General features: G+C 40.6%; 7 protein-coding genes across 10 annotated transcripts; 2 read left to right on the top strand and 5 right to left on the bottom strand.

The window, feature by feature from the left end:
* The first annotated feature begins 39158 nt into the window (after positions 1 to 39158).
* On the top strand, positions 39159 to 48897 carry LOC111220557 (lutropin-choriogonadotropic hormone receptor-like). The gene is given in 13 exon segments (XM_022743662.1): positions 39159 to 39193; positions 39345 to 39534; positions 39817 to 39888; positions 42723 to 42797; positions 43054 to 43128; positions 43891 to 43965; positions 44253 to 44330; positions 44519 to 44587; positions 45048 to 45122; positions 46770 to 46958; positions 47129 to 47182; positions 47806 to 48811; positions 48814 to 48897. Coding segments are annotated over 12 exon segments (2022 nt in total). The 5' UTR covers positions 39159 to 39193; positions 39345 to 39364.
* Positions 48898 to 50084: 1187 nt separating this feature from the next.
* Positions 50085 to 55263, bottom strand: gtf2a1l (general transcription factor IIA subunit 1 like). The gene is made up of 9 exons (XM_022743810.1): positions 55148 to 55263; positions 54391 to 54492; positions 54076 to 54199; positions 53708 to 53757; positions 53115 to 53208; positions 52518 to 53011; positions 50930 to 51169; positions 50666 to 50755; positions 50085 to 50556 (listed from the first exon to the last, which is right to left on the bottom strand). Exons 1-9 carry the CDS (start codon positions 55169 to 55171, stop codon positions 50449 to 50451), a joined length of 1326 nt encoding a protein of 441 aa, XP_022599531.1. The 5' UTR covers positions 55172 to 55263; the 3' UTR covers positions 50085 to 50448.
* A 918-nt stretch (positions 55264 to 56181) lies between these two features.
* On the bottom strand, positions 56182 to 64489 carry ston1 (stonin 1). 2 transcript variants are annotated; one of them, XM_022743808.1, is made up of 4 exons: positions 64327 to 64489; positions 58250 to 60185; positions 57917 to 58119; positions 56182 to 57800 (listed from the first exon to the last, which is right to left on the bottom strand). In XM_022743808.1, the coding sequence occupies exons 2-4, from the start codon at positions 60102 to 60104 to the stop codon at positions 57735 to 57737; spliced, it is 2124 nt and encodes a 707-aa protein (XP_022599529.1). In that variant the 5' UTR covers positions 60105 to 60185; positions 64327 to 64489; the 3' UTR covers positions 56182 to 57734. The 2 variants fall into 2 exon arrangements, with proteins under 2 accessions (XP_022599529.1, XP_022599530.1); XM_022743809.1 differs by having other exon boundaries at positions 64335 to 64489.
* A 1035-nt stretch (positions 64490 to 65524) lies between these two features.
* ppp1r21 (protein phosphatase 1 regulatory subunit 21) lies at positions 65525 to 77767 on the bottom strand. 2 transcript variants are annotated; one of them, XM_022743853.1, is made up of 22 exons: positions 77106 to 77767; positions 76116 to 76184; positions 75015 to 75161; positions 74682 to 74783; positions 74410 to 74574; positions 74257 to 74315; positions 73774 to 73868; positions 73487 to 73539; positions 73010 to 73159; positions 72784 to 72885; positions 72599 to 72687; positions 72323 to 72459; positions 72026 to 72118; positions 71559 to 71686; positions 70803 to 70952; positions 70422 to 70514; positions 69261 to 69572; positions 68804 to 68839; positions 68538 to 68654; positions 67999 to 68097; positions 67771 to 67899; positions 65525 to 67130 (listed from the first exon to the last, which is right to left on the bottom strand). In XM_022743853.1, the coding sequence occupies exons 1-22, from the start codon at positions 77163 to 77165 to the stop codon at positions 67101 to 67103; spliced, it is 2415 nt and encodes an 804-aa protein (XP_022599574.1). In that variant the 5' UTR covers positions 77166 to 77767; the 3' UTR covers positions 65525 to 67100. The 2 variants fall into 2 exon arrangements, with proteins under 2 accessions (XP_022599574.1, XP_022599575.1); XM_022743854.1 differs by having other exon boundaries at positions 69261 to 69515.
* A 4024-nt stretch (positions 77768 to 81791) lies between these two features.
* Positions 81792 to 98599, bottom strand: foxn2 (forkhead box N2). The gene is made up of 6 exons (XM_022743949.1): positions 98513 to 98599; positions 88009 to 88586; positions 85591 to 85715; positions 85281 to 85330; positions 84575 to 84643; positions 81792 to 83371 (listed from the first exon to the last, which is right to left on the bottom strand). Exons 2-6 carry the CDS (start codon positions 88570 to 88572, stop codon positions 82947 to 82949), a joined length of 1233 nt encoding a protein of 410 aa, XP_022599670.1. The 5' UTR covers positions 88573 to 88586; positions 98513 to 98599; the 3' UTR covers positions 81792 to 82946.
* An 11161-nt stretch (positions 98600 to 109760) lies between these two features.
* fbxo11 (F-box protein 11) lies at positions 109761 to 120063 on the top strand. Of its 2 annotated transcripts, none has more exons than XM_022743632.1 (22): positions 109761 to 110072; positions 112104 to 112228; positions 112343 to 112424; positions 113273 to 113414; positions 113715 to 113844; positions 114381 to 114464; positions 114547 to 114679; positions 114771 to 114877; positions 114959 to 115070; positions 115180 to 115286; positions 115547 to 115684; positions 115991 to 116208; positions 116298 to 116478; positions 116645 to 116767; positions 116951 to 117036; positions 117212 to 117288; positions 117411 to 117554; positions 117715 to 117825; positions 118024 to 118131; positions 118242 to 118350; positions 118445 to 118543; positions 119773 to 120063. In XM_022743632.1, exons 1-22 carry the CDS (start codon positions 109979 to 109981, stop codon positions 119900 to 119902), a joined length of 2640 nt encoding a protein of 879 aa, XP_022599353.1. In that variant the 5' UTR covers positions 109761 to 109978; the 3' UTR covers positions 119903 to 120063. The 2 variants fall into 2 exon arrangements, with proteins under 2 accessions (XP_022599353.1, XP_022599352.1); XM_022743631.1 differs by having other exon boundaries at positions 113270 to 113414.
* Positions 120064 to 121220: 1157 nt separating this feature from the next.
* Positions 121221 to 129372, bottom strand: msh6 (mutS homolog 6). The gene is made up of 10 exons (XM_022743630.1): positions 129019 to 129372; positions 127408 to 127619; positions 127112 to 127284; positions 124323 to 126897; positions 123484 to 123767; positions 123219 to 123336; positions 123034 to 123123; positions 122748 to 122902; positions 121857 to 122056; positions 121221 to 121735 (listed from the first exon to the last, which is right to left on the bottom strand). The coding sequence occupies exons 1-10, from the start codon at positions 129279 to 129281 to the stop codon at positions 121654 to 121656; spliced, it is 4152 nt and encodes a 1383-aa protein (XP_022599351.1). The 5' UTR covers positions 129282 to 129372; the 3' UTR covers positions 121221 to 121653.
* Positions 129373 to 144179: the final 14807 nt, after the last annotated feature.

Below are 144179 nucleotides of genomic sequence, written 5' to 3'. Positions count from 1 at the left end.
AGCTATCATTTGTCATAATCTTCTCATTGTCATTCCTGGATCTACTTCATAGTCATAAATCAGGCTATGAGCTGGCTATGAGTTGGAATAATATATACATATATATATACATATATATATATACATATATATATATATATATATATACATATATACATATATAAAACATAGACTTGCTCCTAGATGTGTCACAGTGTGCTCCTCAATTCCCCTCGGCCCCTGGCTCCAGCCCCTCCTCACCTTTATCATGCCATGTTCTGCCCTTCATCTCCTGAGACCCGTCATTCTCCATCCGCCCACCAGATGTCCCCGCACATAAATTAGATTTTAAATTTTCAATTACCTGGGCTTCCCCGCCCACTCACACACCTGTTCCCAGTTCCCTCACCACTTCACTCAGTATTTAAACTTTCCGTTGCCACCAGCTCCTTCTCAGATCGGCTTTTTATGTCTGCTGTGTCTCCCTGTGTACTCGCTCGCTGCATGTAGCATCCTCTTGCCTCCAACTGGCTTCCTGCTTGTTCACCTGTCTGCCTGTAAACCTTTTTCACCCATTAAAGCAATATCACTACATCAGCCAGGGTCCTCCCTGTCTGTGCTGTTACAAGCAGCCTTGATAGGTTAATGTAACAGTTGCCTATATTTAATCAATTTGGAGGTTTAAAAGCCCATAACCTATGTAACAAATAACCCTGATGTCTTATTAATAATATGCCTTATTAATATGAAATTGCAGTGCAGTGGAAGCTTTTTTTTTTTTTACTCTTCACTTTTCACATTTCAGCCTGTGGTGTTCTGTGCATTTTCTAGAGGTTTTGTACAATGTGAATTAGCAATTTTCTTTGCACTTCCCAGAATGCCTTTCAAATACTTGGATTCACCTGGACCTGCTCTATCCAGATGGGTTTTATGTGTACATATGAAGAGAGGGCAATATTCATGATTGATGACTTTCCAGGCAATAAAAACGCTAAAGCTGAAAAACCTACCTTGTCTTGTGGCTTCATTGCATTAGAGACTATTACGACTGCAGCTGGTGGAAAAACTGGAACAGTATCTTTTTTTCCTCTTCATTGGATCTCTCCATAGTACATGATAGCTGGATTTCTGAGTGTCAGTGAAAAATGGCAATTAGAGAAAAAGAATTTTTGATGCTTACAGACATCAAAACTTGATTTATATTTACTTTTATTTATATACTTTTCATATCTCCATCTGATGAAATGCCATCTAAATTTATGAAACTACAAACTTGACCCAGAGATGAACTGTGTCTCACAAACAGCTTACATTTGAAACTACTTTGGGATATTTTTTTTCTGAGTTTTTAATGTGTGCCACCATCTAGATAAATATTTTAATTATCCATTGAAATGCTCTATGCTCATAGACCTAAGTCTAGCTCATCTGTCACAGTCAGCTAATGAGTTTACCAAGCAAACAGCTCTGTCGCCACCAACTCCCCAGTGCAATGAGGCCACAGGGAGGGCACGACCTCCAGCATCCCTCTTCAGCTTCCATCCTGTCCCCTCTTCAGTCTGGTGGTTCTGACCAGCACAAACGTGAACGTAAAGACTTGCACTAATGAATGAGCTGTCCAATTATAGATACCACAGTTGCACAGACACCTCCTTTCACTTTCATTTACACACACCGGATTACCCAGATTCCTCTGTTTACCTCCTTCAAGCCCTCCCCAGATAACAGGAGCACACTGCGGCAAGTTTTGCCAATCTGTTTGTTATTAAGAGGAAAAGATACAAAAATAAAAACACTCTCAGATGAAAACTAATTTTCTCAGGTGTTACACACAAGTTGGCTGTGATTTCAAAGATGGCCAATTCTGTTATCAAAAGATGTCAGAACACATCCCACATACTGTCAGATTCTTCACTCCAAGACATTAAATGTAGATACTCTTATTTTATTTTTATCTACAGCTGTTGTGTCTGCATCTATGGAGGCTGCTGAATTTTCTTTTATTCTCCGCTCTGACAGTTAAGAAGGCGTCTTGGCTTTATTTCACACCACAGCAGCTTGTGTCTTCATATTTGTCTCAATAACTCCTTTTAAGTACCTGCTGCTATGCGTTGTTTTCCCCTCATTATAGGCAAATTACTGCTCTCTCTTTGTTTAGTATGAAATAGTGAAGCTAATGTAGATCAACAAAACAGCCCGAGGCCCCTACCCACTTGAGCCCGAGTCTGTCTTCCTGTCAATCACATATAATTGGATCAACAACAGAAAGACATGGACAATCTATGAATCATTTCAGGGGAAAATGCTAAATCAAATGGACAAACACACACACACACAGGGATGTCCATATACAGGCACACACTCACAATCAATCATATGCACAACAAAATATGAAGGTGTACCGCGTTTGGAACGTACTGTACTACACATACAGTGGATATATGTGAGGGAGGAAATAGACTACAAACCTTCAAAAAAAAAAAAAAAACTTTGCAGTAGCATCCTTATTTATGGCTCTCAAAGCGTGAAGATGCCAATGCAGCACCGGTGTCCATCACTGAAAGCACATAGAGGTCTCAAACTGTTCTCATAACCAGGAAAAAACACTGATTCAGTTAAGAAACCAATCAGTTTTTAGAAAATTATTTTTTTTATTTTAAAAATTAATTTGTTTTACTTGTATTTCTTCATTGTCAGAGGCTGTCCCATTGTTTCAAACATCTAGATTTAATGCTGAGTAAAGATTTGATGTGTAAATACAACCAGGAGAGCCTTTGTGCAACCGGTGGTGAATCAGCCCCATGAAACTAATTCAGGCCCGTGAACTGAATGAATTACTGGCAACTGCAAAAGACATTTTTGAAATAGCTTACGATATGTGCAGAGCTCTTCAAGATAAACTCGCAGGGGAAATTGACAAGTGTAGTGTGATATGTCATGCAAAGCTACGTTTTTTTTGTTTTTGTTTTTGTTTTGATAGTAAATTAAAGGTGGGAAGTTATATGACAGCAAAGCACAAAAAAGGAGAGAAAGATTTCAAATCAGCCCTGTAGTGGCACTTGAACAAAGGGGAATTACACCCCACTGGTAGCCTGTCAGGTATCTTCACAGCGCTCCAGCATATGTAAATGCTGGAAGTGAAGCAATGTCTGTCATAGCTGTCAAAACATGATTCTGTAGAGACTTCATTCAGCGCAGGAATGCAAAACACACCTTGTTCCGGCACTTTGTTATTGTCATCTACTGTAAATACACTGAAATGTGTCAGGTGGAATAGGCACTTATTCATCATTCGGCTGTAACAAGTCCATCAGCGACATCCTACAAAATACATTCAGTTTTATAACAGAATGTTGCATCAGCAGGTATGGGCTGTATTGCTTTTCTCGCTTTGAAAACACAATTGTGGCGTCTCGAGGCACTGTAATGCTTTAAAGATGCTGTAAAACACAGCCAGATGCTAACCTGTTTTTAGGTACACCCAGCACCATATATCTTCCAGAGCCACATCAAGGAGACATATTCTACCCATAGACTTCATTCCTCTAGGTCTATTTTTAAGTGAAGAGTTTCCATGGTAACCCGAGGTGCAGGTATTGCTTGTTGAAAGTGGTTTTTGAGGTCTAGCCACAGAGTTGGAATTGAATAAAATAAGAAAGAACCAGAAACAACAGCCTTGCCTCCAATTCTTTCTTTTCAGCTGCATAGTCAGTTAGGACATGAATGAGAAGCGTTTGAACCGGTGATGTGTAGCAGACACATGGTAAGGGGAGGTGAGGATACCAAACTGTTGCTTGATAGATGCGAGCTTAGATTTTGCCAGCCGTTGTGAGTTGGAAAGCTTTGTCTCAATTCCACTGTTTACCTTCAGGGCAGCTGGCCCAAATGTTCATTATGGTGTGCACAGACAACTCCACACTCTTAATTTGAAGGGCATTTCAAATTGCTCCAGAGATGTGTGGCGAAAATGAAAAAAGATGCTGTGTTTAAGGCAGAAACAGGAAAATAAAAGATTAATATTCAACCATTGAAGTGCAGAGCAGCCAGTCTTTCTTCTCCATAGCCTTCAGGATGAAAGAAATGATGACTTGGCTGTCAAACAGCGTTTCTTGAGTGCTAGCAGCAACAATGACAGGATGAAATTAATAGTTGTGGGAGTTTTTCAATAATCAAATGAAAAACCCCATGACTCGACTCCATCACAGACAAACTGCAAGTATCCTTCACCGATAGCTGTTTGAGCATCTTTCACTGCTAATATGAAGTCAAATCCATCCACATATGTTCACACATTTCTATATCAAACAGTGGAATATGTAAAATGTACAGTATTTTCTTCATGCAGGCCACTTTCACTGTAACATGGATTTTTTTTTCATATAAAACAACAGTATAAAAACTCGATGTTATAATGAAATGCTTTCAGCGCTCAAAGGCTATTTTAAGATCCTAAAGAAACATTCCTCACTCTTATATTAAACGATCTGTTAAAGGGGCTATATGTAATTATTTTATTTTCAAATATTCAAAAATTAACTAAGATCACCAACAGAATGTGAAGAAATATCAGATTTAACGTTATGTCAGGGACGTCTGTGTAGAGTGTTGCAGAAATATCTACTGAAGTTAGCATGCTAACCAGCTAGCCTCTTCCCGTCTCGTAATAGCACATATTGTAAATTTCAAATGTTCTAATTGTCTCATGATCATGAGATCAAATCTAACATGTTAGACACGTTTATGTCATACAATGTCTCTGTTGATGTAAGACATTCATTTTTAATTTTCAAGTTCAATTTATACCTCACTATTACTGTAAAAATCACAACCTGATGCTATTTATGTGAGTAACATTTGGTTAGGTGTCTCCAGGAAGAGGAAGAAACACCAAAAAAACAACAAAACAGACCTTTTCTTGTAGCTTCTTTTGAAACTGTGTTTTAGGTCGCATTTGCCCATTAAACCTGAATTGGAGGATAAATTCTTACCTTTACTATTAGCTTTGAGACATTAAGATGGCTTTTAAGTTCTGCTGTGCCACAAAGTTGTGGGATTGGCAGTGACCTGTTAACATTGTTTTCAGAACATCAACACAACTTAGAGGATAAAGCTTCCCTAAGTAAACTAACAAGTAAAAAAGGCAGGATTTGACACACTGACATTTCCAAATCCTGAATAGGCTACACTTTTTTTTTTTTTACTGTCAGACTAGGCAGGCAGTCAAGGAAATCTGGTTAAGTTATCTGACACAAAATCTTGTACAAAGTTTGTCTGGCTTTAATATGCCCCTCACTAATAAAAGTCTTCAGAGAATATAAATAATTTATATATTATATTCTTCATATTTTCTATTCTTCTGCATAATTATCATTTTTATTATTTGTAGTTCCAGAGACAAGGTCAAGAATTTTACAAAATGATATAAAAATGACTAATTTTGAAAATGGCAGCTCAAAATTACAACACAAAACAATAAAACTTGCGATATAATCACCGAAAAGTCCCCAAAAACATCATTAAAATTATGCTCCTTTAATTTCTATGGGAAGCCCTGACTTATACATTGAAAAAATAGCTACATACTGATGTTGATGGTCTTTTGTCATTTTCTTTAAAAGTCCATTTATCATTATGGTCAATAATGAGAACTGGTTAAAGACAGACCAACTCCAGATGTGGACATATTTTCCTCTATTATATTTCAAGTGTTCAACTTGGCTACAGGTTTGGACATAAACAGGACAGGGAAATTAAGCAGGGTAACTTCCAAAAGCACCAGTGGTCTGCATAGAGTCAATTGACTGTAATGCAGGCAGACACAGATGAGACGAAAGCAGTTCATCTCTTCGACAATACGTTCATGTTGGAGGTTGTAATGGCCCAGAAATAGAAAAATTCAGTGTAGCTGTAGCTATTACTAATATAAAAGCCCGTCAGGATTTTTTCACGGTAACATGCAAGTGATCCCTCCACAACTGTCATACAGATATTTTGGTTACTGGTCTGGTGAGCTATAAAAGAAGCTTTTACACTGACTTCAAGTGAGGTTTATTCAACATGAGTTATACTACTTTTAAAAATTACTACATTGTTTATCCAGCCCACATTGCAGCTTTATATGGTCTCCTATTTAGATCTTTACGCAGTGCTTTCTGAAAGGATACTACTGTAGATCAGTGCTTCTCCAGAAATCTAGTGTACCCTGGCTTTTCACTCCGTTATATTTAGTCAAAGAGCATTATGAGTCATGGCCATTGTTTAGCTTTGCCGTGCCGCTTGTGTTGCTAATCTGGCAAGCTGCAAAATCTCTGCGATTGTCCTGCTGCACTGACTCAGTTTCCAGGTATAGATTTCTAATGTTTTGTTCTTCTCATGGTAATCTTATCTTCCCTCTTCCTCTTCTTTTTTTTCCCCTGCTTGTCTCCTCTACTCCCCACCTACCCCACAAAGGCGGGAGTATTAATCAAAAGAAGTATGTCTCCCCATTCCCTCCTAATAAGTAGAGAGTGAATGCATGGCTGCCTCCATCACAAATAGCAATGAGACCTTAGACTCCATTACCACGGGCTTGTTAATTCATGAAGTGGGTTTCTTCTTGTACCCCCCCACCCCACCCCCAACCCCCCTCTCTCAGAGGTCTCTGCTTTCACATGCCCTCTTCCTTTATTCTCCTTGATTCTTGATAGATTTTGTGCCCCTCGCACGTTCACTCCTCTCATTTCATTGTCATATTTGAGGCAGAAGAACATGTTTTCGTTTGGGAGTGCTCCCAGCCCAAACCATGTCCCGCTTCATAATTCAGCAGCATACAGGGTACAAGTTATTTCTGGACACTCAGGAATAACAGAGGAGCAATCATGACACTTTGAGAGCCTTCTGGCTGCTAATGGACGTAAGTAAATGGCATGAGGAGGAAGACTAACATCATTCAGCAACATTTAGTCTTTGAACCTCTCATTTTATTTATTTTTTTATTTATTTTTTAAGACTGCTGTTCCCGGATTTTATTTTTATCTGAACAATAGTTTTCCCTAAACTTGAGGTCAGTCTTCTGTTTAAAGTTGGCACAATGTTCCTGCATTTATTTAGTTTAACTGGTTACTGTACTTCCAAATATATAAAACATTTATTTCTTATAGATTTTCACCTGGTATTGACCTTATATTTGTTTTGGGTTTTTTATTTATTTATTTTTTATTTATTTATTTATTTTTTTACAGGTTTTGTTCAGGAAGCAAAGATTTGAGAAACAGACATCCCCAAAGCTCTCAAAGGGGATGTGTGCAGAGACAGATTTAGATGCACATGCAACAGTAAACTGAAGCAAATGTTGTCATTATTTCATGTTGATATGTCGAAAAACTTACTCTCTCATTTACACCTTGAGAAAAAATAGTGTGATATGTTGGAAAATATTCTTGCTCACTTTCTTCAGTCAGTTCAGAAGATTGATACCACTCTCATATCTGTGCAATAAGTATGAAGCTACCGCTAGCAGCCGGTTAGCTTAGCTTAGCATAAAGACTGGAAACAGGGTGAAACAGCTAGCCTGTCTCTGTTCAAAGGTAACAGAGTCCATTTAGCAAACACATCATAAAGCTCAGTAATTAACATGTTATGTCCTGTTTATTTCATTTGTACATAAACAGTAAACATGTTTTAAGGGGAGTTATGTGCTGCATGAGATCAAGTGACGAGTTAGCTTTAGAGGTGCTGGTAGGTGGTTTATCTTTGGTCAGGCTAGCTGTTTCCCCCTGTTTTTAGTCTTTGTGCTAAGCTAACTGGCAACAGCTTCATATCTGGGAAAAGTGTATTTCCCAAAATGTCAAGTTATTCCTTTAAAGGCCACGTCAAACTTTTTAACCAATCCTTTATCTTGACCCCTTAAGTAGCTCATATATGTATTGAAGAGCGTTACTTTAACACTGAAAGAGCTTTTTGTTTCATAATATTTTCTTATAAAGAAACGCCATGTCAGTGATCCACAAAGAGGGTATGGGTAAAGGTTGTTTAATATTCCTTGGATTGTTGAACCGGCTGCTCTTAATACAATTATATCTGCTACCTGCAGCCTGTGGCCATTGCGCCTGAGCCTCCCTGCTGTCACTGACATAGATTGAGGGCTACTGTGATATTTGCAGAGCTCATTTGCACTCTGTGTGGCACATGAAATTGCCATTGACTGCAATCTTGCAAGCTCTCAATGGCCTCACATCGACAGTGCTTGTTAAAACCGCAGTATGAGTAAGTCCTAGGATAGGGACACGCGCCTCAAGGGAGTCCGAGATGGCTAACAAGCACATTAGGTATGGCAACTATGTAGTGCACATTGTTTACACCCACTCTCAAGGCGCACATGCACATGGACGCACACTCACAAACAAGCACGTAGTGAAAAACTGAGGGGAGGCTGGACAGGCGTGAGTAAAATTAGCTTATTAAGCAAAACATTTAACGCGAGCTGCAGCCTGCAGCAGTTAAGGATCGCACACAGCACAAGTGCCAACAAAAGATCAGGTAGTCAGGATAATGATTGTAAAGTGGTTTTGAGTTAGCAATTAACTGTCAGTCGTGGCAATAAGGGCCGTTTGTCTTGTCTGATAGTCTATAACAAAAGAAAATCTTGTTCATACAGCTTCCCCTCTCCACTTGTATTCCTCTGTGCTCCTCCTCTGCACTCTGGTGCATTGCCAGAAAATCAGATTTCTCACATGGGCAACTTTTCTCCTACTGAGAGATTATTTCAATAAAAAATAAACAGTCTTCCCCCGCAAGGCATGATCACAGGCCAAATGATCCACTCAGAGAATGTGGCTTTAAGAATGAATAATGCATATGTTCACTTATAAATTGTATCTAGCTTACAAGGGGGAGGGGGGGTTATCTGTCCTCCTGCCAATCTGAAATGTGTTAGACCATCAAGAAATTTTTAATAACGCTATTAAAAGCAGGGGACACAAAAGCAACAAAACATAACAGTAAACACAAAAAAGACAAAAGTATTTTCTAAGCTCTGTCCTGCAGGTTTTGTGTTTGTGATTTACTCTGTTTTCTTCTGTGGAGGCTCTTTGGTTTAAAAAAAAGAAAAAAAAAAAAAAAAGAAATATAAATAGTAAAAGTCTATCTAGAATGAAAATAGGCATGGTATCATAATTTAGTTAAGTTAGTAGGCCTAAGTTAATATGTTTTTAGGCAGGAAAGGTAATAATAGCATTAGCCCTGTGTCGATGAAGGATAATAGGTGCATAACATATGAAAGATAATCTAAAATATAAATCAAAGTAGACCCTCTGAGAAGCTAATAATGGACACACATGAGCTACAAAGCAGCCAAAAATACATTAGAAGATTATTCTTTATCCCTGACTCCTGGAACCTGATGTTTTTAATTAATGCCTGTACTCTGTGATATTATACTTGCAACTCGAGTCCTCCCTGTAGGAATTTTATTCATCAACATCTGCCCTGACTCCAGCATTAATTAAATAAACTCCTAAATTATCACTAAGCCAGTTATAGTATCATACAATCAAACCCCAGGTGATGGTGTAGTTTTGTGCTCAGAAGACTTACTCTAATTCCTTACAGTGCTAAAGTATTCCTTTGAGATGCAGCTTTTACTCTTAAACCCACAGAGTGACTGCAGGTGGAATTACATTAACTGTTAACCATGTTTTCTGTTTTTTCTTTCTTATCAACCATGTTCTCATGCTCCCGTAACATTTGCAGGTTGCCTTTAAAAATATTGCCTTGGGTAATGGAACTCAAACATTTTGGGTACCAGCCCAGTGAGTCTATTTGGCTGGCACCCCACACTATTTCCATTAATCCCCATTGAAATTTTGGCAGGTGAGGATAATTTGGCACAGTCACAGTCTGAATAGTAACAAGAAGGAGAAAGTGGGAGAACAAATTATTGTCACAAACCATCACAAGGACTCAGGACTGGGATCACTGCACTTGAGTGGCGTGTATTCCCCAGTGTAAAAAAACTCATAAGTGGAATATTTAGCTGTGAATTCTGTCCAGTTATTATTCATCTAATCATCTTAACATGTCTAATGTCCAGGAATCTACTAACTTGCTCTACATTACAGTGTTTTTTTCAATAACTCGTACAAGAGATTACAATTTAGAGCTGATTAATCAATTAGTTGATTGACAGACAATTACTCAACAATTTTATTATAGTCATTTTACAAGCAAAAATTCTCTTATGTGAGACTTTGCTGTTGTTGTTTCATCCCACTGTAAATTGATTATATTTCTATTTTGCCTGTTGATCGAACAAAACAACATTTGAAGCTGTTAGCTTGAGTCTAACACTTTATACTGGTCGTCTTTCACATTTTATAATGTAGTCACCTGTAACTATTTCAATCAGGTAAGGGCCCCAAGTTCTCTAATCGAGTTAAATAAATTTACAATATAGAATACTTGAGTTAAGATTTTTTTCTTCTTCATATACACTTTAAAGTGTGTTGAGTCCATTTAATCACCTCTAAACACACTAATTATAAAGTTTGTTTACTTAACCCTTGTATCTACACAATGAAATAAACTGTTAACCAATGAGCATACTGCAATAAACTTATCACCTTTTGTCTTGTATTGATATTCTAACCAAAGGAAAATCAGACATCACACTGGGATCACTTTACAGTATAAACAATGGATGACATTTACTTTCGAACATCTAAGAATAAACAACAGGAAATGAAATACATCTTTAAGTTTTACTTTTCCCCTTTAGTAACTTAACAGTTGCCTAATTCAGTTTTACACCAAACTCAGTGGGCCCACATTCACCAAGCACACGCACACAAAAGCCGGCATCTCTTAAAATAATAAAATAAATCAAAATAAAGTCCCTTTTGCAGGCCTGATGTTTCATTAAAAAGAGCAATAAAATAAAAGTGTGGTACCTTAATTAGGAGTTCAGTGGCCAGTCTGCAGCTTTTACCAGTCTCTGCCTCCAGTGAAGGTCCAGGTGATTCAACGATGGCGTGGTCTCTCCCCCGGAGTTCACTTAACTTTAAAAGTTGACTTGGTATCCCATTGCGCTCCAGGTTCCCACGTTGGAATCACTGAGCTAGAGCCTATAGTATGAGCTGGGTTAGCTATACGGTGGCTTAGAGTCCGTTCACTTTGTTAATGAATGCTAGCAGAATAGTAGGCTAGCGAGCTAACGTGAACACGTGAAGCTACTGCACAGACGTAAACAACTCTGTCAGACGAACTTTGGGTAGACATATGTCAAGTTGCTCACGGAAGTAAACAGAGACTACACAGACTACATACTTATTTGAACAAACTTCACACACATAACGGGTCACAACTTAGTCAGTCAAGGCACAAACAAAAACATACTCTCATTTCCGTTTCTCTCCACCTGCGCATCCCTGTGATCCACCTGCCTCGACCAATGAATGACGAGTAAAGCTCTGCTTCTCCAATACCCCTTTCCTTTACAACAATGAACTCTTCACAATAAAAAAGGATATTTATAACCATGCAGCTGAATACCCTCTTTTTTTCTCTTTCATAAACTAATATTTTATGAGATATCTTTGACTTTACTTATAACATTACCTTTGTCTTAACATTATTTCTTTAGCAATATGTGTTTTGTTTTTTTTAACCCAGCTTCATAAACCAAATGATTAATTGATAAATGAAGAAAACAATCAGCCAATTGATTGATAATGAAAATAACTGTTAGGTGCTAGGTTTTCCCACTTCATCCTCAGCTTAGTTGTGTGGGGAGGCGGTTAACCTTTTCCAAAAGAGAGCAGGGGGTTTTGACCTCCATGGGTGGAAACAGGACTTGGGACTTAGTTCCATGCTGAGTCACAGTGACTAACGTGAAGCAAGATGTTAGTGGTGAAAAAAAGACTCCAAACCGTCGGCTGCTGCTTCTTAAACTATAATGTCTCATTTCCGCTTTCCACAAGGGTTGAATACAGAATATGGGACCAGAGGGAGCGGAGACTTTGGAGCTGCTGAGGCAACGTTAACAGAATTGGGATAAGTAATAAAAGTAAAAAAACAACATGTAACTAATTACTTTTGTTGTTAAGTAATTGTTGCAGTTTTTCGACTCAGTTGCCAAACACTGACTATTGAGGTTGAGACTGTATTTGTGACAGTAATCTTTTAATGACAGTATCATTCAAAAGAAGGCTTATACAGATACAATAATGTGAATTAGTCGCTATCATTTTTTCTAAAGATGCATTTCAGAGTAAAATCATTTCTAGATAACTGCCACCAGTGTAAGAGGGCAGGGGGGACCAGCCAAACCGCCTGCCAAAACAGACCATTAGCAACTCATATACTGATCAAACCCACATCCTCATTATTTCAACCAGCCTCTCCATTACTCATGCAGAGCTATGTGAATTGTCACTCATATCTGCCATCTTTAAGCCACTCATCTTTATTCAGCTGATCTGATTACAGTTTGCATTTTCAATTAATGCTACAATCCAGAGAGAGAGCGAGAGCGAGAGAGAGAGAGGGGGGGGGAACGGAGGAGAAGCTGATTTTCAGATTGAGTTTGAAATGTGGATTGATTGTAAATGAAGTGAACAAGAGCTGGATGGATGGAAAGATGCCAGAGATGCAGCGGTCCACAGCTCTGGAGGAGCACATCTGGAGCCCCTCCAAGTGCCCTGGGGGTGGGGGGGGTGGGGGGTGGGGGGGTCGCTAAGAGGAGCTCCACTCGTCGGCTCCGTCAGAAGCAGCAAGGGGAGAGGGAGCATTTAAGAGAATGAGAAGAAGAGAGAGCGAGAGTTGGCTGGCAGGGTCTGATTTGTACTGCTGAGCAGCTGTTCCTTGCAGAGCTTCCTGTTTTATCAGCCCTCAAAGAGATACTCTGTCATATATCCACAACAGCTCACAGACCGTCTGTATCCTTATTAAGTGTTTATCGGTCACTATTCCAAAATATTCTGAAATACCAAAAGAGTGAAGTGAAACTCATTATGCTTAAATATACCTAAGGATGCAGAAATCACCAAAAATCTGCAAATTTCCAGTTAAGATAAGATGCTAGGTCAAATTTGTTGTTTGGATCTCTTTGAAAAATGTTCCCTGAGCTCCTAGAGAGGATGTGAGTGTGAGGTTAGAGGCAAGGTGCAGGCAGAAATAGCAAGCAGCTCAGGGCACGCAGAACATCTTGTGTGCGCAAGAGGTGATGTGGAAAAGGAGTCTTTTTAGAGGCACAGAAGACGATGCCTCATTTGGATGCAGTTAATTAGAAAGGTTGATTGATTTGATGGCACTAGCGGGGCGGGACAGTCAAGTGCACTGGTCTGTGAAGGAGTCCACGCTCAGGTCGATATTTCTGCCTTCCAGGGAAGCTTTAATAACAACATTAAAGGCTCCATGAAGAAGCCCCCATCTCCTCTTTTCGTGTGTGTGTGTTTGTCTTCCTGGACGCAGTCTGCACATGATTATATGAATCCTTTTTCAAATAAATCTCTGTTTGCTCTCGTTCGTGACTCTGCTCTAAATAGCTGGTGAAAACACGCCGGTGACTTTAGTTTACAGTACACACTTGTATCAAAGAGCATTGATTTTTCATTGAGAGACAGAAATGAGCCGTTTTAATGAAATGCTGTTTATGGCACATGGTTGTTCAAGAGGAGAGGAAGCTCTTCTGATGATGATACACTTTATGCTACATCTATTTATCACTGTGGGACTGGCTTGTGTACTAAAGCTGGACTCCTGTAGAGCTGCTCTGCTCTGAGTCTATACATTATTTTCTTTACTCTGTATCAGTTTAACTGCATTAACCCATTTTGGATTTACATGCTAGGTCTACAGCCACCAGTGAATATGACTTTTTCTAATCTTAACCCTTTTTCTAGTATGTGTTTGTCACATGACCTGACAAAGAAATACACCAAATATTCTCCTTAGACTGCAACATTGCTGTTGAGTTAAAAAAAAAAAACTCTCATTGTAAATTTGTTTATTCCTAAAAGTTGAGTGAAAGTTCATTTTCTTTTCTTATGAACCAGGCTACTTAAGAGAATTCTGCAGCCGTTGGGCTTATCCCAACCACAGCTGCAAGAAACAACACAACACTTTATGCATGTATTTTATTTTAAGGACGTAAGTTAAATAATTGTACACAAACATGCTAGGTCTGAGGAATATACAGTAACTCCATGCACCAGCTGTGTGTTTTTTGCTGAGAAGGAAGGAACTAGTTTCTAAAACTAAGTTCTTTCACTGTATTTCTATGTTTTTACCTAGCAATTTTGACAATAATTACAAAGAAATCTGTGTGTGAAAGAGGCAAAAAATTATGAGAATTAAGCCTAATGTTGAAAAAACATACAAACATCATTGGTTTAATAGCTTAATATTTCATGTCTTTTCCTAAAAAACCATTACAGAAAACGAAGTTACCTCTGTAAAAAATATTAGATGTTTTTGGCAAAGAATTTTAAAAAACAAACAAAGAAAAAGGTTAATTTTGCAATTATTATAATTATCAGTATTTTCACATACAGCAGTTGGGTCGGTTGGAAGTTAAACCAATCTGACCAAAACACAACTTAGTGGTGATGCTCTAAGTGTCTTTCATGCACTCTCATTGCCTTTTATAAAACAGGAAGTGGAAGAAGAGGAAGAAAATGGAGGAGCCAGTTGTGTACATTATGTGCTTGGGTCTGTAATGAACATAAAAGGGATTGTGGTCAATCGAATAGCACGACGGTTTCTTAATTCTCGACCGGATGACATTTTGGAATCTGAATGTTTTCACATGAGCAAATGAAATATTCACGTGCACCTGAAAATATGGACAGATAGACAGACCGAGACGAGTATTGATATGCACCAGCTCACATTCATACACACACACGCACACACACAAACACACACACACACACACACATGCACAACACACACACACACACACACACACACACACACACACACACACATAAACACTGAAAGTCAATCATTTTCTTCTGACATCCAAATTAAAACTAAGCGTCCCCCAGAGGATTGTATTACCAGAGTGGTGCGTGCTTGTGACAGCTTCATCACAGTAGTATGAAATGCACACGAGGCCAGAGGGACACTATTGTTTACCCCCAAACCATTACCAACTATTCTCTCTTATAAATCATTCCTTGCATTCTCTCCGCCTGTTTTTTTTTTTCACTCTGTGTCGGGTGGTTTATTAATACTTGCACCCTTCATGCTCGGCTGAACGGGATGAGCCCCAGACTTCTGGCATCATCCATGCACCTTGTCATGCGGAATTGATTTTGCTTTGTTGCTTTTAGGCATCTACTGTCTGACAATGTTCAGAACTATTGGCAGGCGCCTGGTATGTATGTACAGTATAGTGCGTTGCTGATGTAATAGAGCCCAGATTTCTGACTTTGATCCTGCTGCATTAGTGCTCCGCGTAGTCAATAAAAGACACCTGTACAGCTTTCGCACTCATTGGTTTCTATGAGCAAAGTTTTATATTGCTCACGAGCAAAGTTTAGTATTTTTAAAGTAGTTTTTTCTTTCATTTTTTCAGCCTTTAAATGTGGTAAATTGCAGAATATATTTGTCATATCTATTTCATCAGCCATATTTTCTCTATTTCTTCTTGAATCTCACTTAATTTGAAGAATAAGTGGCCAACTTCCCTGCTCACAAAGTAGTCATCATTTCATTTACAGCAGAAGCTTGAGTAAAGGTGATGGTTCATGAGGTGCATTTTTTTTTTTTATGTCGCCTCAATTAATTGTGATTGCAGCGTGCACCTTTTGTTTACTTTTTGTTTTTGTTTCGGTGGCACAGGCAACAAAGAAATCAGAACATCCTGGTGAATAACACATAATATTAAAGTTTTAGACAGGGCACAGCTTTAGCTATCTGCCATATGGGATCATAAAAGGATTCTGAATCTCTATGAGACTGAGATAAGAGACTTTGCAATAATGAGCTGCTCTTTGATCAAGAGATGACACAAGAGCAAAAATACTCAGTTAGACAGAATTCACGTTTTAGCCTCTTTTCTATGATGTGAGATCGTTCAATGAGAATAGAGATCTCAGGTCTGAAACAGATGCTGCCGCTGCTGCTGCTTCTGCTGCTGCTGCTGCTGAACGTACGCACCTCGCACCTCTCATCATTTATTAAATTATAATGCGTCAGAAATCGCATTCCGGAACTCTGTGTTTTGACTTGTGCCTTCACTATACTGCACTGTACGTCCTTTGGGGCAGGAATAGTGGGTTGGTATGGTGTTGACTTTTACAACCTATAGTTTATTTATGTGGTTATATTTAGTTTCATTGCTTCTGGAGCCACAAGGTGCCTCTGAAGCCTTTCTATTTGAAGCGATTGACTTCTCGAGCCAGTCTTTGGTTAGTCTTCTTTCTAAAACGCTTTGTTTTTCTCTGGTTATCCAGGCAGGTGAGAGCTAATGTCAGCGTGATGACCATTTAAAAGAGTTGATGAGATATTGGCATTCTGTAAAGATGCATGTTGATTGGCTTCTTATTCTTGACGCCGGCTGTGACCTTTTGAGTCAATCAGAGGAGAATATGGGAAGGCCCCTACATTATGCTTTGGGATGTATTGACTGTTTTCAGCAGATGGTAAGAGCCATTTCTAAATCCCGGTGGAGGCTCAGAGGCCTTACACCACCCTTTGTTCCCCCCACACACTCTCACATACACACTTCAGGGCTGACGCAATAAAATCAATCTTACTGTGACAGTGTTTCCCCCAGCAGCTAGGGGCCTAAATATATTGGTCTAAATTAGGATCTGACCCAACACCTTTATCTCAGAGGAGACAGGAAGTAGTACAATTTGGAAAAGCTAACATTGGACACTAGAGTTGGCAAAATGAAAGTTTCCCATTGGAATGATATATATTGCCAACTGATGTGGGAACACACCTCTTTAAAATACAACATTAGCTGCTGTCCTGTGAACTACATTGGAACAGTTTGAATAATCTTAGCCTATATTTAATGTACAGAGAATACATATATATATGTATATATATATATGTAAGTATATTATTCATGGTCATAATTACAAAACAACTACTCATTCAACAAATGATCATAATGCAGTGATTCCTAAACAGGGGCACTTGTACTTCAGGGGGGTAGGTAGGCCTATATGTTGAATCTCAAATCATGAATTCAACTCAACTTAACTTGAAAATATACATCCACATATTCCTGTTGAAGAGAGAAATTAAAACTGGTATGATTGTAATCCTTATTTCTGCTCACAGTATGCAGGACGCCTCACATCTGTCAGATAGAACATATTACCATCCTGTGTTACAACTATAGGTTACAACTGAGTGTGAAAGCGAGTTAACATGAGATAGAGAAGTTGAAAGCTTTAGTGAGATAAACAGTAGCTGTAATCAGATTTCTGAAATGAAAACCAGGGACATTTCCAGTTAGGCATAAAATATATCATTAAAATGCCCAGTGTTTTTATCTATGAAATAAAAAAGGGGGACAGGCCTGGTTTCATGTATTCTGACTATGGTAACTGTACTCCACAATTCAACTGCTCAGTTCATTTTACAGAAACCTGAATAAACAAACAATAGTAAGTTGGTTGAAATAGTTTTCTGAGTAGGTTAATGGATAAACAACAAGCTTTAAACATCAAGCAACTGTAAGTGAATAATATTCCTTTGTAATCCATTCACAAGAACATATTTGGCAACATATGTCAGGCAAAAAAGGCCAGAAGCCACTGTCATATTTGTGTCATCAGTAGGATATAACAGGATACAGGAAGTGTTTATTTATCTTTATTTTCCTCATTGTTATACATCAGTTTATACCATACCAATACCAGAAAAGTTTTAATGAAAACGCTTAGCGGGGTGCGATTCAAAGCGTCCTTAAAATCTACCATTCGTTTTTTGTTGTCAATATGCTTAATGAGCTGGAAAATCACCTGCATTCAAATGGCAGCGTTTGGTGTCCAGCTCTTCCATTGCGATGGTTAAAAGTGATTCACTATTGCTCAATTCAAAGGGAGTGCTGCAATCAGAGCAAGACCAGCCTCTTTACTACAGGCTCCAAGCTGTCATCGCCATCAGAGAAGCTTCAAAAACTATTTGCCGTCTTTCAGAGAGCATCTAGTTACGGCAGAGTTTGGGTGGAGGTGTCCTGGACCGGAGATTTACAAAAGTCCAAATAAAACCTTTAATTACTTTTAAGGGTTCAGATATGGTCAACAATATCTTCGCATTTCTCACACTATTGTGGTAGATCTTTCTGCTGCGCATGTGGATAAAAAAAAAGGAAAAACACATTACCTTATGTGAAATGAAAGTAGACCATATATTTGTCAGACTCTTCCTTCCTAAATAATTCTTCTTGTGTTTGTTATATTATTACTTTTAGTTCTAAGTAAAGATACAGAGCTGGTAAACTATGATAAGGTATACCAATGTGACCTCTGAATTTCAACTTAAATAAAGAAAAAGTAAAGTAAAGGTAAATATAAGTTATTACTTGTCACTCCTGTGCAATCTTTACATGTCACTAGTCATAATAATAATGATACAGACTATTTACCATCACACAGACTAAGCCTAATCTAAAGTCAAACTTGCACCCAGCTCGCCTCATGTGTTTGATTATTACTGCACCCATTTATTTCCTGCCACCGCCATGCTGACCTCCTTCACATATGGGTTAATTTGTCTACTACAGGCTGATATATTTGAAATGAAAAGTGGTAACATTTCATTGCACTAATAATGTGATTTTTCATTGATCTCTGTGGGGAAAAAAGTCTATTTGTTTCCCTCCTCACCATGAGGTCAGATTTCAGAGTCGGCTTCAGAGCAGCATTAAGAGCTTTAACAGAGACACGGAGGCACAACAAAAGCACCTGAAATTTGGACTTTTTTAGTTAAAAGAGAGTCTGTAAATTCACAGTTTGCTAAAGTCCTCGTCTGTAGCCCCATCACCTCATCTCTTATCATTTCAGTGTCAAATACTTTTGATCTAAACACAATCTGAAGTCCAATTTCTTTTAGTCATATTAGACGGTGTTGCAGTTTCGCTTTTTTGGCATCACTCTCATACAAGCATTAATTCATATTTTACTGCACTGCACATCAATACTACTTACAGATAATGAACAACTGTACAGCCACAAAGCAGCATTGAATGCAAATATTGTCCTTTGTATTTTTATATAATACAGTGTTTGTTCTCTTACATATATTTTCCCTTGTTATCTTCATTGAAAATAACACTTAACAGGATTGTGACCGTGTCAGAAAGTTTGGAAAGTCTATTTATCATCCCCTATCTATCAAGGCCCTCCCAGGTTCACCTCTCGTCTCAAGGCCCCTCCCCCCATAAAATAATTCATAATTATGATGATAATAATGATAAATATATTGTTAAATGTATAGTATATAAATACAACCAAAGATATATTTAAATCCCCAATTTATGTCCTCTAACAACATGCATTACTGTTTTGTGAAAGGAAAAGAAAAGACTCTTCTATACTTGTTCATAATCCTGTTAACTTATGGCCTATGTCCAACATGGGTCAGCATTCAAATGCTCCATTTATTTTCCCATCCAGCAACTGATGCTCCATTTATTTCTACAAAAAACAATATTTTCTTGTGCCCTCCTCACATGGAAGGCTGGAGCTCTGTGGACCTCGACAGCAGACGTCCATATAAAATTGTGGTTTTCAGGTGCATATATGCTTCATTGGCCTCCTCACACCTGTGCATTAGTATCATCACTCAGGCAAATCATTCAATCTGGACTCCCTGTAGGTCTAATTAAGCCAATAATTCCAAATCCTCTCCGTGTGCCCTCCTTCATTCAGCTGAAAGTCTGCAGTCTGGCAGTTTCCTCGCTCCTCAGCAGCTCTACTTTGTGAAGTGGAGTAAAGAGTGGAAAGAGAAGATATGCTTGAGAAAGAGATGACAAAGTAAGGCAGAACCCCAAGGTAATAGAAGGCCTCAGACACTTGTTATGATACATGTCAGTGACACCCAGCCCCACCCCTGCAGCTCAGCGGGATGCTGGAGGAGGTGAGCCCTTGCCTGACTGCTGGATACTACTCCTCTGATCCACAGATGACCAGTGCAGCATGAGGAAAAGCCCACCAGAGCCTCAGACAGTGAGAACGGCGGTAGGCACTCCCCTCTACCTTACCGCATGACAGCCACTGTCCTTGTCGTCTGAAACATGTATTAGATTAAAAATATGTATCAGCACTTATTGGTAAGACAATCACTCTGCCTCTCCCTGTTTCGATTTCTTACTTTTCCTTTTCAGGAAACATCGACTGATTCTCAGATCACTTCACATTGACATTTCAAGGGGAGGAGACGTATCAAGGCATTGGTATGAGTGCAATAGTATGAATGGTATCCACTTCCAACAGCATCTCAGACTGGATCCCAGTCCATCAGGCCATGAAATATTCATCCATAATTCCAAAATGTCTGTCATATATACTGTACAACAACCGCTACCGAATCCTGGAAGACAGTAACAGCAGAACAGTTAAATGGAACCATGTCATTGTATGGCAAATATATATTTCTCAAACTGGATGTGTAGATGTGTATTACACTGTTTAGGATGCAGGATAGTCATAGCAGTGTGTAAGAATAGAGCCTCAGTATCTTGTTTCCTGATAAGGCAGAGCTGTCACGGTCACATACTGCGTGCAGCAACATGTTTCTGTTGCACACCGCTCTGAATTCAAGCCAAATCCCTCGACTACCTGCCATCAGACATGGTACAGTTACCACAGGCCGTAGATATTCGCTTCCTTAGTACCCATTAGCAAGCAGCCGAGGATTTATCACTAATGTCAGGGAGGCATTAGCAGACCTAATGAAATTTCACGTTGTTCTTCAAGCAATATTATCCCTGTGACCCCACTCTTTTCACTACAGCAAGGTTTAACTGCTGAATGTCAAACAGCTGGCTAAGCCTGTGGCATCAAGCTTAGTTACGTTTTTTTTATATATTTTTTTTTTTTTATCTGTGCTCATTTGGATTTGTGTTCCTCTCAGAATAATAGGAAATAATGACAAATCCCCACCCCATCCCACCCCACCCCCCACCCCCTCTCCGCCAGCTTCTTTCAGTCTGAGGTGGGCTGCTTAAAGTTAATGACATCGGGCCATGTTGCGCTTGGCTGCATCCCCACACACATAATTATGGTCTGATTGTCACAAAAATCGCCTGCACTCACCACTATGGCTCCTGTAAACCCCCCCACCCCCTCCACTCAAGATTAACAAAAAGGCAAATTATCTTTAGTGTGCTGGGGCTCTAACCATAACTGCCCTGAAATGAGTAATTAAAATGATAGGTGCAGCCTGGAAATTAATTGGCATGCCTAAAATACAAATTCTCATTTTGCATGAGATCACGTTCAACAGAGAGGAGGTACAGAGGTACAGTACTCACCTGTGGTGTCAGCTGTGGCGTATACTGTATGTATCTGTATGTCTTAGTGTTTTTAAGTGTGTGGCTGCATGAATGAGTGGGGAGGGAGGAAAGAACCTAGTTAACATGGCCATTAACTTTATAAACTATGAACTCAACACCGTATAAAAGATATAAATCTAAAATACAGGCTGTAAAGTCCCCTTTGCTTCTGGTTTTTATTGTTTGCTTTGTTCTATCTTCCAATAAAAGGCAATCATTTATCATTATTTTCTAATCTTAATTAGTTTATCTTGCTGCCTTGATAGTTTAAAAGGTATTTTCCAAAGATTTTCCCTTGCACGAAAATGCTAAAGTTTGCTTTGTGTGTTTCTCTTGAATAAAAAGCATTTTGAGAATAGACTTCAACACAAACAGCAAACAAAACCAAATGAAGTCGTTTCTGGCTCTGTATAAATTCTGATAGGGGCTGTTCTCCTGGTGCATCTCTAACTGCGCTGTGAGTTTTCCATTTTTAAAAAGCAGCAGTTGTAAACCAATTCCCTGGAAGGGAGAAATTCTGCTGGATTTGCCACCACCCACGACACTCGACAGCCTTCAAATGCAGGCAGCCTGGGGTTCACAGTGGATACCTGATCGCATTCTGGGTTGGGGCAACTCAAGTTCAGCCATATCAAAGAGAATCCATTACATGTGTGGCACATTGCGAGGTGTGGCGGCCAGTTGATGAGGGTGAGAGAGAGAGCACAGGATAGCAGAGGTTTTTAATAAATAAACATTTTGGGGGAGGGGGAAGACAAGCAATTAAAAACCCTGAACAGGGTTGATATTGAATATTTCAGTTAGTGGTTTCCAGCTTCTTACTTGTTTCACTGTGTGTTAGATTGAGCCTCCCAGTGGATCCGTCATCGCACAACACTGGGACGACTCGTGTGTTGTGAGGAGATGCATAGAGGACTTGGCAAACTGTGAAACCAGGACACACGCACACGCACACGCACACGCACGCACACACACACACACACACACACACACACTACTCTGTTGTCCCACCTCTCCCTCCTGCAGACCTCTCCTGGGACTTACCTCCAAGTTCAGGTGGTTGGTCGTCATGGTAACTGCTGAGAGTGAGGGCTATTTGCATTGTTTCTGCTTTCATCTCTAAAACCATGTCATTATCCATACACTACAGGTACTCGTGTTTATTTGTATGCTCCAGCCTTCCTGATTGTCAGTCTATTCCTCTGTCCGCCTGCTTGTCTATCTGCCTCTGTCAGTCTGCCTCCCCTCTATCTTCTGTTCCTCTCCAGCCAATACCGCCACTGTTCCTCCATCACCAATTCATTTACCACATCTGCTTCTTTATCTGTGCACAGCTGGAGCACTACATGTATCTGCACCCACTATGTTCTGCACCCATTCTCCATTAATTACTAAATTACCACTCACACACACACACACACACACACACACTCAAACACACAGAAAACCTCCTCATTTAAATTAGTTATTTATGCACCTGGTGGCATTCACACAAAAAAAAGAAACAACCCTTGTGTTGTGACTGTATTACATTTACATTACATGTAAGAAGTGCAAGGAAACAAGCTTGATGACAATAATGTGAGCTCAATGCTTTGAGGAACATTCAGGTTTTGAGGAACACTTCTGACATCTGCTGGCCATGATGCGAACATCACAAAATATCAAAAAAAAAAAAAAAAAAAAAAAAAAAAGAAAGAAAAAAAGCGTAAAATAAATGGACCAAAGCTTGATGGTGGCAGGTAGAAGCAAAAATAGCATGTGTGGTTGACTAGCTCCCTAATTAATGCACTGCAGAAAAGAAATCAACGGCAATTTATCATCATAAGAGGTGCAAATATTGAAATACAGGTAATACTTTCATATATTTCATCATTTACAAAGGCAATTTCAAATTCTACAAGGCAATTATGCAACTTACATCTGCATCAAACTGCAATCAAGCGCTAAACACACATTCACAAATACATAAATAAAAGCCTAACATTATGTATGCAGAATCTGCAATCCATTGACAGTTTCTGCTTGAGCAAAGCACATTGGTAATTATGCTGGAATTCTGAATGCTAAGACTGTTTCCTGTGAGATATATTTCCCTTAAAAAAAAGAAAAGAAAAAAAGAAACCCTGCTCCTCCGCAGACTCGCTGCTGCACTAATTGGGGGGATTTATGAGCTATCAAAACTAAAGCTTTTTTCTGCCTGTTTCTATTTCACCATGTCACCTCTACATGTAAGGGAAACAGGTCGGTTTCAACATTAAAGCGGCATTATTGGATGTGCAAACATCTGTCAGAGGAACTCTACCTGGAGCAAACATCTCTCTCAGGACCTAATGTGTTTTAATACAAAATCTGTCCATACACAGTCTATATTTGAGCAAGATGAAAGTGAGAAAACACAGAGGACTGTGAAAAGGCCCCGGAGTCTACAGTGTTTTATTGTGAGTCTGGATATATGCCAGGATTTCATGAGAGGGAGAGCAGCTGGTTGCTGGATTCACATATCCATATCCAACTGCTCAGTGTTTTGTCTACAGCAATTACCACCTCTCCACGGCATGGTTCATTTCAGAATAGTGGAGCTTTATAAAGTCATCGCGGGTGGAAAAGCCAATTTAACCTGTATATGTTTTGTTTCCAAGAGTGGCAAACTCTGCAAACATTGAGCCTGAACAAAAGTCAGCAAGATAGTCTCTAAAAGAAACATAATCAGCCATTTGGTTTAAGTAGATTGTTATGTAATTACACACAGCAGCAGAAGCAGATAAAGTAGCAATAGTGCAATATTATTGAGCTAGAAACACAAAAACTGTCAAAAGACTTTAACAAAAAACAATTGGCAAAAAGAGACATTGCACAATGTATGAGAAAAAGGGCGAAAAAGTTGTAAGTTGTTGTAAGTTAGTTGCAGGGCAATGCATTTTTTTAAGGTTCAGACTCATTTCCACAAGCTAACACAACTACACTGAATATATAAGCTCTAAACTTTAATATATTCCCATACAAAGCTAATTTTTCTGGGCATTTTCCATATTTACAACAATAACTGATTTGTTTGTCCAATAGTGGCAACAGAACAGAAAAGCTGTGTTTCTGTCTACCTCGGGAATTCAAGTCATTCACCCTCAGTTTAGCTCAGTTTTGGTCTTCACCACCTCCTGAGGGGAATATCTAAGTTAACCGAGTTAGCTAGTTGTTAATTTTGCTTGCAAACAAAGGCTTTTTCAGACTGAAACGAAACAGTAAAATCGCAGACTGTAAAACCAAAACAAAGAGCTTAAAGATGCTAAAAATCTCCATAGATGTGAGGGGAACTGCAAAACCGGGTGGTCATTGTCAGTATTTAAGGACAGTGAAGTTTCACTTTACAAGAGCTAAATGAACAAGAAACTAATAACTTTTCTTTCTGCGCATATATACATATATATATATATATATATATATATATAAACATAAGTGTAAATATATTCCATCCACCCACTGAAACCTTCTCAGATTCCTCTCACTTACTTCCTTCAGTGAGCAGGTCATGCCACTGGAGCAGTGGACCCACAAAGAAAACTCATGGGGGAAGTGAGTCACAGAGAGCTCGGTGCAGACAGGAGGTGAGAATATGATGGGCAGCGGAGAAACATGTGCTGGCAATGAGAGCTTAATCCGTCTTATCGATGACAGGTCAGTGTCTCGGTGGAAAGTCTGCGATCGATGGCACTTGACCCCCTTAAATATCAGGAGTGCCGACATCCCTCTCGTCTCCATATCTCGGCCCAATCCGGATTGATTGCAGCACTTCTCCACACTCCTCCATGGGCAAGTGACTGCCGTTAGTTCCTCATCTTTAATAATGATGACGCCGCACATTGATCTCATAACAGCTGTCTGTTGTGCTGAGGAGAGTTTTATATTGTACCCGCTCATACAGTGATCTCTCATTCAACACTCAGTCTCAAACAGCGCAGGAACAGATGCAATGCCAGGTTATAAAAACCTGAGAGACAAAACACCACAGCAGTAACACAAAGGTAAATACAGATTTAGGCTCCAGCGTTCAACATCACTTCACTTCTTGCTGATACAGATACACAGAGATTTTTTCTTTTTTTCACCTGAAACTAACTGCTCTGTTTTCAGTGGAAATGTTAAAAACAAACACCAACAGCGCATGAATAAAAACTCAGTTTCTCATTAATATTTAAAATTTGTTCATTTTAGATTGGGAGATGTTAAATCCGCTTTTGATATCACTGAAAAGCTCAAAATTTCTTTCACCCAATCCAAGAAAAAAAGAGCCTTAAAGACGGATGTCTACTGTATGTTGCACAATAAATGATTATACACAGTAATCTATTGGGGGAAGGGCGATACCGCTGGCGCCACGATCAAGTTCTAAGGTTATTGGCAAACACCGTCAGCTCAGTGCTTCAGAACAGCAAGCACCAGCGCGCCCCCAAACGTTCCATCACTTTCATCAGAGCTGGGGAAATGGCACAACATTAGGCTGACTCAACGGGAGGGCTTCCCGCCACGGGAGCGTGTCTATGTTCCCACAGCCCTATATTCCCCTTTTATACCCTTTCAGAACGCTTTGCATCCACGTTCCACGGCGTCTTCACATTTATCCACCTCAGCGATCGTTTTTGTAAAGCATCGTTTTCAGTTACGGAATTCACCGTTCTAATGTGGACGGAAGGGCTAACCGGATAAATATTACCCGGGTTAGTGTGGACATGGGCTTATGGGAACATATAAGACTGTGGGAAAATAGGGCCTAATTTTCAAAACATTCTTAGAAATGTGGGAACATAGGGCTGACCCCCCCGCCACTGCGCGGGACCGGCAGCTTCAAGTCGACCTAGGGAGGCAGCTCAAGTTTCCAGGGAACATTGTGACCAGTTCGCTTCACCCAGACATGGTGTTAACATCGGAGTCTACAGAGCAAGTGGTCCTGCTGGAACTGAGGGAGCCAAATATGCAGAAGGGCCAAAATATTCAGAACTGATCTTCGAATGCAGGAACAATGGCTGGAGGGCTCGCTGTGAGCCAGCTGAGGTTGGGTGCCGGGGATTCGCTTGGCCGCTCATTGGTGCCAACATTTAAACTCCTTGGAGTAAAAGGTCTGCAGCATAGAGGAGGCTGAACTGGTGTGGTTCTCTGCTGGGAGGAGTGATTGCAGTTTTGGAGTGGACGACTGCAGCATCTCTGCAAAAATCCTTCCAGGTCTGAAAGATAGCACCAGTTGGCTACAACAGAACAGACCTGTTTAGCTACTAACAGCCACCCCAAGCCAGTAACAGACTTATACAAGTGAATCTGCAGCAACATTTACTGCAAGTCAACCATCAGAGAGTTTGCAGGCCCACACATCAACACGTCATGCAGAACTGTCTTCTGATCCTTTCGTTTAAAGTTGAAATCCTTAAGACTTCAGACCCCAGGTGACACCAACAGTTACCATGGTGAGTAGGGCACAGCAGGACAGAGTACAGTTGGTTACCTTGCTGAGGAGTTGGAGGTGTGTGTGCAGCACACTGTGGCTGCTCTGTCTTGTTCCATTACTCCTTTGCAAAATAAAAAAAAACTGACCAAACTGTCAAAAAACAAAAAAACAAAAAAAACAATACAGAAAAAGAACATTGTTGAGTAGATGCTGAACATACTGTGTCTGCTGTAGGTGACTCACAATGAAAGTCAGGCAACGTTTCGCCAGTTGAGCACTTTTAATGTAAAGCAGCAGCAGTAGGATGCACTATTTGCATTAATGTAAGCTATATGACAGTAAACAGTGAGGCTGATATTAATGAGATTATCTTGCAAAGGATTACATGCATGCATCATTTACTGGGAATCCCTCATGATTAGGTAGGCAATATGAATGCAGCACAGGGCTCCGCCACAACCAATAAAATCTACTATGCAGCGAGATCATTTCTAGATGTAAATACAACAACTGGCTACGACTGAAAAATGCAGACCATAAACAGGGGTTTAATTTCTTTTTTTTTTATCTTCAGGATTGTAGCTAAACTCCCCTGATTTGGAAAGCCCCTGAAATGCCCTTCTACAAATTACAGTAAATTACATCATTTCTGATCTGGTTTGTGTGAAAGTTCTGACCTTAAGGACTTGCTGATCACTTCCTGAGCAGAGTGTAGAATAGCACGGCATCTTATAGTTTATATCTGTCTAGGAAAGAGCACCTGTTCGCCGTCCTCACAGGGCCTCCTAACAATGTCATTGACCTTTTCTCTGACACCGACTGTATTTCAGTTCGCGGAATGCTCAAACAGCCGAAGCTGGAGCCGGGGAGATGCGAGCGGTGTGCCATGATTAACGCTCCTCTCTCCCAATCTCTGACAAGCACAAGGGCCACCATGCCCGTGTGATACACTCCTTCCCAAATTGAATCCTCTCCTCCTCTTTCTTGTTTGTGATGTAATCGCATTCGGTACGACCACTTCTCACAGGACACCTATCCTCTTTTCATTTCCTGCAATAAAGTATTATGTGTGAGCCAACTTCAGCAGCAGCTTGCAGAATGCGCTCGGAGGTTTTGAGGTCAACACGGGTATTCATCAGCGCCGTTCCCTGCTGAGGACGTAATGATCAAAGTTTGTGTACCACAGGCATGGCACAATTTACAGCACCCCCAAGTGCCCTTGCCCATCACTCTGCATGACACTAAGCTTATCATTGTTCAGACCAATTATGTGACCCAGTCAGAAGAATACAATTGCCATTCGGTACCAGTGGTTCGCCAAATAAATAAGTGCTTAATGACCTTCTCACTCCCCCCCTTTTCAACTTAATTAAGGGAGGGGAGAGAGGGCAGATTTGCTGGATGGATGGTGTTACAACAGCAGACTGTTAATCTAAAGCAGGGGACTGCCAGCCCCTCCTTCGTTGTGTGTGTTGGTTTGTTCTTCAGCTGTTTGTTTGCTGCCTGAGCCACTTAACTATGGCTGACCACCGGCAGACCCAGCTGTGCGGCTGCAGCCATTTGAGCATCCTGCTGCAGCGCGTCTGAGAAACCAGACGAGACGCCCACATCGCCAGTCCTGCAGGTTGTTGAACTGTCTCTCTCAGGTGACGCGCGTATGTTTGTGTGTGCGTTTTTATTGGCGGATTACAATTGAATAAATCTGTCAGTGTTTTTTTTGCTTTTTTTGTTTGTTTTTTTTACAGTGAGAAGAAGGGACGGTAAATGGAGGCTGGTTTTCACAGGGTTTTGGGTGACACATCATGTGGCACCCTTCAATAAAAGCAGTACGATGAAGAATTGATCACATTTGCTGGTTTTCATATTATAGGCTTCAGACAAGCCCAGACAAGAACTGAGTCTTCAATGAATAACATTGCGTAGGCTATAAAGAAACTGACTAAAATACTAATAAACATTTAGACAGAAGAATGACTTTGAGACAAGTGAATCAATGTGGTTATCTGGTGGTATTTATGGTTCTGCTGCTTTAAAAATCCTTCCCAGCAAACAGTGTGCACAATAATCATTAAAGCCATTGACTTTGCCTTTCATCACTTGAGATCCTTGAAACATCAGCAAAACAACGGGAGATCATCGTACATCTGCACAATCCATGTAAAATTCATGTTCGGCACAGCAGAGGCCAAAATTCAACAGCGACTGAGAAGAAACAGAACAAGATTAGGCTGCTCAAAGTGAAGGTGCTTCCTCTCCTTCTTTGTGCCAATTACAATTTTAATCTGTGACAGCTGGTATGACCGCATCTGTATGAGTCAGAGCGTTGTTCGTTCTTCAGGTCACGACATCGTTACCTCTTTTCAGCGTTGTTCTTTCATGCAAAGTCAGGTTTTTCAGGGGTTGCGTTTGCAACTGCAAATAGTCTTGCAGTATTCTCCATTTAGCTATGTTAATTCCTGAGTCATTATCAAGAAAAGTCTGTGTTGTGATACTGACCACTTAAAATCTGTTTGCTTTCTCATAATTTAGATGAAAAGGTTAATATAATATTTCCTTGCTGGTCAATGGTTTGATTAGCTTAGTTTAGCAAAAAAACTTGAAGCAGGAGAGACCTGAGTAATGAGATCAGAGACCTTTTTCATAGCAGACTTTTTGACTTGCTTTAATGATGCAACTGAGCGCTCTCTGGGACAGTTTGTTATAGCCACAAATACACCTTACAGTCACCTGGGCGTTTCAGTTACAATATTTAATGGCTTAAGTTAGTTTTTTTTTAGTTTTTTTTAGTTAAATTTTGGCACGACACCGCCACAAATTTAGATCCACTGTCAGGTCTGTATGATGTGTTACTTGTGTAAGTACCAAAATAAAAGCAGATTTGTACTTTTAAAAAATGTAATGATCGGTTAGATGCCCTTTAGCACCTGATTAATATGATGAGAACCAATTCAAGTGTTTCCATGATCTACCCACATAGGTGTTTCCACTTATTGTTGCTGTTTATGCTCATTTCAGGAGTGTAGTAATGAACAGATTCATTGGTTCTCATGATCCAATTTAGTGTATTTTCGGAGCTATATTTTTTCACTTTATTACCGAGTTCACAGCGAGATTAGAGGAAATGAGGGTAGAGCGAACGAGATGCAACAAAGGTCCTCGGATATACTCAAACTGGGCACGCTGCAGTTCACGGTTGGTGCCTTAACCCTGGGGTTCCTCTTATCTTCATTATTCTTATTAGTAAATGGAGTCTGGTGGCATGGAGGACGGTATTAGATGCATGTGTTTTAACCACACAGAAATCCCTTTAAGTGTTACTAAGGTGCCTCAGCCAAACAAACAATAATTAACCTTTACACTCAACTAGAAACTGCGCTTTGCCCAAATTGCGATTTGGTGTCTTAATGTTTTCACTGGGCTTATTAAATGTCATATAATGATTCACGTCTCATTAAAATTGTAGCCTTTCTGATTTTCAATTTTTAATTAGCATATTTGGTCGCCACCAGGAGTCCCAGCTGCTTCTGTATTTTGATGGGCGACACCAGCTGTCCTCTGCACATGACTCTGTCTTATACACAGAGACATGAGAAACTGAAGATTCCTGCGTCATGGGCCATGCAGGTTTGAATAGCACCCAAATTATTTATACAGTGGATGAAGACAGCACTGTAGCTAAGACTGTGGAACAGATTTAACTGTTACCGCACAAGTCTCTCTCATCGCCTTTTGGCTCATGCAAAGTTCTCTATCTTGCTTCTTGTAAGTCTGACTGATAAAACTATAGAGTAGACTGGTTAGATAAAAGCAGAGCATTCCTTTCAGCTAATGAATTCAAGGTGCTAGACGTCCAGGGCCAGACTCGCCCACAGAGCTCAGTTTGTGCCCAGCAGGTACAGACAGTGCCATTCTCAGACGTCCCGTAGAAAATGAGTAGCCAGGAGTGTTTTAGAGACTCTATTGAATCGGCCCGTAGAGCCGCCCAGTAGCAAAAATGCAAAAGAATATCTGTCCTTCAGTGAGAAGTGTCCTCAGTGAACAACAACACCTCTTCTTCTGGGTAAACGTCACCGAATCCAGAGAAAAAGGTGTGCTAAGATGTGTTTATCAACACAAATATGCCAAGGGCTGGGCCTCTGTCCAAGTCTCCCACTCTCTCCCTCTCTCTCTCTCTCTCACACACACACACACACACACACACACACACACACACACACACACACACACATACACAAACACACGCAGCCAATACCAGCTCTGCTGTTGCAGTCCAGCTGGCACTGAGAGGGATGCTTTGATGTTGGTAGAAGCCAAAAAATCTGCTGGAATTGCATGAAGGGGAGAAGTTGTGAGCAGATCTGCCTGTAGTAAACATATTTTAGCTACTGTGCTGGAGATAATGTTGAGACATTTGGAACAAAAACATTTAAATGACTGCAAACTTTCCTAAGATCTTTTTTGTGTCTCATTTGGACCAGCACTCGGCACAGAGCAGACTGGACACAGACTGTGTGACTGACTGATTGGCACTCAGATAAAAATGAAACATTGAGGACTTCTGTGTTTCAGCCTTGTGTTTGAACACTGAGGAAAACAAGAATAGTTCCAAATTCATATTTTACCTCTGTGAATGACTCTTAAGGTATCCGGCGAACATTTGAAAATATTTTCAACAAGCACTGTTATTATCACTACTTGCTAATTGGTAGCAATTATCTCATAAAAAGAGGCTGCCATTTGTGGCAGAAATCTGTTCATCAAATGGGCAGCATGAATGAATATTGGCTTTTTCCTCCTATTTATTCAAACACGTGCGTAATAGACTGTCGAATGGGTCCCAGAACTAGTCAAGTAAATCATTAACTCTATTTTCTGAAGTGGGGCAAAGTGAAAAATAACATAAAAGCTCCAAAATCTTTATACGCACAGACCTGAAAACAAAGAAAGATTCCTGTACATCTGTCGCTCTCTGGACATTATAATTTGAGCTCACTAGCCTCCACCGAGGCTGTAACCAGGCCTGTGTCCCATTTTCACAACACTGATTATTCTTTAGCGCTGGATCAGAATGAATCAGTGATCAAAGACCAGCTGGCTTTTCACAGTTGGAACGCGGAGCTCAATCCCACATATGAAAGAGAAGTGCTCTCTGACACCTGTTGATCAAACTGAAGAACTACAGGGCACTTCTAACAAGGGCCATACATACAGTAAGAGCATCAAACAGCACAGTGCCTGATCAAACATGGCAGAAAAGATGAGTATGTGAGAATGAGAGCTTTTTTTTTTTTTTTTTTTTTTTTTTTGTCTCAGGCAGTGATGTAGAAGTCTATTGTTGCGCAAAAACTCTTTGCTGTCAGATTTCAGTGAACAAGGTTGATGTCCCGCCTTGATGCGAAAGGGTTAACTCTCTTAATGCGATATCTCCGTGATGCATTTCGGGTGTCCAAGGACCCGTGAATTCCTGCCCTGATAAGCTGTCAGGAGCATTGCCCTGTCTACAAATTGCGTGCATGTGTGTGTGTGTGTGTGTGTGTGTGCGTGCGTGCGTGCGTGCGTGCGTGCATTATTATGTATGTGTGTGTAATTGAGAATTGAGAGAGAGCGGACAGCCTCAAGGTCATATGCCATTAAAAACAAGACTGCATAAATTCTGCCTAATAATTCATAATAATGACTCCCCTGTTTGTCGGTTGCTTGTTTATCCCACGTTCATTAACATGCCAGCCTCATGGTGCTCATACTGCAAAACGCCTTATGAGTGGGAGTGAGGAAGAGTGATTAGAGGGCATATGGAAATGATTATAACCTGCTGAAGTGAGAGTATCCCAGATCCACCGCACTCTCATAGAAACCCCTCATGAACGGAGAGGATTAAATAAGTAGATTAGGAAGCAGAAGTCCTCTGTGGAGGTGTACAGTACATGTGTGTTGAGGGTGTGTGTGTGTGTGAGTGTGTGTCGTTATCTCTGCTTTGTCATGTTGAACTCTCTTGGCTCTCTCTCAGTCTCCTTGGCCGTCACTTCCTTGTTCGTGATATGAGATTCTCGCAGTGCCCTTGAGTGTGGAGCCTTGATTTTTCTAAGTCTTCAAGCCAAAAACGATCACTCTGGTCCTCCTAGTTCCTCCAAGTTCTTCCACTTTTGCTTTTACATTTATCACACATAGGTCGAAGTTATGAATTAATGCACAAATACACTTTTGAACGTCCACTGTGAAGTAAAATAAACTGAGGTACGGAGGGAGATGTCAGAAATGTCAACGTTATCAGCAAGTATTGTAAGCTCAGGAAGAGAGTGTAGAGTTACTCAAGGAACAAGATAAAGAAATACCAACAGAAGACAAAAGGAAGAGTGGAGTGTGCATATGTAGTCTGTAGTAGAGTACAACCAGCAGTAAAATAATTTGCCCACTTTTTCAGCTTGTTTAAAGGAACTCACAGACATGGTCAAGAAAAAAACTTGTTCTTGAGCCTCTACTCAAGAGCTGAAAAGACTGGTTGATGCATCAATTAGACAATTGGCCAAAAAAATGTATTAACAATAATTTTGATATTTGCTTAATCATCTTAAATCATTTATTAAGAAAAATAGTACTAGCTTCTCAAATGTGAATATTTGCTTGTTTTCTGATAGTAAATTCAATATTTTGGGTTTTTTTGACTGGGTCAGAAAGACATATTATACACTAAATTATCAATTGATTATTAAATAAAATATTAAGTGAGACTTAATGATGAAAATGATGAACTGTGGTTGCAGAGTTACAGTACTTCTGTGATGGAGTAATACAACCTTGTATTAATTACTTGACAGAAAAAATTAAAACAATTTGATCAAACACAACTTCACAAAAAATTAGCACAGTAAGAACTAAAATAATTCATGTCTAAGAATGTAGAGCCAAATGATATGGAGTAAACCTGAGCCGTTTGGGGCCCAGTTGCTCATAGGGTAAAGTGCAGAGAGCTGCAGTGTAGAGTTACACCAAGTTCAATTACAGTTTAAATTTGAGCTTATTTATATGACTTTCTAAAACTCACTCACCTCTGACTAATTTGGACAAAATAATCATTTCAGCCAGAAGCTTATCAAGGAAATAATAGCAAAAGAAAAAATTGGCTCTCAAAGAATCAACAATGAGGATTCTGCAGAGACAGCTAATTCTCCTCAGATCAAACTATCAATTGCAAATAAACAAAAAATTGTTTAAGTTTAATTTAAATTGGCAGAATTTACACTAATCCTTAAAGGAGTTTGCTTAGAGAACGATTTGTAAGTTTTGCTATTGCCAATGTTAGCATAAACAGCTGTTTACTCACCAGTCTAGAGGGAACATTGTGAGTTCAGCATCAGACTTCATTACTTTACTCGCCAAGACTCTGTCTCCAGCGGGGGAAAGCAACACTTTTGTTTTGTTTCTATTTCTGTCACTTATTCTCTTCTACTGACATTAGCATGCTAACCAGCTAGCTCCGGCCCAGTCGATCCGTCTCGTCATTTTTCAATTAACTCACTAAAGCATCCAGTCTGACCTGAAGACGTATTGCTGCTCAAAGGACGTATTATAAAACCTTTTGTCTCGTGACGATGCAAGAATGGCTGAAGCTCTTGGCAAGACTGGTAAGTAAACAGCTGTTAATACTAACACTGGCTATTTAGCAACAGCAAAACTTACAGATGACTGTTAAGTTTGACAGGTGGAAGGAAGTCGTTCACTGCTGAACAGCGGCTTCAGTGAAGAATAAAACAAAGGGACTCTCAGAACACACTAGGTGCCCCCGTTGCCAATTACCTCAAATGCCACACTGATGTGCGCTCGCTCTTGAACTCGCTCCCTGGAAAATGTCACTATATGTGGAAATAACAAGTAAACAGCATTTGACACCAATTGCTGCTTCCACCACTTTCAGTAATGACTGCAGGCCTGTTCTGACTCAGCCCCGGTGTGTTTTATTGATGTCTGTGCTCCTTTTGTGTAATTCCATGTTGAGTTGTGTTTCATGTTGCGTTCCATTGTTTCATGATAGACTGTGCAGCACTGTTTTACGCTGCGTGGTGTCGTACTGTATCACATCATCTTGGGTTGTGCTGTGTTTCTCACACTCTCCTTGTGTGCCCTGATAACCAGCGGGATGCTGACAGGTCAACAGCCTTCCACCCAGAGGTAAGAAGAACCTTGTCCCTAAAAAAGGAACCTCTAACGACATACAGTTACAAAGCAAGCGAAGGTGACAGCGTGGGGCACAATCCCACCTAAAGTCTGTTACGCCTTGTTCACACAGGTCTGAATGACACCTGTTCTCATCTGCTCCTCTGTTGCTCTAAAAAAAGATTTAGTCCATCTTCCACTAATGTGGAGTCGAGTCGTTACTGTGTACATGTCAAGGGTTTACACGTTCACCAGCATTTTCAAATAATTTTCTCTGCTGTGAACATAAAAGCACAAAAACAATAGCAAGGTCAAAACTGAGGAGAAAAAGTGTTTTAAAGTTCATCTGCAGAAGTGTGGACATGGCCTTAGAGTAAAACTCTCTGATCCTGCTCGGTGTAAACATGACCTCAGTCCTCTTCAGCTGTACTGTATGTGTAGCTCATTAGGTCTGCGAATGTAATCTCAGCCAACGAAAGGAAACTGCACCAAAATGAGCAGGGAGACAGTGTCTGAGAACCAGACAAACTTGTGATGTGGTTTTCATCATGTATTTTTCATTTATTGTCACCAATGTGACAACCAACACTTTCAAAGGTGCTGTTCTCACCTGCCTCAAGCTTAACTGAATGAGAAAGAAGTACCACATGACAGAGGGGGGGCTTCTACAAAGAGACACAAAACAGCCACAAAGACAAATGAAAAAAAAAAAAAAACAACCACAAAGAGTTGCTGCATGACCACAAAGATGAAAAACAAAAAAATAATGACCGCACAGAGTTCAAAAACGACCAAAAAGAGATACAAAAAAATAAAAATAAAAAAAAATGAGGAAAGATAAATTGACCACAAAGAGAAGCAAAATGAGCCTTTCACATGTGTGTGTCCAGGGGCACATTGTCTCTTAATCTGTCCAGAGCTAGAGGCTCGACCTCAAATACCAGCTCTTTATATTAAATATCAGAATACTTCAAGTTGTTTATTTGGCATTCATCTATTGCTGAATACTGAATAAAGAATGTGACTATTAATCATTGCTGTCTTTAAATGTGACTCTGAGCACATTTTCACTCTTTTTACAAATTTATTTAAAAACTGTGCGATCCAAACAGCTAACGCTTAAAAAGCAGCAGTAATCTAACAATCAACTCAGTGCAGCTATTAGAATATTCTGTCAAGCAATTATGAAATTTTAATGTGTTGTAACTCGGATATTGAAATTGTGTCTTTATGCTTTTTTCTTGAACGCCTCCCCCTGCCCCCTGCTGCGTGTGACCTTCTAGGTGCGACGTGATGCACAGCGTGGTGGTTTGCGTGAAGACATTGGCTGATTCATAAGGGTCCGCTTGCATAAATTAGTCTCTCTTTCCCTGTCAGTGTGTTTTTTCTTCTACAGGGTTCAACCTACTGGAACTTGACACTGTGCTCGACAGAGAGGCTGGCAAGGAATTCAAGAGTCTTGGTAAACAGCACTGGGCAGTAACCTCTCCAGGGAACTGAGCATGTGTGTGTGTGTGTGTGTGTGTGTGTGTGTGTGTGTGTGTGTGTGTGTGTGTGTGTGTTACTCAGCAGCAGTCAAAAGAAGGTGTTGCTGCTCTGTTGACATGGGTCACAGTGGCAGGGTGGAGGGCAGGATAGGAAAGCTGTATAAATGGGGTCAGGGTCACTGACAGCAGAGGAGATTCAGCTCAGGATGTTGGTGACACGAAGCTTTACGTTTGACAAACTGCTGTAAATGGGACGTAGGCTTGTTGTTGTGTTGTGTCATGTGATGTAAGGTGGTGTAAAAGTCCATGTGGTTTCACTGCAAAAAGGTTGTGCTGAATTTGTGTTGTTGCTGTTTTGAGCTGTTTTTCGTTCCCACTCTCCTTTTCCCACTTTGACGAGCCACCCTGTGAAAAGTGTTAACCAGTGGGAAAAACAAACAGAAGCATTTTCATCCATGGTTATGGTTAAATGGGGCTCTTGCACCTGTTACTGCAGAATTGCAGACTTGGTTGTACCATTAGTTTCCACACACTCAGTGTTGCACTGACTGGGAATATTTTAATGGAACCAACCCACTCTTCTAACACTAACGAACTGCCTCCTACCAACAAAGTAAGCTTTATTTTTGAAAGTCACACTTTTCAGAGTTACTCCCCATGTGAATTCATATTTTTATGAGTCAACATAAAAACATAGTTAGCTGCAGCGCACAGTAGGCCAGGCCACAAGTAAAAACACAGCTGCAGCAGCAGAGAGGTGTCGTCATGTGTTCTCTAACATCACCTTTGATTTCTGTCATTTTAAATGGTACATACAGTAGATCTTTTACATGCTTTTTTTTTTTTAAATAGCAATGGTGTTTTCTTTTAGGGATTTTTACATGCTCATTTATCAAGTGGGATGTTCTGCTGAGATGCATGTATGATACTATGGTGGATTCAGAAAGTGTTTCTCCCATCTCCACACAGGATCTTTGGAGCACAGCCAGGGTGACCATCAGGTCCTTGGACACCTCTCTTACCAAGGCCCTTTTCCCACAATTTCTCAGTTTGGCCAGGCAGACTCGCTCTCCTGGTTGTGCCATGTTTCTTTCATTTAAGAATTATGGAGGTCACTGTGCGCTTGGGAACCTTCAATGCAGCAGAATTTTTTTGTAGCCTTCCCCACATCTGTGCCTCGACACAATCCTGTCTCTGAGCTCTGCAGGCAGTTTCTTTGACCTCTTGGTTTTTTGCTCTGATGTGCATTGTCACTTGTGAGACCTTATATAAACAAGTGTTTGTCTTTCCAAATCATGTCCAGTTAGCTGAATTGACCACAGGTGGACTCTGATCAAGATGTAGAAACATCTAAAAGATGATCAAGAGAAATTAGAGGCACTTGAACTACATTTCAAGTGTCACAGCAAAGGGTCTGAATATTTATGTCAAGGTGATATTTTAGTTTTTCCTTTTTGATAAATTTGCAAAAATTCCTAAAATTCTGTTTTCACGTCGTCATTATGGTGTATTGAGTGTAGATTGATGGAGGGAAAAATTAAGTTTTAGGGTAAGGCGGCAACAAAACAAAATGTGAAAAAGTTGTGCTCTTAGTGGCCACTTTCTCTTAGTGGCCACAGTGAAAGTGGCCACTAAGAGCACAAAAAGAAGCACAACTGAATAAAGTTACCCTGTACACAGAGCCAACAAAAAAAAAACTAGCCACAACCAATGTATAGGGCTCGTATAGGGCTCTCCATCTCGCTAAAGCCAGACCAGTTTTTGGCTCCACGGTCGGACGGGGAAAGAAATTCAGCCTTGGACTTATCCTTTGGGACTGGCCTCACGATAGTCCGCCATGACCAGTCCACCTGTATCCGTCTCATCTCCGTCTTTGGCAGAGGCCTTTTCAGATGCAGTGGAGGAAATTCTTGAAGGTCGCTTTCACCTGAAACACTGCACTGTGCCATCTCACCTGTGGGCGGTCCCATGCTCACATACACTCACGCGCACATGTACATGCATTGATGTGCACGATCCGCCAGACCGCCTACCAAAATATAAAACAGAGAAACTCAGATTACAACGCATACAGAGCTGTGTGACCTCTGCTCAGGACACCATTACTCCACTATATAACATACAAGATAGTTATTTTCTGCTACATTATTGTTTAAAATCTCATATACAAAACCTTTAAATAGTAGGAAGAGCACATCCTTAAATGTAAAAATGTACAGCATGCAATGGTAAATGGTCAGAAAAAAAAGGAGCAAACCCATTGTTATGGTCCTTTAACAATTAAAACAGGGGAATTAATGTTATTTTTATGTTTTAATGATGGAGCTAATAAGTAGCCTACTACAAGATTTAACCCTCAAAGCTATCAAACACAAAATAACACCACCATAATTGTGAATGCAAAAAAAAAAAGTTAGTCTCCACCCTTGAAAAGTGATTTATTACACACAAAAGTGAGTGACAGCGTGACTTCACCACATCACTTTTAACACCAGAGCTTTCATGATCTCCACCCACTAAACGTCACACCTCTGGGGCTCAGCTGTCAAAGGCAATTCCGCATGTGTTTCACTGTGTTAGATCTCCCGAACAGAGAGCAGAGTCGCAATTACGGCAGCACGTGAAGGCAGCACTGCGCAGGTGGGAGGAAAAAAAAAAGCCCATGACATTATTTAGCCTTTTGCCTTTGGCTTAGCATGTGTTTCCCAGAGTAGTTTTTTTTTTTTTATCTTCAACTTTGAGGAGACTCCGAGTTTTTTTTTTTCTTTATATACTTATTTTAATTCCGTAGTGAGTGGCCCGGTGTCACACATGGCTCCCCAGGCGGTCTGGCTCCTGGTCGCGCTGTCCGGTGTTCTGAATGTGCGCTCCTGCTGGGCTTATACCTGTCCGGCCATCTGCCGCTGCAGCGCCGACACTTTTCAGTGCAGCAGAGACACTCAGCTGGCCTCTCGGGCAGGGACAACATCAGTGTCTCGACTGTAAGTGAAACAGCTTTCTAGCTCTCGTCTGTAATCCTCCTGTGAATGATCTGTGACACTTTATTCACTACTGAACCCATCAGCGCCCTTCTGCTACTTCATGAACTTTTTTTCTTCTTCTGGGACTTATTATATCTGACTTCTCACTAAGTTACTTTTAGTAATTTTTATTATGTGACTTATCATAAATGTAATTTTGATGGATAAGCTGAAGAGACTGTATCTTTTTTTTTACCCTGTGTGTTAATGTGGAATCAACAAGTTAAATTCTGGCTGTTACAGAAGGCTCACTCATCTTCCCTTGAAAGAAGTCCCCACTCATGCCTTCAAGGAGCTGATCAACATCACAATAATGTAAGTCAAATTTACAGTGGATGAATTAATGTTGCATCAAAGCTGGGGCTAAGGACGCACACTGTTGATAGACACTTCATGAAACCTTGATGAAACACACAAGCAAAGGCGAATGCTGACTATTCAAAATATGTTTTAAAAAATCAGACTAATTATGCATTTTACCTTCATAATGCAGTTAAATGTATGTTATATGCCTGCCTTGAAATGTGACAGAATTAGGACATGAAACATTTGAGCAACTCTAAATAAATATACATACACATTTACAGCAATATTATCAGTAATATTATCATGTGCTTTGGGTGAACTTACTGCAAATGTCACCACTGTAAGGAAATGTGATGTATTGGATAATAGGGGAAAAAAAGGTTTTTTGAGTCTGTTGCAAATTAACTTCCAAATACAGTTATTAACACTTTCCCTGTAGCGTGCAGAGTGTGTGTGCAGAGTATCCACAATATCCATTTTGGATGAAACAACAGAACAGTATTGAAAGTGTTCAATCAAGTAATTTATCCAAACATGTGGGAGCATATTACAGCAGCAGTAAGAAATCGAGCAGTAGTGTTTGTTTGCCACACGTACACACACCCGCCTGCCTCTCACACCTCACCACAGAAGCCTGGAGATTGTACAACATAATGAGGGTCATATTTTACAAGATTAAACAAAACATTGTTTAGTAGTGTATGATATGCTGTATGTGTATACTGAAGTGTTATAGAATGCTGGAAGACTTTATGTCCTTTAAAAGGATGTAAATGTTGTAGTTTCTTATGTTAAATTATTAGACACATATCTCTCAAGCTGTGAAAATGAGAAATATGTCATTTTCAGAAATCAGACTCAGAAATAAAAGTGCAGTCAGTACAAAATGTTTAGAAAAAATGATGTCCCATATTTATGAAAAAAAAATTATATATACTGTTTATGTATTTGTCATGACCCAATGAATTACTACTAAAGACTCCACTGTTACATCAGGTATTCATGAGATGCTTGTATCTTGACATTTGTTCTTGACTCTTCATTATTTGCTGACATAACAGCACTTTTAACTGGGGTTACTGAAAAAGGCCATGTTATCTCCGTAGAAAGAAGTTTCACCCACATGCTTATGTCATCATGTTCCCAACATGTGCTATGTTTAGGATGACGCATGACTGCCATTTTTTTCTTACTTTATTCTGTATTATCAGCTATTAGGTTTCATTCATTCAGCAATCAAAAAAAAAACGTTTCTAAATATAGATGTGGCTGTTATGTATGACAGTTATTTCATTAAGAATCAACAAAAAAAGTGAATTCATGGATATTCTTTGTTCAACATGATCTATTGAAAAGAAGAAAGCTGTAGAAATAAAACTGCTGTGAAACAGTGAAGGCCACGTACGTCAAAGCAAGACAGATTTCAAAGCGCAGTCGTTTCATAACCAGCTGGCTTGCAAGTCTCAGTAGTTGGACTGTTCGACAGCACAAGTGCATACACAATGCAGCGGTAAAAACTACAAATTGTCTGAGGACAGGATTACCAGACCAGAAATATCATTGCCTAAATGTAATCAGTTGTTCCTTGGTTCAAATGGCGATCAGGTCAATAAATTTCACCTAAATCCAATTACAACAGAATGAGATGTCTTACTGAAAACATAACCTCTTTTCATCTGAATTTCTGAATAATTACTTCTCATCTTTATCATGTTTACAGCTACTAAATACTCAGTCCTAAAGCCATGACATTATCCACCATTTAATTAATATACCACTAAGAGTTTGATGAGCGCATATGAAATGTTTGTTACCCTGTGGTGAAACCATTTTCAATTTGAGCTGAGTGCATTTGACTCTGTTCTGCTCCTCAGGGACAAGTCTTATCAGTCTCAGATACTCACAGTCACAGTATTTACACAGGTTTGTTCTGTTCAAATTATGTCTCCATCAAAAAGTTTAAATGAAGTTATAGATTTTTTTTTCATCTTTTTTAGCCTAGAGCAAGTTAACCAGTAAAACCTGTGTCAAGGTGGAATGACACAAGGAGCTGCGTGTGGTTTGTCATTGATGACGCAAGCTGGAAATCACAGCGCCGCTTCATCTAGATGATCATGTGAAAAAGCTTTCCATGAGCTGTAAGTGGTAATTATGACACTATACGCAATGCAATCAGAGGAGGGGATAAAATGAAAAAAAAGAAAAGAAAATGCAAGCAGTGCAGATGGAGTCATTTAATTGTTTCTTAGTGTGAAATGGAAGCAGAACGACATTAACCCTAAGAAAAGTGTCGGCTAATTACAGCAGAGTGGGAGTCTGAAACGATGATTACAAAAAAGAAGATGGAGAGGAGAGTCAGCCATCAGAAAACAAACTGTTCAAGGACAAATCAAGAAGTCTTGTTGACTTTGTTTGTCTCAGAAAATGTCTTTGTTCAGTACTCCTTTTTAAACGTCTTCACTTAGTCTTCTTGGCCCAGATGCATCCAAGATGTAAGTTTGGAATTTTTCCAAACATGAGGTGAAGACGTGCGTGTGTGTGTTTGTGTTTGTGTGTTTGTGTGTGTGTGCGTGTGTTGCGCCCTAGAAGTATGAATTGTTGGCGGTGGTATTTTAATATTTCCCTTGTGGTTTGTATCCCTGTATCAATCAACTCTGCCCTATTTCTCAAAGAAAGTAAGTGAGTGTGGAAATAAATCTATAATAAGCACTTGTGTCACTCTCAATATTTGTTTGACTAAAATTGCTTATTTGCTGGCTGAATCTGAGACGTTTCAGGAGTAATTTGTTTACAGTCTCTTGTTAATCTGTTGACTGATGTGGAGCCATTTCTTTGTGTCACAGTGAGATTTCCCAGAGCGACTGCATCACACAGATACAGAGACATGCCTTCCTCTCCCTCCACAGCCTGGCGCAAATGTAAGCGACACTTACCTTCCCATCACACATCATATTCAAAGGTGATGAAAGCAATTATTCATTTGAACAGCTGCTATGTGTTCTGCATTTCATTTAAGTTCCACAGGATTAGTCTCTCAATTACAAAGCAGCGTGTTTAATCCTTGACTTCCAGAGCGGCTGATGAATTCATGGGTTTTACTGTGTTTGTTTGTTGAAGGTGACTGACAACAATTGTTGTAATTACCGATATTTTTGCTCATTTCTGTTCCTGCAGTTCTGTGCAGAATATCAACAGTCTGAGGGCTATTGAAAAAGGGGCCTTCACTGACCTGCCCAGACTGGAATATTTGTAAGTCGTTCTGTTTTATATTATTTGTTATTATTCCCCTATTTAAACCCCACTGATGAACCGGTGGGTCAATCATTACAGTCTCATTCTCTGAGCATCGTGCAAATGTGACTTTATATTAAATTTAGTGGCCATCCCAAATTTGTTTGTTTTTTTAAAAGGCATCAGTACGTATTACAAATTTACTTGCAAATTTTAGAAGCCTAATCAATTTGAATGTTTATGAGTGTGGTCCCACTCTAACATGCTAAACTGAGATGGTGAACATTATACCTGCCAAACATCTTCCTGTTAGCATGGTGACATTAGCAGTAATGCTCAAGGCTTTAGCCTCACAGAGCTGCTGGTGTGACTGTAGACTATTAGTCTTGGTATTGTATTATTGTTTGTGTGTTTTTTCTTCACTCTGGTTGTGTTTTCCTGTTGAGTTGTGTGTATTTGTATAAAGGCACATCTACTGTCTGACAGTGAGAACTAGCTAAAGCTAAAAACGCTGCAGTATGTGGCACTGGTCCATGTCATGTCCCTAGAGAGATAAACATCAAATTAATAGAAATGATGAGTTGGAACAAGCCCATACAGAGTATGTATGACACTGTCAGACAGGGTTGAAAAAGATATAGTGTAAACGTGGAGCTAAAAGGAGGGAAAGTGGATGTTAAGAGGTTACCAGCTGAGATAATCGGCGACTCTTTTGTGGACACTTTAAAGATTTGTCCTTAAATGCCTGTGATCATCTGTCTCTGCTGCTTGTCTTCACAGGAGCATCACTAACACAGGAATGGTAAACTTCCCAGACTTCACAACTATCTCTTCCTTGGCACCAAATGTTATCCTGTAAGTAATCCTATTTCAAAAATAGTGTCTTTCCAAACCGGATTAGTGTCTTTCTGCTTGTTGCAAAACTGCACGTTCTTCATGTTCTAACTCTTAAGTAGAACCCAGTTTTACTTTTATCTGTCAATGTCACGATGCCACCAACCCTGCTGCAAATACTGCAACTAGGTCACAGTTCATCAAACCGCTCTTTTTTATATTCTGTACATATATACATAATTTTGTCTAACTGATAATTTAGCCAAACCGTCTGAGTGAGTGGTGAATGTTATCTCTTCCATGTGCAGAGAAATGGCAGACAACATGAGGATCGACTTCATTCCTGCCAATTCTTTCCAGGGTATCGCAGAGGAGTTTGTTGACATGTGAGTACAGGAACCAGATTCTTTTTGTTACAATATTATCGGAGCTGGGAGCAACAATTTGTCACCAGTCATTGAGAATGTTTTTTGATGTGTCTCAATATGCTTATGTAATTGAATGTTCAGTTCTGACCTTGGTGATAGGTGCGTTTGACAGCAAACTAAAATCTATAACATTGTGTCCTTCACAGGAACCTCTTTAGAAACGGCTTCAAGGAAATTAAATCTCATGCATTCAATGGAACCAAGCTCAACACACTGTAAGCATTTTGATTATCAACATTTTTCCCTCATACAGTACTAACCTAACAACAACATAACAGGTCAATACAGTATGTTGCTGTTAAATATGTTGTTCACAGTTAAGGCTTTTTTTTTTTTTTCTAATCATAAAAACTGAGTGTACCAGTAAACAAACGTTATGTAAGACTAAACAAAGATTGGATGCCCTGTTGTTTTCTTGCTCTGCCCTGTACTGCTGAATGTTGATGGGGACGAGATATGTGCAGACACCCTGCAGTCTAAAAATAATGCTCATCTTCTTCAGTGTCAAATTGAGAAAACAAAAAGCAGATGAAAAATGCTTTTGGGCACTGTTGAACAGTAACGTGTCATTTATAATTTTCTCTCATGTTGTATGGTAGCTGCAAAACTACAGTTAGGAGTGGAGGTCACTTGTGTTACAGTTGTGTGTGTGTTTTTTTTTTATGTCTTTTGTAGAATTTTGAGAGACAACAGGTATCTCAGTTACATTCAAGAAGATGCTTTTGAAGGAGCCACAGGTCCGAGTTCTCTGTAAGTGACACTGATTCAAGTTAATAATATCAATAAAACCAAAGAAAATGTTGTGACAGTTTTCCAGGAGTCAGCTTAAAAATCATTGGTGGAAGACCAGTTCAGATCCTTTATTTAAAGCTGCCATAGTCAATATTTTCACATTAACAGTGGATCACATGGCTACTTGTATGCGAAAGGGGTCGTTCATAGTGACAAACTTACAGTGAATTATCAACCATCACGCCCACTGTTTTCAACTGTGTCGTTTTAAGCCACAGCAGACACCTGATTTCAGCCAAAAAAAAAAAAAAAAAAGGCTCTAATCATCGATAGACAAAGTTAGCATCTAGCTAATGAATAGAGTGGAGCATTTAGCAGCTGAAGAGACAGATAATTTTCTCAGAAGTTGGGGGAGAACAAAACAGAACTAAAAGAAGAGAGAAATAAAAGGACTAACATTCACCAGGTTGCCAGGAACATGGCTACAAATGAATGCTAGCGTCGCTACGTAGATGTTATAATGCATGTAAAGCGAACTGCTTGCTAACATGTTAGCTATGTCATCTTAAAAGGTGATGATATGACAACTGCAGTTCCTTACTTAAAGTACCACGTCATGTCAAAGTTTTTTTTTTTTTGCCTCTTAAAATAATAATAATAATAATTATAATATTATAATAATAATGTAGAGTAGAGATCATGACAGGAAATTACAGTTAATATTTAACATGTAAATTTCAGATTGTATGAAAGTCAAATATGACCGAGGACATTCATACATTCTCTATCTATTGTTGTTTAAATCAACAGCATTGTGGCGATCATTTGAACTGGGTCAGTGAAGCAAGATTAATATTCATAACAATGTTTATCATTTTATTGTATAAACACTAGGGCAGTGACAGTCAGTCTGTGTAAACAACCAACAAGGCAGCCAGGACTGCTGAATGCTGATTATAGCGAGCAAACAGCCAAGTCCGAGGAGCATACAGCTCACAAGGTCTCTGAGTGCGAGCAACCCCATTTTGTAGATGTGAAATTTCCGCTTATCTTGGTTATGAATTAGTGTCTGTGGTATTCACTGACATGCAAGAAATGCCAAAGGTCATCCTTTTGCTTGTGTGGGGTCCAATGTGTTACCTCTGTGTAATGTCAGGTTACAAGTATCCAATCAAATGAGGGAGCAGAGTAGCTCCTAAATATTATTTTCGCTTTGGATGAAATGAATTCAGTCGTGAATGTCATTGTAATTTCGATCTCCATTCTGTGATGAAGCATTTTTGTTGTCAATGTGCATCTCTTTAGAAAAACAGCATGATCTGCTCACTGGTTTGATGAATATGAAAACACTGTAAATTAGAGCTTGGCTGCCGCAGTCACTAGAACTCAATTAACACCTGCGGGAGGTTCAGCAGCATTTGCCTGAAACAGCATTTCTTAGCACCATCAACAAAACACCAAATGATGGGTCCTGTCATGGGAAAACCTGGCTATGTATGCCTCCAACAGAGTTTAAATTACACATGAAATTCAAGTTGAGATAGACCAGAGCTGTTCTAGTGGCTTGTTGTAGTCCAATGCCTCATGAAAACACTATTTTATTGGTAGCTACTTCACTAATCTCCACTGAAATGTATGTCTACGTTCTCTGCGTGTGTGATTCAGGGATGTTTCCTCCACAGCTCTGAGTTCCCTCCCACCTAAAGGGTTGAGGCAGGTGCGGTTCCTGAAAGCCAGCTCTGCCTTTGCTCTGAAGAGCCTCCCTCCTCTGGAAAGCCTGGCTGAACTGGTGGAGGCCGAGCTCACGTACCCCAGCCACTGCTGTGCCTTCCACACGTGGCGTCGAAAACAAAGGTAGCCGACGACCGCTCCCAGAGATGTAACAAATCCATTCACATCTGCATAAAGAACAAAAGCTCTGTCTAATGAATACAGATCATCAGGAGTTTGGCAATTAGCAGTTGAGTTTATTGACATTTTGTGCGGTCTAACCTTTTCCTTTCCTTTCTTTTATTTATTTAAAGGGAAAGTGCCTTAAAGAACTTCACAAAGTTTTGTGATCTCAGCGAAACAGAAATGTAAGTCACTTTTTAAAAAAATTAAGACCTTATTAACATTATAAACATTTCCTCTGGACCTTCCCCTTAGAAAGAAATGTAACACACTCCCCAAGCCTATTGAATTGATGCAATTCATTTTGGCATAAATAACTAAAAGTGTACGAAGAATTTGAGGTGTACCATAACTCACACCCAAATTGAAAAAAAGGAGTGAAATTAGCAATTAACAAAATCATGGACAAAGTAACAAAATGCCCCGTTTACTAAATATTATATGTATTTTTGAAGGAAGAGCTGTCACTTTATGACACATTTAATTTTATTTTAAATTAGCTTTAACCACTAATAAACATCCACCTCTATTCTGTTTCTCAAACCTGTTAATGAGAAAAATGAACTCTAATAAGCAGACAGGATTAACATAATCCATTGATGAAAATATTTTTATTTTTTTAAATACAATGGTACTCTGGGATGAGAACAAGTTAAAGGGCCTTTCCCTGCTCTCCTCAAAATATGTAAGTTCTGCATCCCCTCACCTCAGTAATTTCCATACTGTCCCTTAAGCAGATAGTTTTTCTTGATCAATTGCTCTGCAATGTTTATGGTAATCTCAACCATCTGTATTCTTCTGCATTTAGAGAGCCCAGTGCAGACGGCCTGAATCTTATTGATGACATCAACTTTCAGTACCCAGACCTGGAATTTGATTGTCTTAAAAGCCCCTTCGTCAAGTGCACCCCAAAGCCAGATGCTTTTAACCCGTGTGAGGACCTGCTGGGCTTTCCCTTCCTGCGCTGTCTCACCTGGATAATTACAGCTTTCGCTGTAACTGGTAACCTGTCTGTTCTGGTTATCCTGCTAGTAAGCCACCATAAGCTAACCATCTCCAGATTTCTCATGTGTAACCTGGCTTTTGCTGACCTGTGCATGGGGCTCTACCTGATGCTCATTGCCTTCATGGACCACTACTCCCGTCACGAGTACTACAACCACGCCACGGACTGGCAGACTGGGCCCGGGTGTGGCATAGCAGGGTTTTTGACAGTGTTTGCCAGTGAGCTATCAGTATACACACTGACTGTGATTAGCCTTGAACGCTGGCACACCATCACCAATGCCATGCATGTCAACAAGAGACTGCGGATGCACCATGTGGCAGCCATCATGGGGGCAGGCTGGGGCTTCTCTCTGCTGGTTGCCCTGCTCCCTCTTGTGGGGGTCAGCAGTTACAGCAAAGTGAGCATCTGCCTGCCCATGGACATCAACACACTTGGCTCCCAGGTTTACGTGGTGGCTGTGCTCATTCTCAATGTTGTCGCTTTCATTGTGGTCTGTTACTGTTACATATGCATTTATCTGAGTGTTCACAACCCAGAGCACTCCACTCGTCATGGAGACACCAAGCTTGCCAAACGCATGGCTGTGCTCATTTTCACTGACTTTATATGCATGGCGCCAATTTCCTTCTTCGCCATCTCTGCAGCCCTGTGTATGCCCCTCATAACTGTGTCTCACTCAAAGATCCTACTCATCCTTTTCTATCCCATCAACTCCCTCTGCAACCCTTTCTTGTACACCATCTTCACCAGGGCTTTCAGGAAGGACGTGTGTGCGCTGCTGAGTCGCTGCAGCTGCTGCCACGCCAGCACCGACTTCTACAGGTCACAGATTCTGGCTTCACACCTCACCTGTACGCAAAAAATGTCCGCCAGAAAACCTCACTCGCTTAGCTTCTATACCCATCACATTAAGAGGAAAGGTTGCTTTCTAAACAAGGGAACTACTTGACCATCAATGTATAGAATGTTACTAGGAACATATTGGCAGCATCTGCTGTCTTGCAAAAAATGTGGCATATCTTCAAAAATTTAGGTCAGGGTGATGAGATTGTCAAGTCTTGTACGTGGTCCAGGTTATATTACAAAAGGAGAATTTCATCAGTCAGGACCAAGAGACCTAAAATTGAAGACAACAGGTGCTGCACCCTCCGTTTCTCCACAGGTAATGTGGTACAAAGAAGCAGTTTCATGGAGCAGGAATGTGGAACAAATGAAACAGGCCACTTTATTTGCAAAGTTATCCTAAAGCTTATCATTGATGGTCATTTATTAAGATCAAGCTATATGAAACAGCAGGTGAGTAAGATGTCATTTCTAGCAGTGACATTTAGTTCTATTAAAGATCAAAAAGAGGAAAATATTTATTATTCTGACCTTATAGAGGTTGAAATTTTAAGTTTGAATATAATGAATTTTAAGTTTGAATATAATGAAGTAAATGTGTTTGTTGTTTGAGTTTTAGTGCCATCTATTGGATTGTTGTACTCAGGAGACTTAAAGACTGCAGACAGGCCGGGGCACCCACATAAACTTAATGAGACATATTACTGCTGTTTTAAAATGTCCTGGATTTTCGCAATAAGATGTTTAATTAAAAATAAAAGTGTGTTCAACTACTTGTGCCAAACATCTTTTTTCCATTTTCCCCTATTTAGAAACAGCTGTTGAGTCTTAGATCCCATAATATATAAAGAGACACATGGCAAACCTCCACTTCTACTGGTCTATATATATATGAACCTGACATATCAAGAGTAAAAATATTTTCCAAGGATTTGCTGGAGCTGTCACACGACCCTCCACATTTTCTTTTTTCAAGCTGTAACACCTTTAGTATCAAAACCACAGTCAAAAATGTAAAATCTGTTTTAGTGTGCATGCTGGCATTTATAAGCCACTGGGATCTTTTTGGTTTGAAGTATAAAAACTACTGTAACAATGAGGCAACACTTGCTTTGTACGGGGTTGCACTAAAAGAAAAGAGCCCACTGCAGCACAACAGTACAATTCAGTGTATTTGATACATGATTAAAAGGGAAAACGTTACAATGCTAGAAAATCAAACAGCAGTAAACACCTTCAAAGAAACAGGTCAAATAATGTTTTGCTCTTCTAATGAAGAAATCCATTTAACAAAACATTATACAACATAAATTCATGCTGTTTGTCGCAGTAAATTGGATTCACAAGCAACACTGTAAGTAATCAGTTGTAAGATCGTAAATGACTTGCAGGATTGCTCTGATAATTGCATTACAAAAAAAAAACAAAAAAAACAACTAAAGTATCAGTGATTTTGCTCGGTGGTGTTTTAACCTCCTGCCCTGTGAGCCAAATTACACCACCAAATGGTCTAAATTCACTAATTGTTTTTCCCTTTTAAATCATTGTTTCCCCTGTTTCAACATGATTATCTGATCTTTTCAGGAGAGCTAAAGCTCATTACCACTCAGCTTCCCCAACAGCTTTAGAGAACACGTAGTCCCTGCCTGCGTAACACATCACTCCGTCTTTCAAATGAAACTTCCAGCGGTTCTTACTGCGGTGAATCTGCAATAAAGAACATTTTACAATATTAACAGTCTGTATTCAGGAGCATTCAGCACTGGGCTTTATTGAGAGGTAAATAATGGCGAGTTTAGAGCTGAAATGTTCTTACTTTGTCGTACTGGCAAACGATAACATTGTCGGTGTCAAAAAGATCGGGGATGTCCTGCTCAATCACATCATCACCTGAATTCAAAGGATCCTTATCAACAGAAGGTGTGTTGTGGGAAAACAAGCTGTTAAAACGTGCAATCAAAGAAATGCTGTTGGAAAAAAAAAATCTGTGCTGTCTGCCTCTAAAGCGTGACACTGCAGAGCTTCTTCAGTGTAAAAAAACAAAAAACAAAACAAAAACATCAGAATCTCTCTCTCTCACCTCTTCCTCTACATTACCGAGTTCGTCTGCTCCGTCACTGTCGCTGCTGGAGGAGATGCTGTTGCCGTCACTGCTTCCATCTCCTTCCTGCAGGGCCTTTATGGCCTCTGCGTTGATTATACCCAGAAAGTCGTTCTCTTCCAGGGGAACTCCATTTTCCTCCTCGATGTCAGAGTTGTCTGCAGGACCATCCAGCTGAACGATGTCCGACAGTTCACTGTAGCTGTAGCCCTGGTCCATAGCAGGAATGGCAAGAAGAAACATACCGGTTATGTGTAAGATGACAGCACAGCAGTCTGTGTGTCATGTTGAGAACTTCGTAGTCAAAAAAACTTTAATGGGACAAAGTTTGATTACATGAATGCTAATTTTTTATCACAAATGGAAACATCCATTTCAGATGAATTAAAGGGGCATTTAGAAAGGGGTTTAGTACTGAACTTCTATAACATTGGGGGATACATGGAAATGTTGTCTTGACTTTTACCATAGGCTGTATGTAAAGATGGACGCAGCCTCCGTGACGTGACCCATAGGTTTCTGAAGAGTCGGTGTCTGACTCCCTGCTAATCTCAAAATAGGCAAAGAGGTGGGGCGTGCGTGGAGCCGGTTTGTGGTAAGCATACTTTCACCCACCTGTCACTCAAAGCTGCACACCATCAATTATGCAGAACTTTAAGCATTAATAAAATTTAAACAGGTGAATTTTGTAAAAATTCACCCCCAGTACTGTTGTCATGAAGGGGGGAATTAGCTGTAGAGACCAAAAACCATTTTTTGTAACAGGCTGTAAACATGTTTATTTCTGTTGTAAAGTTGGGCATTTTAACATGGAGTCTGTGGGGATTGACTGGCTTTGACTCGCCAGCCTCAAGTGGCCATTTGAGGAACTGTAGCTTTTGGTACTTGAGTGTTACCTCATTTTCCTGGAGGTTGCTGTTCGACTTTTACTCGCTAGTATGGGTAAAACTCCAAAAATACTGGATCCTAAACTTCCCACAATGCAAATGAATGTCTTTCCTTCTAGCCTCTCTATCTAATAAACACCCATGTCTTTTAAAACACACATTTTTGAACACTGGCTGAGCACCCCTTCAAGAGGGACATTTCAGGAAATACACAAATATGTTTTCTTGCCGCAAGTTAGGTGAAAAGATCAATACCACTTTATGTTGATCCAGTCAATATAAAGCTAGAGCCAGCCGCTGGTGATCTTAGCTTAGCATAAAGGATTAAACTAACTGACATGTTTATTAATGAGCTTTAGAGTTGCTGGAAGGCAGATTTTATTGAAATCAGACAAAGTCAGTCTTGCTGTTTGACCATTTCCAGTCTTTATGCTAAGCTAAGCTACCCAGTTGCTGGCTCCAGCTACACATTTAGCATACAAATATGAAAGTTGTGTCGATTTTCTCATGTAACTCAGCAGGAAAGTGAATAAGTGTATTTCCCAAAATGTGTATTTATTCATTCATTCTAGTCTTTTCCTATTTCTGGTATTTGCTTAAAAAGGGAATATTCTCATTAAAATTACCCAGAGAAAAGCCACAGACTGGTCTTTAGCCTTTGCAGACGCTAGTTTCCTCACCCTTTCCGCTTTCTCCCTCTCCTCCTCGATCACTTTTTTCAGGATGTCATCAATGTCTCTGGTTTTTAACTGTGCTGTCTGTGTCAAAGCCTCCTCTGTGCTGAGCTGGAAGTCTAACACCTGACCGCTGGGTGAGGCGCTCATACTTAAGTTCACAGGTTCAGATTGTGGACTCGGCTCATTTTCTCCCAGTGTGACCTCCGGCGATGGAGAGGGGACCCCCTGAAGCTGCGAGGTGTCAGCAGCAGCGGGAACCTGTGGCTGCTGGGGGAGGCTGTTCTCCTGACTGGGGAGTAAAGCTGTCTTTGGCTGTGGCGGCTGTGAGACAGGGGGAGCTAGGAGAGGGGGTGGCTCCACCTCCTGAGGATGAATGGTATTTGTTGGGATTGCAGCTGACTGAAGGGCAGGAGCTTTCTGTGTGGGGTGAGATACAGGTTGCTGACCTGCTGGGGCCTGAGTAACCACAACAGGAACGTTAACCTTGTAAAGTTGACCTTAGTGAGGCAAAAGAGAGGAGTGAAATGTTATTTCCAACCGACGGTCCAGGCTAAAAACAGGAACAAATGTAGGCCCATAACAAGTGAAGTCATGGCGTACCGGAGGCTGTTTGTAGAGTGACTCCTGCTGGTATCTGCACAGGGTAAGCCAACCCAGCAGGGAGAGAGAAGGTAGTCATCGTCTCTGAGTTGTTCTGCAATTAAACATTGCGCAAAGGAGTTAAATATTTTTGCTATGGCAACCATCTAGCTGAGTTTATGTGGTCACTTCATATGGTGAAATTTCAAAAACGTTTTTCAGTTTTTAATTCCACAGATAGAAAATTCAAGTCTCCAGTATTTTCAAATACAATATCCAGTGAAGTTCTGTTATAAAAATTCTGGTGAAAACAATACAACACACACATCTGGGTTACGAAGCATGTAATCATCAATGAATCAGACAGGTTAGTCATATGATCCAAGTGTGTAATCTAGTTTTAAAAAATCCTTGTTCAAGTCTAAATTTTTTCCCCACTTTTAGTTTGGTGTCTGCAATTTACAAATTCAATTTAAGCAACCAGATTATATTATCATTATACTTTGCTTTTAGATAAGAATCTGATGAAATCTGATTTTGTCAGCTCTGAAAAAGTACTTCAAATCAATATTCAAAAAAGGAGGAGATATACTGTAAATGTAGATGATACTTGCCTTGACTGGGAAGCTGTGGATATTCTGACTTGCAGGGATCACAACTGATGCTGATGACAGAAACCAGATAACAGCAGGTGATACAAACACCTGAAGAATGGGCTGTCTTCTCTCTAAATCACTTCAGTTACATTAGTTTGTACTCTTTATGCACAAACTCGCACCAAAAATGTCTAAATCCAAAAGGTAATCCGGTGTAACGTTGCACACACTGGTATATTTTCCTTTCATGGTGCATTTAAAGTGAACAGCTTTAAAATACTCTTAGTTTGACCATCTGCATTACTTCTCTTCGGATAAGTTAAAATGTATCTGAAGATGTTTAGTTTTGTTGGTAAGCAGTTGAGTTTCTAGCGGCACTGTGTTACCTGCCAGTTCTTGATCAGTCTGACTGTAGCTGGCGGGGAGCTGGAGCACAAAGTTGGATGAGTTAATGTTGTTTTTCCTGAAGTCTTCCATTGCTTTAGACTGCATCATCTTTGACTCCCAAAGCTGCACAGCAGAAGACACAGCAGTATGTCTCACTGCTCTGGTGCATACTTCCTCAGTAGATGATCTAACTTTGCTGTAACTGACAACTTCAGTCAAGATGCTCATTAAAGTTTGTATGTAGTTTTTAAAAAATATAAATAAATAAAAATAAAATAAAAAAGTTAAACAGGGTTATGTAGACTATGACTCACACGTCTTAAGTCGTCAAGAACGCAGTCTTCAAGCCCTTCATCCAAGAAGAGCTCCCTCATACTCTCAATCACATCATCAATTATGGACAAGTAGAGTTTGGCCTGCAGTTGGTTACAGAAAGTGTAAGTCAGAAGCTGTTGAGCTGCTTGTGAGGATTAAATGATCACAACCAGTCTGTTTATGTTTAATAAGCTACACACCAAAGTCCATTCAAACATCTGCTTTTTCTATGTTGCCGACTGATGTAAAAAACAGAATCATAAGCTAAAATATAACTGAGGACATTTTCTGAACATATCAAAGTCACTCTTCATTTCGGGTTACGTATAATCCGTCAGTAGACGGTAGTTGTACTCTTGTAAGTACAATTTTTATTTTCAGAATAAGTCTCCCCACTCTGCATTTCCATCAATTTAAATAGTCCCAGATAAAATGTTACTGGCATAAAATATTTCTAGGCAGATTTATTGAAGAGCCAAACACTGACTACACTCTTAAGAGTTTACATGTGGCGATATAGAAAGCCATCTTAGACATAATTAATAGCTTTCTGAATAAAATTTGGTTTGAAAACATGATGAATTAAACTGCACGGAGCTATTCCAAATAAATAATTTGAGACTCACAATAAATAACCTATATTTGAAGAGAACTGTGCACAGTCATTAGGCTACTTCACGGCCTACACACAATTCAATAGTTTTGCTATTATTAGTTAGCGTGTAGCGAAACTAACTAAAAAGCAGCGCTGCTTACCACTGGGCCTGTGTTGGTCAGCATGATTGAAGGCAAAAACAACTGCGGAACGGTAACAATGGACTTCCATCAAATTGGACACATAACACCCGAATTTAACGCTGATAAAGTCAACGTTTTGCCCGCAGCAGCTTGATAGAAAGTGCACACACAGGTGACTGTAATCAGGCTCCACAGACAGGCGTGGCTGGAGGCGTTCACATGTTTGGATGAAGAGTGTGTAAAAACAGCGATAGTTGGTTCCCCTGCAGAGCAACTTAAATTTACCCACAGTTGAGATTTCCAATAATTTCTCATAGCAGTGAAACCTACAGAGACAAAAACACTACTAATGTTGAATATGGCTTCATGACCTTAGTGGTGGCTTATCTCAGACGTGCAGTTTCAGAGTAACTGTGGTTATCCAATCCCTCAAATATTCTCGTTCTGCAGAACCTTTCCATCTCTCCTTTTCTGGTTACTTTCAACAGAAAGGTTACACTGTTCCACATTTTTTCCACAGAGCTGGGAGCTCAGTACAGTTTCAGATCCCAGGAGTGCAGAATGCCAGGAGTTAAAAATATTTCACCCTTTACAAAACACTTCATTTTGAACTTGCCGTTCAATAGATTTGTAGCAACAGCAAGGAGCCGTGACCCCTGCTTCCTCCAAGCATCCGTTTGGCAATGCTGGCTCTCTTTCAACACTGTAGGTTGACTCCTCAGAGGAAGGATGAGAGTGCTACGGCTGAAAAGCAGCAACATGAGACACCTCTGTAGATACTGCAGTCGGAGAAACTAGCAGGCACTTAGCTGTCACATGACTATAAAGCAACTCAGGACTCAGATATAAGTTCTCCTTGAATTATAAGATGAATTTAAAACATTACCCTTTGTAGGCTTCCTCAGAGCCATAACCACAGTCAATTTACAGCCCCAAACAAAGCCCGCTGTGATGATCAACCAGAACTAACAACTTGAAAATCATCCAAAACCTGTCATAGTTAATCACACAATGTTTGAAACACAGTTAAACATGAAAGAAGTATTCCTTCATCACTTGGTAATAGTTTAATAAATTGGGTATAGGGTCAAGATCTCTCATTTCTGTGAGTTTAAAGTGTGTTATTGTGGTGTTTCAGTATGCGCAGTTTCTCCAGGTTTGTGTGACCACAAACAAAAGCTTTGTGTGGGAGATGTCATCCAGAGATTTTTATGCATTCTGACACCCCAGCGTTGCTTTCAGGGCAAAAATATCACTACGTACCATGCCTACATACCGTATGTATCAACCACACGCCAAAACACAATTATCATTAAGTGGTTTGGGACTTAGTTTAACAAGGTATAAACTATAAAATGTATTTTTACTTTATCTAAAGTTTTAAGAGTGTGTACAATAGAGCACAACACTTTATTTCAGTCTTAACAACATATGTGAAAAGGTACCAGTCACTCAGGTTTAATTCAATTTTTACTCATGATGTACATAATATCCAGCTTAAGCCAGGTACCTCATACATACAAGTCATCATTTAGGGCCTTGTTCACTACAAAGCTTCACCACTCTATTTTTTTCATTCAACCTACTCACAACCCAGAGGCAGAAAGATCACATAATAAAGATTTGATTTGTTTAAATAACAATACAGTCCTCCAGAATACAACCTCGGTAGAAAGTAAAAGGTCAGCTCGAGGTAAGCAACCAAAGTAATGAGTTGTATAAATGTGAAAAAACATTAGAAAATTAATATCTCACTTTATATAAGAATATTAACACCCTATGTTGCACAGTCATTTCTTTTGCAAAGAAAGGTTTGTGTATAGCTGCTACTATATTACAACTTCAAAAACCACTCCAAGCATGGGACATAATCAGTCATATAACTGCTACCGCTGTTTCACTTTGTAAGTGCACTGTGTCTGTATTTGGCAGAAGGCAAGACAGTTACCGTTCAAAATATTAACGTTGTAGCATTGTTTTGTCTGACACTTACTGATGTCACCTACATACTGAGATTCTTAGAGCACAATATAAAACAAACAAAACAGTAATGCCACTGCCAAATAACATTTAATTTAAATGTGGAGGAGTCATACCTAAGTGAATCAATTTGGAAATATGTGAAGTTTAAAAATCGCTGGGCAACAACAGGGTCTGATGCTAAACATCTACTGATAATTAGTTTTCCTCAAACACAGTGAATGTTGCTCATTACTTAAGCTGTTTATCTCATGCAGCCTGTCCGGCGTACGTTTATTAAGGCTGCCAATCATTCTGGAGGGCAGTGCAGATGATGCAAATGCAAGCTTATATACAATACTCATATAAACTGTAATCTTACAATTAATAAATCTATTAAATGTAAAGTGCTAGGCAAAAAGACCATGTTAATTTTTTTGATTAGGTCTAGAATAATTCAGTCTCAGTTAAAGGATATAAAATCGGTTACCAGGCTACGTGTTATTAGATGAATTTGACACCGGATATATAAGCAGGAAAGTCCCTCGTCACCCTTGTTTTTGTTCATTTTCTCTCATCCATTTTCACTACTAAGAAGATTTTGGCAAATGTCTTGGACCAAAGAGGATAAGGTCCTCCTTAATCATCACTGTGTCATACAGCCGGACTGCCTCTGTGATTCCGTTTCAATCCATTTCTTCTCCACTTCCACCTAAAAAAAAACACAACATTAGGTTACATGCACTAATAAATGAAGGTGTTTCCTCCATCTACATTAAAGCTTGTGCATGCATTGAGCATGATACTGTTATTGATGAAACATCTTACCTGACAATGATAGCGTGTCCAACTGGTCAAATGTTTCTGCGGCTGGATGTCGTTCGTGGTGCCCAGTGACTTCACCCTGGTCTGCGACACAACTGCGCCCGTTATTTCACATTCCATCGTGACAAAAGGGTACCAGTCATTTGGGATCTCCTGATCAGATCCCAGCTCTAGCTTGCAGGAAAATGAATGGGGATGATCCACTGCTGCAAAAATAGAAAACAATGGTCGCTTGTAGTTAGAGTGTTACTCGACTGAGTGGCAAACATACTGTATACATGCACAAGAAGCCAAGCCAAAGAAGCTAATGAGAGCATGATATGTAAATGTGTTTACCTGTATTTTTCGCTGGCAGTCTGTCGATCCTCCACACGACGGCTGAATATACATTCTCATATTTGACAGTGCCAATTGACACCTGCATGACAGGCTGTGAATCTGCATTTCCGACGGAGCCCAAGCAGGCATTTCTGTTCATACGGGCCTTCAGTGACCTCTGTCGCAGCAAGGCCACTGTCTGTGTCACTTTGACCCAGTCGCCTGGCACCGGCACACGGATCACTACATTCTCACACAGTGGGTGCCTGTCAGACCCCCCCATGGAGGAAAGGAAGGTGGGTGACATGTTAAGAAAGGCCTGCAGCTCCACATAGGCACCTTGAACTGTGACCACAGCTTTGATTGAGAAAGGAATATCTGTGCAAGCCAGACTTGTCGTCTTGTACCGCATCAGCTCTACCCTGCAGGCGTCAGGAGGAGAGAACTTAATCAGCCGGGACCTCTGAAACTCTGTCTCATTCACACATTTGTGAAAATGGCAGTCAGCAATCTCCATCCAGAGTTCACTGCCCTCCTCGGACCCGTAGCTGGAGTCGAAGCGCAGCAGCCCGAGATCATTTAGGGCAAGAAAACAATCCCCTAGTCCGTTCAGAAAAGCGAGACAGTGAATCTGGGTGAAAGCTGTCCGCTCCACGACTCCTCCAAACTTATCCAGTTGTACCCAGATATGATCAGTGATCTGCAGCGACAGCTCCTGCTCCTCATAGTGCCGCCTCTGCTGATGGGGCATACACAGTTTGAAGATTTCCTCTTCCATGGATACTACCAGGTCCTCCATGTCGTCATGCACTGTGGAGCCAAACTTGAGCAGCTGGTCTACCTCTGCATCATGACTAACCTCCAACTTCGGGTGATAGCGTTTCTTCTCGATGTAGGAGAAGTGCTCCACCTTGACCGCGAGGACCTTGCGAGGCTCTCCGTAGCTTTCCAGTTTAAGATCCGAGAGCCGACATTGAGGGAGAAGCTGGAACTCCTTGAATGGCTTCTCCAGCCCTTTCTCGTAGTACATCTGCAGCACACCTCCCGGCAACAAGCGGAGGTAGATCGGCCCCCACTGTCGAGAAGACATGCGGTTCTTTTTTTCAGGAATCCTGAGCATGACAGGCCAGCCGTCTCTCTTCTGGCTACGAAACAGACCCCGAGGAACGAACTGAGTTGAATCTTCACTTAGCACTTCATTTTTGCAACCTAGCTGCCTCTGCCCATCTTTTTCTGTCTCCACTTCAGGGTCTGTTTCTGTTCGTAGGCCTTCCAACCTGTGGCAAACGTAGGAGAAGGAGCTCTGGAGTTGGTCACGTGGAGGTTCACTGCCGTCTTTGGTCCGAATAAAGAAACGTGGTAGGCTGTTGTCACATTCTGAGTCTGAGGAGGAGCTGCCCACATCTGCGCTGTGTCTAGATCCATCCCAGAAGGGGTTATAGTGTCCTGAGTTCCCCTGGAAAGAAGGGAAAGGGCTTGGTCCATCTGAGGTTTGATTCAAGGCCTCTGGTGCAGGAGAGGGAGCAGAAGTGGTCGATGTGCTGGACAAACTCTGGAAGAAGTCGTTCTTTTCCCACGTGTTGGAGTGAAATGGGGATGCGCTGCTAGGACCCCCACTCACAGGAGTGCAAAAGGGTGTGTTACATGGTACACAGGAACTTCCACTAAGGCTTGAGTGGCTTTGAGGGGATTCCAAGGAACGACTGAAGCTCCAGGAAGTGTCTCTGATTGGAGGAAGCACTAATTTCAGACCATTGGGACGCGGTACCGATGCTTTGATAAGCCCTGGTGACTGTAGAGGCTTCTGAGGTGATGAGAGGGGTGTATTGTCATCTTCAAATGTGACCCAGTTTGAGTGATTAGTAGAACACATGGCTGCAGATGAATGATGTCCAGTCCAAAAAACAGTTCCTCCTCTTTTGGATTAATTGTCCCCCACTTCAGACCTTCTCCTCTGCAAGAGAACACATTAGAAGAATTAGAAAACAATGAAATAACTAAAGATATTCCAGAGGTGACACATTTTGAACAGATCAGCTCTCAATCTGAAAGTAGGAACGAGTCCACTTATCCTTGGGGACATAAATAAAACATATTTCCTTAATGTCCTCCATGAAAGCTTAATGAAAGGCTGACCTTGACAACCTGGAACAAGTTCATATCTGTTAACACCACAATTAACTGAGGTTCACTTGATGTAAAAGGTGAAGTAAGCGTTCTGCAGTTCAGAGACACAGCAGGAGAGTTTCTCTCAGTGACACCACAAATTAGATCTTTTGTTAATATTTTAGTTTTTGACTAAAATATCTTTCATGGTGATATAGGGCTCCTGGGAATTCTTAAACATTCACATTTTGATTTTGCTGCAGTTATTTAATACAGTGATTTGTTCTGTCAGGTTGAAGCGAGGAGTATCACTCTTGATATCTTGATACATGGTTAGGCTGATAAAGCAGTAGCGAGATGCAAAATCTATTCTTCTATTCAAACTTTGAAAAACAAGGATTAGTAAGGACAACTCTCTAGAGAGCTGGTAATCTAATCCAAATCCACATAACAGTTGAAAAATCTGGAAAAATTGACACTGGGGTTTCTCTCAGGATTGTGATGAAGGTTTTCAAAAACTTCTACTGGAGCAGAGGAGTATTTAAAAAAAGCAGGGGGGATCAAGAAAAAAGGTTTAGGGAGAAGAAAATGTTGCTGTTTTCAAAAGGAGTTAAAGTTCAGAAGTTTTGGACGTTCAAAGGTTTTGTAATGCAAATTGAAGAGGTAAAGTGTAGTATTTTAGACATACTGTGCTTTGAAATGAGCAAAGTCTAAATATTTCATAGCAAGCCTGCTCTAAAATGTGTGTGAGAGAAGTTCGCCATGGCGGCGAAGATCCTGCCTCATTAAGCAGCATGAAGTCAGCTGTGAGAAGCAGGTATAATGTGGCACAGAAACTGGTGCTGCATGAAGCTTCTGAAAAGGAACAAAGCTGGTAATGGGTAAAGCACCTCTGGGAAATGAATGTTTCATCCCATCTGATATTAGAGCTACAGAACATGTTTCAATGTAGGTATTAAATGTTGAAAAAACGTGGGAATATTACTTGAGCAAAAAGTAAACTACTAAAATAGTAATCTATATACAAACTCATAGTTAATTTTCCAGCTACTCAATCGCAATCTGTCTTTTGACGTGCTGGCTGCTCTGCTCTCACCAATATCCGGCTCTGAGGGCACAGAGAAGCCACTTTCAAAATACTGAAGCCTCATATCCCCATAAAAATCTTGAAAAACATAATTGAAAGCAGAAAGCCTCAATTATAGCCTCGCTCCTCCCTTCAAGATCACAGCCATGACTTGCATGAAGGAGACATCCAGTGGCAAGTTCCTCTAAGCTATAAATAAACAGGGAAGTGGGGGCTCTGGTTCAGTAGTGGATTGACAAGTCTTCAGTCAAACACTGGAGAACATCTTTCTAATGAGAGGATGTTTGCAGGGGCACACAGACATTTCCACAAGTTCATCCCCTCCTCTCCGACTTATAGAAGCTTTGGTTCAAAGAGACGGGCACAGAGAAGGATGAGTTCTCCACGGGGGTTACTGACAGTCTTTCAGACTCATTTCCAGTCTGTCGTCTCTCCCCGGGCTCTCTAGCAGGCAGTACAGAAATGAGACTGCTGCTAAATCTACAGAGGACAAAAGAATACATTCCACACATTCCTCTGGGACAAGCAGCTTTGCACACAGGAAATACCAGCCTGCTATATCCGTGTGAACTGACAACAAATATTATCTTAATGTCAATTTACCACATTTCAAAAACGCACTAGATTTACAGGTCACACCTTCTGCTTCGTCTGGTTATTTATCACTGTCAAAATTGACAAGGAGAGAGCCTGGGAATAAGGATGTGCTTATTATAGTATTTAGGTACTGTATAAACAAGAAGCCTGAAGAATTAACTAATTAATCATTGCAAGAATTGTAAACTTCCTCTTACGAATATTATACAAGTATGTTCCCGGTTTTATTGCAGATCTGCAACTGAGGCAAAGAGTAGGCTAATCCCATGCAGTACCTCAGGTTTATCATCGCTGATTATTACTATACTTAAACAAATTACTACACTTGCTAAACCCGGGGAAGGAAAAATACCATTCACGCCTCATGGACAAACACTTAAAGTCTGAAGTCACTAAATCATAACTATTGGGTCAAACTGCGTCATAATATGTTGCAAAATAACAGCATTTGTCGGCTTTAGAAGAGGCCAGTCAGCACTTTGATATGCCAGCCCACGAAAACTGCACTCTGAATGAGTCTAGTGGGAGATCATGAGAACTTATTACAAACATAGAGAAACTGCAATCCACAAAGAGGAACAGCAATCACGAGCTGAAACCATCTCATCAGGATATGAGAAAACAAATTATATTATTCTAATATGACCTTGACAGATCAATGGACCAATTTCTTTGGGGGGGGGGGGGTCATTTACTGACAAATGATGACTGAGAGAAAACTATTGTGGTTCAAGAATAAAACTGCTGAATTAAAAGAAAAACAATTTGAACTTTAACTCAGAAGACAGATGCTTCCTGAAGAAGCGAGATAAGTTCCTGTTGGATTCACTTCATATTTACTGTACACACACACACTATTGAGTAGATTATTTATATACTTCTCCAAGGAAAGCAAAAACAAGACATTTTCTCAGTTTAATTTGACTGGAGAGTACTACTGTTGTGACCACAATGACTGTGTAATCTAGTGCAGAGCTGAAAATGGGATGACCCATTTCCAGTGGCACTGCCTGCAAAGTGAGCTCTGTCCTCCCGTCAAACAAAGCAGAGGAGGTGCCGCTCCGGTTTTGTTTTGATTCCTCACACCTTGAACAAACGGAATAAATCAATGTTATGTTAGGTATATGCTGTTATTACAGGGTTCACTGCATTTATTATAGAGATTTGTTCCAGTTCAGAAAAGCAAGACTAGAGGGAAAAAAACATGAGCAGGAATGAATGGGGGAGGTTTGTGTCAGTAGCTCAATCAAGCACTTACTGTGCTTTTCCACTGTTGCACTGCAGTTTTCTCAAGTAGTAGTGATTCATTTTGATCGCATTCATTTAGGGACAAACTAACAATAAACTTCATATGTATTTTATAGTACTCTTACAGTGCCACTTTAACTTTTGAGACAAGTACTAACACAAAAGTGGAAAAGTTGCTCAATTCAAAACACTCAGGGGGTTTTACTGGTACAGCCTTACTAACTCCGTCTGCTAGCTTTTGGTTGCTAAAAGTTAGCTAATGTTAACAAACTTTAGCTAGATACTGCTTAATAGCTGACATTACTGAGCCAGTTTGCTGACTCTCCTCCACCCTTGCTATTGTTACACTACGTTGTATCATTTACCATTAACCCATAACTGTCATTTGGACTAACACTGTTCAACAAACATTACATTTTGAAAGTTATGACATTATCAATGTTGAAAACGGACTAAAAAAAACTGTTGTTTCCTGCCAAACTCAGTTAAGAAAAGGGACACATTTGCAATTTTTCACAAGTAGCACATGAAAATGTCCATATATAAAGTTGCATTTCCAATAAATGTCTACATGTGCAAATAAAGAGCATCCCTCTTAATGAACCACATCTTGATTCACTGTTGCACTGTTGTTAGGACGCATTCTTGCAGCATGGGGTCACAAACACACGAGTTACCGGTAAACAACATAATTTTTTTGCCGCCCATGGCAACTGGAGAAAGAAAACAGTACCAGCGTGCTGTCATCCACAACAGAGCCAGGCCCATGTCCCGGACACGGAGGCCCGCTTCTGGGATCACTTCTACGCCATTGTTTTGATGTGAAGTCTGAGTAAAGTTGTCACCCAGCGTTGCTTTAGTCGTACTCTACTTTGCACACGTTTCAGGGAGCACAACATGCGCCATTCAGTCACAACCGAGCCACGACTGACAACAGACTGAGTCAACATTTAACAAAAACAGTTCTTAGATAGTTTCTAATGTAAGCTGAACTATCGCCGCTCACTTAAAAACAGACGCGAGTGCAACCAAAAGAAAATAGTACTCACAAACTCACAAACACACAGTGGTGGTTCACTAATTCAGGTCATGGCCTCTGTTTGATGGACGCGTCTGAACTCTGATGTCGACCGGTTTTGCTCAAAATGGCAGAGTGTAAATCCTGGGAGTTTTAACAGCGCTGCGATTCCCCTCCCGAGTTCAGACAGACTGTCCTCCAACGGGACACTGCAGGAATGAACAGAGCGGTGCTGCGTTCATGACTACAGGAAATGTCTCTATCACGATATGCGCGCGCACATCACAACTGGTAGCGTAAACACATAACAAGCACACACCTTTGAGGTAAATAATTAAGATAATAGGCCTGTTGTTTATATTCCCATGGTTGGAAATAAGGGAAGTACACATGCGTTGATTTAAAGTTCCCGAGTTTTCAAATATGAATTCTATTGTGCTGAATTTAGTTAATTTCAGACTTGATGTTTTGTAGGGTATCTATCAAAAACTACAATTGTGAACATTACATGTAATACAAACTATATCCAGTTTTCAGTTACATCTTAGGCCTAATGGCAGAGCTGCTAGTCCACAGATTTGGAAAAGCATGGATGTGAATACAGGGTGGATCACAGTACCTCCAATAAAACATGAAGCAGGCTATATGGCTCATGAAGATTAAAATGTGTTGTACAGGAACCACTAGATTCCTTTATTATATTGACTTAAGTTGTACAAAACTACTTAAAACTTTTTCTTAACTTGAGAAGTATATAACAATATACTATTTATTTTGGTGGGCCACTTTTCCACCACCCTGCTTGTTATGCATATGGACATATACGAATTTTTTGGCCACTGTTCCTCTGCTTCTTGGATTTAAGAAAAATGAAAAATTTTCAAGGTTTATTTTTCGTTATTCCTGGCTATAAGCTCTTGAATAAACAAACAAGTGATGGTTATTATACTTTAACTACTTTGACCTCTGGAGTACCAAGAGTACATGAAAGCAACACAAATTCAACTAAAATGACACAACATGTTTTTCCTTCCAAAACAAGGTGACGGCATCAAACAGTAATCTTCCAGTTCTCATATGTCCAGTTTAATGGAGCTGCCTCATTCCCAGTGGTTAGGGTGTGTTACAGGCTGTTATAAAAAAAAAAAAAAAAAAAGTTATAGGCAATTTAAAATCCCAGTCTCCTCTAACTCCCAGAAATGCAGCACTAAAAGTTTAAGGATCATTACGGACCAGATTTAAGTGTTGAGCAAGCTCTTTATTTTGTTTCACATATTTATATGTGCTTTTGAACAGGTTACACTGTGAGAATACAAGTATTTTTTTTATCAGTTCAGGGGGCATTGGCAAATCCTTGTGATCAAAGGTTTGCTGGCAGGTGTAGACTGGAAAACAGGATGTTTAAATGCTCACAATCACTTCTAGGCTTTTCTTTCAGCTATTCGTGTCACTACTAGCCAGAGAGGTTCTATTTTACTGTAAACTTTAACTGTGCTCTGCCATGACTAATGAATCAGGTTGTCTAAGCACCAGTTACAGTATGTGCCAACCCCTCTATGACACCTCCCAGGAATCAGGTCTTATACGAGACACAAAAAAACTAGCTGCAGATTCAGTTTTCCAAATTTTGTGGAAAATAAAGATTTGTAACCTCTAAATAAATGCCTTTTTGTATATATATATATTTTTTTAGAAATTATATAGTACAATTACATCATGATTTGAAATGAGTGTATATTCATATTAACCCTTTTTATCCATACATATTACAACAAAAATTTAGAGACTTGTGTGCCACACAAGTGCACATCCACAATTACTTTGGTGATAAAAAGGACTTGTTACAGAGTAACTTCACAGAGACAGACTGACACCATTTTACGAGCTCCGACTTGTCCATCCTACCCTTTTTGTCTCGGCGAACACAGTTAATCAGTGCTTCAAGGGAGATTTCTTTTCCTTTCTCTTCTCCACTCCCAGAGGATTGAAAATTTTCCAAAATGAGGAATGAATTCAAGTGTGTCTTTGTTAGTTGTTCATTCAGGTTTTAAAGCCCTTCATTAGAGAAGCTTGTGATATATGCATGTGTTAAAAGGGGTATTATGCTGTATGTAGACATACAGGCCCCTTGGAACCACTTGCACAAATAATATCAAATTTGACCTAAAAAAAAACTAAAAAAAAATTCAAGCATAAAACAATACACGCATGTTGTAAAGCCTGGTGCCAAAGTCACACAATGACACAACACTCTGTACACATACAGCCACACCAACATTTGCTCTGTTCACCTGCTCCCACAGATAAGCAGTGAGAATGCAGCTTCATTTTCTCTCACATGTATGCTAAGCAGGAAAAGTACACACACTGATCAACAGGGTTTGGTCTTCAAGTCTTGACTTCAGTGAGTATTACCAACTTCAACTGTCGTCAGCTGTTTATCTTCCTCTGTCCCTTTTGGGGGAAAAGCTGTTTCTCTCCCACCCAGCTTGGACCAAAAGGTCAAGCAGCAGCTTCCGCGACAGTTTCAGAAAGCATTTTTAGCAAATCATGTTATTCATTAACTGGTGCTGTGACAAGGAAAAGGGGGAAAAAAAGAAGCTTCTTCAGACAAACATGTTACAGCCTCCATGCGGTTCATTTGTACTGCCACTGTCTGTCAGGGGAGGAATCTGAGGCTCATGTAGCCATCCTGTGGTTTGGTGACAGTGGTAGTGTTGGTACCAGGACGCTGCTGGGAGGCTCCACAGTCCAGCTCATCTCTGAAGGTGCCCTTTGTGATGCCAAATGGAGCCAGTGTTTTCAGGGCAGTTCTAGCGACCTTTGTTCTTTTTGGCATTCCCCTAAAGGAAACAAAAAAAACATACGGCTCAGTTCAACAAAAATTTATATCAAGTCATGTCCAGGATTGGTACAAAATTAAAAGCACCATGTTGCATTTAAGTGCAGTAAGCTGAGACAGCTCAGATTCGATTTGCATTCTATTTCAAAAACTGCAAACGTGCTGAGGCTGGTTTCTGGCCTTCAAGAGGAAATCATCACCTTAAGATCACCAGACGTGTTCTGTCCTGCAGCTTCCCAACATGCAGTCAAGTGTGCGCATACATGCAGGAACATGTGCGCTTAAAACAGGCCTCTGCACTTCTGTGGCTTCAACTTAATGACTTTTTCAGATGGTTCCAGCAGGTGCTTTTTTCATCAGACCCAGCAGCAACCACAACACCACAGATGACCTCCAGGTTCACCTCATAACTGACAGAAACTTTACAATGTCACATTTCACTGCCAGGCCAGAATTGATCCTTCATACTCCCTGAAGCCAGTGGTTTTTTATCACTCCTCTTTAGTGATGGAGCTTTTAGATTTATTTACATGGAGACTGACAGTATGTGACAGCTGAAAAACAAACCTGAGAGCAAGAGGGTTGAACAAAAAAAGAAAAAAAAAAGGAGACGCAACAGAAATCTGTCTCAAGTGTTGTACCTTGCTGCCAAGTTTAAGCGTGTCGATTTCCTCTCTCTGCTTGCTCAAAGTCTCATTCATGCTACACAGGTGGTCGCTCATCATGCTGAGCTGGTCTTCGTAGCTCCTCTTAGTCGTAGCCAGCTCATCCTGTATGACAAAAAAAACACAGTTCCAGTATGAGTTCTGAGGAGGCTGATGTCTACACTTAGATTGGAAGAGCTCTTTGGTAAAGAGACTGCATTTTACCTGCAAACGTGTGATGTTCTGATTGGCCAGTTTGACCTCCTCACTCAAGGTCTCCCGTGATTTTTCTGCAATGGCTAATCTCTTGGCCAAAGCTCGACACTAGAAAAGGAAAAAGGAAAGTAAACAACTTCTTCCCCTGATAGGTTTAATGTATGTCTATCACAGTTCAGAGATCTGTTTCAAAAGCTGCAACAAAGGGAGATATTTCCTTGAGCAATTTTAGGACAACATTAAAAGGTAAATACACACTTTGAAATATCTGAGATACTGTCTTCCTGTTGCTACTTCTGTTTCAGTTTCTATGCTCTGTAGCAAATTTAAGAAGCAGACAAAATATGGTTACGGTATGATTATAGGAAGAAATACTGGAGGGAACTATGCAAGTGACTGTTCTGTGCTAAATGTATTTGGCCGTCTAGTCGCGGTCAGAAGACTTTCCATATCTGTTCCCAGATGACATGTCAGAGAGGCTGTGTGCTCTGAAAAAGGTTTTTGCTGTAAGACAGTTAGTGAGATAAACATTCTAGTAAGGGTTTCACCTCAGAGTGAAAGTGCACAGCTTTGCTGTCTGAAATCTGGAGCTGGGTGGTGAGTTCTCCTACTCTGGTCATGTAGTGAGTCTTTATCAGCTGCTCCCTAGACTCCTCGTCTCCCACCTGACGACACAGACACAACATCCAGCTAGATAAGATTTTCCTCTCATGCTGCGAGGCATTATAATTTCAAATGTTTTTAAAAAATATATTTTTACATTTAGGAACTCTTCTTTTAAATATGCCAATTGGTTAAGTCTATGGCAACTCACATGTTCAACTGTAGGTGTGGTGCACAACATGCCAACCTGGAAACAACAATACAGATCAGAGAAACATGTCAGAGAGTGAATCATAGAACAGATGTTATAAAATCCACTTCAAGCACAGACAGGCCTCTAATACTACTAGGAAAAACTGGGCATACAAAAGATAACAACAATAAAACATAATACGCAAGTTGTACAGAGACTAGTGAGACAAACAGCCCTGGGTTGTGACTACGTTGTGGACTCTGTACTGACGTGCAGAAACAACAGTATTCTTCTATTCTGCCTCATCAGCACATTGGAAGTCTGAGTTTTATCAAGCAAAAACGTATTAAGCAGGGGAGCTACAAGAAAAGAATGATAATACTCCTTTTGTTGAGGCAAATCAGACACCGGTGCTATGGGCAAAAATTTTTCTCTGCAAGCAGAAAACAAACAGCAGCCAGTAGAGTGACTGTACCAGGCTGGTGCACAACGTAGTCTCTTTCCCTGCAGTTTTCTGCTCTGCCTCCGCTTCCTCATGGTTCTGTGCGAGTGTGCCGGCTGCAGCTGTTTGCGAGCTCGGACTTCCCCCTAGAGCTGCCGCAAGCTGCGCTTCCAGGTCTGCAATGCGCTGGTTCTCCTTTTCCAACCGCACCTTCCCCAGCTGGGCCTCCAGGAGCCAGTGCTCCTTCTCCTGCTCCAGCCGAGCGATCTTCTCCTGGCTCTGCTGCACCTGCGGGAGGCCAGTGGGGAGAGGAGAGGAGTGGACAGTGAGCTTATGGGAAGAGGGCTGAGCAGAGGTTGGAAGATGAAAGGGCAACAGTGTTTAGGAAGAAATGGGGAAACTATATGACAAAGAACAAAAATATTTCACAAGCTTAATCTGAAAAATAATTTACAGGCCAATATGAAAGATGGGACTGATTCTGCTATCCCAGGCTCTTTAGATTGTTCCAAAACCTGGAGGCTCAAATGGCAAAAGCCCAATAAGCTTGACCTTTATAGATCCATTTTATGACTTTGTACTTATAACAGTAAACTTGGTGCTGAAATGACAAACTTAAGAAGGTTAATATGGACCAAAGGACACAATTAAAAAAAAAAAAAAAAGACATTTCAATCTTGCTCAGGACAGAAAAAGCACAGCCTCAAGTGCCAAGATTCTCAATTTTTCACACCTTGTCCCTAAAGAACAGCTGTTTGCACTTCACACGAAATATCACATGACTGCATTGTATCATATTGAGAGACAGATTTCTGCACTTCTGTACAGTTCTGTACTTCTATGACCAACTTCTCCAATTCCTCTATATTTTTTCAGCAACTATTTACACTGTTGTTGTGCTGTTTCTACTTCTCCTGCATTTTCAGTTTGGTCTTTAATTGTAATGTGCCCCAAAAAACACAAAGCCACAATAAACATAATTGCATGTGGAACCATTTTGACTTTATCTCTGTTATTACACCACTGAGTTTAGGGCTGGCACACTGACTCATTCATGGTTATATTGTCCACATAACATTTACAGCCTGGTTGTTGGCCAGAAGTAAGCCGTTTCAAACTGAAAAGCAAAATATTCAAATGAATCAATTCAAAGGAAATAGTTTATAGAAAGAGTGTCTCCGTCGAGGGTCGTACCTGTTGCGTAAGTCCCTCCCTGCTCTCAGTGGAACTGGTTAGTATACGACGGTTGGACAGGGCTTCTCTGTATGGAACAGACTGTGGCCTGGGCTGAAATGAAAAACAAAACAAGCAGTAAAGTCAGTCATTTATTAACATTTATCAATAATTCATGAACATAAAATAGCAGGGAGATAAAACCAGATGGAACATATGAAATATTCACAAAGACTTCCTCATAAAAGAATGTTTTAAGAAGCGATTTGAAAGACTAGTTACTGATGTTTTCTTTATAGGCAGAGAGATCCGAACTCTGGGGGCTTTAACTGCAAAAGAATGGTCACCTTTTGTCACCAGCTGAGACCTGGGTAAACCCAGCAGACTTAAGATGATACTCACCTTTTTGATGGCATGGATATAGGCGGCTGCTTTCTTTTTGTTGGCCAGCATACTCTCTGCTTGCAAGGGGTTGAGGGTGACTGCGCCGCCTCTTGGACTGTAGCCTGAGGATGTGAAGAAGTCCAAGTTGTTGCTGAAGAAAGTAGCAATCTGCAACAAAACAGTGATATAATTATCACATATCATTCAAGGGACAGCGAACAAAACACTAATTAACGCTTACATTTCTCAACGCAGATTCTCTGCATTCTGTTTCGCCACAAATTAATCAGTGTGTTTACAGCAGAGAGATGACTCCACCACAAAGTGTCCATGGTAATAAATGTCTGAGCAATTAAGCTTTTGCCTGGAGAGATGATCACTCTCACAATACAGCTCACTCCACACTATGCATGCCAGCATGTTATTCGACGCTGCAACCCACCGGACTGTGCCTCCCATCAGCGCACACATCTCAGCCAATGGTTCACTTGATTCACAAAGAGAAATCATTTATCCCTTTACTCTGCCTGGGGAGCAGCTGTACAAACTGTGATTTGGACATCATCTTTGAACATTTAACCACTGCCCACCTGAGTCCTGCCGTTCAGTGCTATCACGTTAGAGGCAAATTACCAACATGATCCAGTTGCAGTGAAACCTCACTGCTACTCACAATTAAGCCTTTACTTATTACAGCTAACAAACAACACAAACTGCTTGGACACAGGATATACTGTATAAACCTGACTGCTGCCTGCCCTCTGTTGGTTGTACCTTGCCAGTGCTGCTGGTGAGCGAGCCCAGAGATCCCAGCAGGCACTCTGTGGTGGTACAGAGCTTCTGGGTGATGGTGGGCAGCTCCTGCTCTAAGCCAGCCTTCTGGTTGTAGTGCTTTGACATCTCTGGACACACAGGGAGAAAACAGCAGAGCAGGAGAGGCATTTAAAGCATCTGGCCCTTTTTTTGAGCTTCAGTATTTTCATAGTGTAAAACAGCAAGTACAGTTTACATTTGCTCACAATCACAAACAGAAAAAAGTACTCACCATATGTGTTGGCTTTTTTAAATGTTATAAAACGTTACAAAAACTGAGGAGGTGGTGCATTGTTATGGAAACAGAAAATGAGAATGACTTTTATGAATGGCAACAGCAGTTACGTGGTTTAACGAGGGACTAGTCTTGCTGTGTCACACTGGTCATTAATGGTTGTGGGTCAAAAGTGGCTCACAGTGCTGCTCACCTTTAACGGCATCGTGAAGACTGTGTAGGCAGGCAGCCAGCTGGGTGAAGACAGCTGAGGTGCTGCTCTGTGGCATGGCATCCTGCCGAACACCTGAGAAAACATTGCACCAATTAAAAAAAAGCATACCTTATCATCACTTAATGAGTCTTTCGGTCTTTAAAAATTGTCAAATTCAATATTTCTTAAAGAAAAAATTATTATTTACGTGCATTTGTAAAATAATCATTCCAATCTAGCATTAACTGGGATAAGTGACAGAGCTTTCAGGCAAAAAGAGCTCAAAAGTTAACATACTGGGTAAGGCCAAAAGGTTAATGTAGTTCTGCAGTTTCTCAAACACAGAAGTTACTCTCTTCATGTCACTCTGCAGCTCCTGGTTTTTCGCAGCAAGGGCAGCAGTACAAAGAGTCGCCTCACACTCTTCTTCCAGGCTGAAAGGAAAAGTGGAGATAGTCATCAGCCTCCTCCACTCCATTTCTCTATCAAAATCACACACACACACACACACACACACACACACACACACACACACACACACACACACACACACACACACACACACACACTGACCTTTTCAGCTGGTAGGGAAGAATCTTTTGCAGAAAGTGAGTGTATGAGGAGAAATTATCAGCAAAGCTCTTCAGCTTGACCACAGTCTCCTTCGATTCAACAAAAAACAAAAAACAAAAAAAAAAATACAATTAGTGGTTAATTTCAAACACGTAACCAAATATGCCTGTCTAAAAACCACTCACCAGCACTGTGACCGTGTCCTCAGTGATGCTTTGGTGTAACTGCAAAAAGCTGTCCTCCAGGGGGCGCACATAGGCTGCATTCTCATGAAGGTACTGAGAGAACTGGGTTAAGAGAAGAATTATGCTTCTGAGTTTGTACAGTAAATAATACTCCACATGCAGGACCAGTACTGACATCATATTTGACAGACTGTCTTTCCAGTGTTGTGTGGTGTTGTTGCCTTACCTTCTGGTTAAGAGGGGAGATGGGCTCAATGGAGGAGTCCCGGGGATAGATGTGGACTCTCTGCTCTGTGTAGGAGTGGAAGTTCAACAGAGCAGCAACCAAATCCTGAATAAAGCTCAGAGCCTGACCTGCCACATCCCGAGCCTTAAGCTGAATCCACAGAGAGAACACACAATCCAAAGAGCACTGTAATATTACTCTTGCTAAGACATAAAGCTGTATGAATTAATCTGTGACATATGGCATGTATCTAAGACATTATCACTACATTTGTGAATACTAAGTGTCCTTGGATATTCAAAAAAAGGATTATGAATGCTAAAAAGCTTAAAAAAATTTTTTTTTCAAGCTGGGTATGGCACTGAAAATTCAAACAAGAAGAATAAATGTTATAATTACTGGGGAAACAAAGACATGGGGCTGTAAATCCATTTGAACAATACACCCAGTAACATGTGGGTTTGTTTTCTTACTCACCTGGTGCCTTCGATTGTGTGGTGGTACATTCAGGCTGTTGTAGTCACTAAATTCTGCAGGACCAAACAAACAGAAGTTAAACCACCACTGAACTATACTGACTCAAAAAAACACAGCTTAAATGGTTTAGCCTCCTGCCTCCTTTCGCGCAATATTACGGTGTGGTGTAGCATTACACTATTTACTCCTGGGCAGAATGTTGTTACAGTATCAGTGACACAGACATCGGTTGCTCTCAAATAGATGTCTGCTCCGTAGCAGATTGTTTTTGTCCGAGTGATACTCACTGGTGTCATTGAAGGGCACTTTCTCCTGGATTACACTGCTGCTTTGTTTCACTTGTCTGTTCAGCTCTGACTGACACCGCCTCAACTGCTGCTGACTGCATAGACAGAGAGAACAGGAGATAAATAGATTAAAAGATGTATTTCAATGAATAAAACATAATATATTCAGTTTAAATTAAGTGTAAGAGTCAAAACTACAATGTGCAAAAGTGTGTAACCAAAGTTTACGTCAGAAACATGTCAGTTACACATTTCTATGTAGCTAACTTGTATGACAGTAAATCATAATCCAGTTCACCAAGATGAAGGATGCTGATATCTTTTTTTAACAGATATAAAGAAATATTTTTGTGTCTTTTTTCTACCAGTAACATGTACATGAACTATACTGTAACTCTATATCAATATGCACTTCCTGTAAAAGTCCCTCCATCACAATGGTGGATTAATTATTCTCAAAAGGTGAATAAAAACTAGATTTACCACTCCTCTGTTCGCATTCTGCACTCTTTTGCCTCCCTCTCCAGAGTCTGTGCTTTCACCTATCAGACAAAATGAAAGTACACATTTTAATGAACTCTAAATTAAAACTGACAATCACATAATGTTTTTCATCCTCCTCCTGGTAATCCTCACCTCTAAGCGTGCCTTGTCGCTCTGCAGCCGCTCAATCGTTTCCATGTACTTAGTGGTGAGTCCGTCCACAACAGCCTGGTGCTGCTCGGAGTCTTTCTCCAGCTCCTCCAGTCGTGCCCTCAGCTCAGCCTCCTGCCTCCTGTGCTGCTCATCTGCTTCATAGAACTAACGAGGACACAGCAGAGAACAGAGCCATCCCCCACTGCATTAACTTTAAATACTGTGTATGCAGAACAATGACAGGCCAGTATAAACATGACGTGGCTGCTTACTTGGATATGAAGTCGCTCATTCTCTTCTATCTTTTTCTGCAGGTCCTCATCAAAAACACTCTGGGTCTGCAGGCCATGCTGTGAGGGAGAATCCACTTTAGTCTGGAGGAAGTGGAGATAGAAGAAGGGTTGTTAATCTTGATCGTTTGGCACCACAAACATTAGTGTTTAATTACAATCTTTACCGAGTTTGCAAATTCTATAATCACTCTTAAAACTAATATTTTTGCTATCAAATTATATTTATGTCTATTACAAAAAATACACAATACATCCTGTACATCCTCCACACAACCGAGTAGCCACTCCCTTGTATTTCCCCCTCATGATCACCTTCCCCTTTTTGCCCTTGGCTTCACTAACAGCTAGCTCCTCTTGCAGCAGCTCCACTCTCTTGGCCAGCTGTTGGTTCCTGAAGCTAAGACTGTCCATCTCCTGCTCCTGCTTCCTCAGGCTCTGGTCCCTCTGCTTCAGCTGCTCCTGTAGAGGGAAAAATGGGTACAGTGACAAACACATGTCGAGCATAACATCGCTGTAAATGTCTTCCTGCAAACCAACACATCAAGTAAATCACTACCTCGAAATCATGATGAAATGATTCTGTGCTTTGATTGAAAAGGCACCATAACTAATAGAAACAAGTACTAGTCAGAATCTCAATTTGTTTTGCAGATATGAAAATGTAGATGGCTCTCATCATAATCACAGTGGAAACCACTTATTGTGACCACTGTAACAGTGATGTGGATGGATCAAAACCTTGAGGCAGAATCATTCCTTTACAAAGCTTCATTTTGGGTCTTTTCATACATGACAACATATGGGGGAAAAAAACTGTAGTACTGTTGTAGCCTACTACTGCAAGCTGTCATATGTTTAGGCTCTCCTCTAACTCATTTGGACTTGTTTTTTTAAGGGCAAATGTGTAATGACAGATAACAACTATTCCTGCCTGCTCGCCCAACACATGTTCTCCATGGGTGTGTCTCTCTTATTTTGCCCTCCTGTTCCAGCTCTGCTCCCATTTTTGGATTTTTAAGGTGCGTGATTATCATCCCCACTCTCTCAGAGCAGCAGGTATGTTATATGAGTGGAGTGTAATACTTTCACCCAGACCATTCAGACTTGGATCAGGAGAGTGCAACATGGCAATTTATGTTATTCCATCTTTAAATAAATAAATCGCAAAGCTGTCCATTTCATTCCCTTATATTCATGTAATAAACATACAAATGTCAATTAGATGGTAATATGCATGAGAAATAAAGAAAAAGAAAAAAAATTTGGTTATAATAATCATCCACTTATAGTGATCAATTTGAGCCCAGACAGATGTGATCACTACAAGCAGTTTCCAATATATTGTACTGTATTGTATTTTGCAATGTATTGTATTGTATTGTTTTCAATGTATGCTTTTAGACATGACTTTACCTTTAGGGAGGCAGAGTTGGCCTGTTCATCCACGACTCCCTTCTTCAACACCTGATTCTGGGCACGGAGCTGTGAAAAATGTTGAGACATAACAGATAACATAAAAAATTATCACTGGTCAGGACTGCGATGCACACATGTATCTATGTATCTATGTATGCCACATCTTCAGTCTGTTTTTACATTTAGCTTTACACAAAAAATGGTTACTATTTTTACATCCTATTCTACACCAAAATATTTATAACTCAAGCTCTTTACTCTGTGGTTAACAACCTGTAAGAAAATTGTATATTAACCACAATGTCAGTGTGTGTGACAGTTACGCAGTCAGCACTTTCTGAGCAGGATATGGTTCTTGGCTAACGGCAAGATCAGAGTTGAACAGGAAACAGCACATGCTCCCCGTGATGTCAGCTGACACAGAAACAAAGGGCACATACAGCTTGCAAGAGAAAACACAGGCTTTACTGTCACTTTACTGTCTCTAATTTAAAAAATGCCATTATAGCACTTGAACACAGGGTGTTCATTGGCAACTTGAAATGTCAAAATGTGGCAACTGCCATGTATCACCAGATGTACACCTGCCTGATATTTTCATAATCAAAACAATAGTAAATTGCAGCATGAACCACAATCCCACGAAATATCAAGTCTTGTATCACAACGTTAATATCATATGACTATACTCAAACAAACTTAAACCTTTAGATAAAAAAATTAGACATTATAACCTTATCAATAGTAGAATTTATTTATTAGTTATGGCTAGGTGTGCCCCAACGACTGAGTATATTTCTTTGCTCTATCAGTCTGAAAAATATCTGTCACTGGTTTTAGATGCATGAATCATTAAAAGATGGCTAACGCTAACAACACATCTGCAGCTTCTGTCTCCTTCCTCCTCGTCATAACTGTATGTGTATCATTGACAACCAACTTTAATCTATCGACATAAAAATGAGCAGACATGGTTGAGTGTTTTACCTTTGAGTACTCCTGAGCCAGCTTGCTGTATTTTGTTTGCAGGTCTGTAACGTTAGCCATTGTCGTTGGAAACGTTATCCCGTCGCTAACCGTTGATGCTAGATAACGTTATCCTAGCTAGCCCGGTTAGCCGATGGTTGTCCGGTTAGCTTGTCCAAACCCTGGCTTCACACTGTCCGCTGCTTGAAATGTTGACGGTTGACACGGTGAGCTATACGCAACTCAGGTGGGCTAGCTCGCTGTCACGCTGTCCGTTACTTGGTACAACCGACCACGGATACATTGTGACAGATGAACTGTCATGAGTCCCGGGGGAAGAAGCAGTTGCTAGTCATCTGATTTACAATGATTTCTGAAGCAGGATGTTACTCCGAGTTGACAGCGATGCTTTCTTTACGTTAGCACTGCTAGCTGTGACAGAGCCGGCTAGCTAGCTCACTAGCCGAGAGCTAACTAGCTATGTAGCAAAACAAATCCCGACACCGAGTAACACATGTAGGCTAGGTCAGTGTATGTGACAGCAGTCGTGTAACCGCTGCCTCCGCAAATAGTATCAGAGAGGGAGTGTAGCTGCTGCTAAGCTACTGAAACAGCTTTAATAATCAATTCATCTAAACGAATACTTTCATTTTCTAACACGCAAAATCCTCCCCCTCGAATGAGATCCAACCACAGACTAAAGTACAGAGGTCAGAGTTCAGAAAACAGAAAAGTGGTGAGCTGCTGTAAAGAGGGCGCCGTCTAGTGTTTGACTGTCTCGAAAGGTAGGTAGGTAGGTCGGTAGGTAGGTAGGTAGATAGATAGATAGATAGATAGATAGATAGATCTGCATAAAGACCTCTTATATTATTTTAATACTTGCATATATTTTGCAGTGTATTTTTACACTGAATACTTCTATGACCACTGTAGATATCAATAATTCATTAATGAGGGGGGATCAAATTAAAAGGAAAAAAATAAACAAGACATGTGTACATTTTGTAACATTACACTGGTGATATATACTGTAACCTAAGAAGATACTTTAATATATTTTACATTTGTATTTTACGGGCAATTATAGGGAGGTCTGGATGTGATTTTAGTATGACGCAAAATTATATTACTGTTATTCATCCTTTCCTCTCCTTACGTTTTCCAGTAAGAGACTTAATGCCATTTACAATTAAGAGATGTGATGTCACTGATAAATTATTTACTGCTGAGTTTGAGTCTGGTAAGGGTGGCATTAACAAAAACCAGGTCAAAAAATAACAAGTGGGTTGCAGCACTGTCAAGGATAGTCTCAGTGAGTTCCCTTTAAAACGCACATGACCTCGTTTAGACTAGAAGTGAAACGACATGTTGCTAATGCAGCCATCACTGCTCAAATCCGACACGATTAATTTCACCTAATCCATAATAATCTCTTTATACTTTCACCAGAGTATTGCTATCTCTTTAAAGAAATCATAACTGAGGAGTTCCTATTCTACCAGCTGTTAAATTTGTAACATGTTAAGTATTCACAAAAGGGTTGAATGTTTTGTACCAAAGAAAGACATTTCCTCTGCTGCTGTCTCTCTATTCCTGATCTTAAATGCATACAGGCAAAACACAAACTCTCTCACACGCACACCACAGCCAGTGGCTCCAGCATTGTCTGGTTGCCTGGCAACTGTCGGCGTGGCGTGGTTGCTAGGGCCGTGTGGGAGGGGGGGAGGTGATGCTGCTCTGATTTCCAGCTGAATTGAGGCAGTCAGTAGGGAGAAGCCCCCCTCTTCCAGTCGACACACAGGACTCTATTGAACAATAGAGCTGTGCCAATGGGCCTGAGGCTAGTCAGACAAGCCCTTGTTCAGGGTCACACTGTGTTCATCCCACAGTCCTCCATGACTAATTAACTTACAGCGAAGAGTGTCGTAGAGGACATCTGATGATGCATCCATCACTGGCACAGCCCTGGAATCTACATTAATGTGAGGTGCATTTCTGGCAGCCTGCCATGTTGGTGCATTCAAAAAGACGCGCAGTAGAAAAAGGAAAAGTGTGGTGAAGCCGCCACACGTGGTGCTGAGCACAGCTTGTGCAGTCAAAGTGGCAGTGAACTGCTGGACATGGTGGGAAATATTTGCCAGCTGTAATGTGGTTATGTGAAAACTGAGACACCGGCCACATGGAGAGGTAGCTATTCTAAAGAACAGGCATTATACACCAGAATGTGGCCTTCACAGCAGGTGGCAATGTTGATCAAAAATTTTGCCAGTGTAGGCTACTAATGTAAAGTGATGGCATTCTTCTGTTGTGGAGGAGAGTTTGGAGGGCAAAAAACATGTCAAGTCTTATTTGCGGTGATAAAACGATAAAGTTGAGCTGCAGCTCAGACGAGAACAAAAAGATTCTCACAATAATAACAAGAACAGGTTTTTATTAATATTTTGTAATACCATATATAATGCAATTGCATATCTTTGGCGAAAATAAATCTTATAAACATTTTATCAACAGAGGTTAGCATACAAAAACCAAAAGGTGTGTCGGTCTAAGAGACATGGCAGACAACTGACACAAACTGATACTGGGTTGGCAGCTTTGTCAAATGCAACAATGTTCATCATACCCATAGGAACTGCAACAGAATTTAGAGAATCACATAATCAGTATTCAATCACAGCTGCTAAGAGATGAAGCAACTGGGTTTTATGTCCTGGGACCCCGACATGTTTAGGTAGCTCGTCCACAAATCAACTTGCTGACTCAGTGTCACTTTGAGACCAATATAACATTTCTTTTGCAAGTGCTACAGAAAGAATGAGTGAGATTTTCCTCTACAAGTCTCTCCATAATTTCTCCGCAAATGTTAGGTCTAAAACTAAACAGCAGCAGCCTGGGGAATGGCTTAGTCTGATCCAGTTTTCCAGTAATATTCAAAACATCTCAACATCCCATAACGATACCTGGAAGCTTCAGTTATGAGCGGCAGTCTTTTTTTTTTTTTTTTAGAATCTTATCCGTGATGAGATTGAGAGCTAATCTTCAATTTGCCACTACTTAGTCATAATATCTAAAAATAAAAAATACATGTGACAAATGTAAAAATAATTAAATTAGGTTCAAAAGAACTTCTACAGTACGTGGGGAATGTGTCCGTCTTAAATTTTATACCCCAGCTGTACATCAATTTTGGCAACAAAAGGTTTCAGGATCAATGTTAATAACTGTCTTCTAACAAAAAGCAAAACAAAACATCAAGAAAACCTGGCAGTCATGGTTAAAATGAAAAAAACAAAACAAAAAAAAAAAAAAAACACCCGCTCTAAAGACAATAGATATTGGCATACTTAATCACTATAACATAGTGAAAGGAAAAAAAATGTATTGCTGTAAAATAAACAAGGAGGAAAACAAAAATACTTATTAAGAGGAGTTCACAGAGGGAGAAAAATAAATGTGCCCAGTCACTTCTTTCAAATGACCAGTGTTTGATAGAGTATGCATTCAATAATCCCATAAATTAATGTCATAAATAAGATGATGATTAATGAACAATAATTTGTTCTTTTTTTTCACAGCTAAACAAGACCAGTGTATGCAAGTATTACTTCTGAGAACTGAAGCTTACTCTGGTAAGAACAGTTCCCGCTCTAAAGATAGACCAAAATGATTGGTTAAGTCACTGTACTGACCAGAGTCCTCTCCCATTTCCTGTTAGGGATGATTCAGAAAACTAGGGCATTGTCGCTCTAAATCACATTTACATTGTGGCAGCAGGGGAATATAGTGACTATGGCCCTTTGCAGTTTTACATCAGTGGCACAAGAAAATGTTTGGCACTGAGCATGCGTGCTATACTAACAGTCACTGTGACACAATGTGATCTAGTACAGTGGGAAGAAATTATATCATTTTCAGTTTGTTAGCCTTGTGCGGTTCCATGCTACGTTGTATTGTGCGCTGCGAGTGTGCAGCCTTTTTAAAAGTTCAAATGAGAATATTGGCCTTTTTACACAAGTGGCTCGCAACTTCCCCTCAGTGAACTGCATGCAATCAACTGGCAATAAACACTCCATTTCACAGCTTGAGAAGAGATCGTGCACTTCCTGATTTTGTTCTAGAAGGAAGAACGAAAAACACCAGTGGCCAGCCAGAACCGAGGGCACGACATATGAGCAGCAGCACAGGTCTTCACCATCTCGCCTGTGAGCGCTTACACATACAAAGTTCACTTCTCTCTGGCCATTACTGTCTTGTTCCCTTCTCCTTCTTTGCACTTGAATATGCTCTAATGTCTGGATCTTTCATTTATTTGAACCAAAACAGACACACCTTCCCTCAAATTGTTAGTGAACTAGGCCACAGGATCAGCCAGCAGAAAATTAGCTAAAACTTAAAAAAAAACAAAAAAACAAAAAGACTTTTAAAATCAAGGAGAACACACAGAGGTATAATCAAACTGAAAACCCAAATAATGGAGCAAGAAGCTGTTGTAATTAACTGTCCACTCCTGCTTCTGACCATTAACCAGCTCTGCATTCAAAAGGACCAGAAGCAAGCAGATTACAAAGCAGCCCTACACTAACAGCTGTAGCGAGGAGATCTGTCAGTACACCAATCGTATTCAAGAGTAGAATGACTACTTTGTCAGCAGAAGAAAGTAGTCTCACCATTTCAAAGTCTTTTTTTTTTTTTTTTTTTGTCGTGACCGTCATCTCAGGTTTAGGCTGAAGTCGACATGCACTATGATACACACACACACACGCGCGCGCGCACACACACACACACACCCCCACAAAAATAAAATAAAAATCTATGGAGGATTACCTATGAACACACAGTGAACATCTGGCAATGCATGGCAGATGTTCACTTTGCATAGGCCGTCACCAAACATGTGAATATATGTTCTGTATCTGCACAATAAATGTCAAAAAACACACTGATGAATGAAGGGGACTGACAGGATGAGCAGTGGATTAAAAAAAGAAAAAAGAAAAGAAATGAAAACAGCTTTCGTTTATATGGCACAGTAATGGCCATACAGATGTGAGCAAAGTAGTATAGCTAACTTTGCAACTAAATTTGGCAGTGGCAGAGTAATACTATTTCCACATCTTGCTAATCCTGAAATAGAGTCAGAGCTCGTGTGTAATAAGTTTATCGCAAAACAAGATCATAATACTACTCCATTCATTCTCTTAATTGTAAAGTTTAACTAGCATACTCAACTCTGAAAAACGCCACCATGAAATAAATGTCTAAAGGTTGTGGATTAATTATTGCATCTCTCTTACAAGAGGATTAATGGAGCAAGAATTCCTTTCAAAACAGTGGCATTTTCTTCTTTAGCACAAAAAGGAGAACTGATAACACCAGGAGGTTAGATTTTGTCTGTTACAAACATGCACTCATTCGCTTCATAAATAGATTCACTTGGAAGAGGATACAGGTTTGAGGAGGAAGCATGCAACGCTTTGAGTTATAAAACCTTCAGCTTTTCCCATTTTGTCTTTCAGAGAAAAAAAAAAAAAAAATTCTTGAATCATAATCTCCCAATCCAACAGAAGCAGGCAGGTCATTTTGGATAGGTATCTTAATGGTTCTCCATAGCCCAAACACCCACCCCCAGCAGTTACCCCCGAGTTACAAAAGTCTCTATATGGCTTTGTTCTCCTGTGTGAACGATACTATTGCCATTTGTGTTGTTGGACAGGGATATTCCCAAACAAAAAGAAAAGGCTCAAAATGGCCAATGAACGATCAGATAAGGAGAAGGAGGCACACTGGGACAGACGATCAGGGGTCAGAGGTTAGGGTTCACAGGGTCCGGAGTCTGATGGGGGACAAAAAAAAAAAAAATCTTCATTTCCTGTTAAGTTTTGTGCTCTTGACAGTACGTTTGGAGCCCTCCGTGCAGCTGCGTATACCAGCAAGGTGCAGCAAGGAGCCAGCGGCTTCCTTCAGCTCCTCATCCAACTCTGGCTTGACCTCACGTCGCGCCCTCTTGCCTGCAGGCCACTTGATGGCGGGTGGACGTCTAGAAGTCTGGTGGACGCCCCTTTCGTCCCAGAGGTCGGAGTCCTCGTCGCTGTGGAAGCCCTCGCTGCCGGCGCGGCGGGACTGCCTGCGGTCGCAGCCTCCTTCGTCCAGGGAGGAAAGAGACGAGGAGGACGAGCGGGAAGAGCAGCGCTGTAGAGCTACGCTGCTGTAATTGTGGTCCTGCTTTGGATCACTGCTCACCAGAACGGAGTCAGGTCTGGAGAGGTCCAGTGGGCTGTCAGAATTGCCTGAGGAGAGCAGAAGATGGACAGAGTGATTAATCCGCATTCAAATGTAAAAGTTTTCTTCGAGGCTTGTTAGTGCATGACCAATATAGTCAAAACAAAACAAATTTAGCAGACTAAAGCGGGGTAAGTGTCTTACTTTAATTGCCCTAAAGCAGGTTGTGACTGACAGTAGGTGAATCCTAATGTAACTGCACAGTAAAATATTGTTTTTCTCCTGCAGAAAAAGCAGAAATCAGACACAGTGCGCTACACACTGTGGCTTTAGCCTGTTTTGTTTATAGTATAAAGCAGAACTAAGATCAGCCTTGGCCCAAATGGGAAAACCTGATTTAAAAATATCTTGCTGCATGCATGTTAAAGCAGAATCAACACGGATGAGGAAAGTACAAATATTAGCAGAACCCACTCACACTAAATGGTCTTCAGGGGGCTTCTGCAGACAATGAAGCAAATGAACTAAGTACAGGCTAAATAAAGTCTAATCTCATCTGAAGTGTAAGCGATAACAGCAATAACATAACTTTGATTTAAAAAACATCTTAAGTCTAAAAACACATGAAATTAACAATTTACCATGTAGAAAGATCATGTACTTTCACAACACTCTCTGAGACTGCCTTTAGCTGCCGTAATATTCTCTAAAAACATTTTAGAATCAATCGCAGGATAAAGTTCAGCATGTTGGGATATACTTAGTTAGATGAGATTTTTTGGACAAGTAACTTCCTGTCAGGCAAGTAACCCCGCCCCCGTAAAACAGAGAATTGTTGTAAGACTTCAGGTTTTGTACAGATTAAAAAAAAACATCATATGACATGTTACGTAGTGAGCTTTATAGCTAGGTGGATTTCTTCACCTTTGCACAGAGCCAGGCAAGCTGTTTCCCCATCTCCTTCTTTGTGCTAAGATAAGCTAACCAGCTGCTAACTGTAGTATTTCCCAAATGTCAAACTATTCCTTCAATACGTGTTTGAAAGAATTTATACAGGAAAAATTGTTTGCAATCAAGTACAAGTAATGTTCTTGAAACTTTTCCTGCTCAAGAACCAAGGTTTTGCTTATAAGAACGGGTGACGTAGACATAACAAATAAAAGCACACAAAATAAAAGAAGATTTAAGCAATGACAGGGTGGTATGTCAGGGGTAGGACACAAAGAGGTGGAAGAACAGGTGAAAGTATGGCTGCTTGTGGATTCTCTTACATGGGTCAACGTGGTGCCCGGGGGCAGAGTTTAAGAGCATCATGGCAGTGGCAGCATCAATGTCAGACTCTGGAAGAGGAGAGAACATGCACGATGGTCAGTCCTAAGGTGTGAAAGCATGGTAGCATGGCATCTATACTAGGACTGGGAGGACAGGGCTCCTTCAGTAATTTTAAACTAGAGACAGTGTTTACTGAATGGACTGGGTATGCAGATTCACCAAAACAAACCAGAGGATCATTTCTAGCCACTGATATTGAGAGTGCATCCGATCTTTTCAGACCTGACAAAGTGTCTAAAAGCCTCATAGCTCACTTCTGGGGCTCTAAATTATTAATGATTACAGTGCGACTGAGTGCACGACACTCAGCACCGGCAGAACCTCTGCCTGTCGTCAAGGTTACAAATCCAAGAGGCAGAGGGGGGAGAGAGGAGGCTGAGACGTCAACTGGGAGTTTTCAACATTATGGTCTACATGAGGCATCAATGACTTGAAAGCAACAAATCAAACCAAGAGTTGAAGGTAAAAAGCACAGTGATGCTGAATGTTCTGGGACTGAAATGTGCAACGGCAACACAATCAAAATACTGCACAAACACAAGCTAAAAAAAAACTGCACTGATTGGATTTTCTAGACATCTGCAGATTCTTGCACGGCAGGCAGCTTTTATTGTACATCCAAATTTAAAAACAGACATGTCTCACCTTTGAATGAGCAGCCTTGTAGAAAGAGATGGCGAGGGGGTGAGGAGGCACTGTGGAAGGTAAACAAAAGACAAGAAGGGTCAGATGTCGCGTTCGCAAAGGAACAGTAAAGAAAATCCAGATCTTTCAGTTATTTCAAGGAACTAAATGTCAAATTAAGAGAAATACAGGCCACCAGAATAAAACAGAAACCCTTTTCACTAAAATTTAAATACAATAATAAAAATTTTAATACAATAATAATATTTGAATACAGACAGAGCTGATGTGCCAATACAAGTTGATAATTCACTGACTGATGGGGGTTTACCTGGGTGGGGAGGCGGGTGGTGTGCAGAAGGCATGTGCGGCAGGGAAGTGCTGCTTCTTAAGGGCTTGGATCAGGTTGGGGCGGTACTCGGGGTCCACACACCACAGAGAACCTTTTCCATTGGCCTGTGGGAAAGAGGGACAGTCAAACGTCTGCACCCAAAGTAAGAAACTTGTGGCAACAAACTGTGAAAGGAATTTGATTTACGTTAAATCTAGAAGTTTGTATATCCTTTTCTTGATTCCTGATCATTAAACAAATGTGTTAAAGAGCAGCCATAAGTTCCACCAGAAATTATTCTCATTGGTTCTCTGATTATATTTAAACAAAATCCAAGAGTTTTCTTGTAAACAAACAAAAGTCATGTTTAAGTACAGTGTTTATAACATATAATACAATGGCAAAGCAGAATTTTTGATTATGTTGAATCCTGCATTGTTTATATTCACGCTGCTAGCTTGCAATTTTTCTCACTATCTTTTGAGTGCACTCCTACACTTCTCACCTCTATGCAAACTCTTTTTCAACAATAACCTTCACAGCACCTTTTACACAAGATATTCTCATTGTTTTAATATTTAAAAAAAATAAACTCCTTGTGGCAAAATTCTATTTTTAAATCCGTCAAAATGATGCACAGATGGTTTTGGGGTTTTTTTGTGGAAGGGCTTGCATTCAGAAAATTCTCTCCACTGACAAAATCTGTGACGCACTGAAGTCAGCATAGTGATGTGTCACATTTCATTAATGCAAGTCGTTCTCATTCATTTTGCACAAAAAGGAAAAACTTCAAAGAAATAGTTGTGAGAGGATCACTATGTCGTAAACAAAACAGTGGAAAATAGCAAATGCATATGAAAGAATTCCTTAACAGCTTCAACTGAAGAAGGAAATAATTGCTCCACAGCACTGTGCGACGAATGAATTTGTCTGTTGGTGATGTGTGCGGGAGTGTGTTAACTGTCACTTTATCTGATGGCGGCGTATTCTTGCCCAGTCTGGGAGGAGAATAGAGTGAGGGAGTGAGGGAGTGCGGGAGGGAGGGGAGGGGAGGAGAATAACCTTGACTCAGATTACCAACCAGCCCTGATGCAGGAAGAAGGAAATGTCTCCATGGTAACGGAAACCACCAGCCAGTGTGTCATGTGAAACTGGTGCTGGTCTCTCAGCAGACGAAGGGCTCACGCTGTGCACCTGCACGCTGAGCGGCCTGCGCCGCACCATGTTGCCACTCACCGAGTGCTAACCACCATCCCCTCCCGTTGTGGCAAAATATCGGGTCTTCGCCAGGCACAGCCTTGGCACCACGGGCTCTGCCGGTCACAAGTCTGAACTCACACTGAAGCTCAATATGGCTACCATCGTGTCACTCCCCGGATCAGTTATAGTAACATGCAAATTAGGTTGCTGTGTAGGTCTGACACAGGTACTCCTGGAGGTGTTTGTTTATGATACTATCACTCAAATATCATCAAACCACACCCCCACAGTCCTGATAAAGCAGATTAGCTGAGTATTAAACTCTTCATATATATATATATATATTAAAAAAAAAAAAGGTTTAACTTTGAGTGTTATCTTATTCAATCATGAATATCAATGTTAAATAGAAATACATAACATTTGAAACCAGGGGCTTTAAAGCCAGTCATGTCTTCAAACAAGCACTTCCTCCCTTTTCTGCTCCTCACCACATTGTTTCCACACAAAAAGGCTGGAAAGCTACATGGAAATGCAACCATAAGAAAGTAAATTCACAATTTCACAACAAACGTTTTACTCATATCCTATTTATTTCACAAGAATGTTTGTGCAGGATATGCAGCATGTGTTTAACCATTAGTCGAAAGCATGTGCATATGAGAAGGCCAACTTCTCCATTTTGTTTTCCTTTCTATAAAAAGGAACACAAATACAATTGAGCATGTGTAAAACATAATTCTGGCAGAACTAGACTGACAAAGATTCCTCCTACAAACTCATGTCTGTACTTTATGTCACGTTTGCTTCCTTCTCGCTGCATGACATTGAGGTTTCAAACTGTGGGATGCATCTCTCCTCGGCTAAAACAGTTGCACTACCTTGTAGTGGTTCAGGAGATAAAGTCCTATCTTAGTGTGCTGTGTTTGCATTTCCTCTGACGGAGTATCTGTGACCTTGACTGGATTCCACCCTTATCGCAGCAGAGTCAGAGGTTCCTGCAGTGGTGTTACAGTCCCGGCCACTGTCACACGAGCCACACTGCAGCTTCACACTCTTACACTGTCACTGTTTTGCTAAACAAAGCAGACAGATTTTGACCTATGGAAATTTGCATATCATATCATCAATGCATATTGATGACGACAGTTTCAAGAGGCATACTTTTCAACTGTGCAGTTAAGTGTATGAAAGTTAGGACACAGTTTGCAAACCTACCTTTCCCAAACTCCTTTCAACCTTGCGGAAGCATTTGTTCAGGGACAAGTTGTGACGAACTGAGTTCTTCCATCCAGTGGGAGCATTGGAGAAATAAGGGAAGTGCTCAAGAATCCAGCCATAGATTTCTTTAACAGGCAAAGACTTGCTGGGAGACTGCTCAATGGCCATGTAGATGAGCAGAGAAAATGAGAAAGGGGGCTTAGACTTCAACGAGTCCCGCTCCCTGCCTCTGCTGTGCGACGAGGATGAGGAGGAGGATGAGGGGCCCTGGCCGGGCCCGTAGTCTCCCTCTATGTCGAAAAGGGGGCTGCCACTGGGCTGAGCTTCAGGACCCCCCAAGGTGAAGTTCTGAAGCAGGTTCTCGTGGAGCCAGTTGAGGTTGGTGAGCTCCTCATCTTCTGTACCTCCAGTGCGATCCACGCTGGTTGCCAGCGGACTGGACGCACACTCCGCCTCAGGCAGTGTTCCTACTCCACAAACACCTCTGAGCCCCGTCCGCTCCTCTTGCATACCCGGAATTTCCGTTTTCTTATCTGGTGACATCCCAATGATTGGACCCATTAAATCAAAGAGGTCTGGAGAGAGAGAGAGAGGGGGAGAAAGAGAGGTTGTTAATGTTGAGCAGCTTACACACAGAGATAAAATCACAGTTTTGATGTCGACTTGATTTCAAAACAAAGTTGTAATGAAATAACTGGATGTGGCACATTGGAATGATGTGCTCTTCCAAGCGTTGGCCTTGTTTTCTTAAGTTTCCCCTGAGGGCACACCCCCTGTAGCTGTGCCTGTCTGCCTCTATTGCATTTCCTGACCTGCTCATTGCCCCTCTCCTCCACGCCTGGCGAGGACAGAGAGGCTCACCCCCCCCCTCTTGACTCCAGCCGAGGAGCTTTGAGGAGGTCCTCTCAAGCAACTGAACCGACTTAAGGCTCCACTCCTCGACGCCCACCTCGTTTGAGACAAGACCCAGCTGCTCGTTATGTGTAAATGAGCATGAAACCATCCAACAACTGCAGGAATGAGTGGAAGGCCTCCGTCTTACAGAGTGGATGGCTCTTACTGACTGATCTGCATTCAGCCAGGATCAAGACTCATTTGTCACACACAAAGTAGAGTGAAGAGGCTACAGCCCCTGAAGTTGTCATTTAACAGCACTAGGAAATTCAATATTGCCAGCAGCCCTGTATCATTAACCAATTCCACCCAAGTACCCTTTTTAATAAGACAATGGCACTTTTTTTTTTTTTACATGAGCTCAGGTGGAGCATGTCATCTAATACAACAGCACTGTTGGAGAAGTTTTAGTTCCACCTAATGTACCAAGTTATACAAAGAGAAATGATTCTAAATACTGGCACAGACAGAAAGGGAGATATGTCCAGGTATCACCTGAAATTGCCAAAGACACCTGCACTATTACAGCTTTTTTGCTATGGTCTTGCACAGTACTTTGTGAGGCCAAAAGCACAAAGAGATCACTCTTTGGCTCAGCTCACAACGAGCTTTATGTCCTGGGTGTCACCATGACAACCATTCGGTCCCTTCAATTAAGAGCAGAAATCCCACAAACAAGAGTCAGTAGGAAAATAAGTAATCCATGCTGGCTGGGCCGCTGGGCAGCCACCCCGTAACAGAATACTCCTGCTGCACCCGTGTGTGGACACCAGATGTCCCGGGTTCTGGGGTGGTCCTGGATTCTCTGGATCCAGACTGAGAAGAGAGTAAGGGTTTGGTAGGTTGGATAGGTATAGGCGCAGAGAGTGCGGGAAATAGGCATATCTTTTCATTTCTGGGATAAGATAAGAATTGGGTCAAACTCATGAGTGTTTGCACGGTGGGCAAGACAGGAGAAGGAGTGTGCGCGCGCACACACACACACACAGACACACACACCACAAATCAGTTTGTCAAAGCCAGTCAGCGAGGACAGGAGGGGGATTTACAAAATGACCAAGTCTCAATGAGGGGGAGACGCATACAGCAGGCCGACAGAGTGACTTCTAAATCTAGGGTCATGATCACTTCAGCCTTAAATGCATACTTTCTGACTGTTCTTAGGTGACATGGTGTTCTCCCATTCAATCCTCTAATTGTCTGTGTTTCAATTTGTCAGCGCACCATTGAAATGTCCTTGTCTACCACATGTAGGTCTGTAATTCTGATCACCAGTGAAAAGAAAGTAAGTCAAAGAGCTTTCCAGGCCAAATGCAAAGGGACAGGCACAGCAAACATAGGAAGACACATAACAATAGGGAAATCCTTTTCACGGAAGGAGAGCAAGACAAAAACACTGAAAGAGAAACCAAGAGACTGAGAGGAAGACAGAGAGAGATAGAGAGACAGCTGAGACTCAATAGGTAGTGAGGTAGGCTATGTAAGTTATCCTTAGTCTAGGATGAATCACAGCTCTCAGCAAAGTGGAGCAATGAGAAATGTCAGGCAGCGAGAGAACTGCCCATTTGTGTTTAAAGAAAATCTCTGCTCAAGAGACCAAAACACAAAAAGATATTCCTTGACAGCTTCATACTCTGAATGAATTTACAAATAGAGAGGGGACCAAGCAGAAAGACAAGTCTACAGTTTTGGAGGAAATTGTCATTTCTCCTTCCGAAAACCATTTCGGACTATATGTAGCTGTGTGTGCCCTTTTATAATTCCATGTTTAGGTACAGTTAGCAGCAGATTTTTACAAAGCGTTAATATATTTGTGCCGATGGGAGAAAGACAGACAGGGTGAGCGAGGGTGGGTGGGCTGGTTCAAGATATAGTTAAATGGAAGATAATGTAGCTGACAGACAGACTATGAAGCCCTAATTTGGGCTGTTCTTTGTGAGATTGTGAGTCAAGTCTAGATCCATCACTGTGTTACCCAATGCATCCCCATGACGAACATGTAACTCACAATGAACCACAAGCTAACACAGGTGTGGCCTTAACTGAATCAAGTCTTCATTTGACTAAAAGGTGTGGTCATATGACTGCCTGTGAACTTTTGAGGCTGGGCAATGAAAAGAGGTCATGGCCTGGGTAAAGAGTCAGACTACTGATTAACCTCGAAAGCACAAGAGAGCTTCACCTTAGTCCATCTCCACAGTCCTGACCTCTCAGCTGGGCCCTTGGGTGCCAGAGAGCGCTTATCCTCTTTTGAGTAGTTCCTCCAGAAGACCCATCATTTGAATATCAACAGAGGCGGGGTGGACGGATGAGAGAGCTGCCTTGCATCAAGCCAAACACAGGAAGTGTTTTACCATGATTGCAGCTGGTCAATTACCACTGCTGTTGCAATGATCGCAGTTATCATTGCTCTTATGAAAAGGCATCAAAGAGAGGCGGCTGGGAATGCGATGAATAATGGGACGCTAGTGTGCAAAGAGAGGAGCGGGGAGAGGGAGCTAATAAGCCGGACTGGCCTGTTGACTGCAACTCATCCTTGAAAATACACCAAAGCTGCAATGGTACTGACCTGATGGCTCATCTGCAAGTTAAAATAGCCCAGCGCACCGCCAGCCTCATCATATTCATGTGCAAACAGGCAGGCACTAACAGCAGGTGCCAAGGCACATTTCCCCCCCTTTCAAACTGCTCTTTTATCCTGTTAAGCACTTAGCCTATTCAAAAATACACAAAGACATATGGAGATAGCTTTAAGTGGCAAATCAAGCCGTTGATGTGTCATATTTGTACGGGGGAATGTAAAGGAGATGATAGCGGCATCAAAATGAAGAGGTTCTGGTTTGAGATGTTTTCTGGGAGCGAATCTCACGATCAGGACTCAGTTGCCACGGCAGCCAATGTTGTAAGGGAAGCAATTGTGCTCATGTCTGTGCATGAAGAGAGAGCTAATGTGGGGAGATCAATACAGGCGGAAAATGCTGAGGCCAGCAGTCTGCTGCTGTTCTCCACAAACCTGTCTGACAAAGAGCAGTGAGAAAGGCCACAGCCAACCTGGACGTCATGGCACGACTGAATGAGTGCCATTAAGGCATACTTTTATGATACGTGCCCCAGGCACCAAAAACCTTTTTTATCAAGCAAAATTAAAAAGATTACACCATTTCCATGTAATAAACAGAACAAGATTTCAGAACAAAACTCTAGAGATAATTTATGCAACTGCCTTGACGTACTCACACCACACCCTCCTCACAAGAAATAAACCAGTTGACACAAACCAGTTACACCTCTGTAATAGATACACAAAGGTGTGTCGCACAGCCCCATGGCAAGGGCTGTTATTTGAAACCCTAACTGATATTTAGGTGACTACCCAGTCTGGCTGGAGCTCTAAAACTGTGAATGAGACAAAGGGGGGCTGAGTTAGAGTGGGAGAGACAGGGAGAGAGAGAAAGAGGCTGTTCCAGAGCAAGGTAGCCAAGTAGCAGTCTTTTATTTTTATGGGAGGGTCAAATTATGCCATAACAAATAAAGCAGCCATTATTGTGAAGGCTAATCAGGCTACTGTTAAAGCTCATCCAAAGGATTCATTTTTAAATAAAACTACTCAATGGATTAAAACGACCTACTCGGTGTCCAAGGTGAAAGCAAAAGAAAAAGCTCGCACAAAGCATCACAATTGGCCCCACACTCAGCTCGTACAAAGGAGCAGTTGTTTTTGCTCTAGTCATGTTTCAGAAGTGTTCAGTATTCACCTCACAGTTTCAAACAGAGGACCGGGAGGGAAGGAAACACCTCCTGCCTGTTGAGGAAGTTCATTCTCAGAAAACAAATTCAGACTTCACACAGAGACAGTTAGGCTCGTTCTACACCAAAACAGTGGACTCGAGCAGCGAGGTGGCATTTATTGAAGCGGCAGTATTTACTTTGGCAATCTATGAATTCCACCAGCATGTAGCTTATAGACTGCTGACAAACACCCAAGCTGATGCAATCACCTAACAGTTAGGGAAAAACAAGCAAACAAAACAATGGGTAATGATTGCGGTGTTCATCGGAGACATTAGCTTCACACAGAGTTTTCAAACTCAGGCACACAGTACTGCACTTTGACTGTCAACAGAGGTGAGGCCTTCCAAAGTACATGCCTTCCCCCAGCCAACACTGAAACCTTATCTCTTGGGTCATGTGGCTGTAAGTTTAGTGTACAAACAAACACCGCCAATCAACATAAGCAACAACCTCATATACTTTCAAATACCAAAGATCAGCCCTAATTGCCAATTTGCTTCTGTACACTACTGTCCAAATAAATCCTAATAAATGAATAATATATATTTCTGGAGCTTAGTTGAAGTTTCAACATAAGCCCTTACAGGAATGTGCTCTTTGAGAGATTACATTCCATGTAGATACTACAAGAAACACAGGAACCACCAGTGAGGCCCTGCATCCTGAATTAAAACAAACTCCATCATAAGTATTTTTGTCCAACAGCTTCCACAAAAACCTAGAGAGAGCAGCATGAAGACAGGGGGAAGTACTTTGCTTTGTGAAACTGGGGTGAAATATTTACTGAGGCTTCTGAAGTGAGTAAAAATCAACAAAAATGCATACATGCAGTAAGTAGCAGTGATATAACATGAGGACAGGCAACAAGTCTTCCTCTGGCAGCAGTGAAGGGTTGGCTATGTATTTTGGTCATGCAACATGAGCAGTTTCAATAAATATTAATTTTTTTGGATAACAAGATACAAAAAGCTTTTTGGTGTAACTCTCTTACAGTGTTATTAGGACTGTGTACAATTTATTTTTTTCTTATTTAGTATGAATATAAAACCAGAATGCTGCCTTATTTTAGTACCTCAGTTTTTTGAGTATAAACATATTTTTTCTACAAAAACCTTTTTTTCATATAAACAAATGGGTCCTTGAAAAGCATTAATGTGCAGTGCTACAAAAAAAGTGAGATCAGATACCCACTATTAACTTTAATCATACAACATTCTACAAATTAGTTGCAATAAATACAGCAACTAGGTGAAATCAGAGGAACCACCCAATTTATTTAATTTATAAAGAATGAATTCACATTTTTGGTGCCATACAAGTGCATGACATCTGTTACAGCCTCAGCTCAAATTAAGTTTACTTTCATTTTAGCTTAATTTCTCAACAAACTCTTTTTTTGTCAATAAATCACCATGGTGATCTGATGAATATGCCAAACTTTTAAAAATACCAAAGCTCGAGACATGTTCTAGTAAATGGAGCTTTGTACTTTTGAGCTGTACAGAGCCCAGTATTTAACTCTCATTCAAATAACAGAGTATGATACATGAGTTTATGATACATGAGTTTACGAACTCCTAACCAGTGCTGTTCTAACGACGATATTGTTTTACAATTGAACACTCAGTTGGTTGCGTTCCGTGGCACCTCAGATGACGCTGGTTCTAAAATTTTGGTAAACTGACAACACAATCCTCCTCCATATCTAAGAAGATCCTGATCATCTGCACACAAGCTGGTAGTTGTTGTCATTCTGTCGTCAATTAAATAAATCCTGTTAATTCAGCCAGGGGTGACAAGACAAAGACCCATTGTGTCACAGGACACACAGCCGTGCTTCCCTCTTCCTTTCTCTCAATCAAGGAAACGGTCACATCAGTGTTGCTTTCAATGAGGCGGGCCCTAATGGGCTGCGTCTTGAGTCCACCCCATTAGAAATGAGGCAGGCACAGGGACAGTCAGGGGGTTAGAGTGGGGCAGGGAAGAGAAGGAGGGGGTAGTGCACACCCACTGTGACCAATCAAGAAATGTAAAACAATAACTGGAGTAGAGGGAGAGGCGTCACAACAGGAATATACACATTGCCCATATGCAACTTCTCGCACACACACAGGGGCAGGCTTGAAGAGGAAAAAACTGAGATAGAAGCTCAAAACATTCACAGTCACAGTACATAATCACTGTGACCAATCAAGAGATAAAAAACAATAACTGGAAACTGGGTATTTTTAGATTTGCAGAACCAAATCTCAACCAGTTCTGTCTCTTTATTGATGTCATGACATTAACTACAATAAGTTCACCCCAGTTTGTAAAATAGTGACAGCTGTTAAGTGGAAAGCTTATGGGTTAAAAATAGATGCCATTTAGTTCTGCCCTGATCTCTCGGGAGATGCTAAATGATGTGAAACATCACAAAAAAACAGATAAGTTGATCATGTGAACAGGACAGGAAAACAAAATCATGACCAGAGAACACTAAAGAAGGGAGGCAGCAACTTGTCTCTAAGGGCGTTTTACATTTGCATCTCAAATTCACAGTCACCACCTCTGTTTGATCAGCAGAATGTCACAGACCCGAGACAACAGAAGATCACGTACTCCTGGGGACGTCCCTCCTTCAAAAACACACATGGGCTGTGAGCAGGTGATGAAACACAAAACTGCATGAGGGAGTCACCTCCACAAGCTAGACATACCAACATTAGCCGTCAGAGCTGAAGCTCACTGACTGGTGACTGCGATTGTTCCATTTAGCAACCTAGGCCGTCATAATTGGGGGTAGAAGGAAATAAGCATCTTCTTTATAAAAACAACAGAATATAAAGACTTTCTTTGGCTGATCATTTAAAAAATATATACTACTTAAACAAGAGTAGCAAAGCTTGTTTACTTTAATTTCCTTCACAACATATGTTGTTTAAACTATTTTCAACTTTGAAACACTACAATTCACACAAAACAACATAATAATGGGAAAACAGTTACCTCAAATGAACGAACACTGTCAACTTCCCTCTTCTGACAATCATCGAATTATTCAACCTCTACACTAATCCAACCATTTAAACCAGTAAGTAAAATCAAAGTCACAAATGACTTGGTAATTACTGGGTTTTCAGAGAATAACAAGTTATAAATCTCTGATCTTTTCTGTTCAGCCAATCCATGAGAAACCAGGTTTTGACTGTGTTAAGCAATCACAGAGGTTTCCACATGGGTCAGCTTTTGTAATGAATTTAAAACCACAGTCACTCAGATATCTACAGACAACATGGTGGATTTTAGAGGACGCAACTTATCCTTTACTCTGGTTCAGAGTACACAATTCTGTGATAAGACTGATTACATGGCAACACCACCATTTTCAACTGCAGTTTCTGTGCCACTCTCGCCAAGCCGCTGCCTTATTAAAATGTTTATACATTATATTCAGGGTGTTGTGATGACTGAACAGGAAAACATAGGATATAAAGTGTTGAAATACACTTGATAAAAGTGCTTGGTGCTCTGGTGGTCTCTTTTGTCACATTGCTTCATTGTTATCATGCATCCTCCCGTTCTGTCACCAGTACAGTACAAAAGAGCAGCTTCTCAGAAAAGTGACACCAGTGTGTTTACCAACTTGTAAAAATGAAGAGTGGCACTCTCAAGAGTTTAAGAGAAGCTCAAGATGTATTTGATACTTTTGTGTCTACTACTGTGCTCATCTGGTGTAAAATATCCCAATAATGTGAAATGAAACCTCTATTATTATAGTCACAACACTAAAGTGTGTAACTACCTGGGCATTACTCATTTGAAAAATGTTAAATAAGAACAAAAAAGTCAAGTTGATCTTATCTAATGAAATTACTGAATGAAATGAACAAGCAGGCCAATACCCCAGGGTTTACCGTCAGGATTATGACAAAAACAACAAATGATACTATGACTCATGTAAGCAATTGAAATGTCGATTGGTTGAAAATTTCATTTTCAAGTTATCATCAGCTAAAGCATTTGACTCTGAGCAGACCATAAGAAAAGAACAGAATATTCACAAACACTTGGCAGTCTGCCTCCTATTTCACCTGGACTTCACCTCTTACTGAGGTACAAAAGAACATCAAACCATAGAGTACAGCTACCTGTGGTAACAACAGTGTCTTAGAGGCCTATTCAAGCAATTCAAATAACCTTATGACAACTAACGATAATTCAACTCAACTAACAATATATCAGTTCCTTGTAGTTATTCAAGCCATTTCACGTCAGCAATAACTGTATCACTGGCTTACGACAAGTCTTATTTATAGAAATGAATGTCAGTAAAGTTAGCAGACCCTCTTCTATTCTGGGAGGCAAAAGTACTTACCCTTCAGAGCCTTCTGTACATACCAACATGTACAGGAGTGGATACATGCTATGACCACAAACAACAGCAAAGACAACAGATGGTTTGACCTACAATATGACCAGGGAGATCTTGGCAATAAAATAATGGCAAACTGACAACATCTGTTTCTTTTTGTCTGTTTCTGTCCCTTAAGCTCCTGTTGTCTTTGTCGTCTATTTACCACCAGGGCTTTAACAACTGTCAAGTAAAAAGAAAGAAAGGAATGTCAGTCTATATTAATGTCATAACCTCAAAAAAGGAAAATATATTTTTCCATCACTTTTTCCAAACATACACAGAAACCTCAGTGCACACAACTGAAATTTAGATGAGGTTTGTCCTGCCCAGTAAACACCACACTGACAGGTAGCAGGTACAGAGACTACAAGGGCAGACACGTGGAATAACAAAGTATATGAAGATGTACTCAATAACAACAACACACAAACTCTATCCAACTGGATTAAACAGAGATATTTTTCCTACACTCTGACATTGTTTGTAGAGCACTCTGTATCTGGGACAATCTTGTGATAATCCATTACATCATGTGCTCAGCTAGCCAGTGTAGCCTCCCAACCTCTGGTATCGCCAATATATACCATGAAATATTCAACTATTTATACGTAAGAGGGGAAGATGTGTGTCTTGAACGAACACCAACAAAAATTGATTTAATATCGTTGTCTACTACGACTTGGGAAACCACGCGATGACCAAAGACATTAAATGAAACACTGGGACTTAGCGAGTGGAAAAGATAAACTGAAAGCGCTGTTAGCAAAGAAAACTAATATGCTCTGTAGCTAATGCTAGAGATACTGTGGCATTAAAACACCACGGTCTCAAGACTACATTCACAAGCAGGCACAACCAGCAACACAATGAGGAATACAAAGTTACACGTAACGACGTAGAGAATTGCACAACACTTCCCGACACACAAGAGTCGTTACGAAGTATCTCATGTCCGCTTAGTTCGTTACATTTTGTTTAGCTTTTAATTGGAGTAAGTTCACTATCTGTAACGTTACCTACGTTAGCTCACCCAGCACAAGCGTGAGACAAAGTAGCGTTAGCGTTCGCTCGGTGGGTCAGTGAAGGTAAATCTACTGCTAGCGTTAGCATAACATTTTAACTATCTAGAATATTACAGCAGGTCTATGTTCATATATCTAACGATAACCATCCGTCGGTGCTGTAAATATCCCTCTCCACTCTTCGAGCTTCGAGTCCGGAGAACAGAGAGAAGTAACGTTAACATTAGCTAGCTGTGGCCACATGCTGTCGCTTGATCTGCCATGCTGGCTGCTCTAAGCAAAGTCACTTGACCACATTTACTTTTAGCTTGTTCCGAAACACAATCCGTGTCTGCCGAACACAATTTCATTGCTGTGAATTAAAAAACAAAATAAAAGAAAACGATCAAATACTTACAATCATGCACGGCGTGCCTCGGTGCGGTATGTTTAAAGACACGTCTGTGCGCAGTTTATTCAGATGTCTGTCTCACACAATGTCAGAGATCAGATCAGCAGCTGCTTCCTCCATACACGCAGCGCGCAGATCACACACCGCACGGCAACGCTACCAAACCCCTTGCCGTCGTCATGGCAACAGGCCCACTTCAACCAATCAAAACCCCTCCCCTCCTATCTCCCCTGGCAACTGCCGCAGCGCAGGAGCTCCGCGAACGCGCACGCCATCCTATTTTGCATCGTGCAATGTGCTTTCACTTCTATCGCCAGCTGCTTGTAACGTAATCTGGAGGAGGGTTGTGGGTTTTTTATTGTTTTTAACAGATTGATTGAATAATAAGGTATCACTGATAGTGAAATAGTATTGGGATTAATTATAAATTAATACAATTTGTGAATGATCAAACAGGACGGTTCCCAAACACATACATTCCCGCGTTATTTGGGCTACACAAACACCTCGGGGCGGAGAGAAAGGATGTGTCACCACACCCAGCATCGTGACGATAGTGGACCCTCACACAGGGCCCCTCCTAGAGTAAACGATGATTGAAGGAGCAAACGTGACATGTAGATACACAACAGACACATGCTGTGTGATGCCTGAGCATTTGGACAAAGCAAAGAAAAAAAATGGGAAGGGAAAGAAAAGCACAATTATGTTCTTTTCCCAATAGATAAAATTCATTCCATGTACATGAGTGAAAAGTAAAAATTGCACATATCTGTTATTTACATGAGTGTACGGATGTGTTTTTTTAAAGCCAAAAGTGTACTCTAGGAAAGCCAGCAGGTTGGTTTTGTGTCTCTTCCAGACTATCTGTTGAGTGCAGCTTTACTGGCCAACTGACTTCACACCAAACTGCAACTTTCACATAATGGTGATACCTTACTCATCTCAGCCACTCCATTTCATAAGCGTACACTGAGTAGCTCTCTGTGGACTGATCTAATAGCCTCTGTGTTTGCTTTTACTGTGTATAAACCCAGATACCTGCCACACAGCAGTGCTGTAGTAAATACTTCTGCACTGGTGTTGATGCACACCCTGTTTTTTTCCCCCCTGTCTTTCAACTGGACAAACAGGCTTTACAGTGGCATAGTAGCAGTTTTGTGTCAGAGTCTACTTTGTGTCAAGTGTATTTGTTAATCTGTGGCATTGAATTTAACATTAATGTTACTTCATGGAGTCCCTTGTTTTTCTTGTTTGTTTTGGTACGTTGTGAAGTATTTTGTGTTTTATGCCTACACATGTGGTAATATTAATTTATCAAACAAGGAAATGTTTAAAGTGATTTATGGTAGCAGAGCATTCTAGATACCATTTAATTCATTCATTCATTCATTCATTCATTCATTCATGTTTTTCTGGGCCTTTGCTCAGATTGCTGTGGCATGGTTTTCATGAACAGTGAGCTATTCTTAGGGACAGCAAGCAGCATAGACTCTGCCCCATTTTTCCTTCCAGTATCACTCCCAGGGATGATTAAGTTGCAAAGCTAGCAAATGAGAGAGAGGAGAACAAGATGCATTAATCACCAGGGAAACAGCTGATTGAAGATGCCTTGAAAATACAGACCCATTAGTCTGTGTGCCTGCAATGGTGCTAATCTGATTGTAAAACTGTTAGGCTAAAACAACATGCCCCACTGACCACCATCAGAGATGTTCATAATGGTACTGGAGCATTTCCTGGACCATATAAAATGTTGTCTGCCTAAGGTGCTGATGAGGGACTTTAGGGGTTATCCTTTCAGTAACATGAAAGAATAACAAAAAAGTCTTTGTGACAACTGTGTTAATGTAACAATGGGTGGGAATAGTTACAGTAAACAGCTCGCTTTGTATCAAAGGGAGTGAGGTGAAGAATAGTAGGATTACAGACTATGAGAGGAGTTCATGTGAGGCAGTAAAAGTGGTACTGATGAAGGGATGAACAATGAGGAAGCTAGCCTGTGATGGAGAGTAGTGACCGAGCATGAATGAGGGTGCAGTATGTCTTCGCAGCCAGCCTATGGTGGCATAGCGGTCAGGAGGCCTGCTGCTTTAATGGGACATAAATCTGTGTGGACTGACTGGTCTGATGCCGCCCCAGTGAGACCCTCTCATGTGGAAAATGAATCAGACCATTTTTACAGAGCACAAGTGTGGAAGCTCTCACCCGCCCTTACTGCCAGCGAGCCGATAAGAGCTGCCGCACACGCACGCCACTCCATTTCAGCAGGTCTGGAGCTCATAAAAGTCTCTATTAGTGACAATGCTTGTTTGTATGCTGCTCTTCATTCAATCTGTCCTCTTGGTGTTGTTGTTCTCGCTCTGTTTCCTTTTTTCTCATTTCACCTATAGCTTTGGTTTGTGGAGTGGGAACACAAACGCTGACACTTTGATACCCAGGTGAAAAAATGTAAAGATGAATCACATTCCATAAGAAACGCGCCGTCAAAGCACTGAGCAGGATAACAGGTATAGTCTAGGTTCAAAGTAGTCTCTCTTTTTATCTCTATTTCTCTGTCACACAAACATGCACTGAATAATAAATTTAGCATATTCGTTAGAAACATTCAGGTGCTGTATCTCTACCTCTTCCTTTGTCCTGCTTTCTCTCTCACACACATTTAGAACAAGGGGCTGTTGTAAAGATGATAAGAATGCATTCTGGGATTCCTCATGACATAAAGGACTATGATGGTCCCCAAAATATTTAACAGTATGCACGCTTTGGAACTTTGGTTAGTTCCACTTTATGTAGCTACCTTGGATAGGTGAGGACATTATAGAGTGTACTACATACTGTCACTGATGTTGAAACAATCACCTGCGGTTGTTATGGGACGAACAGACAAGCACCACCCTGAGCTAATTAGTTTGAACCTCCTTTGAAATGCGAAGTGGAAGAGGAGCCATCGAGAGAATTGTGACATAAAGTGTCCTAACACACATGCATAGATATACTTGCAGAAACACACACAGACGCATGCGCACACACACGCACTGAGACTTGATGGTATTTAATTTTCCTAGATAAGTATGGTCAGGGTGGTTGTTGGTTAAACAGGTAGTATTTGCATTCTCTCCAGGAGGAGAATGCAGCTGTCTGTGAAGCTGCCAGAGGCTGCCTGCTGCGTAAAGACCAGTCCAGACTTAATTGCTCTAGAAGGACCAAACCACTGTTTAAGGAGAGAGCATAAAACAAGCTCCACAGACATCCTATTTTTTTTACCTTTAAGTATTCCTTATTATATACTCACAGGCTAACTTCACATCTTTGCAGTGAAAATAGTGTAACTGTTAAGCGTATATGCCCTCTAACTGTCAGCAGAGCAACCAGGCGTGGTCAGCTTCTTTCAAATGCAACACTTTCTTTGTTCTTCAGGTTTCTTTTCCCGAGAGGTTGTCCCAGATTTTGCCTACAGTTATCCTCAGCTGAAGAGTGTGTTTGCCTACAGGAGCCTTTGTTTGACAGTCCTTTCTGCTAACCGGGTCTCATGAATTGTGTCAGCAGTGTGCTGATTGTCTGTTATCTGTCAGCTGATAAGTGCCTCCTTTAATGCACAGGCAATAAAATGCTCAACATGTAGGGCAGAGGAATGATCTTTTCAACAGTCAAGCAAATATCCTGTAATTCTGTATTGATTCAGTCTATTTGTTCAGGTTAGATTGGGCAAACGCTTGTATAAACAGGCCCAAGTGTCAATTTGTTCCAGCGAAGGATTAAGCTTACCAGCATGAACTAAGGACAGTAAATTAAATTTTACTAAGGCGTAATGAAAAAGAACTCAACTGTTTAATGAGACAGGACTGTGTAACTAACCGCTTAGCAGTTATTTTTTTGTTTTTATTTGTCCTCTTCTGTAATCTGCACTCAGTAAACAATTAATTGTCATTGTAATTAAGACAAAACCCATTCACTCAGCAACAGAGATATTAGCAAAAGGGCTGGTTTTAATCATTTCAAAGGGCCAATCCAGGGGCGTAGCTAGACATGCTTGCCCACTTTGCAAGATGTGACACTGGGCCCCCCAAATGTCTGTGCACAGTTAGTAAGAGAGCGTCTCTTCTTGAGTCACTCTTGCTTTAAGCCTCCACTACACCAAAGAAATTGATAAACATGAATTATAAATGGGCTGGGTAATGGACTACTTACAATGTACCTGATGTAACCTGTCATAAACAAATGATGATGCATTGTTACAGTGTCTTAAAAGCTCCTATTGACTACAATGACAGCAGTTTGACTGTAACAAGTCAAGGGCAGACTTCCTTTTCACTCATCTGTAACTTAGTTGTCACCAAACACACAGCACTGAACTTTGGTCTTTTTTTATTTCATTGCTTTCAGTAGTGCTCCTTTCTCTCTTTATGGACCAATATCCATGCTATCTCTGCACTTTTAAGCACACTAAAACTGCATGACTCCCTCATAAAGGCCTTCAAATGGCCCTGCTATACAATACACCACATGCAGGGGCAATTGAATTAACCTATTGATCCCTGACTGTTCTATTGCCAAGCTAAATTTTGTTATTCAACCTTAATGACTGCTCCTTTCAGGCAAATGAACACTTGTAGTCAATTAACTCTGAAGCAGGAAGAAGATAGAGGGAAGACATCCCACTCTGACATTTACCTACGATGTAAAATGCTCCATCAGCGATGCGCAGTCGTGACGTCTGTAGAAACATTTGACTGATGAATTCACTGTAAACAACAACACAACACCAAAAGCTTTGTTCTTTGACACTCCCTTATCTTTTCACAGCATCTGGTCCTCCCCGCCTTGCCTTGGTCACAAGCGCACTTTATCTTGTGGGACAATGGTGGTCTTGTGCCCAGCAGTGTTGTCTGGCACTACCAGCTCCGTAGTGGGCTATGACACGTATGAGGGATTGCTAGTGTTCTCCAGCAGGGTGAATAAGTGTGTGTTCTGCTTTCTCATGTGTTTACAGCACATTAATGATTCTGGCTACTGTTTGGTAATATGAGTTATAATTTTAGACTTCTCTGTACAGTATAAAATGATCATAGCCAGATGAAAAGTAATATGCACTCAAATTCACAATCTGACAGAGCTATGAACTTCCACAAAACCACATGTTGGTGTAGGGTTACTTCAAGTATTACTGATTTCCAACCAGGGGTACACTGATTTGACAAAAATGTAATTTACAATTTGATTCATATGAACATTTATATCCACATATTGAGTCAGTTATAATATCTGAACAATGTTAAAAACCTTAGGCAAATAGTGCAAGTGAGCAGAAAAGTGTAGTTAGCTTAAAGCTAACAGTTAGCTAAAAGTAATGCATATGCCTATATGGTTGAAATAGCCAAAAGTAAAGGATAAATGTTTGAAATAGTTAGCTAAAAGTAAGGGATAAATGGTTTAAATTGTTAGCTGAAAGTAAATGGCTGAAATGTCCAGCTTCTGCCTGTACTGGCAGTGCCAATCCAAACGTAACAAAACTGACCTAAATATTGACAGTACAGTATGAGAAAACATTGTAACATCCATAATTATATCCACAACAAACACACATTTGGAACATGATGGGTGGCATCAATGAAGGGTATGGGTTCATCTAACAGGACTGTGGGCATATGTCTGACATAAAAAAAAAGGTTGGGACCCACTGCTTACATGATACATGTAGAGACCTCCCAGTGTTGTTTCTGCACTATGCATATAAAGTGACTGTGACCTGGTGCCTGAGGGGCAGTGTATACCCTGCCCTGGTCTGTGGGGAGCCTGGCTGCTGGGCTGTGAGCGGGCACACGGCCGTAGTGTTAAGAAAGTGGTGCAGTGCCTCTCTGTGCCTGGCTGAGCACTGGGTAATGAAGTGTGTCAGAGGAGAGAGGAAAAGGAGTGTGTCTGCAGGGTAGGCATGGCCCTCGTGTTCCTATGCAACCAGGGCGGATGGCTAGGTGATGCAGGACCGCCTCTATTCTGCTTAGTTGTCATGCTGCTGCCACGCTTTCTTTCCTTCATTGTGGTTAGTCGTCCTTTTCTCCCTCCTTTCCCATCCCTCTTTTGTCTTGCAACACATTAAGGTGATGCTGTCAAACATCCTGCCCCAGTTTGCTCAGTGGTTGTTCCCCCATGGACAATATGCAAAAGATCTCAAACCTAATCATCCAACATGAACTATTATGGCAAATGAGAGAAAATTCACACATTTCTGAGTCTGAGCTTCAAATCAGATCAAAGGAACCATTCAATAATTACCACACTGAAGTATTTATAGCTAACATTTTTCATTTATTTAAATTAGACTCTCTTGTTTTCTCAATTGATCTCTCCTCCTTCCTGTCTGTGAGACAGTTGGCTGCACTTGCCCTTTCGACCAGAGGTCTAGTGAGAGCAGATGTGCTATTGTTTCAGAGGTGGTGTCTTGAATGAGATACTTTCCATAGGAAGAAGTGCTTCACCTCACCCCACCTTCCCCTATTTTAGGTCACTTTTTTTTATTTACATATGGCTGAATACATTTAGTTCACAAAGCAGTCAAAAACAAGTGCAATGACTCAAATGGGGGTGTTCAGATTAGCAAGAAGATAGAGATTTAAAATAACAGAGGTGTGGCTGAAAAAAAAAACAGAGTTCTATTTACATCAGAGTCATGGCGGGATTTTGTGTGTGTTTGTGTAAGGTAGGTGTATCATTTCAAAACTTCCCGATACAAGCATTGACTAAATCATTGCCATTAAGTGTTTACAAACTAAATAGCAACAATAGAGAAGCAAGATACAACCTGTGATTATCCTCAGTGAATGATTTTCATCCTAGAGAGAGCATTGCACTACTACAAAGACAAATTCTTAACATATTATCATCTATTGTGCAGCCACACATTTCCCGTGGGCAACAAGTGTGGATCTATTCTTAGCTGATGGCCTGGGCTTCAGCACTTTCTGCTCCTGCTTCTGATACGTTGGACAGGATGAGGTGTGATTCAGTCCTGCCAGGTCCGACTGTGTCGGTGCAGCCTGTGTCCAGCTGTAGAGACAGTGGGGCCCATCGACCATCTGTCCCCGACCAGCAGATTCAAGGCTCTGTCCCCAGAGCAGGGAACGAGGGGGCGGGAGCAATACGAGGTCGGATGGGGGAATCAGCTTTGTGTTGCCATAAAGCTGTCTTTCCTCTCTCCTAGCAACGGCCTCCCATTTCCTTGGTTTTGGGCGGCATGGTCCTGTTGGTCGGTGCGCAAGGCCCCCTCACTCACTCTCTCTCTCTGTCCTATTTATGGTAATGAGCCATCTGCCCTCTCTGTAACAGCCGCCCAAATAGAGGAGAGGCTGGGAGGGGGGGTGGTGGGGTGGTGGTGGTGGTGGTGGTGGTGGTGGTGGAGGGGGTCTCTGACAGACAGGAGTCTGAGACAAAGACGCTTATCCTGTTGTGTCTGCCTCTGCCCCAGTGGATGCCTTCAGATGTGGATAGGACTCAATGATGACCAAGAACGGAGACAATCCTGAAACATGTCCAGTCTTTTCATGATGGAGTATTTCATGTTAAGGATGGTGGGTCTTTGAAATAAGGACTTAAGCATGTGAGTGTGTGTGTGTTTGTGTGTGTGTATGCATCTGATAAAGAAACAGAGAAAGTGACGGAGACAGAGAGTGCTTCCACCTGCAGGTCAGTACATTAAGTTGTTCAACACAAAGAGCATTTGTAATATCAGCGCTAGGATGACCCCTCCCCAATCACACTCACACACAATATTGACTCCTCAGCTGAATATTACACAACCCTACCATTATTCAGAGCTGCTATATGGATGTGCGTCTGTGACTTTGTGACACAGGAGAGTGGTGGGCACACCAGCCAATACAGAGCCACCCAGCATTCAATAGACCTCTGTTGCCACTGGATACTAGATTGGTTACCAAGCCAACACATGTGCCTCACTGTCATATCTCCAACAGATTAGTGTCGAAAACAACAGATCTTGACAGTTAAGCTCTCTGTGTTTCAGGCTGAAGTAAAGAGGTATGTTTCACAATATTTTTCTAAGAGGACTGGTGATTCAGCTTGAAAAATACAAGTAGAAAGACTAAATGGAGAGATTATGTTAGATGGGACGAAAAATGTTCCTTCTGGCCACCGCAACACAGAGTCCACCCATTTTATCATCAGATGACCACAGATAGTGCATCATGAACACAAATGTCAGTAGTTTGTCATTTACAATGCCACAGACAAAACAAGTCCATTCAGAAAATGTGATCAAGTTGATCAAATCTTTGATAACTAGCCACATAACTGCAGATTTAACAACAAAAGACACATGACAAAAACTACAGCAAGAACTCTTTCATTTCATAGTATCATGGCTGCTGATGTTAGCAAAGGGTTTTGGGTGACACAGTGTCCGACACAAGACTCTCAGCTGACTCCTCTCCTGAGGTCAATCAACATTAACCTCATCAGACAGACAGACAAACTCACAGATGGGTCAATGACCACGAAGCAACAAATCACAGATGGTCCTGCTGATAGTCCTGGGGTTGATTGAAAGCACTAAAAAAACAATATGAAAGAAAACATATGCATAAATGGAAAATATAAATACTATAAATGTGTATAAAAACATACAATATTGCATCAGTTGTGAGGACGCCACCACGTAAAGGAGGGTTGTTTTATAGTTCATTGTGGCTCATTTACTGTAGGTAGTTAATGGAACAGTATTCATTTAGACCAGCCAAAATATATGCTAATTAATTACCATGTTGTCACCACAGGCACATATTGATATCCTACAAGCAAATATTTACAAAGCTCAGCATTGCTGCTAAAAAAAAGGGCTGGGGTTTCAGTCTACCAGAGAGGAGATAATTCATTAATGTATTTGGCAATTTGACACAATCAGTATAACAAACAACATTGTTGTCATGGCAGCATCCTAGGGTAAGGCGTCTGGAAATAAATTATAACTTACAGTGATTGCCAGGAGTGAACATTCAAGATGTATGTGAAACAAAAAAAGTGATATTTTAGCATCAGTGAGAAAAAAAAAACTGAGCAAGGAGAGGCATCACTCAGACAATAGAGACAAAAAGACAGATAGAGGTAAAGTATCATGTGATGCTCATCTTACAAACAGCATGTAGTGAATACTCAGAGGTAGAGATGAGGAGACATCTAGTGGACAAAGGCTACTGTGCAGGTAAGTGACAGAATACTCTATCAATTGTCTATTGAGTAAACTGAGGAGAATGACAATAAGCCCACACTTGTGAACGAAAAACGAATGTTTGAAATGAAACTGTACATCATATTTTGCAATATTACTTTTTCTCTTTTTCCTTTGTCAGCCTAAAATACATTTTTCACAGATGACATTTTACATGTCATATGGAGAAAAATACATGTGTAAATAATAAAATGACTATGGCTGAGTTCTGCAAAATTTCTCATGTATTGTGTTTAATCTGGACTAAGATCTGTGTGCAAGACCCTTTCATTGTTCTCATTTGGTCATGCCGAATAGCACCACCATCAGACAAAGTACCAGAATCTCAAATTGCAATATGTCAAACACCATTTCACCTGCATTTGTTGGGGATTGTTTGGGAATCCTATGATGTATAGAATATTAGAAATAAGTTTGATTCTTTGCATAAAATAATTTGTCATTTATTCTTGCTGCTTTATTACTATTTTCTTATTTACATCATAGCATTTGTTCAGTAATATTAAGTAGGAATGCATTTGCTGTACAATGTGGAAGCCAAGGCTGTATCACATCACAAGGACTGTGAATAACACTGAGGGAAAATCCGTGTTTATTGGATTTGAGGGATTGGATGTGGCTCACAGAGTTCAGTAACAAACTGAACAAAGACTCAGTAAAGATGTTTTGTGATACTGTTTCAACAATTACATAGAGAAAGTGACAATTCTTTGAATTTACATAACACTTAGCCATGAGACAACATTCTGAGCATCCAGCTTTCATTGAAAGACTTTAAAATGGCCCACAAACTGGAATTATTAAGGACATGGTAAGTCTGTAAACTGGTGTCCACTCATTTAGAGCCCTTGCATGTCTATCAATGGATTCCACTCAGTCATAATATTTGCAACAGGATACAACACCCGGATTTTGTTCACTGGGCTGTGCATGGTTTTGAATGTATGCGTAAACAGGTCTGAAACAGAGCAGAGGAAAATGACAGCATATCTGCACTGGATGAAAAATGTTCCATGCAGCAGAACCTGTGAAGACTGGAGTATGTTTTGACTGAACCTGTTTGACATAGAATAATAAATCATCCGTTCATCTTATTACTTATCCAGGTCAGTATGACAGTTGTAACATGGCAAGCAGCCAGCATGAAGCGGCCATCCTTAACATATACCAAAACTAGCTTAATGGGATACTCTAAATGTGAAGGAACAGTGGTTCACTACTAAGTTGTCACCAAAACACTGACTCTCACTGCTCTCACTTCATACAATGTCTACATAATCATCACACATTTTGATTCCTGTGGAGAAATTATCTATTTTTCTCAGATTTCAAGCAATTTTCCACAGCCAGAATGGATTCCTGCCAATCGCCAAGGACAGCAAGGTTGAATTAGAGTAGTAGGACACTTAATTGAACACAACTCAATTAAACACTCAATTGGCACAACACAATAGACAATCCACACCCAATAACAAACACATATTTTGTCATGCTATGATGGAGTTGGCCACCTGTTATACCAAAGATAAATGATTTTGAACAGGTTTCTGATTTTGTCTGACAAAATTTAGACCTTAGTAAACTATGAATGTGCAGCTTGGTCAGGAACAAAGTTAGAGTAATTTGAATAATCTGCTGAAATAATTTTTAATCAAGCATTGATCTGTGATTGGTCCCTCAGTGGTTAGAGTCACATTATCACAATCAGACAAAATATATTGTGTGTTATAGGGTGTTTTGATGTCACATGCAAGAATAATAACTGATAGCAGTTTGTTAGATTAAAGGATGTTGGAAGATTTGGATTCCTTGATGCTTGTACTCCATCTATAGGGGTTGCACTCATCTCCAGTATGTAGGTAGACCACTGCTGAGACAAACTGCAGCTTCTCCCATGGTGGATGCTCAGATAGTACAAGTGAAATCACTATTGAATAGACCGCCGTGAACGGGGAAAGCGACGTGAAGGCAAGAAGTCCTCCCATGTGATGTGATTGAGGCCTGACGGACTGTGCTTGTCTGTTATGGCTCCTCCTGCTACAGTAGAACGGGGCTAGACGTAACACCAGTGCAGGGGAACGGGAATAACACACCGCGATACGTTTTCCAGAAGCCACGGCTAGACATGGCAGATCGTGCAATGCTGAAGAAAAAGACATAGATGATGAGCTTTGCGTCGCCTCTTCTGCTGTGAAGGCTTCGACATTTCTTCAAGATTAACAACACCCCAAATGAACTCCGTCAGAGCAAGTAACGTTAGCAGAAGACCTAGGCGAGTATCGAGGCCGCGCCCGGTGCAGCCGGAGAGGAACCACCAGGAAAGAGGTAACGTTAGCTAGCATTACTGAACGGTTTGTCAAACAGCTAGTATTAGAGTTGAACTGTTTGTTTTATGATTGCACGGATTTAAGTGTTGTTTACGGCCATATGTAGTACGTACATTAGGGCAACGTTGGCTGTTGAGATAAAACAGTGGGGAGCATATAGCAGTCTCAAAGGGTCGCCGTGCAGCCAGGAAACACCGAGGCTTTTGTGTGTGTACCTAGCATTCAGGCCGCGCTTTGTTTTGCTTGATTTTTGCAGCGAGTCGGCCTTTCTTTTGCTTGCCTGGCCTCGTATCGCTGCTGAATTTGACTTTTTATCAGCTAACGTTACAATCGTGGTGAAACTGACAAGCTGTAGACAATGGTTTTGCCCGTTCATGGGTGACAAACGCAGAGGATACACAAAGTGGTTTTGCCAGTTGTCGTAGCATGCTAACTGGACCTAGCCTGTGCTAGTTAGCTGTTATTATTAGCATGTTTGGCTATCTATCTGCGTCCTGGTGTTTTCAAAAAAGCCTGTCTTCATAACCTTACAACGTTAAAATGTCAGCGCAGGGGCATAATGCTTGTAACCAGTGTAGTAACGTTACTGTTGCAATTCAGGCATATAATGTTTTGGTTTTTCTCCAGCAACGTTGTGTGATAACCGACGGTGTAATGTAAACGAATATTAACTGCATTTTTCAAAGTAAACATTAGCTAGAGATGCTCTCAAATCATAGTTGCTATGGCTGAAAGCCAGTGCGAGAGACCCAGTCAATTTATAAACAGTAAAGGTTGGTTGCTGAACCTGGTTAAACGTTGTAATGTGGACTAGTGACATGTTGTGATATTGGATCTCATGGCATCACTTGAATGGCAATCAGCAGCAGAGGGTTAACTCTTACTTGTTGTTTCTCATAAGAGTAATTGTAAACATATAACACTAAAGTAATAACTTGATAATACTGACAAAACAATCGTCATACTCATCCTGATAATTAATTAGCAGATTGTAGATTTGTAGTGCTTCTCCCTTTCTCAGTTAATTTATCCAGGCATGATTTAACATGGTACTTATTTCTCTCTGTCCAGATGTTAACAGCATAGCTCAGTTGTCATTTTAACGTGACAGTGAATTAGTAAATGATAGTTTGGTTGGTAATAGTATCTTAGCCTTTTTCATATAATAGCTTATATTTACTGTGAAATGATATGTGTATGTTTCAGCTGAACAAGGCAGGAGAGCTTTTACATTATTTCAGTTTACATCTGCAGAGAATTTGCTCTAATTGGCCCAGTCTGTTTCATAGATGGTGTTTGTAGTGGTTACTGGCCCAGTAGCCGGGGAGAGTTATCCTTGCAACCAGAGCAACAAGCAGACAGTTTGCATCTCCCATCTGGGGTAGCTATCAACTCATCATGCCATGGTGAATAGGCTTACAAATAGATGTCTGGTTTAGCTCAGGGGTGATGTTATGGTTGTTTTGTTTTTCTGATAATTGAATCCTCTCTTGATATGATCTGTAATCAATCTGTAGCATACAGAGCAGGTAATGAACAAAACTGTTTTGTTTTTCCTTGGTTTTGTCCTGTGACCTGTATGATAAATACTGTTTAGGCAATTACCTCAGCTAATCTGATTTTACAATGTATTGCTTATTATAGTCAATTTATTGCTTGAAAGCTCTAATTTTAATAGTTAGTATGATTAACAATTAGTTAAAGGTTGATATTCACGTTTATTGTTCAAGGAAAGATCTAAAAAATACACCCATTGTTGTATATGAGGCTACACATTCTTGAGGGCTCTTCAGGACAACAAGTGAATGCATACTATACTAGTATTATTTAGTCGTATTGCTTACTATTGACAGACAACTCAAATTCTTAATAAGCATATTTAAAATGCTACATCATGAATATGCTGTTGAAAATACATCAGAAACACATTTTCTTGGATTTCCTTCTCTTGCATATCATACAGTATTTTGTATTTGTTTAATTGATAGCATTTTAATTATTCCATTTTTATGTTTTCCACCTTTTGTAGATGAGGACGTTCCTGCAGATATGGTCGCAGAAGAATCCGGTCCAGGAGCTCAGAATAGTCCCTACCAGCTTAGAAGAAAGTCTCTACCCAAGAGAACAGTGTGTCCGACAAAGACCAACATGGAGGTATATTTACCAGACATCCTTAAAAGATTGTAGAAATGCCTACAAGATAAAGATTTGATTTAAAGAAACACTAATTAACAGTTAAATTTTTCCTCTGACTTTTTTAATCCACAGGGTGCTTCCACTTCAACCACAGACAACTTTGGACACCGACCTAAGCGTCCCAGAGTTTCAGGAAAGTGCCAAGATTTACCAGGTAATTAGGAGCACATTACTTGACTTGAAATGTATCTTCCACAAAGTTGCATTCATCATCGTGTTTCCTATAGGCTGTGAGGGGTGATTGTGGGGTTAATTTATGATGGATGAATTACTTTTCCTTCAATACAATGAAAGCACTATTAGGACAAAATGTACAGTTTGTCTCTCATGTTAACTAGTAGTGGGCAGTTAATGCATCACACAAAGTGTCATGTTGCTGGTGCAAAATCTGTTATGAATACATGCATTTTTTTCATACTGTAAAATTTGAAGTTTTACTTTCATTTTCATAATGGGAGATCTGTGTATTGCATAGACCTTGTTTATACAATATGATTTATATGTATGGTATCAATCTCCTGTGAGATCATCTCTTTAAAGACCTCTTTGGTAAAGACATGAAGCAGCACCATGAATTTTACCAAGTGGAAATTATAACTCTGTTATTTGTGGCATTTGGACTCTTTCTCATACTGTGTAGTTCTAGCCAAAGCAGCCATTGCATGGCATTTGGTTCTGGCTTTGCACTTAACATACATGGCTTTGTGGTGTCGAAGTACATGGTCAAAAAATTGGTCATGTTCCCTCATGCTGTGCTTACAGTTGCGCCACATAATTTGTTTTAAAACCAAAGTGATGTTCATGAAGAAAATGTGACATTTTTCTTCAGAATTCATTTTTTGTTCAATGTCCTTCTCCTTACTTTAAAGTTAGATACTAAAAGAAGAGATCTCACGTGATCTGGATATAACTATACTAGTATGCACACTGCTGTCTAACCCCACCCAAAACCCTGTCCTTTCCTATTTAAATCTAATTCTGTGGTCATCCTCCTCCCAGCAGCTCCAGCAGAGCAGTATTTGCAGGAGAAGCTTCCAGACGAGGTGGTGCTAAAGATCTTCTCGTACCTGTTGGAGCAGGACTTGTGCCGTGCTGCGTGTGTCTGCAAACGCTTCAGTGAGCTGGCCAATGACCCCATCCTCTGGTGAGACATGTTAAAATAGATTGGTAGTGTTGGGTACCCTTCTCTTGATCAGTATATTATGATATTTATTTTTCTCCTTTGTGTGTGTTTAGTGAAAATAGGAGCTTTAACTTTTGTATCTTATAAATATTCTTATCAGAACTTAGTTCAAATGTCCTGAGGGCAGTTACAGTAACAGTCCAATTTAGCTACTTGTTTGATTTGAGTCTGTTGACAAAACCTTGTGTATTGGAGACTGAGCAAATCTACCACAAATTAGAGGAGGATGGTGTTAATCATTATTGTGCCTTTGTGTTTCAGGAAGAGGCTGTACATGGAAGTTTTTGAATACACGCGACCCATGATGCACCCTGAGGCAGGGAAGTTCTATCAGATCAACCCAGAAGAGTATGAGCAGCCAAACCCGTGGAAAGAAAGTTTTCAGCAGCTGGTATGGAACCTCCTGTGGGCCCTCTGATTCACTGTGATCTTACAAAAGTCTTGCTTGATATATCTTTGCTTTTTCTCTCAATCAACAAATATTTTTCACCATCATAAAACCATCTGATTTCATATTTTACCATGAAGCAAATGAGACACTGGCAGACAGCTGTTGGTACAGAGCACTACTCTTCATGGTTATTATGGCCTTTAAGGTAGATATATGTAGTGGCACTAACTTTGCCGTTCCCATCTGTGTGACTTTAAATCCTCCTGTGTACAGGCAGCTAATGTCATGTGAAAGGGCAGCACCACAGGCCATAATGGTGACATTCAGTAAGCAGGGTGTAGAAGAAAACTATGTGTTTAAATTGTATTCCTTTGCGATATATTGACCTTTAGGATCGTTTTCACGGGACGAAAAATGTCCCCCCCCATCTTGTTCAAAATGCAATGTCAGTGCAATATCTCTGTAGTCTGAATTTGTTCATGGTGAATTATTCATTTCTTAAGCGTGTGAATAATCATGTGAATATTTTCTTACAGTATAAAGGAGCACATGTTAAGCCAGGCTTCGCAGAACACTTCTACAGTAATCCTGCCAGATACAAAGGGAGAGATAACATGTTTGTAAGTGAACTGTTTCCAGTATTAAGTATTAGTATTAAGTCCCCCTGCCTGTCATTCACCTGACTTGTGATGTTTTCTCCAGTACTATGACACCATTGAGGATGCTCTTGGAGGGGGTCAGGAGCCTCACTTTGACGGCCTGATATTCGTCCACTCTGGTATTTATACAGACGAATGGATCTACATCGAGTCACCAATCACTATGATCGGAGCTGGTATGTGTGTCTGAAGTCACGGTTACTCTTCTGTTTGATTGTACATTTGTTTACTCTCGTCTCTAATTCAACCTTTCTGATCAATGTGTAGCTCCTGGAAAAGTAGCAGAGAAAGTCATCATTGAGAATACCAGAGACTCTACATTTGTATTCATGGAAGGCTCAGAAGATGCTTACGTTGGATACATGACCATTAGGGTGAGATGACCCTTAAAGGTTAATATGCACACTCGCTCGAGAAGTTATAGCTTTTGCTAACAGATTTTGTGTCCACTGCAGTTCAATCCTGATGATAAATCCGCCCAGCACCATAATGCACACCACTGCTTGGAGATTACAGTCAACTGCAGTCCCATCATCGACCACTGCATCATACGCAGCACATGCACAGGTAATGATCTTTGATCCGATGACTGGATATGTTTGTGCTGGAATTGCACTCTTTGGTATATTTTGACATGGATATTGGTGTACTAATAAATCTATCCTGCTTGTTTCAGTGGGGTCCGCTGTCTGTGTCAGCGGCCAGGGTGCTTGTCCCACAATCAAGCACTGTAACATCAGTGACTGTGAAAATGTTGGTCTTTACATCACTGACCACGCACAGGTAACGCACGTCTTTCACCCATGTATTATGTTGAGACGTGAAGGCATGTGTCAGCGTCCCTATTATTGTACAGTTGGGTGTCTAGGCTTCCCATAAGCTAATTGAACAACAGTGAAAGGACCCATCTTTCTCAATTCTTATATGCTCCTGGCATGTGAGGTTGAAATAATAGTGTGATAAAATACAACAAACTGATAAAAATAACTTAAGTGGACATGAAAATGTGTAAAGCGTTAACGTCAACATTGTTCATTTTTCAGGGAATATATGAAGACAATGAGATCTCAAACAACGCTCTGGCTGGGATCTGGGTGAAAAACCATGGAAATCCAATCATCAGACGGAATCACATCCACCACGGCAGAGACGTGGGTGTTTTTACGTTTGACCACGGCATGGTAAGATACAACTTACTCGTGTTTGGTTATTGTTTCAAAAAGTGTTGTTGACTTGTTCATGGACAGTTGTAGTTTTTTTGAACTATTACAGGAAGTGAACGTTTTTCAAGAGCTTCCTTAGTTGTGGTGTCACTGCAGTTGTATGCTCTCATGTTTATAGGAATGTGTTAACATCGTACATGTATACAGTGTATGCAGTGTGGTTATTGTGGAAGTGTAAAGGGTTGGTTACACAAAGTTCTTAACCATGGATTGAACAGTGTTTCCATGGGACACACAGTAATTTCGATATCTGTCCATTTCCAGGGTTACTTTGAGAGCTGTAACATCCATAGGAACCGCATAGCCGGCTTTGAGGTGAAGGCGTACGCCAATCCAACAGTGGTTCGCTGCGAGATTCATCATGGTCAGACGGGGGGCATCTATGTCCACGAAAAGGGCCGCGGCCAGTTCATCGAAAACAAGATCTATGCAAATAACTTTGCTGGGGTGTGGATCACGTCTAACAGTGACCCCACAATAAGGTCAGTGTGGCCTGGCTGCCAAATGTCAAATATTAAATTGAAACACAGTTTTATCATGTCCTGAAATGTGTTGTTTTGTCTAAACACAGGGGCAATGCCATTTTTAATGGCAATCAAGGTGGCGTTTACATTTTTGGTGATGGCCGAGGCCTCATTGAAGGAAATGACATCTACGGTAACGCCCTGGCAGGAATCCAGATCAGGACGAACAGCTGCCCCATTGTCAGACACAACAAAATCCATGATGGCCAGCATGGCGGCATATACGTGGTAAATAATTTAAAAAACATATGCCGCCGTGAAACCGATAAAGTTACAACTGCAGTGTTTTTTAACAAAATAGTCTTATATCTTGGTATGTTTTCATTTCTTCAGCTTTCTTATGCTATAATTTTGGAAACATAGGAGTAATGTATGGTGGTTCTGTATCACGCAGCATGAAAAAGGACAAGGCGTCATAGAGGAGAATGAGGTGTACAGCAACACGCTGGCAGGAGTGTGGGTGACAACAGGCAGCACGCCAGTACTGAGGAGGAACAGGATACACAGCGGGAAGCAGGTAAGATTACAGGACAGTTACAAGTTTAATATTGAGAAATACATGTAAAATCACAAGCCAGAAACAAACAAGTTCTATGCATAACCTTGATGAGATGCATACTGTTTCCTGATGTGATGTAGTTAAACTGATATGAATAATGAATAAATGAGACCTTATATGTTTTCATTGTTATTTAAACAGGTTGGGGTCTACTTCTATGACAATGGCCATGGTGTGCTGGAAGACAATGATATCTACAATCACATGTACTCTGGAGTTCAAATCAGGTGTGTGGAAAATAACAATGACACAAAATTTGTCTGGATATGTTCATAACAGATGAATGTCCCAGTAAAGTCAGTTGTCCTGATGTTAAGAGGGCTCAGTAGGGAAGGAAATGCATTTAGCATAAGTGAAGCGGTGGATCATCTGTCCCTCGTGTGTCCTCTGTTTCTTTGACAGGACTGGCAGCAATCCCAAGATCAGGCGGAACAAGATCTGGGGAGGCCAGAACGGAGGCATTTTGGTTTACAACTCAGGTGAGAAGCAAAGAAGTCTTTTCTGTGGTCATTGCTCATCAGCTCGTGAGTGTGACAACAGTTCTCTTCCCGTTTACTGTTTTGATGAAACGTAAAAGCGTGTTTTTTTTTTTCTTTTTCAGGCCTAGGCTTTATCGAGGACAATGAGATCTTTGACAACGCTATGGCAGGAGTGTGGATCAAGACAGACAGCAACCCCACACTGCGGAGGAATAAGATCCATGACGGGAGAGACGGTGGGATCTGTATATTCAATGGAGGAAGAGGTAACTAATCAATTTATTTTATGAAAGTGGCAAAAGTCTCAACATAGATCGACTTGATCCTTACAAATGATTTAATTTAGGCACCTTTTACAAATTAAATTAAAAATTAAATTTTCATGTTAGTGGTTTGTGTAATCAGCAGTCTCATTACTGTCTTCAGGTTTGTTAGAGGAAAATGACATCTTCAGAAATGCCCAAGCAGGAGTCTTGATCAGCACCAATAGCCACCCCGTCCTGCGGAAAAACAGGATATTTGACGGCTTCGCTGCAGGTGGGTCACATGTGCACAAGCTGTAATCTGTCATCATTCAAAATTGTAAAGAGGTGTTTGAGTTCAGTTATTATGGCCTTTTAACATCCTTACAAATATGCCTGTAAACATACAGTTTTTAGTGAGGTACAGTATGCTCACTAATGGGAAGCAGGAGCACTGTAATATTAACCCCATGTTTTTGTTTTTAACCGCTAGGTATTGAGATCACCAATCATGCCACAGCGACCCTAGAGGGCAATCAGATCTTCAACAATCGCTTTGGGGGATTGTTTCTTGCATCTGGTGTCAATGTTACTATGAAAGGTATGTTCACAGGTCACAAAGATTTTGACACTTTTTCTTGACAAACCCTGAAATGCCAGATCCAAATGTGAGTAACCTGTAGGCTACAAATTCTGCTATCTTTCCTCCAGATAATAAAATAATGAACAATCAAGATGCAATTGAAAAGGCTGTGAGCAGAGGTCAGTGCCTGTACAAGATTTCAAGTTACACCAGCTACCCAATGCACGATTTTTACAGGTAATTTACATTACACTCAGTTACAGTGATTAGAATATCCTTAACTGTTCATGTGTTTTGTGGTTGTTAACAAACACAATTTGGGTTTCCACAGGTGTCACACCTGTAACACAACAGACCGCAACGCCATCTGCGTGAACTGCATCAAGAAGTGTCACCAAGGACACGATGTGGAGTTCATCAGACACGATAGGTCAGTCTTACTGACTCGTATTACAACAAATGAATGCTGTGACCCTGAATGACCAAAATAAACCCTGGCTATTTCCTTACACTCTGACACGTGTCGCCACACAAACAGTTGCATGAAACCACATTTTTGTTGCATTACTGGTTCCACTTGTTGATGTATAAGAGCGTGATCTAACAGAGTTCAGAGAGGGCATCATCATGAGCGTCAAAAAAAATGACTGTATACAAAGGTGGACGATGCATCTCCACTTCCTCATCCAACCCAATCGGGATTCAGTCACAGTTGTTACTTTTTTGGGGAGCTGTAATGTCGTCCATCTTTATATACAGTCATTGGTCAGAAGAGCAGGTTTGAGCACTGTGCTGCATTTCAAAGTCAGAACTCAAATTATGTTAATGAGCAGAATTACAGGTGTACAGCCGGAACAAAAGACACCCCATCAACACATTGTATTGGAGACAGTGAGGAAATCAGGCAATAACAAATGATCTCAGGCCCTCCCACTCACAGACATATTTTACCACTTGTATTTGATGGAAGTGAGACACCATCTGTGAAACTTTGGCTGCCTCCCTAAGACAGTGGGAGTGAAGGAAATTTTTTCAGTGCATTGACATCCTCCACCAATCATCCAGGAATGATTGAAGCATTCAGGCCAAATGTTAATAACATGACCACCACAATCCTCAGATATCAATCCCATTGGACATCATTGAAAACACTGAGCTTTACACCAAACGCAAACCTGTTCTTTCGTAGGCATTAGTTGTCAACTAATATATACACCTAACTGACTGGACAAAGTGACAGATTTATGTATCTAATAAATGACCCGTGAAGAGTATTAGAGGTTACATGGAATACAAATGATCAATCTAACCTGAAATTTGATCAAAATGAAGATATTAAATTGCATATCAAAGAATCGCACAAAATTCCTCAATTTACAAAACCTTATCTCAGTAACTGAATTACCAAATACAGCAGCTCCCCTCCCACTTTAAACTGCATGAATACTAATTCCTCAACATATTTCTCGTTGTACACATATATTACTAAAACAACATATATATTTACAAAGGATTGCCAGTTAAGTTTTATACATCAATTGGTCCCTAGAGATGTTTTTTTTCCTGGAATTTATTGATGCAACATATTGTGCCAACTGTATTTTCTTCTTTGTACCTTAATAAATGTAATAATTTCTCCTCTTCCCTCTCCACCTGCAGATTCTTCTGTGACTGTGGTGCAGGGACGCTGTCAAATCCTTGCACGTTAGCTGGAGAGCCGACTCACGACACAGACACACTGTATGACTCGGCTCCTCCTATAGAGTCCAATACACTGCAGCACAACTGAGCTGGAGACCCAAGGTCTTTTTGTGCTTCAGCAGTAATGGACATAAGACACTTTGAGTTGTGCATTGGAGGAGTAAATCCAAACTAAAATACAGATTCACTTTGACAGAGCATATACAGTGACTTTAAAAAAAAAAAGAAAAAAGAAAAAAAAGACTTGGACATGAATATGCTAAAAGGAGACATTTAGAAAAAAAAAAGTCTGATTATGGATGCCTCGCTTTTTCTTTTCTTCAATTATTTGACAAAAAAGATGACATCAGTGGGACAGAGCAGAAGAGCAGCTGACTCAGGGTTTGTGGGTGCATTGCTTCAGTCAAGTAAGTGAAACTGATGAGAGACGGACAAAAAGCCACAGGCTCATCTGCTATTAAGAAGAGGAACAACGAGATACTGCAGTCATGTACAGCCCCATGGTGGACAGATGCTCAGTCAAAAGAGGCACAACTTTTCTCATGTGGAGGCAAAGGCCCCAAATACAACAATGCTTCCATCACTGGGCAACCGACGTGCTCGTATGATATGTACGGGAAAAATGATCTAGCACTTCAGCTTTTTTTTCACCCCCTCAAGACAACTGTTGAGATTTGATTTTAATGCTTTTTGTGTAGTTTTGTATTTTCATGCAAAAATCTTACTGTACTTGAATGTCTTTATTTTATTAAATGTGTTAATTTTTTTGGTTATTATACCCTAGAATTGCTGTAATTATACTCATGTCGCAGTATCTAACTTCTTTCTGTGAAAGAGATCAGAGAAAAGAGAGGAAAACACTAAACATTTTCTCCAGCAATGTTGACTCATTTTACATTTGCAATACAGAAAAATAGATGCTGAAATGTGCTTTCACAAGACTTGTGTAGCATTGTTGTTTGTCTTTGTAAGGAAGCTGAACTATTATATTTCAGTCTGTTTTACATAATCTATGCATATTTTCAGTTTGTCACGAGAGATCCAATTTAAAAGGAAAAAGCAATGGGGGAAAATTTAGCATTTATATTCAAGGCTGCAGTTGTATAACAATTTAGTGATGTAGTTTCTAAGTAAGATACAGCCTCCTCTTTACTTATTTATCAAATAAAACATTGCTGATTTGGGTCAGGGTATTATACATCTGCAAGGAAATTATCTAAGGACATGTGGATGGTTGTACCCTCTGTGGTACATTGAGAAACTGTCATTGATTCATCAGTCAAGTAGATTACATAATCTATAGACATCTTACCCTGTATTAGAATCAGTATACGGGCACAAATGCTGCTTCTTGGCCTGTTAAGATATAGAATTTCTTTTATATGACAGATTTAATTTTTTACTTGGATTAGGGTTAAAAAAAAAAAAAACAAGTCTTGTGAAAGCACCGGTAATTTTGATGTTCTTTCCCTTGTTTGCCAATGTTGCTGGAGAATTTAAAAGGCTTTTACTCTACTGAAGCTGAGACAAGTATCTATATACAGCGCTATATGGTTTCATTGCCCCCAGTCCTCCCACCCCTCCCAATTCATGTGTACTGGTGATTGTGGGTTCTCATACAGACTGAAATGTATGCATGTATCATAACATCTAGACTTAATATATTGTGAAGTATTCAATAACCGTTATGTAGGCGCTAGCGTGAATTAAAAGGGTTTAATTTCCTAGATGAAACATTGTCATTTTTTTAAAGAATAAACTTTATTAGATCATTACAGTAGTGTTTTTTCAAGTGCTGACAAAACAAAAATTCAGCAAGAACAAATCATGTTTTACTAACTACATGTTGTCGAGCATCAGAACAAGTGAAGCAAAGTGTGTGTTGTCCAGTGTGGCATCTTCAGCAAACTGGCAGAGTTTCCTGCAAGAGAGAAGGGGAGAGGAAATCACAACAGAGCTTTGGTGCTACAGACACCAGGGTGTTACTGCAGTCACATGAGGGGGCAACAACAACATGCATTAACTGATCTATAAATACATACTTGAACAGTCTTAGGCTGACGGTGTTCTTCTCAAACTCTCTGGCCTTCCTGTGTCCTGATTGGATGACATCCTCTGGCAGGCTGGCGAGTCGAGCTGCATTGAAGCCGTAACTCTTTGGACAAGCACCTGTGATGAACTTGTAGAGGAATGTGATGGTTTCTTGACTTGGATCCTCACATTCATTCTCCACCATGCACGCCTGAAAAAGAACAAAACACAGACAATCTAATTAATACCAGGGCATTGCACATGATCCAGAATACACAAAAACAGTCGGACACATGGCACTTTACTGCACATTGTGAGAGTTCATTGGGGGAGACTACAGAACCTGCCCAGCACAAGAGGGAAATTATTCATTTGGGCACATACATAATCCACAAGAAATTAGTATGATGAAAACAAACAAACAACTAATGTGCACAGAATTACTTCAAATTATTTACGTAATGTTAGTAAAGTAACAGGAACTGAAGTTACACGTGGCTAGAAGAGTCCCCACTATGATAACAGCAAGAAAACAGCTGCATTGTAGAGTTTCTGTTCTGTTGACTTGAGGGAATCGTTTCAGTTTATACGCACAAATAACTGTGGAAAGAAATGCACCCAATACCCTCCAGGCTCTTTGTGAAACCAACAAACATGACTTCATAGAGTTCATTTTCTGTACCAAAGGATTAAGTGACAGAAAAAAGTAAAGTAATACACTGTACGAAGGGTGGAACAGATAACCAGGTTGTCTGCACAGAAATTTGACTCTGGCTCCACCACATATTAAGTACAATAGACAGGATGCAATAAGCGAATACAATTTAGAAGATATTTCCCTGGATAATAATTTTAGTCACAGCTTTTTTCATCTCCTGCTTCTTTTGCATTGCTGTACTCACCATGTGGCCCAACCGCACAGCAGGGTTGTTGGCGTAGTCCTCCACCAGGGAGTGGTAATGTGTGGAGAAAAGGGTGCGACAGCAGATTTTCTCAGCAAGCTCCTTCACAACAGCACTGGCAATCGCTGTGCCATCATATGTGGCTGTGCCCCTTCCTGCAAACAGTTCACAGCTCAACAGTTACAGCCCACAAACGTACCACCACAGGAGGAAAACGGTGCCGAAGAGAATTCCTATGATGTTTGCTGGCATTATGAAGCAGCCGTAATAAGCACCAAAGACGTACCTAATTCATCCAGGAGCACGAGCGAGTGTTTAGTGGCATGGTGCAGGATGCTGGCAGTCTCGCTTAGCTCCACAAAGAAGGTACTCTCTCCTGCAGAAGACAAGAGTTGATAGTACAAGCTTAGTGCATGAAGTGGAAGCTCAGATCATTACATAACATTTGTTAAGTGGGGTTTGTGATGTTACCAGCCATAATACGATCTGAGGCTCCCAGCCGGGTGAAGACCCTGTCAACTGGTGTGAAGCGCAGGCTCTCGGCAGGAACATAGCAACCCAGCTGAGCAATGATGATCACAAGTCCACACTGTATATAAAGAGCAAAGCTGCATAAGAAAATGGGCCAACAGAGATATCAAACAGACCTGCATTATTTCCAGTCCATCACTTAATCCTATCAAGTTTTTCATACACAGGGAGAAAACAATAAAACATACATCCATAAGTGACCCACCTGTCTCATGAGAGTGGACTTTCCACCCATGTTTGGCCCTGTGACAAGGACACACAAGGCGTGACCTTTACCCTCATCAGTTTCACCACTACCAGGGCAGCCAATGAAGATGTCATTAGGAATGAAGTCATCGCCAAAGAAGGTCTTGGTGACACAGGGGTGTCGGGATCCAGTGAGGTCAACGAAGGTCGCTACCTGGTCGTCACCCTCAGGGAGCACCACCTGTGGCCGGGTCATCGGTCCGTCTCCACCCTGACTGTAGCGTGACAAGGCCAGCAGTACATCTGAGAAACAAAAAAACAAGACAATTAACTGGAAGTAAAAGTAAAGAGGAATTAAGAATTCAATCTGTCATCCTTTAAAACTCTATGTTAAACTCCTGTTAAATAAGTTAAATAAATAAAACCAAACCTGTGGCTTAGGGATGGTTCAGTGATAGAAAAACACATAAAGAACATTATGTTAGTGCACCAGAGATCAGTAATAAACTATGCAAACTATGTGAGGAGCATACTAAACTAATGAGTATCAACTTAACCAAGTATGCCCAGACTGGTGCAACATCATCTCAAATGCACGCAGGTATATCAGTAACATCTGCAGGAAATGTATTGAGAGCATACACCTGCGATGCCAGCTTGTTTTCAGAAGAAAAAAAAAAAAGGGGGGGTTTCCCTCTGAGACAATTACAAATTAAAAAATTACACTGAGAATGAGAAAGACAGCACTTTGTTTTGTACTGCAGTAATATAAAGTATTACTTCACCTATTTGATTGATCCATGCTGCAATAAAATGATGCTGATTAACAACAATAATAAAAAAAAAAGATATAATTACCAAGCACTGCCATACACTCCACACCAGTCTTCCAGTTGCTGTAGTTCTTGTCGAAGTTGTAGAACAGTCTCCTCATGCAGTCTTTAAGTGCAGCATCCCTCTTCTCCTCAAATCCTTGCAGCTCTGAGAACAGCTGCTCACTCTCCTTTGTTACGTAACGCTTCCAGCCTTTCTTTGTAGATTTCACTTCGTACTCCTCAGGAATATTCCTCTCCGAGACGCTGTCAGGCACCTCCATCTGGAAGCGGTTTCGCCCAGTTCCCCAGTAAGCCATGTTTTTACAGCCGAGTCTCTTCTTCTGTCTGTCCAGGTAAACCTGCAGCTCTCGCTCACAGTTCTTGACCCCAGTCAGAGCCTGGTCGTACTCGGGGTCAAAGCCAGCTTTTGGGGTGATGACACCAGTAGTGCGGGCTTTCTGGTGGTCAAAAGCCGTCTCCCAGCGCCTGAGTTCAGCCGAGAGGTCGGGAAAGAGGCCATCCTTTTCACTTTTCAGACTGATGACTTGGCGGAGCAACGTGGAGCAAAATTCGCCTGAAACTGGAGCGAGGACAGAAATGATCTCCTGCATAGTTTTGAAACCTTCCAGTGCTGAGAGGAAGTCTGCTATCTTGCGTTTGCTGTAGGTGACCTCCTCGTAGAGAACTGCTCTGCTATCAGGGTGGTCCTGGCCCTTCAGAGGAGTGCCAATGCTGTGGATTTTACTGAGGAGACGCTCCAAATCTGGAAGCTTCTTCAGCAGGTCTGAAACCTCTGTAGCCTGGGCCTGGGCTCCCATCAGGTCCTCCACCGCATCCAGTCTGTCCTTGATGGATGTGGGGTTACACAGAGGAGCACAGAGCCACTGCTTCAGCAGCCTCTTACCAAACGGGGTAGAGCACGTGTCCAAGCGCTCCAGCAGCGTCCCCTCTGTTCCTCCTGACCCATTCTGAAAGATTTCCAAGTTTGCCAGAGTCACTCCATCCAGGACCATTCGCTGACGAGTCTGGGCGAAGAAACTGGCAGGTCCAGCAGCTTTCTCCATCTCTACATCAACAGGGACATATTCTTCAAAGTTGGCCATGGAGAGCAGCTCTTGGTCTACCAGACACTTCTTCAGGTAGAAGATGCTTCCACCCAGTGCTGACAGTGCCAGCTCATAGCCCTCCTTAGGAGTAAGGCACAGTGAATCACTCTCAGAGGTCATCTTTTTTAGAAGAGGAGGAAGAGGATTGTTTCCAGTCTCCTGCTTCTTGCCAGTGGTATCTTTAAAGTAGTCTTCCTCTGAGAGGGTTTTAAGAGTCTTCTGCGCGTCCCAGAACTGTGTCCCCGCATTAAGCCCTTCTTGCAGAGCAGAAGACAGAGAGGCCTTGAGTATCTTGCGTGTTTCAACAGATGGGTTCCCCCTTTCAAAGAGCACCTCAGCGGGAGCAAAGTGTGCTATCAGGGTGCGCAGGCGTGAGCAGTGACGATCGTCTGGGAACTGACCGACATGAAAATAACCCACTGACGTGTCTACAAAGCTGACACCGTAGGTGCGGCAGCGGCCAGAGCTTTCCTCTTCAGCCTTTTCCTTTAAACTCAGCAGGAACTTGCTCTGGCTCTCTGAAGGAGCACCGTCTAACACACTGTACGTTTGGGTACCACGTGTGATAATCCGGCACACCTCTCTTCTCACCACACGGTCAAATTTTGTGGGTTTAGCCATGGTCTTACAGCGTGCTTCCATCATATCTGGGGTCTCCGTCTGCTCCACTCGAGCCACCTTGTAGCCTTTCTGGACCAGAACGTCTGAGAAACGCGCAAAGCCGATCTCTGGAAAGCCCGAGTGCGCCCAGGTCCCCTTCATGAAAGTCAGCGCCAGCTCGTTGACTCCAATCACAGCATCCATGTGGTAGAGCTCATAAAACTTCCCCACCTTGTAGAAAATCACTGTATCAAACATCTCCGATTTGAGCTGCCACCACCGACGCATACCAGGAGTGACTCTGTTTAGAAAATCCTCAGGCACATACAGTGTGGAAGGATCGTAGTCATCCTCTGTCTGTCGCCGCCTTCTTCTGTCTTTCCTCCTGCCATCCTGCAACCACTCCAGCTTCTCATGGTCCCAAACTGTTGTACCTCCACTGGAGCCTGAACCATTTGCCTGGCTCTCAAAGCTGTCAGGGGCAGAGAAGGCTGAGAGGCGAGACTTTGTGTCGGCTGCGACAGCTGGTGGAGCTCGTTTCGGTGCAGCAGACAGTGTGGTGGATACTTTGGCTTTTGCATTAGCAGGCTTTTCTTCAGGACGTTTGCGCTTTGCAGGCTTGACGGGGCTTTCTACTTCTGACTCTTGTGTGCTATCCTCTTCCTCCTCTTCACTACTGACCGTTCCTTCTTCCTCTTCATCCTCACTGCTGGATGCAGCCTGTTCTGGTTTGAATTCCTCATCTGAACCATCACTGTCCGAGGCTACAATAATGCGACGGCGCTTGGCCTTGTTGCTCTTTTCTGTTGACGCACGGGATGAACGGCGACTGACTTTGGATGACTTCACTTCCTCATTTTTCTGGAGATCCTCATCAGTGAGCTCTTCATCAGTCAGTGTCGACTTGTCAAGCTGACAGAGCACAAATAAGGAAGAGTAATGACGGTATGTAACTTGTGTTGTTGACCTGATTAGATCTAAGACATTTACTCTGAACTACTCTGAGTAGTGATATATGTATTATTACTTTAGTAACAAGAAAAACTTATCAAACATTTTAGTTAAACTGTGGGCTTTTTAATTTACACATCGTCAACATTCTAACTGCACATAAACACAAAGTCACCTCCATTTCTTCATCATCCTCTTCCTCATCTGATGGGTCTGTGCAGAGGGGTATCTTCAATCTTTTTTCTGGGCTGTCAAACATGACTCCATCAGCAAGCTCCATTGCATGGCGGATTACAGGCTTCCCGCTGAAGAACACCCCGCCGGTTTTAGCATCGCTGCTGTCGGAGCCTGAACCAACAGAGTACAAACTTATCATTCAACAGCAACAGACAAAAAAAGACGTAACGCATAAAAGTTCTAATATTCCTATTCTTCTTCTTTTATCATTATTATGGGAATAATGTTACCAACCTTGGTACTCTCGGATATATTTGGTGCTGACCCATCCCCTAGTAGGAGGTTCATCAAAGAAATGGACATGTATGCGTTGGTCTCGACCGCGGCCTCTCATCTGCTGTCCAGTCAGAGGTTGGGGTACCACCATGCATGGCCACCAGGGGTGTCCCTCCAGTTTTGCCCACACAAGGGCACCGGCACTGAATGGCAGTGAAGATGTGGGATTGCTGGAGGTAATTAAAACAAAGACACATTATAGGAAATAATCTATTGACCCAGAGCAATACAGGCATCTGTTATTCACCAAATTATATGACTCAAAGTATAACTACAAGTTAAGCATTATCCTGTGAGTATTAGAGCCCTTTATGACAGGACAGAGTTAAGCCGCAATTAATGACTATTACCATTAAAAGTGATAATAATTCTAATTCCTGATGATTGACCAACTGCCAAAAAATATGGAAATGCCATGAAATACACATACGTTTATTTGATTAGTCTGAGCAACAGCCCAAGTTTATAATGACATTAAAACAGAGAGAAATAGCCAATTCTCAGAGCTGAGAAACTGAAACCACAGAATCTTCCACAATATAGTTTGGAAAGTAATTTACACAAATAATAAAGAGGAAAAAGGTAGACTAATAATTTTCAGCTCTAGACTGAGTTACAGTATTTGTGGTCATCTAATCCACCATGGCATGGCTACCAGCCATTAAAAATACATTTTAGATTACAGGGCAGATTGTACTAACACTGCAGCACTGAAAAGCAGTTAGTCATTTTGAATTTTGTCATTTATCCACACAACTGGAAAAAACATCCCACCACATGTGCTGCAAAGTAAACAAGCTACTTACTCATATTTGGCTTAAAACTCTTGGGAGCTAATGTTAGAGGGTGTTTGCCCTGAAAAAGTTCATGCTCATGTCTTGATTTAAAACATGCAGTTGCATTTTCATATCCAATGTTTTCTTAAAAGGCACTCAATATTAATGCCAAAATTCTGAATAACAGATGTGATAATTTGATAAAGGTATTACTGTCTCTGTAATTCAACTGCAGCGAGAGTTACTAATTATTTTCTCTGATTTTAGATTTGTTCCAACTGGAGACACAACATGTTACCTGCCATCTAGTGGATACAGATCCAAGCTACACCCATTTTTACTGAGGAGAGCGTACGGAGGAGGGGGGAAGGAGGAGTGGGTGAAACAGAGCCAATACCACAATAATCACCAAACAAGCACATGTTATGGTGTCAACCAAAGATAATCTACACAGTGTCAACTATGACATTAGTAATCATTAGGAAAACTCCCTTTTAATCTCTGCAATCCATGTTGATACAATTAAGTGCATGAAATGAACATGAGAAAAGTAACCCATAGCAATAGAAACAGTAGGTTTTCAAAGTCGACAAAGTCATTGTTCTCTTTTTTTATATTATTCATAAAATGCATCGGATGATTTCGTTTGTTTTTGCATTACCTCGTTTACAATCGGAGAAACAGGTTAAGTCTTTGTGGGGCCTTGCAGACAGTCTTCAGCAGGAAGAAGGAAAACGGTACCTAACGTGGCTCCAGCAATTACACCGCCCCAACATAATCAGCGCTAACTCACCTTTCTTTGGTTGTTGGAGCCTTGTCGCCAAACAGTTTCTTGAACCCCCCTTTGGCGGATTTGGAATCACTTTTTGGCTTTACTTTACTGGTCTTGGCCGGTTGTTGTTGTGGTGTCTGTTTAGCTTGCTCTTTCGGAGAAGAGTTGGACTTCTCCACGGAGGACGGCAGGTCTGCCTCGGTCGGAGAGGGACTAGGCTTCGGTTTGGAGACCGGCGGCGGAGACTTGGTAAAGAAATTGAAAAGAGAGCTTTGCTTCGCCATATGTGCGAGTTTTGAAGGCTGTTGTCGTTGAATTTAGCTATATAAACCTTACGACAGTGATTCTGCATCACCTAGCATCCAGCTACACAGCGTCACAGCGTGAGCCGAGTGCGTCTCGTTCGCGGGAAAGACACGCACGAGATGTGGTGGGTGTGGACACAAGCCTCCACCAATGACAGGCGAGTGGAGAACTCACGTGGTCAAACATGACTTCCCTTGGCGCCCACAAGACTGTTTTTACTTCCCGTTCTTCCTGTCGACTTTATTTCTAACACAGAGGCCACACACTGGTACTCATAAAAGTACTAATACCACAAATAAACAGTATACAAAAAGATACTACACAGTAAAAATACTCAAGTGACAGTGCTGAATTGCAAGTCTTAGTTTGATATATAAGTATAAGCTGGAAAAACTGTACTTTTAAACTGTATTAAAAGTAAAAGTACGCTCCAGAAAAATGGTCCATGTGACTAGTTTTATTATTATATATCATAGTATTGCATATTATGCCATTACATTGTTATTACTCATGCATTCGTGTAAAAGCAGGATTTTACTATTGTATTTGATCATGGTAATTTTTAACTATTTTTGTATGGGGCTGCAACTAATTATTATTTTTATTATGGATTGATCTTTTGATTATCTTTCAATAAACTGATTGATTGTTTGGTTTGTAAAAATTCTGAGAATAGTGAGAAAAGCCATCAAAGCCCAAAGTGACACCTTGACAATGGTTGTTTTGTCCAACCAGCAGTCCAAACTTCAAAATGATTACAAATGATAAACAATTAATGATAATAAGAAGATGGAAAAGCAGTGAACCCTCACATTTGTGAACCTGGAACCATTTAATGTTTGCTGTCTTTGTATTGAAAAATTATGTTATGGTGTGAATGATGTTAAAATAGTTGTAAATTGATTCCCTGTCAGCAAACTAATTAATTAACTAATCATTGCAGCTGTGCTTGTGTACTGTTGGGGAGGTTTGATTTATAACACAAAAAATCATATTTTACAAGTTCTTCATATGTTTTGTGCAAAAATCTTAATTTGTAAAGTAACAAGTAACTGATATGTAGTAGAATAACAGCAGAAAGTGACATGAAAATAAAATTTAAGTGAATAAATATCAGTAAATATGAATAAAGGTACTTAGTTTTATTCCACCAGGTAAAAGAGCAACACACACTGTACAAGTGCATCATCCACTTCCTCAGTAATCTGTGCTATTTCTTTACCACCAGCAGAGCGCAGCAGAATACTGGAAGCACCATGAGTAATAATATTCACCAAATATTTTTATGTTCATGTGACAAGTAGTCACACTCAATAATTTGAAAAATTTGCAACAAGAGATATAGGTCACTGGACTTGTTTTAAAATGCTATTGTCAAGGGGGCATACAACTCATCACCCCTCCCTCCACTGGGCAGATCTGACCACAACCTGGTGCACCTCTTGCCTGTGTACAGACCTACAGTACACAGTCTACTGGCAACAACATGTACAGTGAGACAATGGTGTGATGAGTCTCATGAGGCTCTGAAGGACTGTTTTGACTCACCCAAATGGGATGTTCTCTGTGAGCCTCACGATGAGGACAATAACAGTCTCATACACTGTATCACAGGCAACATCAGATGTAGAGAACACTGTACCCACCAAGGCAATACAGTTGTTTTCTAACAAAAAGCCCTGGCTTCTCCAGATCTAAAGGCCCTGCTGAATTAGAAGTTTACATGATACATACTAATAAAGTCCCCCATAGGCTTCTATAATGACTTTAACATTTATAATTTTAGTCCATAATCATGGATTGTACATTTAAAGTAGAACCCATCCTTTTTTAAGAATTCACATTTCTTATTCCTGTGCCCCAGAGCAGTTTGGTCAATATTTGTGAACATGCAACACTCTAGAAACTAAAAGGAGAACCTTCAAATGTGCAATGTCACCCCAGGTTGCTCTATAACAATGAATGGGGCTCTGACACTGTCAGGCCATAAACTGTTTGTGTAAGTTCTTCTACCAAAATGAGTTTTTCAAATCTTAAACTTTATGTCCGGTTCAAACTCTGGATGTGACCTGTTAGGGGTGCACTACACAGCTACTGTAGATTATGGTCTTAGGGAGGTCATTTCTGTCATCAAAGTATTTTCAGCTATATAACTTCAGTAGCCTGACTGATGAAAGCAAGCCTTCAACTTCTTGAGACATTGACACAGAATTCTATACTTCCAGAGTATTTTTTTTAATGCAGTATCATGTATGTAAATGTGACATAAAGTCAGCAAAGTTTTGATAGGGCTGAGAGAAAAAAAATATTTTCGTAGTTCATAATTTTGTAGTTTCATTTTTTAGTTTCGCTAAAACTAAGAGTTTTTTGTGTGCAAGTTGTTTTCAATAAACTTTTAAGTTGAGTGAACGAATTGAGATTTACAGTGTTTGCAAGTATTAAAGCATAAGTCAGCAGTGCATATATGCAGTGTCCTCGTTTCAGCAGAAATCCTCAGATGAAAATATTATACTACCTGGTAATGCTCTCAGCTGTGATGTATAAAAACTTAAAATGACTAACTGCATATGTTTATGTTATACTGTCAAAGTGTAGTGTAAATAAATACGACTAAACACCAGAGAAAAGATGGCCTTAAATATTCAAAACAACCAAACATCCACCCACATATGACTTTTTGGCATATGGTGTGTGGGTGATAGAAAACATCTAATTAAGACAGCATTATGAAACCTTACACAGCAGACATTATGAGGAGCTGTTTTAGTTTTCCATCACTAATCAATGAGTAAACCTAAACTTTATCTATCATGCCATCGTAAGCATCCAGAGGGTATGTGTATTAGACAAACAATACAAGTCCTATCTTTTATACAAAACCACAATTAAAAGAGTGACTTTCAGCAGAATGAATACAGCTTGTTTTTGTACATAGATAATTAAATGTCTTTTACAATGGGGACAATGAGGAAATTCATTGCCTTGGTAACTTGCAACAGGTTTCTAGGAGTTTCTAAGTCATCTGAAAAGCAGGCAGATAATTAAAAAGGCCAAAATTTCCTGACGCAAATAGACAGCAGGAATTTTGACTTACCTTTGTTGGAGAAGTACAGCTGTCGCTAATAACATTAACAGTGGCTCAGTTCTATTCAAGAGTCCAATAAGCCATGACAGTGTGACAGTGAGGTGGCATGAACAATACCAGGACCCTGAAACTGAAGCAGCTGATGGCATTCAGACCTGTTAATTTTATTATCAACACCTGTGCTCTTTCATACTGTGACAGGCTGAAATGTCTTGTGTGAAAAAGATCTATTCAGGATGAGTATTAGCAGAACCAGCAGGGTCAAAGAGCTATCATTTATGCTTGTGCGAAAGTATCTAGCCCTTAAAACAATTGTTCATTCCTCTGTGAGACCAAAGAGATAGAGAAATAATCATATGCAAGGTGGTGAAAATGTGGCCTGAATTATTCATTTTTTTAACAAAAAAATATGTCTAATTATATTAAGCAACAAATTTTCTTTTTCCGCAACTAGACGCTGGTGAGATGACATCAATCTTAGCAAACAAAGACAGGGTAAATCTCCTCATATTAATGATGTAAAAACAGGAGCGAGGAAATGAATATTCAATGTTCAGCACCATCTCTTCATTATGGTTGACAAAGTCCAAAGACAATTTTTCTGACTAATTAAATTCTGTCTTCAAACAACCATCTTCATCCTTTCATCCTTTACTGCATTTTCCTGTATTGCACACAAATCTTCTTTCCTGTATCTGCAGTGTCCATGATGGTGGTTCAGCCAGCAGGCACTCTAATAAGGCTGATGCAACAGCGTTGGCTTGATGTGGTGAGTTTCTATAGTCAGTGCTAACCTGTGTTTTACAATGTCAAGCGTTTCCTCACCTCTCACCCTTTTTAGTACACTGCCCTGAGAGGAGTACGGCTACAAGCCAGAGAGCACTATACACCAAACTCATTAAATATTTATATTCCAAGCACAGAAATCCTCTTGAAATACTCCATCCCAATGACAGGCATTTTCACAAACATAATTATGCTGGTTTGAGCCGTGTCAAGTGCTTTATGAAATAAGGTGGACAAGAAGTCTGAGGTGCAGCCTTGGATAACATTATGAAACGTTACATTTTTGCTCTGCCCTCCCTGAGGCCATCGCCTGCCCCAAGCATGATTTATGAGTAAAAACACACACAGCTCATTCACTTAAAGCATGAATTGGGGTTAAAGAAGAGAACGCCTGTACATCCCACCTGATTGAGAGCTGCAGATTAAAAGTCGTGCACTGGGAATGTTTTTTTTTTGTACATAGAAAATTGAACCTTGAGAGAAGCAAAAAATATTTTTCTCACAAACAGCATCAACCAGGCTGGACTGTGGTAGATAAACCTGCCTCTGAAGGAATCTCTTTTCATCCTTTCCATCCCTACCAGCTACCAAACAGAGGATGTTTAAGTCATGTAGCTGATGTTGAAATACATCAAATTTTTATTGTCCTTCAAAACTGTTATCCTCTGCTGTCTGCTGGGGCCACCAAATTGCAAAGTTGTGTAGTACAGCTAAAATTACTGCACATTGTCTCCATCTTTTTTTGGCCTTTTCCAAAGTCAGAGGGACTCAGACATTTGTGGGGAAAAAATAGCATCTTACAAAAATTGATTGTCATGTGCTGCATAGTTATAAGCTCAGAAACCACACAGTAAGCCTACATCAGAGATGAGTTATTAACATAGTATTGAATCAGCTTTTATTACCTGTACTCCCATTGGGAATTTAAAATACTGCCTTCACTGCCAGGAGGTGAGTGGCAGCTCAGCAGGCACCGGTTTATCATGGCTTAGCCTACAAGTAAGGATGAGGATATCTGTCAAAATGATTCAACACCTGGCAGCGTTTGGACCCTGTGAGTTAGACTGCACCAGTGCCATCAGTTTAGGAAAGGTGGGAAAGAACTGATAATAAACCTCCTCAAAACAGTATTAATATAATACTTAAATTTAACAACCATCTCTGTGGAGATATGTTTGAGGAACAGAACAAGGCAATAAAGCTGATGAGAGAGTAGACAGTCTTTACATCCCTTTTTATCTTTTTCCTTTGATGAGCTACATCAGCATCATCTTACCTGTTCTTCTTCTTCTTCTTCTCCTTCTTCTTCTTTTTATTATCATTATTATTATTATTATTATTATTATTGTTAATAATACCCTTTTTTTCCCTCCTGGGTACCTTTCTTTCTCTACAACCACTCCTGAAGTGGTGGTATTCGAAAGCAGCCTCTTTGGGACTCCTCTTAGCATAATGAGTAGTGCACATCAGGCTCATGTAGGGAGTGAGTCCCTGTGCACTGCTGGGACTGTATAGTGAGAGAAAACATGAAATAACAGCTCAGCCTTTCCTCTCTCCCTCTCCTCCTTCCTTCCTACCCCCCCCCCATCTTTTCTTCCGCTGCTCCGCTGCTTAATAGGGTGGCCAGATAATCATAGGTTCTTTCTTTGTTGTTGCTCTCACTTTACAAGACATAAGACAGATTTTATGATCACAGGGTCTCATTTTTTTACTTTTATTTCTTCACAGTAAAACAGAGAACAGAAAAAGTCCAAATGCAAACGACTAATGGCAGTTTGCCTCCTCACAGCGATGAGCTCAGCTCTCTTCTGTCACGGAGCCTTATTGAAATACCATAACTATGTAAGGTTCAGTCACATCTTAATTCAGCCGCCTCTGGGGGAGCCGAGGTGGAGGCAGTCACTAATAGTGGAGTGATAGCGCAGTCAGCAGATTTAACACCAGCTGCAGTATCTCTCGGTTTCTCTGTCTAGAGAGAAAGAGAGAGCAGAGAGAAGAGATATGGAAAAAGATATTAAAATGAACAGTATGTAGTCTTCTCTATGGTGCAGTATGAACAGTTTTCTCTATATTTAGACACATTTAGTTGCTGAGTCTTTGCAAACAAGGTTATTTAATCCACCCACGCAAAGAAAACATGCAAAATTTGACCATAAAAAAAAAACACCTGGTGTTATTTCGTTTTCTATCCCTGAGATGCGCCAAAGCTGTACACACACTGATTTGCAATTCAAAAGTAATTTAACCACCCTCATTTTTTTCTTTCTCTTTTTTCGCAAGAGAATATAGCTTTCTGATTTAGACATGCTTTCATGTCTAACACCATGTAGGGAAATTTCTGCTGGAACTGAAAATATACTAGGGCTATAGCTGATAACTGTATTCATGAATTAGTTATAATCAGAGTGTGAATTATAAAATGACAATCAGGGGGGTCAACTTTTTCACCAGAAACTGCTTCAGTGAACTGAAGTGTTACAGTGATTACAGTATCTTGGTTGTTTAACTAAAGCTGTCAAATACATGTGGAGTAGAAAGTACATTCTTTCTGAAATGTAATGGAGTGGAAGTATGAAGTAGCATTAAATGGAAATACTCAAGTAAAGTACAAGTACCTCAAAATTATACTTAATTACAGTACTTGGAGTAAATGTACTTAATTACTTCCCACCACTGCTAATACACTTAGTCAGCCTTCAGCACACATGGATTTTAATATTGTTCAATTACCCAACCAGCTTGAACTATTGAATTCCTGACTGAAAACAAAGGCGGTGCCTATTGAAAGGCTAATATCGCAAAGGGAAAAGACTAACTTAACTACCACAGCCACAACCACATCCATTGTCTCACTTCACATAACTGAGCACCAGTGTTTGCTAAAATTAGATGGCATTTTATATTAGCAATGAAACTCTAAGCAAAAACTGGAAATGAAAAGGCAACTAGTTAGCTAAACTGTAACTGAAGTTAGTGATTGTAACGAAAGTTAGAAACTAGCTAACATTGGCCTCGCCCCCCGAACTGTTGTTTTTACCTCTTTTTTTTGGGGGGGGGGGGGGGGGGGGGGTGGGGGGGGGGGGGGGGGGGGGGGGGGGGGGGGGGGGGGGGGGGGGGGGGGGGGGGGGGGGGGGGGGGGGGGGGGGGGGGGGGGGGGGGGGGGGGGGGGGGGTGAGGGTTTAGGGGGTTCAATCCCCGCCATAATTCAAACCCTGGTTATAATTGTAAATTGTATTCCAAATAAATTGTAATCCTTTATGTAGAATGGATGGGTCTGAAAAATAATGAAAGACCATTTGAAGTTTGCTTTTTATCTCCACTTGATCTGAGTCACTGAGGTGCTCAAAGCTGAAAGGTTTTCTCCTCACCTCCAGCTTGATTACTATTCATCTAACTTTATCTGCTGTGAACTGTCTGCTTTATTGCATTTAAGCACGCTGACAATGAAGAATTTCCGCCATAGTAAACACCGCTCAATTCTAATCTGAGGAAGAGATCATATTAAACTTCATTAGCTGAATTGGTGAGTTTCTCTTATCTATTAACCCCTCTCCTCCTCTGTCTCCCCTCCCATGGTAATTGAAAGAGCAGATGTAATAAGGTAATTGACTCATCACTCAGACTGCTCAGCCCCTCTACATGTAAATATCCGGTTTCCACAATGACTTTTGATTTTCACACTCCAACTTAAATTCAGATACGCTCACGGTCTCTTCAGATACCATTAGCGCGCTCCAGGCTGTTTCAACCTACTTCCCCATGTGCATCCCAAATAGATTAATAAAATTGTGACCACTTTCACAGCACATGAAAGGCATGTGTGAAAAGAGGTTGCTGAGTTGAAAGTGATCCTTAACGTGACTAAACGTATTACTGCCCTGGGTTAAGACATGGGTATAAGGAGTATAGAGCCTGAGGATATCGAAAGCAACTAAAGCAATTAACCCCATTATTAAATGTCTAAATTCCTACTGTCGACAGGTTTATCCTTTAGAGTCGTAGGTCAGTCCCTTAATGTTTCAAGAGTCCTTTGTTTATCCTTCCCTCATTTCAAGGGTAAAGAGCTATTTTACAAAACATTATTTTGGTGCACCAGTATGCCTAATCTCAGCTCTAATATTTTAACATGGGGAGGGTAAATTAATTCCTGGAACATATACTGCAGCCACAGCTTGATATTTCTTTTTATCTCCTAAGATCTGAATCTAGAAGTAAATTCTGAGAAAATGTTTAAAGACTTTAGCTGAGCGCCAACCAAATTTATTTGCTGCCTTATTTCTGACCAAAGGAAATGGTTGGTGATATTCCATGTTTTCTTACTGTCAGTGAATCCCATGATAAGTCCAAAACTAACAATGCATTATACAGTTGGATAATACTCTCTGATTTCCCTGACCTGTCAGTCAGCTCATTCGTTCCTACTTAAGGTGTATATCTTTAAAGACTGGTCAAGAATATATACTTTCAATTTTAAAAGAGATTAAATTATGTTCCAAAACAGCTGGGCACTATAGTTTTAACAAATTTTGCTCAAACAGGAGAAAATAGCTTTCTGTTGAGGACTATTTTAAGGTGTGGATTAATACACATTTGGTGTACAAGTGAGTATTTATAACAATAGTATAGATGTATGTGTAATTGATTCACAATAAACTGCAATGACCATGTTCATCCTATCAAAGGAAATGGTATGGCTCACTGATGTGTTTTTAATAGCATCTGGATGACGAATGAGAATAGACCATATCAGGCTTTGGCTACACAAGAAATAGCCTACATCAATTCATTGGTTCATTTGGTCTATTTATGGTATTTGATGACAGTTAGAAAAACATCACCAGCTGTATTCTGTAACGTACATAAAGAAATTCAACACACTAAAATTCAAGTTTTATGTCATTAATTTTATTTGAAAAAGGCCAAAATTACGTCCTGTTTTTATTATATCCTAAAAGTCAGTAAATGTTTTTGTTGACCATTAATTGTAAAAATCTAAACTTATATAAGGAAACAAAGTGGTTCCAAATTACATCCTTTAATCTTCAAGACTACAATGTTAAATGGTCCTTTTCCACAAACCTTACAGTCACTATAACTGTATTAATGTGTCACTATTCTCAAGACTGATTGGAAAATGTATTCAGTTTGACACAGTTGTCAGAAGATTTGATTCTCAACAGCTTGCCATCCAAATCACTTGAGACGATCTTAAAATGAAGATAAATGACATTTTACCAGAGTGTGTGCATATGTGATGGAGTCCATTTTTTCCATCCTACACATATATTTAGGTATATCTATTCACAGAAAGAAGTAAAAGTATATCTGATTGCAGCTGTAAAAGGAGTGTTCATATTTTTTTTATCTAAGGTGGGGAAGAAACAGAGAAAAGATGCAGAGAAACAGTGTCAGCAGCCTTTGACAAATGGCCAGGAATCAGGGGTTTCTGCTGCAGTGAAGGAATTGAGGCACATGTCTCTGACGCCTGCACCCAGAGGAAACACTTCAGCCTGCTGCTGGAGGTTTAACTGCAGTCCCGTCTCCCTGTGGGATAATCCTGCTGTTCACACTCTACCAGTGTGACATAAAGGTTTATCTGTATGCCAAACAAGTGAAAACAAAGAAAAAATACAATGATTTGTATTATTTCAACTCGTAACTGTTTAAAATCAGGGATCTCTTGGGTGTTAAAGCTGAATTGGATGTGTTGCAGTGCAGATTGATTTATTTTTGTGTAATTTCTTGTGGGAAAAAGAGGCAGGTATTTTGCACACAAGCCTGGAAACATGCAGATATTCCAGCAAAACATAAACTGGTGATCAAATGTGGTCCAGCAAGCAGAGGGAAAGCTGCAGTCATTCTAGGTGGGTGTTAATTCCTCTAACAACAATACCGGACTGTTTAATGTCTCTGCTAACAGTAGAAACCAGGCTTCTTGCTAAACAGAAAATTACTGATTAGTACAGACATTGTGGCACATTTCCTCTACACAGACTCCTTTTAACCCCTGTGCAGTGAGATAATGTATGTTGTTTTTCTGCATAATTTACTGGGATCAGACTCATTTCAGTAATGAATGCAATTACAGGTTCCCCTTTATGACTAACATCCTGATTGACCCATTACTGAAGAGCCATACTGTTTCAAGGTCCTTTCAGCAGGCTGTATGTGTTCGGGTAGAATAACGTCCAAAGAAATACAGTGAAGCGTACAGCAAAGCTCATTTATCAGAGTGACATACTGAGAGCCAACAGAGCATTTTATGAACACAATCAAATATAGAGCTTTTATTAAAATGCTAAATAAATCTGTTGTCTCTCTTCACATGGAAATGTGATGCTGAGACACAGCAGGTCGAACATTTGATGGTGAAATTAACTCAGTAGTTTATTTCAGACTGCAGTTACTCAGCTTTTCTGTTATTGTCAGTTATGCAGCTCAACAGCAACACTGCTCTAGCAACATGTAATTATAAATTTAGTACATGGTCTGAACATGTTATCAAGTTTAATCTAAATATGGTGTCACTTTCTGATAAGACACCCTTTGTAAAGGGTTTATAACTTCTGACTTGTGACATTTTTCTTGCCAGGGTAGATGGAAAAATTGATACCATTCTCATATGGTATCATTTTAAGAAATATGAAGCTACAGATAGTTAGCTTAGCATAAAGACAGGAAATAACTAGCTTGGCTCCGAAGGTGTTAAACCTACCAGCACCCGTGAAGCTCAAGAATTAACACTTCTTCTCTGTTTAAAACAAGTTTAAAACTGCTGTTTTACAGGGTTTATGTGCTGGACTATTAGGTTGTAGGTTGCTAGTCATTCAAGGGGCTATTTGTAAATTTTGTGTGCTGCCGAACATGGTTTCTTGCTAGGGGCAGGTGGTGGTGATTGTCACTAGACAAAAGTTTTGGCCATCGTTGCGTTTACAAGACAAGTGGTTATAATTCTCTCTCTGAGCAGCGCTATTTCTTCAGGGCACATTGGAGGATAAAGTGAGTCGCAATCGGTTAGCGTGCTAACTTCTGTAGAGTTAACACTGGTGTTGCTTTCCACTGCTGCAGACAGCTCTTGGCGAGTAAAGGAATAAGGTTTGATGCTGAACTCACAATGTGTCTTCTAGACTGGTAAGTAAACAGCTGTTAATGCTAATGCTAGCTATGTAGCAATGGCAAAACTTACAAGTAGCTCCTTTAATGAACTTTATGATGCTGCTGTCATGTTGGAGTTATCAAGTTCCTGTCTCATAAAAAACTTTCATCATCCAAGTAATAACTACAACTGGGAACCTCAGACTTATCTGAAATGTTCGCTATACCATCAGTTAAACACAAGTGGCTAAGAAGTGAAGCAAATAGGGATGTCTCACTTACAAAGTCAGTCATTCAATGTTTGAATGTTGTGGATATAGTGTTATATTGTCCATAAACATAATGCCATTATTTGACAATAACAATTAGGAAAATCAAGGGAACATCAGTAAATATCAGTGTTTAATGGAACCCCCTCTTGTTTCATGTAGGTTTTACTTTTAATTACATAAATATAAAAGTACAATCATTGGTATAAATGTGCAACTTGCAAACAGAATTAATTTGCATACATTAACTGGATGTTACACCACAATGCAAGCAACATGAGACACACACCAAGGTGTAGCTGTAGATGTTGATAGAGGCAAAGGTCAACATAACTGTGGATTACAGACACCTGAAGCAGCTTTTGAATTGAGATCTCTGAAGTTTGTGGCTCCATATCATCCGTCTTCATATATATATAATAAAAAACACCAGGCACATATGTCCTGTGGTTTTGGAAATCAAGATCCAGATCAAAGCCAACAATGTGACTCTTGTTAAAGATCAGAAGCAGCCAAGCACAGCTGTAATACATCATCCTGTTACTGAGCCACTCAGCTGTTTACCTGCCCGCTGGTAACAGCCATTTCCAGTTTGCTCCAGCCAAATTAGTATAAATATATTTTGTTCCTGAAACGAGCAGTGTTAACAATGTCAAAATACGAAAGAGTTCACGCACTCTTCCTCAGAGGAAAGTGGAGCGCAAGCACAGTGTTGTGAATCATACTGTGATCAGAAAAAAATAATAGCTTTGCTGAATAAATGATAATGCCATTAGCACCATCAACAGCCTTCGAGATCACCACTAACAACATCTCCAGTCTCTGCTTATTTCAAACAAATTGTTTTATTATGGGCTTGTAACAGCTATGGAGCATGACATTTTAATGGAGCTATTTTACAGTCAAAGTGCTGTTGACTACAGAGCAGAATTTCCAGTGTGAATACAGTAGAATATGTGGTGAGTGGAATAAACACTGGCAGTGTTGATTTTAACAATTTAAGATTAAATGAATGCTGACAACTTTACACAGTGCTGTGATCCAAGTCTGCTATGTTCACCCTTATTATGTACAAATAGTGTGGGCTATAAATTTTGCATCACTTCAGTCTAATTTTGTGTTGGATGAGAACATGAGAGCAATTAATTACACTAAAAAGAAAAATCAGTGATATCACATCAAAGAGGCATTTCTGCTGATAACAAATACAAACATACAGGGAATCCTAAGACCACCTATCTCCTCTTACAGAAGATACAGAGGACAGTGGAGCAGTTAAAACCATTGCAATCAATGGAGATCAATTTTGCAAAATGCAAAAGGATTGTATAGTACAACACACAAGCTCTAATCACTATAATCTTTTCATAAGGAACCTTTTTGTAATATGCAAGGACTAAAGTAAGGCAATTGATTTCAAGACACGCATGCATTTTAGGTGAGCAAACATTACTCTAAATACTATATTCAATGTCTTAAAAGCTTGATGTATTTCAGGCTTAAGGAAAATACATTTTAATGGATATTATACTGAGTCAAATAACTTCTGGGCGACCTATGTTTAGGGAAGCATTTAAGATAACATTCACAGTCCCTTAATTCTCATTATCAGTCTTTTACACACTGGTTTGGACACACATATGCACACACATGCTCCTTGTCAAAAGTAAGGTTGAGGATATGATGCAGCTGATGGCAGGAGGGGCTTTTAAAAATCAGTAAGCAATCCTGAAACCTCTGCCACTGTCACCTTAAGCCTCAGAGGGAAAATGAAGGTTCACATATAACGCCATTCAAGAATCATTATTGTAGAGATGTGCCAGCAAAACTCCCTCCCTTCATGAAATACTACAGCAGGGAAACACCACTGAATTCAAACTACAGTATGTCATTTGCTACAGCAAGCCCATACTCCTCCTCAAATGTCTTAGGGTTTGACACTTTTCTATGGCTGCAGTGTCACAGATAAAAACAGTGTGGCAACACATGACCCCCCCCCCCCCCCCGGCGCTGCCAGCTTCACATCATCATTGCCAATATACGCTCACTCTGCTGCTCATGAGCCTCTCTGTTGGGAATTGTTGAAGGAATAAATTGACATTTTGGGAAATACACATAGGCTATTCTTGAAGCTACAGCCAGCAGCCAGTTAGCTTAGCTTTGCATAAAGACAGAAAACTGGGGCAACAACTGGATAGTCATAAAACTAGACATTGAGGTATAATGTGTTGATTAGTGAGCTTCAGATGTGCTGCTAGGCAGACTGTATTATCTAAGGACATAGCCAGGAAGTTAGCATAGCATAAAGACAGGAAACTGGAGGAAACTGCAACACATTACATCTCCACGATTCGCTGTTTTACGAGGGGGGGTTGGGGGGTGGGGGGTGTCACCAGTTGCTAGGTAACCAGTGGAGACTCCAGGAGGTTACTGTCAAGAAAGTGTAGCTAGTTTTTCCATAGCATAAATACTGCAAACTGGGGGAAACAGCTAACCTGGCTCTGTCCAAAGATAATCTGCCGACCATTTATTCTAATGATAACAAATAATCACAGTATATCTCGTCTGTTCAAACTGTACAAACAGCAAAGAGTAAAAAACACTCAATGTGGGTTTATGACTAAATAGCTCCTGTCTTTATGCTAAGCTAACCAGCTCCTGCTCCATATTTGCCACACTGATATGAGAGTGGTATCAATCCTCTCATCTAGCTGTCTGCAACAAAGCGAATATGAGTATTTCCAAAACTCTCAAAATATTCTTTCACACCTGAAAAACCTTGTGTTCACTTTGTGACTCTAATATCCGTATTTGTAGAGTGTAGTCAAGCTCTAAATGCTGCATCTCATCAATCTGTTGACTGATTGTGTAAGAGACATGACAGTGAGACTTTGTCAGTCTTCCACGTGTAGATATCTGAAAGCTATATGTAGAAAAATAGACTTTAAAGAGTCCTCTGTTTTATATACATCTATCTTGTATGGCTTTACCATAATGGCATGCAGGAAAAACTAAGACAAGCCTGAAGATTTAACTACCTGAGTCATTTTCTCTATTCCTCTTGGTGAGACTGGGGAGTAAAGGAAATTATTCAGCTCTATGCTCTGAAATGATGAAAATCAACAAAGTAAAGACCCAGATCCAGTCACGCCTTATTGTAAAAGCGCTTTTTAAGATGTTCCAGCGCTATATTTATATATATATATACATATACATATATATATATATATATATGTATATATATATACACACATTTATGACATGTCTCATATTCACAGTGTAAGGGTGATGAGCGTGAGGAGAGAGCCAAGATCTGCAAGTAAAAGGAAGCAGGAGGGTTTTGGTGCAGTGTGTGTGAAATGAATGCAGAGATGACAGGAAAAAAAGTGAGCGACCTGGGATGATATTAGATGCTGAAGATAGACGCCAGGAAAAGTTGAGCCCTTGGCTGCGAGAGGCTGTTGATTTATAATGGGCATGAATTTGGATCTGAAGGGAGTCGATTAACACACCTCCTCTTCTACCTCTGCTGCTGTCACCAGCCCCCCTCTCTAGTTCTCTTCTTTCATCACTGTCTCCCTGACGGTTTGACTACCAGCGTCTTCTTCTCTGTCTTGCTGTTTACGAACATCAAACACCAT

This window comes from Seriola dumerili, unplaced genomic scaffold (genome assembly GCF_002260705.1).
Source record: "Seriola dumerili isolate Sdu_G_001 unplaced genomic scaffold, Sdu_1.0 BDQW01000073.1, whole genome shotgun sequence".
NCBI classification, from domain to species: domain Eukaryota; kingdom Metazoa; phylum Chordata; class Actinopteri; order Carangiformes; family Carangidae; genus Seriola; species Seriola dumerili.
Note: the sequence above shows the minus strand (reverse complement) of the source record. Positions and strands in the feature narration are given on the sequence as shown.

Excerpts from the sequence above, each read along its gene's own strand:
- foxn2 (XM_022743949.1), bottom strand. The coding sequence starts at position 88,572 with ATGGGTCCAATCATTGGGATGTCACCAGATAAGAAAACGGAAATTCCG. Across the intron at positions 84,644-85,280 it reads ACAAGGCTGCTCATTCAAAG|AGTCTGACATTGATGCTGCC; the intron begins GTGAGACATGTC and ends CTCCTCTTCCAG. Across the intron at positions 83,372-84,574 it reads CGGGCACCACGTTGACCCAT|GCAATTCTGACAGCCCACTG; the intron begins GTAAGAGAATCC and ends TGCTCTCCTCAG.
- ston1 (XM_022743808.1), bottom strand. The coding sequence starts at position 60,104 with ATGTGTTCTACTAATCACTCAAACTGGGTCACATTTGAAGATGACAAT. Across the intron at positions 58,120-58,249 it reads ACTGCCAGCGAAAAATACAG|CAGTGGATCATCCCCATTCA; the intron begins GTAAACACATTT and ends CTATTTTTGCAG. Across the intron at positions 57,801-57,916 it reads GGACACGCTATCATTGTCAG|GTGGAAGTGGAGAAGAAATG; the intron begins GTAAGATGTTTC and ends GTTTTTTTTTAG.
- msh6 (XM_022743630.1), bottom strand. The coding sequence starts at position 129,281 with ATGGCGAAGCAAAGCTCTCTTTTCAATTTCTTTACCAAGTCTCCGCCG. Across the intron at positions 122,903-123,033 it reads CGTGCTCCTGGATGAATTAG|GAAGGGGCACAGCCACATAT; the intron begins GTACGTCTTTGG and ends AACTGTTTGCAG. Across the intron at positions 122,057-122,747 it reads CTGTGCGGTTGGGCCACATG|GCGTGCATGGTGGAGAATGA; the intron begins GTGAGTACAGCA and ends GTTCTTTTTCAG.
- gtf2a1l (XM_022743810.1), bottom strand. The coding sequence starts at position 55,171 with ATGCTGACCAACACAGGCCCAGTG. Across the intron at positions 54,200-54,390 it reads TTCTTGACGACTTAAGACGT|CTTTGGGAGTCAAAGATGAT; the intron begins GTGAGTCATAGT and ends TCTGCTGTGCAG. Across the intron at positions 53,209-53,707 it reads TCCACAGCTTCCCAGTCAAG|AACAACTCAGAGACGATGAC; the intron begins GCAAGTATCATC and ends GTTTAATTGCAG.
- ppp1r21 (XM_022743853.1), bottom strand. The coding sequence starts at position 77,165 with ATGGCTAACGTTACAGACCTGCAAACAAAATACAGCAAGCTGGCTCAG. Across the intron at positions 73,160-73,486 it reads CACACAATCGAAGGCACCAG|CTTAAGGCTCGGGATGTGGC; the intron begins GTGAGTAAGAAA and ends CTGTGGATTCAG. Across the intron at positions 68,655-68,803 it reads CCACACCTACAGTTGAACAT|GTGGGAGACGAGGAGTCTAG; the intron begins GTGAGTTGCCAT and ends CTGTGTCGTCAG.
- fbxo11 (XM_022743631.1), top strand. The coding sequence starts at position 109,979 with ATGAACTCCGTCAGAGCAAGTAACGTTAGCAGAAGACCTAGGCGAGTA. Across the intron at positions 114,680-114,770 it reads AATCACTATGATCGGAGCTG|CTCCTGGAAAAGTAGCAGAG; the intron begins GTATGTGTGTCT and ends ATCAATGTGTAG. Across the intron at positions 117,037-117,211 it reads TACTCTGGAGTTCAAATCAG|GACTGGCAGCAATCCCAAGA; the intron begins GTGTGTGGAAAA and ends TTTCTTTGACAG.